Consider the following 134,263-nt stretch of genomic DNA (forward strand, 5'->3'; position numbering starts at 1 on the left):
CGCAACTATTACTGTTAAATCTTTGCAGTTTTGAAAAAGACAAGTGAGGAAGGAGTCATGGCAAATGAGCAAATAACTGGGCCCGAGCTCCAGTGGGATACTATGCCTGAAGAGGATAACATGGATTTTGGATATGAAAATGAGAACTTGGGTGCTGGAGAGGAGATACTATATCTCCCATTGATAGCACTGTAACCGCCCTGGCTGTGATTCCAAAAGGCAGCTGATAAATTTGAGAGGCATCAGAGCTGAATCAGGAAGTTGATGAAAATGTTGCTAGGCCTGCCAAGCCTTGGAGTCAATCTGGTTAGCTTAAGAAGGGGAATGTTCAGAAGCCACTTGAGCACAGGCTGAGGATACCAAAGTTCAATAATGGATGGGCCTTTGGAGCTTGCTGTACCTTTCTACAGCAGACTGAAGTGAAAATGAGCAGATTCCCACCTGAAATGAGGTAAAAATGCAGATCAGGAAATGGAATTGTGTTACTAAGACTGAAATTACATTTCTATATTAAAAGTCCTGAAAAAAAAATTGCACTTTTTTCTGAAACAGAAGTTTTTGATCTGGTGTGTGTGCATTCCTGGGAGAGGAGGGAAAGGCAACCTGATTACTTTTCAGGAACCTGCAAAACAAATCAGAAAAGTCTGAAGACCTAAATGCTCTATACAGGCATTCCACTTCCATAAAGCAACTTTTAGGTAGTCTACAAAGGCAGAAGACATCTTTTCTGAGGGTGTAATACCCCACACAAGGCAGACATCAGATTAGGTAATCACAGCTGGCCAGAGAAGCCTAAAGCTAAGAAGGATCGTGTTCTTTACAAAGTGTAATTAGGGAATGGCAAGATTTGGCATTAACTTTTTCCTGGGTCATTGCTCAGGGACAATTACTAGTGATTTCTGTGAACATCTGACGCAAGTAAGAGCGAAGTGAGGCTCTATGGATGTAGTCCTTCAGCACTGCATTTCCAGACTCCTCTAGCTGTGGGGTCTTGCACTGGTAAAGTGTGCTGCAAGCTCATGCCAAAGGTCTCAATCGTAGCTAGACTTGACTCATTTCAATTAAACACCAGAGTCTCAGTGGGTTCATGGTGTCAGTCTTTGTTACTGCTGACACAGATCCAGATGCAATTTCAAGGCATTGGCCTTTTATCTGGCCTTTATTCTGAAAACCATCATTGCTTAGAAAAGCATGAAGTGTGTCCTTCTGTTTGCTTGATACCAAAAGAAAATCAAGTGCTTTCCAGTATCATGCCATGGCTGCCTGAGTGTGATTCCCAGGATAAAATTAATAGATGACCAGTGCAAGATACTTAAAGAGTTCTCCTCTTTAAGGAATTCATTACAGTTCAAGATACTGCCTTTGATGCTCTTCTTCTGTTCAAATCTTGGTATTATCACTTTATTTTAAGCTCGTTTATAGAGTTGGAATAATACACAGATAAAAAAGGATGATTACAAGGGTGTTTTCAGGCATTAAACCTGAGGTCTGAAGTTCCTTCTTCTGAAAAAATAAACCAAAGAATGTTTTACTATCTGAAAACTTGACAACTGGTCTTCGCTTACCATGAACTGAAATCAAGCACCGCTTTGTTAAAAGCCAGTCTCATCACAATGATCTGGTTGTCCCTTAAAATAATAAAAAGACCCAAATCAGCAGGAGATGGATATATTCTGTCCTTTGGGTATTAATCAACATATTCAGCCTTGCTAAATTTTTCTTACAGACTCTGGCCCTGCAGTTTGGTTCAGAGGTTTTGTGGACATGCACAGTTTGCACATGTAAGCATATGGGTCTGTAGGAACAAATTGGGTAATGAGTTCTCAACGTACCCGCAAGGCAGGACAAATCCAAGTAACAGAAGATAGCAAAAGCTGCAATCACTAAAGCATCTGCCCTGAGCTACCACACCTGCCAGCACTGATCTGCACATGACAAGAGACATTTATCCTCCACACAGAGACATCCCAGTGTTGGCATCTTTGTACAGGGGTCAAAGGTGGAGGCTGGACAAAGGGTGGGAGCTGGGGCTGTCCCACCTTCTGGACTCTGAACATCTCACAACCCGGGAGCATGCTGTGCCACTGGATGTCTTGACGGGCTGGTTGTCTGAACGGGACATCTCTAGCACAGGCTCCTTCTGCAAACAGATTTACATAATGAATTCACAGCACAGTGGGCTTCTTCCAGAGGTGGCACTGGAGCAGCCCAAGGGCAGAATCTAGACCAGAGGCCCTGTTTCTTCTCTCCTTTCCCTTTTAACTTCCCTTTACTGTTCCCATTCTCCCTGGGAACTTCACTAGCACCCTTTTTCCCCCTTTCCAGCTCAGCTGTAAATCCAGCTTACTCTTTCCTTCAGGATTTTCAGATATCAGGCTGCCAAATATCTGAAAAGCTTACAGCTGGAGTGCAACACTGCAAGGGTAAGAAAGATTGGCAGATGAGTGCCTTGGTAGGCCACAATGCCTGGACGGACTGGCTATCTCTTTTGGAGCTCTGTCACGCAGCTGGGAGAGCAGGAGGAAGGGGTAGAGACTTCCCTCTGGCCGATGTGGAAGAAGGACACTCTTCAGAGGTTGCTCTGCTGCAGTGACTCAGTGTTGTGGAAGCTATGACTGCCCAAGAATATCTGTGTCATGAAGACCATTTCCATTTTGCCATCTCCAGTGTTCACCTCGCACAAGGGCTGGCAGTACGTAGCCACTGGCACCATCTAGGGGCCGACTGCCAATCATTGATATATTTCTAGAAGATCAGTGCCATAATACATAAAAATAATAATATACACTAACATAATGTGTCTAAACAAAACAGGTCTTAGTAGAACTGTTGAAAAAGGCCGTTTGTGTAAGTTTTTACTTCTAGGCACAATTCAGGCACAAAAATATAGTCTCAGTTGTTACTTACCTGCTTGAGCTGCTTATTTCTTATGAACTGAATGTGTATGTGGTGTCATGTGCTGACTAATAACTCATCATTCACAATCCTCTGCTTCCAATGATATTCCAGTTATGCCTCCAACAGTCGCCTAAAAGTGTCAGAATAATGAATGAACATTTCAGAAAGAAAAGAAAATCACAAAAAGCCTTAAGACTATGGATCACACTTTAAGAGAATGAAACACATAAATAATTTTTTATGATGTCTCAATATAAACAAAACTCCTTAATCTGACATTTTTGAAAGCCTTTCTGTGTCAATCTCTATAATTATGGATAAAGATTAATAAAAGGCAAAGAAATCGAGTACAATAGACTTCTCCATCAAACCTGTCTAGCACTGCTTCAGAACTAGGGCTCCTAAATTCTACTTCTCAACAATTGATAAACAATAATTACCACACTATTCGCTTTATAGGAGTAAATTGTGTCTTGCAGTTGATTACACTCTGTGGCCTTCTAATTAGCACATGTAAAAATAGTATTTGTCGTACCTTTGTTTTCTTAGTTGTTTACATTCTGAAGCAGATTAAATAATATATTCAGAAGCTCATTCTCTATTTAGATACCTAAATAAGCATCTTGATTTTCCAGAGCACCTACAAGTCTCAGAGTTGCACAGTGCTCCTGAAAATCAGGCCATTTATTTAGGTGTCTATATTTAGGTACATAAGTTTGAAGCGTTTGGCTTGAGGTCACATAGCTATGGCTCATTGCATTTTTTTTATTTCCATTTGGGTCACAATGGGCAAGTCACTTCTAATAATTTTCATCACGGATCTAAGAAATAGCAGCAGAGGTGGTAAGAATTACTTACTAAATACCATCATGATGCTTAGCACTTCCTCAAATACATGAAGTCTCCTTCCTGGAGAACTTCAGTCTAAAAAAAAGGTAGAAATCAAGAAATCAGTGCATCAGAAAGGTAAGGGAGTATGTCTAGAGACTGAACTTACATTCTGGTTAAACTGAGCTCGTTTCCTGGATTTTATTTGTCTGGCATCTTTGTCATTCCTTCTATAAGCTTATAATCATTTTGACAAGCCAGATGTTTTAGCTTCTCATATTTTGATTGGGTAAATCCTAGAAACCAAGTGCTTCTACTTGGTAACACATGGCAGCAAACCACAGTTTATTCTTGAGGAATTTGAGCTGACATTATCAGTCATGCTGTTGAATTGAGACTATACCTCCAAGACTGCTTTTGAATTTGCATGGTAGCTTGCACAGGCCTTGACCTTAGTGAACCATCTATGAAATAAACAGTCTAAGAGTCTGCAAAGAGAAGATCACTGGGAAAAGGACATCAAGAGGAAAAGACAATCTTTTAAAAAAACACAGAAATCAGTTTCCTTAACATCCTACCTCTGCAGCTTGTCATCCCCCTGCTTCACAACGTGAGATGCTTCTAGCTTTGGTAGCAGGTATACACACAATTGGCGACTCACACAGCACTGCCTTCATTTTGCATAGGGATGGTAGCTGAGAAGAAACAGACAGCCCATAGGTGAAAACAATCATCTTAAATACCTCATATATTTCAACAAAATTAAAACCTCCTCATCTTTCAGCATCCTCTTTCAAATGGGAGAATTTAAATCTGGCCATAATATTTCAGATTTGAGAGAATTGTACTTGTACTTTAACGATGGTATTTGTTACAGGACAAAAGGCTTTGGTTTTTTTTTTTTTTTCTTTCTTGAAATGGAGATTGTTTTAAAAGTCAATGAAACCCGTTTTTCCCCTTGATCTATCATGCATCTAGGCTAAATAAACATCTCTTGGTTAAAAATATTCCTTAACCAGAAATTGGGACATTTTTGTTGTCTTCAAAACTGAGGGTTAGCTGTAAGATAATAAAGCTGTATTTTGTGGGACTTTATGTTAGATATGGAATTTTTGCAATGTCAAATCAAAAAGACTTTTTTTAGGCAACTCTCACTCTCAGAAGTGGATGGAAAATGTGAAGACTCTCTGTTCCTGTTCTCATTGCCTTAAAAGACACAAGTCTCCTGTCTGACCTTTGTCAGACCCTGAAGATGCTCAGAAACAACACGGATATACTAGAGAGAGGGTTTAGGGAGCAACAGAGCCAAATGCAGGGGCTGCCCCACTGCAAGGCTGGGAGCTCAGGGGTTCCCAGAGCGGTGCCACAGGGTGTCCCCACTTGCCTGACCGCCACATAACAGATTCGGACAGAACCGGCATCCATGTGCACAGCTGAAGCATGTGCTTCTCTGCATCTCCAAATCCCCAAAGAAGGAATCGGACCAACTTCATGATCAACCTGCTCATGGAGCATCATGTGCAAGGGCATTACAGGCAGTGAAATTTTACAGCGCGTGAAGGATACTCTCCTTTTCTGCAGCAATTTTTCATTGGTGCAGTTATTAATCTTGCACCCAGAACAGTGCAAAATGCTTTGCAGATAAATGAAAAAAAAAAAAAAAAGAGATGGTCTTTCCTTTGCGCATTTTTATTTAAACATCTGCAATACGACGTATGTAAGCTGCTTTGCAGTTGCTATACACATACAGGATGGAACTGAAGAGGTGTTGAGGCAATGTTGTCTCACTGTACTGAGTGACTGGGTGATAAAATAGCAGATGAAATTCAGCAGTGATAAGTGCAAAGTAATGTACACGGGACAAAAAAAACCCTAACTACACATACATAGACACTGGTTCGACCTATCACTTTTGCTGCAGGAGATCTGGAGGTTGAAGTGGAAAGCTCTCTGAAAATGTTAGTGTGGGGCTAGGAAGTGGTCAACAAGGGGAATTAAATGTTAAGAATTAGTAGCTCCCCCCTTAGATGACGAGGGGACCCGCAAAGTCACAGGACTCCATTGCTCATAGCTTAGAGTTCTTCCGAGTCCCTTGGCCATACAGCTCTTGCCTGTTTCAGATCCAGCAAAATTCAATAGTCATTTTAGTAGGGTCAAAGTTTTAAAGAAAGTAGTGTTTTCTAGTAAAATTAGAAAGGCTAGAGAGGATGGTGATAAAGTTTCACACCGGAAATAGAGAAAACCACATCAGCTTGAAGGAGGGATAGCTGAAGGGAAATCCAATTAAAGTCTGGAAAATAATGATGGTGAGAAGGTTAAAAAAGAAATTTCATTTACTGCCTCTATAACAAAGGAACACTTAATAAAAAAATCAGAAAGAAGACTTGAAATTGTTTTTACACAGTGAAGAATTATCACGGCACGGCACATTATGGAAAGCAAAACCACAGATGGGCTCAAAAAGAGTTAAGTCAAACTGCTAGAGAACAGGACCACTGATAGCTACTAAGCATAGTAGCTTTGATACTACCCTGAGTTCCAGAAGTCCCTACCTCACTAGTTGCTGGAAAATTTTAAGGTGAATAGGAGAACAATACACAGCCTATTTTTACAATGTTTTACTAAGCACCCAGTCTTGGCTGCTGGAGACAAGATACAGAGCTAGATGGATCCAACTGTGTTTTTATATTCTAAAAAAGTAACAGAAACAATCAAGGGTATGCTAATGCTGATAGAGTCAACATGAATGTTACTTGCTTTATCCACTCTAATCTCCAGACTTAGCCATTTGCAAGAAATCATAATCCATATCTGGCCAAAGAATTTGGGATTATCCCAGTGAGCAGAAATGTAAAGAAGAGTTTGCTTCTTGAGAATCTACAGATTGTGAGACATTACTTAACTCATTTCTTCTGAAAAGAGAAAACTTTGTCACCAAAGCTCCTGCAAAGGCTGCGGGAGTGAGTCAGTGTATGTATTTTGATGATCAGAAATCAGCATAACACAGGGGGCCAAAGTCTTTTGGTTACAGTGCTTTATTTGTGTTGAAATTCACCGTGGGTGCTTCAGTACATCTGAGAGGCCACTTTTGATTACAGATTAAATCTGTAGATAAGAAGCAGGTGCAGACTGAAGATAATGAGCAGCTCAGGATTTGGATGAGATGGGCTAAACCTGTGCTCTGAGATATCAGTAACAAAACTCCCACTCAGTTCTGTGGGAGCAGGACTACAGCAAATCTTGCAAGTAGCAGCTGTTTCATCACCTCCTTTGGTATCCTTTCCAGAATTTCAGCTTCCTCCAGATTTTGGCACTGTGCAACTACTTGGGTTGTGGGAAGATGCTCACAGCATTTAGGAAGCACAGGGTGCCTACTCAGGCTGCATGGCCTGAATAGCACTGGGGCCTAAGTGGGCCAATGGTGCAACTCCAAGAAGGATGACCTCTCAGTTGCTCTTACTCTCTGATTTTTGCAGCGCCACTTTTCCATGTCTAAATATTATTTTGTGACATTTCCTAATAGAAATCTTTAATGCTTACAACAGGTGACATGAGAAACCCTGCAATTGTTTCCATTCTCATTATTATCTAATTTCAAGGACATTTTTACTGCTAACAGTGGAATTTTGTTTTTTTTTTCCCCTTCATCGTAGCAATAATGTCTGGATGCATATAAAAGCATTGCCAAAGTACTGACTTAAGCGTTCCTGATTTTTCCTGATCGTGGATTAGCTTGCTTTCATAACTGTAGAGATTCCCATTTTACTACAAGGAAAGCATACCCTAGGGCAACTTCATCACAATGGAAATATTCTTCCCAATATGAAAATATGAAAAAGAATAAAACTTGAGACTAGCTACTGTGAACAAAACACAGTTAAGAGGTATGGGGTTAAGAAGACACAAGGAAATTGTATAACATAAAATGTGGGACAGAAAAAGCACAGTGGATGCTCTTCCTACTCAGAATATGAAAATACGACATTGTGCAAAGGGAACGCATGTAAATGGAGACAAAGGAAGATATCCTACCAGGTTGAATTCCCAAAACAACAAGCATATCATTTGATTTAAAACCTCATTAGTTTATATTGTGACATCTTGAGCTTGCTTTCTCTTCTGCGTAGTGCCTAAAGCAGGAAGATCATGGTCAAGGATTCATATTCGGCACAAGGATAAAACAACCAGAAATAATAATTACTACTATCAGTTACCTATTATATATTAAAAAATCAAAGTAGAACCAAAGAAGAAAGCCTGGAACATGCCTAAACCAGATATGCATCAAGGCATAAGTCAGTCCTTAGTTAATGGGACCAGGAAGAAACTCTTCTCTTGTGAGTACAGCAATCTACAATGCATTCCTCTTAGGTATTTGCAGAGATGAGGTGGAATACACTATTGATCTCATTCATTACAACAGTTTTTTACGCTGTTATTGGAAAGTGCTGCCATAAATGGCATACGTATTTTTATATGTATAACTAATGGAGAGTTATTCCTTCCATGGATTTTTTACAGGGTATTTAATAATTACATAGGAGTCTTCTAGTTCTCCATTATATTCTATAGATTTTCAAAGCCATCTTTACAGAAACCTATTTACATTTCTTTATTACCCTATTGATTAAATCCCTCTGTATTACATTCCAAAGCGAAGAGACCACAGAAAATCAGCATTAGCCTCTGACGGTTAGCAGTCTCAGACATACAGCTGGAAGAGAGAAAATAGCCCTTCCTCTAATAAAGCATGCCTTGGGGGCATCTGAATGTTTTCTCTTCTTTTTAAAATCATGACCACAATCAGCCTTTTGCCACTGTAACCCCAACGTTCCTTAAAGAGTCCTACAAATGCACCTTCTGGCCTCGTCTGTAATGGGGAGATAGATACACCTTATTCACCTGTTAGTCTAAAGAAGAGATGAACAACAACTGCATCCATTCCAGATGGAGCTCACTTCAAGGGCCAGGTTGCTTATCAGTGGTCAGAAGTGGGAACGACGTTGGGAGCTCCATCCCCCAGAAGCATTTAGGCCCCCTACAAAATCATCATGGGGGGCATTAGGAGGTTTGTCACTAAAACCATGGCAAGGTGTGCTGGCACTGTGTGGGCATCCATCCTACCTCTTCTCTCTGCATCCCACCCCTCGCCACTCCACCTCACCCCACATCTCCCTACCCCACCTCACCCCATCCCATCCCACCTCACATCTCTCTACCTCATCCCACCTGACTTCACCCCATCCCACTCCTCCTCACCCCCATCCCACCCATCTCCCTAACCCATCCCACTTTACCTCACCTCTCTTCACCCTACCCCATCCCACCCATCTCCCTAACCCATCCCACTTTACCTCACCTCTCTTCACCCTACCCCATCCCACCCATCTCCCTACCCCATCCCACTTTACCTCACCTCTCTTCACCCTACCCCATCCCACCCATCTCCCTACCCCATCCCACTTTACCTCACCTCTCTTCACCCTACCCCATCCCACCCATCTCCCTACCCCATCCCAACCATCTCCCTAACCCATCCCACTTTACCTCACCTCTCTTCACCCTACCCCATCCCACCCATCTCCCTAACCCATCCCACTTTACCTCACCTCTCTTCACCCTACCCCATCCCACCCATCTCCCTACCCCATCCCACCCATCTCCCTAACCCATCCCACTTTACCTCACCTCTCTTCACCCTACCCCATCCCACCCCACCCCAGCTCACCCCATCCCTCCTCACCTCAGGGCAGGGGGGCTGACAACCCTGAGGGAGGGAAGCTTCGCCACGCACTAGTAACGAGGACACAAACCGCTGCCTGGTTCCTACGGCTCCCTGGGTGCCGGGGGCGATGTGAGACCCTCCCCCGGCTCACCTGTTCCCACACGGAGCGGGGAACAACGCCGCCGCCCCTCGCCCCCTCCCCGCCCGCCGCCGCCGCCGCCGCCCACGCTGGTAACCGAGACCCGGCGCGAAGCGGTGGGAGGGGAGGGGCGCGGCCAGGGATGGAGGAGGCGGGGCCACTTTGCTTCTCGCATTCTTATTGGTGGCTCCCGCCTGCTCGTTTGGGTGGAGGGGTTTGCTGGTTGGGTTGGGCCTCCCCTCGCCCCTCCCTCAGCGGCGCGGGCAGGCGAGAGGTGCGGGGCGCTCGCTGAGGAGCCGGCGGCGCGGTCCTCGGGGCTCGGCGGCGGCGACAGGGGAGGAGGGTGGGGAGGCGAAGGACGAGCGAACCGCAGCAGGTAAGGGCAGGGCCGCTGCTGCGAGGGGCTTCTTCCCCGGCGGGGCCGCCCGGTTGCAGCCCTGCCCTGGCGCCGTGCGCCCGCCGTGGCGGGGTTATGTAACGGCCCCTGCGGCGCCCGCGGTCCTGCCCCCTCCCCAGGCCCCGCTCTTACTTCGGGGCTCCTTTCGCCGGTGGCTCTTCGGGCGTGGGGAGGCTGCGGGGCGAGCCCGGGGCTTCCCCACGGGCGCGCACCCTCCGGCGGGGGTCGGTGCCCGCCGTGCAGCCCCGCGGGGGCGGCTGGAAATGGCCGGTGGGCCGAGGGGGAGGCGTGCGGTGAGGGAGAGCGTCGTGGCGGCTCGTCCTGCGGGGCAGGTGGCTCGTCCGCTGGGGGCGGAGGGGAGCTTGGCGAGATGAGGGAGCGTCCCCGCGTGCGGGGCAGGCGGGGGGTGGGAGGGGGGGTTTGCAGCCGTGCGGGAAGCGGTGGGTGTGGGCGCAAAGCAGGTGGGCGTTTGCAGTGGTGCAGACCTGTCCCAGCTGCTCGTACAGCTTCGGGCTGGCGTGCAGGAGTGCAGCGAAGCCCGTATACCTGAGGGAGACTCTTCTTGGGCCGCTTTAAAGTTAGCGGCAGCATCCCACACCGATGCTACTTGATGCTTATATAGCAGGTAGGTCTCCAAAGTTGTTGGTTTGTTTTCTTCCCACCTCTCCCAGATTCTTTTTTGTCTCTCTAAAATATTTTGGTCCCTTTACTGCTTGAGTTTGGAGTTTAATCTAGTTTCCTAAAAGGAAAATGTATGATAGGTTTAGGCAGCTGAAAGAAATCCTACAAATGAGAATTATAGTTTAATCGCGGGTTACGCTTTACATGAGCTTCTGTGTTAGGCTTTCAAGCTCTGCACTTACAAATTGGTTTGCTCTTTGTTGTTTACCTATTTGGAATGGTTGCTCTGTAGAAAAGGAAAACTCTTTTTGTATGAATACATAATTACTGTAAAGAAATTCAGCTGCATTTATTCTTGCAGTAAAACTAAATGATATGGTTACACATCATTCCTGAACAGATGGAAGTCTGAATATGGTCAAGAGTATAAAACAATCAGGAAAAACTACAAATGCATCACAGTAAACAAGGACAGAAGATTTTCTGTAGATGATCAACTTTGTTAACTAGTAACTGGTACCTTTCTTTTTTAACAGCAGGAACTGACCCCGTTCTCCTTAAACTTCTGAGGAGTTGTCAGCGATGTGATCTAGTTTGTCCTCTTCCAAATATTGTAGTGTGTATTCCGATTCAGTGGCTTGGTTTGCCATTGTTTGTATTGGAAAATGTTTGTCACTGCATTGGTGTCCTTAATGCTTTTTAAGTTGTGTGTACCAGCAGAAAATCCTTTACAAGGAAACTTCAAGATTTTATTCCAAGTCATCATGATGTCTTGAGTATCTTCTAGGAGTTAAACACTGAACAGCTCCTGTTGCATGTAGTTTGGACATACATGGTTTCTTCCTTTTTTTCCCTCCCAACAGGGAAAGGGAAAGTAGGTCTTGGTAAGAATTGGGGTATAGTTATGAATTTTATGTTACAAGCTAGAGGGCTATTAAACAAGTATTCCACTGACCCCTGTGTTGATAGATCTGGTGAAGAGGTGATAGATCTGGCTGAAGGCCAGTGACAGTGTAATACTGTGTGCCCCTTAAAACTGGCTCGCTTTAAATAGAGTAGCATAGAGGCCAAGTGAAGGTAATCGAAAGCTTGTTCTGGTTTCTTTGAGTTTGGGGAGGGTTTTTTGTTCTTGAATACCATGATGTTAGTTACCGTGGTAACTTCAGTGGTTGATTAATCATAGCCCTGCTTCTTGACCTTAAGAATAGCACATAAAATCTTCACGCCTGGCATTGGTTGCTCAAAGTATCATCTCCCTATTGCGGAATGGGGCTGGAGCCTTGGCTTAGTAAGGTTGAGCACCAGTGTCTTGCTGGCTTGCTTTCTGCAGGGCTGGAGATACAGATTGCTTTGCAGGCCAATGCCAACTGAGTTCCTTTACTGGACATAGGATATATCCCTGGCATGGGAGGCACAGCTGAGCCTTCTCAGCAATCTGCAGGTCTTGAACAGCTTGAGCTGGCCAGCCCTGCTGTAGATGAATAAAAGTGAATAGTCCCTTTGGATGTTAAAAGCTTCCAAAAATAGTTACAAAGTCTCAGCTAAATTTAATACAGCTAGAATGTCAATGGAAAGGATTAGAACATTTGGATTTGCACCAGTTAGCATTTAAAAAGAAAAATAAAATCCTCTTCCTCATATCTGCCATTTCTGTAAGAGGAAATAGTGGAGATTGACACTATTCTTGTGTGGTGGTAACCCAGTTGGAGTTAAAATGTGAGTGGACTTCATTGTACTGGTAATTTTCATTACTGTAAGAGGAGTAGTCATTGTCCAGGTGGGGGATGCAGGGGTGAAGGTTAAGGGACGGGGTGACTATAGTCTATATTACTTTTGAGATTATCACAGTTCATTAATCCTGTCACATGAGGTCCCATTCTGCTCTTTCTAATTAAGCAAAATATCTCCATTTAAGTCCATGGGAGCTTTCCATAGTGAAGAGTTAGCACCACATAAAATTAACACTGGAGATTGTATTAATTTTGCAGAATGGAATGAAATTTCAGTAGGTTACTACTATCTGAGCTTTCCTGTTATACTCATGCCTTCTGCCAAAGTATTCTATGTGGGTCCGGTTGACTTCAGCAGGAGTTGCATCCTTAGGCTAATGCTACGGAAATTGGTGACTCTGCTTTTGTTAAGTCAGTGACTATTGTAAGTAAAAAACTGATTGTTTCAGTAAAATCTTACTTAGTGGGTTTGAATTATGGTAAAACTTGCTGGTTTGGGTTTTGTTTTTTTTTTTAGTAGGAGCAGGGGTGGAATCCTTACACTTTTTCTGGACCCTTCTAGGAAAAAAATCCTGCAACTTTTCTTGCTCTGTTTTTTCCCGAACTCTCTTAATTCCTGTAGATTAGTTTCCAGGTTTGCACTCAGGACTTAATAATACTTCTGGTTTATAGTTATTATATTTAAAGCTTCTATTTGTAACACTCTGTTTGCTTTATTCTATTTTTAGTCATGTTGTTTGTCATGGCAAGCAGTGTTTAATAGAAAAAAGTAAAGTTTCCTAGCAATTTCAAGAGATATGTGCCTGTTTCTTGATGTCCCTCAGGGACTCTTTTTTTTTTTTAAAAAAACTCTTAAGACAGGAAAATGGTCACCAAGGAAATAACCTTATTGCTTCCATAAAAACAGTGAATAAATCTATACATGCTTGGTGGCATTGGTCCGGTCAAACGCTTCATATGATCAAGTTGACTTCATTGAGCAAAATTTCAGCTGAAGTTCTTTGCTCTGTACTGATCTAACATCCTAACAAGTTGTATGTATTTGCCCTTTCAGTTTTACACTAAAAAGCAATACTTTTTGATAACAAATTTTCAAATAGAAACTTCAGTAAGCTATTGCTATTTGCCCATGAATACAATTTTCTGCTGGTGTCTGTTAGTTTTAATTAGAGGTGTACCATGTCTAAAAATAGTGAGGTAACAAAATGAATACTTAGCTCCCACCTGGAATCTCTACAGAGCTTTTGGATACAGTATCTACAGGGTTGAACGCTGACATGACCTAACCTGTTCCAGTGGGAAGGGTGTTTGCTTCATGCTTTGAACTGTCACAAATTACAAGCTCTTGCACCCCTTGACCACAGGAGGACAAATTTGAAATAACTTTTGTCAGTGTAAAGTGATGCACATTGTGCATGTGAACTGCACAAAAGAAGTGACAAAGAGATTCTGCACAGGGTCTGGAGGGGTAGTGGCTGCTGTGGTTTTCCAAGGGTTAATAGTACTGCACTCGTGGGGTACTCTGTCCTGTGTCATGTATTTTCTGACTTGAAAGTTTAGGGTCAAAGCCCTACACCAAATTCAGAAATAACATAGGAACACAGATTACATATGGGTGAACTTTATTTAAAGGGGATAAACAGATGTGGCAAGGAATCAGCATTAACTGGAGGTTACATGAGCTCGGGCTTGTTTGTCTCAATATCTCAGTCTTCTAAAGGGAACAATCTTGCTATGGAGTTTACTACTGTGGTTCCAGTTAAGATCTTGGTGAATTAATTTAGCATCAATATTGGTGCTGGATGATGCCTTAGCGTTACTGTACTATTTTTATGGCATTGCCACTTCTTTTGAAATTCTGTATGACAACTTCTGGTATCTTAAGTATTTGAAAAATTTCCTGATTTGGGGAGGGAGAAGCAAAGGCACAACTCAATTTGAACTCTTTACCTTTCAAAAGTAAGATGAGTACAATTTACCCTTATGTGGATATCTTTCTATGTTTTTTTGATAATATAAAAGGGACCATAAGAGGGAGGAAGTTAACTTATTTTGTCAGAAGCTGTGGAAAGGAGCTTTAATATAAATGGAAATATGATCCAGTATTATAGTTACATAAAAGATGACTTTTAATTGTGTTTAATTTATATGGCAATCCAGTTCATGGATTATACATGATTTATAATTAAGGGATTTGAAATGTAAATTCTTTTGTTCTAAATTAGTAGAAGAATTGGAAAGAGAACAGTTTTTTTGGCAGAGGACTGACTGAAATGACTAAGTAAATTCAAAGAAGCCACAAAACATCACTGCCACACCTGAGCTTTAAGGTGTTTGATGGACATAATAAAACAAATCAATGACATATTCTTTGTATATGTCTAACAACATAAATAATGCAGAAAAAAGTAAGAATTCCAGCTCGTGACTGGCTGAAAATAACGTCTGATATGGTGGCTTATTATGAAGTTCATGCAGAGCTATGAAAAGTCAGGCTATGATTTCATGAATGCTTTAAGTAGATGAGTTGCTAAAGAGGACTATCCTAACCTTTGCTGTCATCTGTCCATTCCCAAAAAGCTTTGCCCGTTTTCTTCTGGTTGCTACAAACGTTTATGCAGCCATGACATGGATCGGGTCAGTTATCTACCTAATGGAGTTAAACTGAAACTTTTTTCCTTAGGCCTGGTCTCTTCCTTTAACTGAGTCAGTTTGTGTGGTTGTGCCACGAGTCGGAGCAGGAGGTGCTTTCTCTGCTACAAAAGGTAATGTGGGGCATGTCTCTGTAAGAAGTGACTGGCATTGGAAGTGAGAGGCCCAAGGTGCTTGACAGATTATGTTGCATCTTTTGGCAGAAGCGCTAGTTTGTCCGGTCAGAGTCTGAACTTACAGCCCAAGGGCTTGAAGTATGCTAACAAATGTTTGTTTGTCCCCTCTGAATGTCAATGAGATCAGGCTCATAGATAGTTTATTTCGCTTTGGGAGCATGTATGTCTTCTATTAGTGAGATTTCTATTTTGGTTGTGGTCCTGTGCTTAATATTGTACAGTACATGGCTCTTGTTTCATAAATTTTACTTTGCTATACAGTAGTTATTCCATATAGATGTTCTTAACTGTGCAGGTCCCATCTTAAACTGGGCAGAGGATTTGATAATCAGGGTATTGTAAGTTGACTTGGTAGCGGACGGAAGACTGATCAGAATTCTGGGTATATCTTAAGTGTAGAAGAGGCGTGTGTGTATATATACATACCCGCCTACAAGTCTTGAAAAAGAAATAGTCAAAAGGCATGCAAGACAGCGATTTTCCTAAGAAGACCTGGCCAATAGCCAAGTCCTACTGAGCAAAGAATTGACTGAAAAAAGGAGCAAGCTTTCCTGTTAAAGAGCTCTAGCAGAGCAAAACTACTGCCACATAATGTAAGAGTATTTATTAATTTCTAATCTCAGATGGAACTCTGAAGCCTATATATTGTAGCATCGCCTGCTATAGTGTATGCTCACTTCCTTATTGCCAACTAAGATGGTTGAAAACCTGAACTTCATGGTTGTAACTTAAAATCCTGTTCTGTTGCTTGTCATAGTGGTTTTGCTTAATTCTTAACTTAAAAGCTTCCTTTCCTATCTAGTACCTTATAATATGGATCTCCCAGGAGCAAAAAATAAATAATATTTTAGTGAAGAAACCGTTAGACTTTTCTGACTTCTGTTGATAATATTGAGATTCTTTACTTCTCTGCACACCCTAATAGCTTTGCTATGCATTGGGGAACAGGATGTATGGAATTTGTTAGCTGCCATGAAGTTATCTTTAACATTACTATCATACTTCACAGTGAAAGTGAAGCTTATTTATTAGATGGCTTAAGAAATCAACTAATATAATTAGAGATGCGTGTGGAAAACAAATCAGTGTACTATATTGCCTCTCTTGCTCTGCTTTGGCTCTAAGTTCCATTCAGCCAGCAGATTCCTGTTTCGTTATATCCTAAGACATTCTTGTAGATCTTTAGACAGAACTAGAGTTTATCTCCCCTCTTCTCACTAGAGTGCTTACTGAGTGTTAGTTGGTAATCCAAATTCCTACAACTTTTGAGTATCATCTTGTGTCATCTTTATCCTCTTGAGTCTGTTGTATAAAGTTGGCTTTGAAACATCCCTTTCTGCTGAGTGGACTCTTCCAGCTTAATGCTTGTGGGGGAAGAAGGGTTTTACCCAGTGTGACTATAAAATACTGAGTATCTTCACTGACTGCAAGTAGTTTGACTGTTGTGAATGAAATATTTTCATACTGGCAAAAGTCTGCTCTGCCATGTAAGTTATATTTTGTAACATACCAGGCTTAAGGTTTATTTTCTTAAACCTAAAAGCAATTAATCTCATCTTAACACAGTCTAGACATGACAGCAAACACATTTAGAGATTATTGCATTTGGAGTAGATGATATATTAATATTTTCTGCTAGAGTGGTGATACATTCGGAGTTTAAGTTTCTTCCCCAGTAGTGGCTGCTGTGAGGATTTCTTTATAGTACTTATCTGGGTATGATTACACTGAAATGTATGGTAATACTAGGCTTGAGTGAGCTGGTTAAAATACCAGAGGCAATATTGCTGTGATACTAAGTTCCTACTACACTAATGTACACTGCTGAAGTTGTAGCCACCTCTTCTGTCATTTGTTCAGGCTTTTTTTTTCAGTTAGAATTAAATTCCTAAAATGAAATTAGTTGCGCTGATGTCAGGCTGAGTTGGTGAAAATACTAGTGTGTATTTGATAGTCTAAAAACCTGTCGTCAGGTTGACACAGTAAAAAAGAGGTAATTGCCCTGAGGCTTTCATGTCACACCTGCTTCCTTGCAATGCTGCATCCTTGTTTGCTTTAAACCCCTCCCTCATAAGTTACATGCATAGAATACAGGACTAGGGAAACTATTCTGGTTTTAGCTGTGTAACATGTTTTAGTACCTGGAAAAGGAGGACAGCTAAGATCCTGTGACCTACCAGCTCTCCGCAGATCATTATTACATGCACTATCAGTGGTATTGCTGTACAATATTTACCTCTGGACAAGGTCTTGAATTATCCTGGTCTGACCTTGTGGTTTAGACTAGATGACCTCTGCAGGCCCCTTCCAACCTTAGTTGTTCTGACTAATACAGGCTAATAAATCTGTCTCTATCACGTAATCTGAGAGTGTGGTAAGCGTGGACCCAGTGCTCCAAACTGATAGTTTCGAGCATGGCCTTAGTTTGTTTTCTTGAGGACTTCTGTTGTTAGCCCTGAGACTTCAGCAATAACAATTACTGACACTTCTGTAACATAAGGTTATGGAATGATGTGGTCTGTCATCGGTCAAATGTCACTTCAGAGTTGCAGCAGAAATGAGGTTATATGAAAGGCACGGGCATGGCAAATGAGCTCCATGATTTAGCTTTGCTGTAGTGAGATTAAGTCTAAACAAGCCCACAGGGTTTAATTTTGGACACTAGTCCTAAATAGTGTATTTGAACTAATATTTACAACTATTTATAGAGAATAGCAAGTACGCAATAGAGCAAGGGCAAATCTGAAACAGATGAGCACACTGTGTTTATGTAACTCTCTAACTCCTTATGTTATGAGGAGAAAAAGCAGCCAGTGATTGCATATTGCTATTGAAAGAAACAAAAATATAAGAGATTTAATTATTCCTCTGCACAGCTTACAGTCAGCTTACTGGAGCTCTATAGAGGTTATAGGTTGATGTCTAATACACCTGTACTAAGGACTCTCTACACTAGCCAGGATAAATACCTGAATTTATACTACTGACACACTGATAATTAATCGGACCTTTACTTCCACCCCTTGGCTGGTATGAAGTTTACTCTTGTATCAACAGTAAGGATACTGTTTGTATGGGCTTGTTACTTCTGTGTCCTTCAGTGTGTCTTAAATTTATCTGTCTACTCCGATGGATGTTCCTAAAAGGCGGTGAGGATCATCTTTTGAGTCTGCTCTTCCCTTCATTTTTTTGTTTGCTTCCTAACATGATTAAGATGCAAACAAAGAAATTGCTAATGGGCATGGAGAAACAGGGTATGTTCTGTCCTTAAACTGTAGGAAAAATTGGCTTTATTCTTTGTAATAGTGATGTGTCTTTGTACTGTTTTTCGATGATTTTGTGTTTGTGCTGCTTTCCAACAGGGTCTTTTTTCTTCTTTCATCTTTGAGTTGATGCCTGGTATAATTTTCAAAGTTATTTTCATTTTCTTACCCAGTGTATTCTACTTTCTCTTTAAACCGACTGCAAGCTCGGAAGCGCCAGCCAGCTGCCTTCCCAGCAACAAATGACTCTCTTAAACCCATATACAACACAGTATTTTCTTTTAGGGCAAGGGGCACCTAAGTAATGCCGTGCTTCCGGTTGTGTCCAGCAGCTTGTGCTGATATGGTCTTTTCTGTGCTAATATAGGGACTTTGCTTTAGTTTAATTTTTGAGCCTTGGTGTAACTAGTCTTAGTGCCCTGGTTCAGAGGTCAATTGTTGCCTTAAAATAGTGTGAAATATACTTTCTACAGACTAAGCCCCCAAACTAAGAATTTCTGGGTTGTGTATATGTATTTTTAAAAATGTAGTGTAACTGTGTCTCTCTTCTCCATGCTGCCAGGGATGAGGGGAGACTCATACTTCTTTGGAATGCGAGGCCTCGGTCACTATGGCTGCGTCCTGGAGGATGGAGGACAGTTCTTACTCTACTCTATAAATGGAGACAATGATTTAAAGAGATGTTTTTCAGAGGAAGATTTTCATGAAATAATCGACTTCAACGATCTCCCGAATTCTCTCTTTGCTTGTAATGTTCACCAGTCTGTGTTTGAAGATGAGGACAGTAAGGTACAGTGTCAGTTTCTGTATTTTCAATGTAAGAGAAACCTATACCTTATGTCTGTGTTTATTGCTGTTCCAATGAAATAGATAGTTTAATCTGTTTTGTACAAAGAAACTGGGTTACAAATGAGTTTTCTAAGGTGGCAACAACACTCTGCCATGATGTTTATTTCAAGAGCTTAAAAGCCTTTTTGTCATCTACGGAGAACAAAAATGTTCTTCTTGTGTTCAGATTTGCAGAACACTGAAACGGGTGCTTCTTCATAGCAATCATAGTTACAGTCATGATGGAGGTGGCAAAGTTAAACATGTGAAAGTTTCTCCCACTCTGCTTATCACATACCACTGTGATGGGAGGCTGCCTTTCTTGTATTTTTCTCCAATGTTTTAAGTTATCTGAAATACTATTTTATCTGGAAATTCTAAAATGAATGATAGTAAGAACAAAGACAAGGAACTGCATGAGAATATTTTTAACTCTGCAATTAGTCTAAAACGGAATGACTGAAAACAATATCCTCTTAAAATTAAAAAAAAAAATTCCACTTTTGCAGGAAGTGTTAAGTTCTTGTTTCTTAGCCTAGTAGTCTTCCTGATGGAGATGTCAGGAGTATAAAACTGATAGCTTGGGGCTTTATTGTCTGATGAAACTAGTCTAGGCTAATTATTACAGGCACATCTGGGCTACTTGAGTGTCTTGTCCAGAATTTTCAATTTAGAAACAAGCTGGCAGTGGTAAAGTGGGTTTTGGCTGGAACTGGCTAATGAGGTATCCAGATAAAACTACAGATCAGATTCACTGGGACCACAGCTGGCCGGGATGGACCAAGGGTCTTTCGTGGGGGAATTACTGGATGAAAGGGAAATAAAACAAGACCTCTAAGGATACAGGCTTCCTGTTAAAGGTACTGAAAGTGGTATCTGTTGAGGCTGCACAAGTGGAATTGTTTGGGTTTAATTTTTTAGGTATCTTTTGTCTTCCATAATGATGTCTTATGTATGTTTGAGTAATACAGATTAAAAGAAAATAAAGTTCATACCACAGCACTAAACAAAATGATCATATTATATATAAACAAAAAATTCTACACTCTAAATTGCAATCTTGGAAAACAGTGCACCATTTTATTGAATTTAAGTCCTTTTGCTAATAAGTATCTTGCATCTGTGTTGTGCCATTTTGTGGAATTCTGTAACCATCTGGTAAGGAACTTCACTAAAATGGAAGGGATCTGAAAGTCCAGTTTTAAAGGAAAAAAACAGAAGCCTGCCTAGGACTAGAGAATCTCTCTTCATCCTGCAGAGATTCTATCCCCACTCGTTCCTGAGCTTTCCCTTTTGAGAGCTGTATTCTAGTATTTAGCTGATGGCTTAGAAAATGGCATGGGTGATTATATAAGTATGTGGGATAGCAATCCCCAATGACTTGCAGGGCTGAAGGATGTCTCTTAAGAATAGCAGCTGGGTTGTGGAGGTGGATATTCTGTTCCATGTGCATGTCTGTAAAATATCTGTCAATGACATGGATTGAATGGCTCTGTTTGCGGTACGTAGTTATTCCTGTAAGTCTATATTTAACTAGATGGGATTACCTTCAGATTTCTCATTAAATCCAAGGACCTGGGGAGCTGATTATGATTTTTATTATTCCCGTAGAACATGTACTTGTGTTCCCAGTTGATTAACACCCGTAATCCTTTCTATTATTAACTGTTGCTGCAGGATAAGAGCACGCATGAATTCAATATAAAATATTGTCAAGTTACTAAGCTAAAGCTTAAAATCTCACACAATCACAATTAATAAATGCTGCTAACAATCCTATCTTCAGTCATATATTGATCCAATGTATATGTAGGGGTACACTAAACTTCTAAAAGAACATACTACAGTAATGGTTGTATCTACAGTACTTTCATTGCTTTATCCATTCTACAGAAAGTAAAGTTTTTGCAATGTGTCTTTGACTTTTCCTCTTGACCTAGACTTTTAGGAGGAAAATGAAGGTATGATTGGTTCGGAAGTTACAAGTTCCAATTCAAATTCCAGTTTGTGCTTGAGTATGGGCTTGCAGCAACCTTGAGGGAACGCTTAGCTGCACATACACCTGCACTGTGGATAAGACGATCTGTCTGTTCGTATTACGTCCTGTATCAGATATACCCTTTCACCAATATGCTGTGGCTGTACAGTGCTTCTTGGAAAGGATTCTGTGTTGTCTACTGAGAGTGATGATGGCATCTATAGGGAGCCTGCGCTTGGACCTTCATTTTCTGAAGATGAAGAATTCTTGCAGCTGAAGGCTCCTTTACAAAGAAACTGTATCAGACCAGGCTTGAGTTTTCTCCTGGCTGGCACCCTAAGGTGTCAACATAGGCAGAGTTGTGGGCCCTGGGATCTGGAGAAAAGCGTTGCCGTCTGGCTTCAAGGGAGCTGCTCAGGAGTGACTGCCTAATCCTAAACACTGGCAGAAGAAAGGAGGAATATAGATTAGTACCAGCTACACATATCCAATTTTGCTACAGTAACAGAGCATCTGGCCAAAAAATTTCCCTACCTTTCAGACTCGTGTTCTTGAGATGAAATCTCTACTTATGTCAGGAGAATGCCCTGGATAGCTGGGTAGATAATATGGGCATTTAAGGATTTGCACAGGACAGCTTAGCAGCTTCTATGCACTAACAACTTACTACAACTGAAGGGAGGTGGTTTTGCATATCCCCACTCCCATCATGGACAGCCTGCTCCTCCGTACAGAAAATGAAATTGTGCCTTCTTTACAATGCGACTAGAAAATACTGAGCTTTTTAGTTTTTAAGAAAGAACAAAGGCATGGAGAAGTAGATTATCCAACAGACCTGTTGCAAAGCTGGGATCACGTTCAGCTATGTCCCCATCACTGTCTTATGTTCTCATCATTTGTTTTGGCATATAACCTATTAATGGTAGGGGCAGATTTTTTGGTTTTTGGAGTGTACAGCACTGACTTGATTGGGTCATGGAAATCTTATTGTAAAGAAGCTAAAAATAAAATTGCTCCTAAACCCTGCGATTTGCTACATATCTCTTGGAAAAACTGATGGGATTACTTATGTGAGCAAGATATGGCAAAATTGAGACTGTTATTTTTGGCTGATAGTGTGACTGAATGGGAGGTGCTGCTTTTATCTTTCCTGATAAAGCAATCGAGGTGGTGAGCCAAAGGGCATGACTCTGATTACTCCTAAGGGTGGATATGTGTGTGTTTTAACAGTGCTACATGTAGCCCTCTGTCTTTCCAGATAGTAACCCTTTTGTTGCGCTTTTGTTATGCATATATCACTGTTTTGTAAAACCCTCCTTTCTGTAATGTGAGTGTAATTTCCTTCAGGCTCAAACTGGTAAGCACACTGTCAAAGTGAAGCATCTTTGTCTCTTAAGATGGTTTCTTCAGATGCTGTAATGCCTCAGGAGATGCTTACACAAAACTGTCACTATTAGAATATGCTTACATGAGGGAAGGATGTGTTTCCTCAAGCTGTTTAGAGCCTGTATGCTCTTCTTTTTTCCACTATTTTGACTCAAATTGGAAGGAGCACCTATTAAACTTGATAGCTATAATTCAGTTAAAGAATGATTAATTTCTGAGCATTTCAGTTATGGTGGAGCTGCCTAAGAAATGATAGCCAAAGCCCATTAAGTGCTTTTTCTTGTCAGTGTAATTCAAACCAATAGGAGATACTATTATTATTATTTCTGCATGAGAAAATACAGTGACCAAACCTGTGTCCAGTTCTGGACTTCCCCGTACAAGGAAGATGTACAAAGAAGTACATGAACATACTGGAGAGAGTCTGGTGAAGGGCCACTAAGATGATGAAGGGACTGGAGCACCTCTCCTATGAAGAAAGGCTGAGAGAACCGGTACTCTCCAGCCTGGAGAAGAGAAGGCTCTGGGGGATCTTATCAGTGGGTATTAACACCTGAAGGGAGGGTGCAAAGACAGAGCCAGGCTCTTCTCAGTGGTGCTCGGTGACAGGACCAGAGGCAATGGGCACAAACTGAAACACAGGAGGTTTGCTCCAAACATCAGGAAACGTGTTTCTATTGCGAGAGTGACTGAGCCCTGGCACAGGTTGCCTACGGAGGTGGTGCAGTCTCCCTCCATGGAGGTATTCAAAAGCTGTCTGGACGTGGTCCTGGGCAGCTGGCTCTAGGTGGCCCTGCTTGAGCAGGGGGGTTGGACAAGATGGCTTCCAGAGGTCCCCTCCCACCTCCACCAGTCTCTGATTCTGTGAACATATGTTGAAGAGTATCCTAATTCTTCTGATGAGGAGTGTTGGTGTGTGAATGCAAGATTGGAGAATGAAGGCAATTAGAAATGCTGAACCGTGAGCTTAATGGAGACTGGGTGGGGAAGGGAGGAGAACGGAAGTCGAACTAACAAGTCAATGGCAAAGATAATCCTACTATAATGGAAGGACTTTATTATGAAAACAGTTACTATTTTCATAAGGGATTCTTTCATGTTACAACTTTATTTACATATACTGGATGACTACTTGCTTTTACTACAGAAGCCTAAGTTAGACTTCCTTTGACTCTCTTTTAAGATGTATTATTGAGCTTGGGCCTTGGAAAAGATTTAAGGCCACCTCAAGTTGAGTGCTGGAATATTTGTCCAAGGATGATGCTTTAAGAGAACTCTGTAGCCTTACTTGGAAAGGCTTTTTTCCTTTGTACTTGCATTCAGCTTTCTCATCAAAGCACATCTTCATGCTACTATTTTTATTTTTAGGGTGCAGTGAAAGACACTGGACTGTTCAGTGGTCTGCTGTGTTGTCTTTAACTTTTATATGTTCATTCTGGAACTGAAACTTCTACTGATGCTTTGACTCTGAAGCTTATAATCCAAATGTGTCTGTTCAGTGCTCCTTTTAAACAAAGTGGAGCCAGTGTGTCTGCTGCTATGTGTCAAATGTTTCTTTGCTTCCCTTTTCCTACAGGCTAATTCAAGAAGATGCTCTAGGAGGCAGGCTTTGTTTCTGCAGGGGAAGATCTGTTCCTTTTGAATTCGTTTTTAAAAAAATCCAGATTGTGAAGTCAAAACCTCTTTGGTCATATTACATCACTGAAGCCTCTAGGTGTTGAGTCATCATTATATTTAGAGGGTGGCACACTTCTTTTTAGTCTAATATTAGTATTCAAGCCTGGACTCAGTGGAAGGTCACCCTAGCAAAGATGAAGTCACTGCTCCAAGGCTGGAAAGGAATGCAGGCTTCATTCTGCCTTCCTGGTACACTTGCTGTTGCTTTGTTTTACTTTCAGTTTTTCTACCTTTTAAGGTTGTCATCCGTTGATATGATAACATTATCAGAAACTGCCATTTGAAGCAGGCTGTGCCTTGTGCTGTGGAATCTCTACCTACTTTGTTTTGTTCTGCTTTATAAATGGGATGCATGTCATTCCCTGCCATTCTGTAAAAATGGAAGTGTTTCTTTACTATACGCTATGTATTTTTATTTTATTAGATGCAGAGTGCTTGCAAAGAAAGGCTGCAGAGCAGTGTCCTTCAGCACTTCATAAATCATAGCTGCCCTCTGGGAATCCTATCATGTGCTCTTCCCTGGGTAGTGGTTTACAGACATCTAAGAACTACTTATTTGTATGATCATGGAGGCACTAAAATATACCTATAGGAGACTCTTCTTGCAGAGAGAGAAGTATGCAGTCTAAAAAATACTTTTTCCATGGCATCTATTCTGTAACTCATTTCAAATACTGTCTCTGTGAACCATATCAGTGCAATACAGTATTTCAGCTGAAAACACCTGTGAACTTTCGTGCTCTGCATCTGAGATCCCATCTGACTGCTGGAGCGATAATCCCAACTTTCAGCCCTGTTATATAAGTCTTCTCTACAACCTAAATGAGCTGTTGATATGTCATTCATAAACCTACCTTAGTTTACTTTCTGTGGTATAGCAGCTGGACCTTGTTAGTCAGCTATGTATTGACACATGGAACGGGATGCTGGTGTAACAGCTCCGCTGTATAGCTGTCATTTCTGTGCTTTACCCGCAGGTCAGTTGTGAGTTATGTTGAGGAGCTCAGATAATAAAAGCAGTCACTTCATGGAGCTGGACATATGAACTACCTAATCCTGTCTGGCACTAAGATCCACAAAGCACATGAGTGTCTAGAACTCCCTAGGATTGTAGAACCACAGTAACAGTAAGGTGCTGAGGTTTTACTGGAGAATGGCCAGTAGCAAAGTTAACCTTCATTGACATTTGAGATCTATAGAGTGTTCATTCTGGTTTGGGGGAAGAAAATTAATTAGTTCTGATTGGTTTGTTTTGTGTATTCAGAATTTTAATGCATATATATATAAGGAGATTACTTAAGGTTGCTCTTGTTGCTCTTAACAAGACAACTTGCTGAGGGTATTAAAGGCAGCTCATGTATTTATGTATGTATCTAGGGTCTGACACTAATTTTCTCTGAGATGATCTGCAGAATTTCTAATGGAACTGTAAGGAGTTGTTACTCTAGTCTGGTTTAGGCATTCTTTCTGTCTTCCCTCTTAGGTGGTTCTGGCTGTTACTGAAAAGCTGCAGCATTTCTACTGTCTTTCTGGAAAAAATGCATAAGCTTTATAATTTGATAGTCTTTGAAGAAACACAAAGGGTATACTGAGATTGTGCAGTTATAACACATGGTCAAGTTGAATCCGTGCATATGCCCACTTCATCCCATGCAAGTAGAAGGTACACTTGGCCACAGTTACCCTGTTGGCATCCAGGAATTACCAAGCTCCAAATATTCCTCAATTCAATGTTCAATTCTTGCTCTGAAAATGTGTTGGGTTTTTTAAACAACAAACTCAACCAACCAAAAAAAAGTAACAAGCATTTCTGGGCCTGAAATGCCATTGTCTGTAACATGGATACTGTCTAATAATTTATACAGTACTTGGGGTTACTTTCCCATCTATGCATGGGGTCCTTGGTTGCACAAATGCCCTTGTTTCAATGGGAGAATGTGCCTGGCAAAAGACCAGCTGGGTTAAAGGTAGACCTGTATTCGCTGCAGCTGAAATTTGGAGTAGGGCTTCAAAGCATCTAACTGTACTAGTTGTTTGTAAATTACAAAAATAAACTTATTAATGTTCTTTCCAGAGTACACAAGACAGCAGTTACTGTCTGCTTTTTAAATTTGGAAATGTACTTTTCTTAAGAGCAACTATGGAAAAATTCTAGTATTGGCTTTCTGTGGTCATGCTCTACTCTGCAGTCTAGAGGGAACGCATTATCTCAAGAAACCAGGGTGGGTGGGTAATCTTTACTGGGAAAGGACCATTCAGGCTAAGTACTTCAATATTTTTTTTTACAGGAATATAATTTTCTTATCAGTTCTCCTAAAATATACATAGTTTTGAATAATGAGACATTTTAACAAAGGTGTTGGTAGATCCATACCAAGGTTTATGAGGACCTTCTGCTGTGACGTGAGAAAACATGGGTGCTGGGAGCCAGAGGGAATTGCAAGGTCTTATCTGTAAGTCAGTAAAGAATAGTTCTGTTAATTACTCCATTCTCTAGCACAATGGACACTGTAGGATCAACTGTGGGTAGGTCTCATTTAGATATCTCTAAACACTATACAAATTTAGATTAAGATTCCACTTTCTAGTTGTCTGTCTCCTGTGATAGGTTGAACTCAATTCCTGGACTCAAATGCCTTTTGATCTTTGAGGAAGTCGAGATCTGGCCTGGAACACTGAGGCTAGTATGCCCTTCCTCTGAACTTGCTACCGGTGTTAGCTGGGACAGGGAGTTCAACCAATGATTTCTGCTGACAGAGAAGTTTTGTTGTTCGTGGTTTTTTCCTTCTGATTATCCCGCTTGAAAACATTTGAGAGTTTGACAGCATGTACATGGAATACTGAGCCTTTTTTTCCAGAATGATAGCAGGATATGTTGCTTTCTGGGATGATAAGCATGAGAACCCAGCAGCAATCTCTCCATGCAATTTTATGCTATTTCCTATTTACCAAGTTTGAGAGGATTAGATTTATTGTAACTGGTGATACTTGCTATTCTTGACCAGTGTTACTGCTGGGTTTTTTTCTTTTTTTTCTTGTCTGGCATTCTAAGGTGTAGCATGTTTTTGAAAAGTAATATAAAGCTAAGAAGATAGACACCAGGTCACACTTGGAATAAACCACAGCAATGATTTATACAGGAACTTCCTTGCATCTAATTTAAAGTTTTATGTTGGGACAGTGCATATGAAAGCAAGAAGTCAACCCTTCTGATATCTGCTGACGCAAGCAAGAGCTACATCTTTCAAAGGAAAAAGCTGCCTTTTTATGTAGTTTATAGAAAAGTCTTTGGTTTGTTCCACTAAGTAGTTCTTATGAGCTAATATCTCCTAATAATCAAACACAGTTTTGCCCTTCTCCCTCCAGCAAACTGTCATTCTGAAGTCACAAAAATACTGTTTTTCTAGCTGATAGTAATCAAAAAGTGCAGTAAAGCCATTCTAATGTGGTTAGGGCAGCAGCTGTTCTTTATTTTAATACCATCAGAAGTCCTAATCCATCCACAAGTTCTGCTATCAGTTTTCTGGCCCAAGGAAAAGGCTTCTAAATGAAGGTCAGCCTTCATTACCAATGCATAAAGACACTGCCTTTACAGAAGCTATGTTCTGTCTTAATCACATTCAAAACAGTAAATTTACAACTCTAATTACCAGTTATTTAAGGGGCATTCTCAAATGTTTCATACAAAATATGTTAAGAACACTGCACCAGAGTTTAATGTAATTAATAAATCAAATAATGCTTGATAGAGGTAGGAAAAAAGTAACACATGAAAAAGAATGTAGTCTTAGAAAATGAGGGATGCTGGAAAGTGATTTGAGGTAATACAGTGTGGAGGAGAGAGAGGCAGCAGCTCTAAGATTGTGGCACTGGTTAAGACAAATTCTGCAAGACAGTTGAGCACAAAGGTGAGAGATCATATTCAGAGTTGAATCAAGGTGAAATGAATTATCAATTACTTCTGGCATAGAAGAAAACATGTTTTCAAATGCGCAGATAAATTCATGCATCTTTGTGATTGATGGAAGTTTTAGCGTTGGCTGCAATAGTGCAAGGATTTCTCTACGGCTGTGTTCTCAGTTCAAAACCCCTGGCAACAGATCTCCTGGTAAACTATATCATTTTGTCAGCTCAGGAGTGTGTTAAAATTCTTAGCTTCCTGTGTAGTACGAGTGCCTGAATGGTTTTAAAAAATAATGTATCTTGTACTTTTTTTATTGTCTTGCTTTAATGTGATTACTTTTAACTGTAGGTTCTTTTGCTCTAATTTGACTGTGTTTTATGGACACTTTACCCATCTTAAATTACATGACTTTTGTACTGGGCTTTGAAACTTAATACAGAAGCAGAGGCATTGCAGATATGGTAGATGTAATGTGTGTGTCTCGGAGGGATAAGAGAAATCTTTTCCATGTGATAGGCTAATGAGCTGGAAGTTAAGATGACAGTAGGATGGGAAAAAGAAATTACTGTATCCCTGGCAAGAGTAATGAAGGCATCTGTTACACTGCAGCAGGGTGAATTCAAATCAGTATGTGTTGTCTTTAATTGGTTTTGCAGTTAGCCTAAAAAGCATAAAGACATTGTAAGACTGCTGCATGCAATCATTTAGAAATTTTGCCTTTAATGTTCCTGGAACTAGTATTGGGGAGAAATCTGCTAGTTTCATCCTCCTGTTTCCAGTGTGTGGCTGGCTTACAAGGGAAGAACAAAAGTGAAAACATCAGAAGATGCTGAGGAAATGAAGTACCAGCCCCTGACTGAGTGGGAGTTGGCCCCTGGTTTAAGGCCTCAATAACAGACTGGTGTGCACCATGGGACTGACTTCTAAAAGCCATGATGAAGTCAAGTCTGTTTTTATTCTTCATAACTCTTCTGAATGCTGATTGTTTATCTATTTCCCAAGATATTTCTTGTTGAAAGCTTTGGGGTTTTTTTTTTGGTTTAACAGCTGGAGTCCATGGTATCCCTGACTGAAAATACAGTCAGTTCACTCAGACTGAAATATCACCAGTGTTGGGGTGATGGGAATGGGTATTTCACGTGGCTGAGATTGTGTTGCATCAAGCCACAGGGCTATCTAGATCAGCCTTCTGCCAGTTTGGAAACTAGAGTTATTTTTATTTGGCTTTCCTTCAGTTCCAGGGACAGGGCCGTGTACAGACTGAGAGCACTGACACCGCGCAGGCCCTGATACAGAGGCTGGCTCCTATGCCGTATCAAATGTACTTAATATATGTTAGCAAGGTTTACTGTCTTTTGACACTGGTTACTTTCACTTTCATGCCTTTGCAAAGCTTTTGGGTAGATTCTCCCAAGAATCTGTGTTTAACAAGCAAAGAAAAAATTCAGCTTATATAATGATTTATGCTTACTTGAATAACTTCTAGACTCATTCTGTTCTTATCTGCTAGGGAGCCTATCCCTCTGAATAAATGTGCATGGCTGCTTCTCACCATCTGACTTAAAGGTTTTGGTCATGGACAGTTCCAAATTCCTTTAAAGTTTGCTGCTGTCAACAGGAACTGCAGAAATATATCACAGGATGGTGTTATGCTGTCCTTCCTTCCTGTGTCCTTCTGTAAATCCCCTTATCTTTTGTATCTGCAACTACAAATCTTTCTTGTTACTATGACCAGTTCATTTCAGGTGTTTCTTTAAACATAGTGTCCATTTTATCTGCTGTGTGCGGTAATATAGCTTCTGATATGAGCACTCTAATTCCTCCTGTTTTTCTTGCAGTTAGAGGGAGGAAACACATAACACAAATGATACAGGAGTGTTTCTTAGGAAGAGAATCTGTCTTCCTTTTTTATATTCCAGTTTCAAATGATTTAAATAATAAAGCTTATACCTTTTAATAAGTATTTCCCAAATAAATAGTTTTATTCATTACTGATTGTCTTACTCTACCACCCTCACAGTTTTGAAGCTGGTTTTTCTGACTCCCTGCTATTTTATGACCTACATATAGCAGATGCAGTGTGTCCTGTGTGCGTATTTAATTTTTGAGAAATTTTTGTGTAGATAACTGTCACTTACAGTTCAGATTATCTATTTGAAACCCTACTGTACTATAGTCTTCCTGTTGATCTGAAATGTGTGATCAGATTAACGTTATGTAGTGACAATGAAAACAACCATTTAAAATAGCTTGTCCAAACTATGTATCTACATTTCATGTATTTACTTTAGGTCTAAGAATTAAATCCTTACTTGATATTTTTCAGAGTCTTAAACCAGAAAGAGATGGATGTATTCCTTATCAATACCTTTACTGAATACATTACAAAATAAGATGAGGTTTTTCTGAAACTCGTATCTTCCATTCCCAGTACAATTCTGTATTTTTCTATGCCATTCTTTCTCTTTTGTGTTTTTTTTTCCCCTGTTAGTAGGTCTTGCACAGATCTGCACTTTGAATGAGAATTATTCCAATGTAAAAAACAGACCGCCAACTACTTTCTGGTAGTATATCTGAAGCGGGGGTGGAGTCTGGATGTGAACATTAACAGACACTGGATTCTCAGAAAATTCTTCATAAGCTGAAAGTCATGTGAGGACAGTGACTGTTTTAGGATTTTGTGTGTTTTATATGTACCACAAATATGCAGTATACACTTTCTGTATAGGCTGATCTCCTTGAAATATTTGGTACCTACCTTGCTTTTTCTTCTACTTCTGCATTAGTAGTTAATGCCTTCCCTATCTTACTTTGCTTTTGAAGGACCTTCAGCTATCCTCTATCCATGTTCTAGTAGCATATGGACTGATATTAACCTCAGACCTATAAAATACGGGTTGTGTCATTATTCTGTGATACTGATTTTTAGGAAAACTTTAGAGTTTCGTTAATGCCTTCTGTGTTTTTGAGCTTTATGGTATACCTGAATCACCATCTCTGTGTTGTGGTTTTTTTTTTTCTTGAGGTCATATCTTAGTTGTGTGTAGGGTGGGGTGAAGGAGAGTATTTGAAACTGGGATTCTCACTTCTGAAAACTGGGTAAACACACAAATATTGTGGAATTTGAGATTAAAATTATGAAAGTGAAAAGCACTGTTCCACTTCTTTCTGATCTCTCCTTGCACCTAATCATGCAGCAAGTCACCTTGATAGTGAGATAAACTTAATTTATACCCACTTAAACTATTTACATAGTATAAAGGAAAATCCACACTTTCTGTAAATAGTCTACTGTGTGTGAACTAAAGGACACCAGAATGTGTGTGCTCTGGTTGTATCAAGTGCCATGGGTGCCATCTGCTGACTTCTTCATGTACCACATAGCTCTTCAGCTGTGGGAAGAAGGAAAGATAATGTATGTTAAGGAATACAGTTTTAAATATGCTGCCACTCAAATACAAAAATCAATTTTTAGTCCTTGCTGGTTTTGTGCAATATGAACAACAGTGTTCACCCTAAAAGTATTTAAGTTTCATTTCAGGCTTGGAAAATAGTTTTACAGAGTAATTATTATTACTGTCAGTGTTGTTTTGCAGTGTTTTTGCTTAAGGTGAACCTAGATCTTAATTTTTGCAGTGTATTATGGCTCATTGTCTCAACTCAGCTTCTAGCCATGCACTTTTCTATCTTTTCAACTTTTTTAGATTTTTGAACTCTTTCCTCATTCCACTTGTTATATTCCATCTGTGGTATCCTGCAAATACTTAGGAAGCAAGACTGAAATAACTTCTTTATTGTGCTTGCTTGCAAACCTGGTAAAATAGATTTTTGTCGTCCTTGGTGAACATACCAGCAGCGCTACCAGGTGAGGTGGTATAAGTAGTTGGCTGTACCTGATTTAGTAATGAAGCTGAGAGAAGGGGCAAACTGGAGGAGTACAGTTTAGCTAGACCCCAGAGTAGTTTAAAACCAATTTAATAAATAGGCTATAAAGAGAAACTTATATTTTGTGTTGCTTGTCATAGTTTTCTTTAAAACCTAAATTGATGCATAGCTTTGGGTCACTCAACTGAATGTCAGTAAGTATCTATGGAGAAGAAATTCAATCCTAATAAGCATAAAAGTGTAAAATCTAATGCTGTAGTCTTAGGCTGTGTTGCTGCTGTAAATCACATGATGTTCTGGCAAGGGTTCCAGCACTATAATGTGAGATAATGTTTTCAACTGGATTGTTAAAATGGTCCATGACACGCTGTTGGCTGAGGACAAATAGCACTTTCCCTAACAACTTCCAGGCATAGTTTAGGAGTCAGCATGGTCCCAGGGATCATTCCCAAGAGCTAAGAGTTAACGGTTTCCTTGAAATAATTTAATTATCACTTAATAGCATAGATATAGCCAGCACATGTTGTTTTGCGTCAGGGTCCCAAGTTCACCAACAGGCTTCAGTTACTGTGACCAGCCTCACCTTCAGTGTATTGGTCCAGGAGCTTCATTTAAGCTGAGGATGGGGCCTTCATTCCTGGCCTGAACAATTACACAGGTCTACCTGTCTCAAGTCCTGTCCTTGGACCCATATTGTAGCCTTGGACTTATGTTGCAGCCTTTCTAGTTTTGGCTCTGGTCCCATCTCTTTCTCCTCCTGACTCCCTGGAGAGACCTGGACCTGTTTCCATTGCTTTCTGTGGCCAGGCCTGTTGCTGGTTGCTGTGACCAGCACCCTGCTCAGCCCACTCTGTTCAGATGCTGCCAGATAGGCCCTGTTCTGTAAGGGTACTGCCTGCGCTGTGCTCACTCCCAGCTTCCAGCTAATCCTTAATCATGGAGCAGCTTTGCTCTTGCTACGCCCTGACAGTTTGCCTCAGGACTTGGGAATGGGCCTTGACACCGCTTAACTTTTGTCATGTAGAAGTAGCTCTAGTGTTCTGATACCAGTCTAAGCCTGCTGGATTAACTGGAGATTTCTCATGTGATATCTGGGGATCACGTGATTGAACATATGGTCAGGGCTTAGGCTAGATACTCATGGAAGCATTGCATATGAAATAGGGACAATAATTCTAGAAACATCTAGGGGGGGACAAGAAACATCTGGGGGGGGGCAAAAAACACATTTTAGAGTTGTGCAAAATCAAATGTTGGGTGCAGCTTCTTGATGAGACCCTAGTGTAAATCAAGGGGTGCTCCAGAGACTCCCAACATAGCTGAAAGCAGAATGCAAAGGCAGATGATCCTGATGGAAAGATTTCAATCTTGATGAACATCAGTGCCAGAGATGATGGGCTGAAGGTGCTTTGCTAGTGTCTGGACCCACATCTGGGTAGCAGTAATGGGTTGAACTTGAAAGTGCAGGTAAGTCAGAAATGGGTGTTGAAAGAAGTTTATAAACATTCTTTCCTCCTGTTACCTGATCTTCCAAACCACAGTAGAAAATATAGTACCTACAGAGGAGAATAATAGTTGAAAACCTTGGAAAGATGCTATCAGACTCCTGTATTTCCTACCCAGCTTTATTTGCATCTAGCAAAACACTTTATTCCAGAGGGTTTTTTCCTTCCTTATAAGGACAAAACCAAAACATTTGGAACCCTTTAACCAAAAAATGGGGTCACTGAAACCCTAATACAGAAGTGCCGTGATGGTATGTGCTTGGGATACAAGAACAAAGGTTCATTTTCCAGCTTTTTTGATTCTTTCATAGAACTTGAGGCTGCTTTTCCTGCTTTGACTTCAGTTTGAAGGAGGATGCAGTCTGTCTTTAAAATTCCATTTGAATCTTCCATGGTTGAATGGTAATGCAACTAGTATTTTTTTCCCCACAAAGAATTTTCTTCTTGATTACTTGAGGTTTTCCACTGAAACCCATTTTGACTGAACAAAAAAACCCTATGGAGTTCTCATCATGGCCTCCTGCTAAATACTTGAAATAGATGCCTGCCTACTTTGTCAGAAAGATTAGAGAAAACACCTGAAGTGGGAATTCATACAGTTCCTTTACCTTTTGCTTTTTTCCTCTTGCTGTTTGCTTTCTTCTAGATTGCAGTCTTGTTTCTTGCAGATTATAAAATCACAGGGTGCTGCTGCATGTATATTCTGTCATTTCATGATGTAGGTTCTAATTTTCAAATTACTTCCTCTAACTAGAACTTAATTCTAGAAGAGAATCTATTTTTTAAAAGCTTGTTTGTATTGTATTGTATTGGTGTGTATTACCATGATATGTTTGATGTATACACAAAACTTGAGTTATGTAAAACTTCAGACAGTTTATGCAGTCACCCAAAGTCTGAATTAAACCACTGCCAGCTTGTACATTGCAGTTGAACTGAAGCTGAACAGGAACTATCTGCAAGGTTTGAACAGAACATTTTATGCAACTGAAATTTAAGTGCTTTGCAGTGCTGAAGGCAGTCTTCCAAAAAGCAAGTATTGATATAAGCACCGCAGGAAACCAATTGCTTCTCAGTGGTTTACATTAATAAATTGCTTTTAATACTTAATTGTCTGCTGAGCTCAGAATCCGAATGTGTTTTTAAATATCTAGTGTTTCATCTCTGTGTGTGTATATATATCTACACCTTGCATATATATATATATACACTTTCATATTTGTTTAAGACTTTATGGGTCTCCTACTGTGCTAGCTAGCTTTTGATGAAATAGCATCACCGCTGTACTAATAACAGTAAACTGAATCTAGAAGTGTGAGAGTTTTTAGACAAGCACTTAATACTCGGTTACATAGTTGAACTTTATGAAGTTAACAATTTTTCAGTGCTCAGAAAAAGACCTTGTTCTTCTAACTTGAGATGAATGGCCAGTATTTTGTAGTTGATACCTTTTAAACAGGTGGGACAATGCCTGGAAAAAGATGTCTAGAATGTGTTGGAAGGGTTTAGAATCTGGCCCATGGGGAGTGATGGTGGAAATCAGGGCATGAAAATTTGAATTACAAAAGAAAGAGGCCTGGGACACAAAAAAAAGCACTTGGAACAATTGCAAATCCTGTTCCTGGAGATTTAGGTTTGGAGTCTTCCTGTACTTCTAAAAGTGTCACTGATGGGCATGTTATTTACAACAAAAAAGGTCAACCCTCCACCCCTGTTGAAACTGGAAGCTTAAATTTCTTTTGCTTTCTTGCCCCATGAACATGGCTACACTGTTGTGTTTAAAGTAGTTTCAGTCTGCTGCTTACCTGACATACTTAGGTAAGCAGTAGGTTGTGTGCAGCCTAAGAAAAAGATACAGCTTATTTTTGTGAGGGAAGCTATCTGCTTCTCAACATTGATACTGTAAATGTGAACTTTTATTTAACTTTTAGGATGTTTTCCTTTTCACAGTTGGAATCTCTCATCTGTCTAAGTAGACTCACCAGAAGGTGGGGACAAGGACCTTTTTAAAGCTTGGGAAGGGAACATGGGAGCTTTTTCTTTACACTTCTGCTCCTTACTGGTACTTTAAATTCTCCACTTGATATATGCTGGTAATTTAAATTGTAATATTGTATTCAGGTGTGATTCTACTTATGCTTGTTATCTGTATTCTTACTCTCTCAACTACCCTCACCATGACTTTGGGAGGGGGGGCGGGGGGGGGAACCAAACCCAAGGCTACATAGGTAAAGTAGCCTTCAAATACCTCTTTCTGTTCTCGGTGGTTTTTTTTAACCCCCATCTATTCCCTGTCAGTGTTTGCTTCCATCAACCCGTTTAGCTGTGGGTTGTACAAGTTCCGTTCTTCATACCAGCTGACACAAGGATATTTGTACATTCACCTACAAAGGAAATTATCCAAGATACATACTAAGTGGAAAATCCTTAGTGGATAGTTTGGAATACATGCTGTGGAGAGGAAGCATAACTAAATGATTACAGACCTGTTTGGGACTTGGGACCCAAATTATGTTCAGAGATTTACTGTTCTGTCCTGACCAGGCTGCTTCATATGCGTATTGGAGCACTCCATTACTATCCCACCTACTGGAGCAGGGATGTTGTTAAGATAAATGTATTGTGAGAATTATTCAAGGCACTTAACATGCCTTGCTGTTACAGGTAGCCCCTAACCTTTTTTCCTTAAAAAAAAAAAAGGAGGGGAGGGGAAATACTGTTGCATTAAGGTGATGAAAAATCTGGTCCATGTTTATGCATATTTGTTGTCTTATTTGGCAAAGCCCTGCTGAAGTATATAGGATTACTTGGAAAGCTAGGTAATGCATAAGATGGATAAAGTTTCAGCCTGGCTTAGATGAATGGAATCAGCTAGAATATGCAGTAGTAAATTTACAGTATGTTTTGAACAAAATGGGAAGATTGAGTACTTGTGCTGTTCATAGTCCAGCCTTGGTAAGGAGACTGTTTTTCTTAAAAATAATTTGATAAAATACTCTAGTTCTATCTTTGTATCTACTAATTTAAGAATATATTGCTTGCGTCCTCTCCACTTGACTGTTTAGGGGAGTGGGGAGAAATCTTTGGTATTCTGATCTTTATGGGGGAGGGGGATGTCCTCCAGATATATACAGAAATACTTAGCAGAGCTAATTGGTAACTAGTGGATACAGTTGCTATCTAATGCATAAAGATAGTTGAGTAAATGAATGGACTGAAGAGAATGCTTCCTGAAATATTTGAATACATCAGTAGTTTAAATGCATTGAATATGAAAAAAGTATATTTTTTCAAGCCTTCAAACAGAAAGACTGATCTCTTTGACTGATGTCATGATTACTGAATTTTACTTGTCTATATCAGAAGATGGTAAGTTCTGCCATTTTTAATTCCTTCCATTGCATGCTTATTTAACTCTAGTGGTGAGTGATACAAAAGACTCCTAGATGATCATGTAGTTTGGGATATAGTCACTTTACAGATGCTGTAGAGAAATTGTTTTCATAAACTTACTTTATTTTGTACATGGGCTTGGGAAGAAAAAAATTCATTTGGCGTTATCACTAATCCCTTGTCACTGCACTACTTCCTACATGAGAGCATTTTCTTAAAGAAGGATGTAAGTTCTTGATATCAAATTCTGTCTTTCACAGTTCATTTGATATGAATTGTATTTACTTGGGGGAAAATTTTTGCTTTTTTAACTCTACTGGGAGCTAAATTTGATCCCCATATTTATACTGAAGGACAGTTTTCTGCTATTAGCAGTAGTCTGCTGCATGAAGCTTTTGGAAGTTTATGCCCTCTTAGCATATTAAGTAGAAGTTTTACCAACAGAAAAACTTTCTCATAATTTATCAGCTAGAAAGTTACAAATGCCAAGCTAATGTCTTATTTTTATTTTCTGACTATTTCATTGTTTCACATGATGATTTACTTTCCTTATCTGTAAGTTGCACTATCTTAAGTGCTTTAGGACTGTGATGCTTGTTAATGCATCACCTAATACAACGTACTAGACCTTAGAGGAATAAACACAACCAAAATGAATAATAAAGCCCTAGTGATGCCAGGAAGATTTTTGTTTTTGGGAAGATGACTCATGTCACTCTGCAATATCTTAAGTGATCTTGGTGATATTATTTCATACTTACACAACTTTGACTTTTCAATGAATGCTAAGCCAGACCATTTAATTATGAACTTCCTGCTCTAACGTACTATTTAAAAATGGTATGTAGAAAGAATTAGCTTAATATATTTACATAAACTGAGTGCGATGAATACTTCTTTCTATATTCTGAATACGTAAGGGCAGATAATAAATCTTCCTACCAGTTTGATTTTTTTATTCTGTTTTTTTTTGTTGCATGTAGTATGCATGTGTGCATACTTCAGAAAAATAATTCTGATATGGAAGCTAACTATGACTTTCTTGGGCTAGCAGAAAAGTTAGGTAATTTTAAGTAAGCCAGTAGAAAGTCTGTTTGCCAGACTTCAAACAAACAAGTTACTGGAGCAGTCTAGGCAACTAAAATTGAGTACAAGAGACTTGTCTAGTATAGAGCAGCATAGAGGAAATGTCATTGAATATTTTTTAGGTGGAGAGACAACTTATTACTGCAAAAGTTGTTGTTTTATTTGCAAATCAGTTTGCTCTAACCGGAATTCAATCCTGTATACATCTTATTTCTGCTGGCAATACTGGAATAGGTTATAGGCCAACTAGGTAAAAAGATGGCTTTTTACACTCAAAAGCCACTGTGATGAATTACATTGTAATTCAAAGTTTGGGTAAATGTAGTTAGGTATTTAAATGCACTTACAATTATATTTAAGTGGCAGTCAATGAGTCAGCTTGATAGAGAGCTGTCAGTCAAAAGCAAGGAAATCTTTTCTAAGCTCTTGGCAATGCAAAGCATATTGTATTATTACCATATTGAGTCTACAAGCAAGCAGACCTCCCTGCTTTTCCTCATGCAAATAATAATTAAGAACCTGTAATAAGAAGGTCTGAAACTAACGAATTCCTTATTGAGTTTGAGAGTGGTAACAAGTGTCCATTTACCTGAGCAGAATGGCAAACATTTTATTTGGTGCATCCACTTAGTTCAATATATACTTTGTTCTTCCTAGAAGTGTTCCCCAAATTATCATTGCTGTCCTGAGCATTAAGTTCCTGTTGGATTCATAAAAGGTTGGTTGGAAGGGATTTCTGGAGGCTGGCTGGTCCAAACTCTTGCTGACAGTGGGACTGCTGCCAACACTAGACAAAGTCAGCTGTGACTTTTTCATCAGCTCTTGAAAACTTCCATGAAACTTCACAATCTCTTTGGGTATGTGGTGTCTGTTACCCTTCAAGTGAAGAAACGTTTCTCTGATGTCCAATCAGGACCTCCCAAGCTACAACTCAAGGCTTTACCCCTTATTTTGCTATCTATTTTACTGTCATTTGCACTTTCAGCTAATTTGCAATTTGTCTTGTACAGAGTGCTTAGGAAGTTACTGAACAGTATCTGCTCTGATAGTGACTGTTATGATATTCTGCTTGTTACTTGTTGTGAAATGGATGTTGAGTACTTGATTATTGGTGTCTCAGCCTGTCAGTTCAGTAAGTTTTCAACCCATTTTAACAGTCTGTTCATTGCAGCTCATACTTCCTCGGCTTACAAATGAGATCATTGGGTAAGGATGTTGATAAGTCGATCTTACTCAAAGCTCTTTAAAGTGCTTATGAAACAGGTGATACTTGGATTATATTTGAATGTTTCGTATTAGCATGTTATTTGTACTTGTGGTTTTGTCTTTTAATGGCTGGGACTGGCCTACAGAGAAAGCTTAGTTTGCCTTCTATGAGCTACTGGGCCCTGAAACCTGGGCTGCTGGACAGTCAAAGAGATGTTATTTCTTCCTCGGAGGCAACTGAGCGCTAGGAAAGACAGGCTTGCAGAATGCACAGTAGGAGGGGAAGAAGGTTAAGTGAGGAAGAAACCTGTAGCACAACAGAGTTTTTGGGAAGAGCTTGGGAGCAGAAACAAGGCTGCGGAGATATTGGAAAGAGACTTCCCAGTGAACCGGGGGGCAATGTACTGAGTTTCCTTCAGTGCAGGAAGCAGCTTTATTGCTGGATGGAAAGCCACCTGAAGGGTAACCCTTGTATCTATTAGAACACAGTAGATGGGTAAATTTCCTTCCAACTGTGTTTCATTTGTTTTCTCATGGTGAGACTTCTGTTTTTTAAAATGTTCAAATTTTAAAATGTTCAAATTCTAGTCTTCAGTCACAGCTAACTGCATAATGTGCTATGTCAGCAAAAGCAGAGCCAGCAGGCTGAAGGAAGTGTTTTATTTTACTTGTGAAGCAACATCTGGAATAGTGTGTCCTGTTTTGGGCTCCCCTCTACAAAAAAGATGTAGACAAACTGGAGAGGGGCACTGAAGGAGCACGTAACACGTGGAGAGGCTGTCTGTGGGGGCTGGGTTTGTTCAGCCTAAGGAAGAGAAGACTAAGACTCAGGAGGGATCTTGTTGTCCTCTACTGCTGAATCAGTGTCTGTATAGAAGGGATAGCATGATTATTGTCACAGATGCACAATGAAAGGGCAGAAGGCAGCAAATATAAGTTGCGATGTGGGGAAATTCCAACTGGATATACGGAAAAACAGTTTTCACAGTGAGTAAGCACTGAATCAAGCTGCTGAAGGAGGCTGAGAAACCTCCATCTTTGAAGATTTTTTGGAACTTGATTGAACAAGGCACTGAGCAATCTGATTTAATGTTGAAGCTCTCCCTGCCTTGAGTAGGAAGGAGGTTGTACTAGATGACCTCCAGAGATCCTTTCCAACCTCAATTATTCTACTGTCCTGTAAGACATACACTTAAATGGCACTTTATTGGTGTATCCTGGAAAGTAATGTGATTTTTATGTACATAGGTATTTATCTGCTCTTTGACTTTTGAAGATGATTCAGCAAAGTCAGTAATTTCTTTGAGCCGCGGTTCTCTTAGTATTGGCTTTGTAAAGCATTTAATCCTTACATGTGAACACTGGCAAATCTGCTGAAGAAAACTGATTCACTCTAGTTTGACGCTGCACAGAGCAGGGGGTTGGACTTAGTGATCTCCAGACTTGCCTTCCCGCTGCAACTATTCCCTGATTCTTATTCTTCTTTCTCCCCTTATATAAAAAAAAGTCACAACCTAAGACTGTTCTTATAAAGCATTCCTATAAAAGCTCTATATGAAATAGAATTTTCTTGGTGGATTCAGGAGTGTTGGTATGCCAGTATCAGACTTCTCCTGGTTCCTCTATGCCCACGCTTTATCATTGCAGACCAGTTAATTTAAAGTGATCAATTGCTTGTACTGATTTAACAGTCATTAGAATCATTTTATTGCACAAGTTTGGGCACTGCTTCGACTGGCACTTCTTGAAGTTTTTACCCAAATTAAAATCTGGCTCTATGGAAGTAAAACAGCTTCCAGTATGTTCTTAGTTTAGGTTATTAGTGAGCTTCTGTTAGACTTGGATTTGATACTGTATTCCCAATTTACTGATAAGACATAACCCATTGTTGCTCTGTGCTTCATTGTGTCTTTTGGTAGGAAATCTCTTTAAGTTGCCTTGGATCATTCCTTTATTTCACCTGACTTCAGTCATCAGCACAAAAGCTGGAGTTGATTCAGCTTTCCAATTCTTATCTGGCTCCTTAAATTCAGCTGGCCTGTTTTTAATGGACACTTACGTGTGCTTTGCTGACAATGTAAGAACTTGAATGACAGAAACCAAACTCCTGTTCCATTTCTGACGTCTGTTTTCTTCTTTTATGCTGAATATGTCCCAATATCTTTGTCCTGATTCCAGGTGACAGACCCAGACAATCAATCTAATTTTATCTATGCTCAGCAAACTTCCACTTTAAGAGCTATTCTTTCCCCCTGCTTTTATGGCTGAAGGAATGTATCAGCTATAATAATCTCTTAGCTGAGCTGACTACATGATTGGCTTTCACACTCCCAGACTTTCTCCCATGCTATTTCATTGTTCAACATTGCTCTTAAGCGTCTTCTTTATGAATCATTGTGACCATGATTCTGATGTATAGATGATGCAAAATGGCATGAAATAGGAATGTGCTCAGGCTTCTTTTTTCCTCTGTCCAGCACCAACACTCTTACGTACGTACGTATTCACGCCACTATTTTACAGTTCCATTTCAAGTTTATCACCTTCTTTGTGCTGCATTTGTTCCTTCCCTCACTTAACTTAAAAAATCTTTCAAATTATTCTTGTCCTTGTTTTTTCCAACAGCAATGCCAATCATGCTGTCCTGTTAGCCTTCCCACAGACATCTTGGAGCTTGTCATTAAATGACAAGTGTGTATTTGTTTCCTATGCCACCATCATCCTTTATCTCTTCTTTAAACTGTACTGTGTACTGAGCTGAGGTGTTCTCAAATGACATAATAATTTGTCTTTCTTTACCTGGAAGTATTCTGCTGCTAAACCTGAGATTGCGTTGGTTTTTTCCAAATGCTAGTTATGTTGCCTTACCTGTGCTGCTGGTCTATGACAAACTTGTAGTCCCAATCTTATCTTCCTGTGCTTTGAAGACTTTAAGGCATTGGCAGTTTCATGAGTGCCTGTCTTTTGCATGGGTTGTCATGGATTGTGCGTGGGTTGTCATTAATATGCCAGATAAAATTACTGCTAATAATCTATTTTAATAGAAGTGGTATTAATAGCCTTCCCCTGGTCCGGAACTTCCTGTGTTGGCACTGAAGATAGTGCTATCCTTTTCTATGCTTAGCAGTTCCTATACCAATCCTGTCTTCTCTGCATTAACAAACAATTTGCTGTCCAGTACTGTATCAGATGATTTATTGTATGTGATCCCCCATTTATTTATCTGAAATAAACCACGCTAGACAAAAATCTATTAAAGATTCTCTTCAAAAAGAGACTAACTTTAAACTTTTGCTGCCTTTTTTAGTATTTGAGCGTGTGGAATGCAGTGACCTCTTTCAAAATCTCTTCCAAAATTCTCTTGAAGTTGTGTAGGCTAGTGCTTGCCTACTACACTCATACCTATATTTAAGAAAGCTGTGTTTATTCTTGTCCAGTCATGTGGTTTTATGACTTGGTGACACAACCCCAAATTGATCAAATTCAAGGTTGACCTAACCTCCTGCCTTTGATTTGAGGTAAAAGTCTCAGATGTTTTTTATTAGAATTTATAAATAACACACTAAAACAAGAAAGCGCTGAAACAATGAGTTCTCAAAAGTAATGTAAAGAGACAAGATGAAGGGGTTAGGAAACTTTACTCTGCAAAAACAGGATGTAGAGGAGACACCGGAGTCTTTTTCCAGTTCAGCCATTTTCAGCGTCTTCCTGGGTTGCAGCAGATTCTGTACAGTCATAGCTGGAGAAGGTCTGAGATAGTGGAAAGAAAGGAGCTTGGTTTTGGTTTTCTTATCTGCCATTTTGAAAACTGAAATCTCTGTCAGAGATCTGTTTCCACTCTTTCATTTGAATTTAAAACTATATGGACTTCAGAGCACTTTTATTTATGTAAGTTTTTCTGCAGTGTTCTGTTAGTTAACAAATTCATGTTGAAAATAACAGCACCTCTAGCTTCCTATTCACCAAAGGAAATAATACTTCAATTCCAGACAAAGCAAATTCTGGACAACTGAATTCTCCACCAGTATTACATGTAAGAAATTATAGTCAGAAATATAAACTAAAAAAAAAAATTATTTTGTGTTAGTTGTAACATGCAACTATCCTGTGGATTACAAAAATCACTGTTTGAGGATACGGATTTTTAAACGGTGGAAAAGATAACGCCTCGTTCTTTTTCTGCCTTTTTTAATTTTGCTTTAAAAAAATTTATTTCTTTGTTCAGCTTTTGCTCTAGAAGTAGTGCTAAAATAGTTCTTAACCTGTAATCCCTTCTACATTTTAGGGGCAGAGGAACTACTTTTGATTTTGTACATTAAGCTTGCATAAATGTTTTACTTCCAGAAATGTGTATCACAATAAATAATCAGTAAAAATAATTGTGTGTTTATCTTAATAAAGAACAATTTATTTAGCAAGTTGAAATACAGCGGTTGTTATAACTAGGGAACGGTTCAAAGGCATTAGAGGAAAAGTCAAAGATGTGAGCCATTAAAATTTAAATAATTTTTCCACGCCTTAAATTGACATTTTAAAAAAACCCACACAACTCCAAAACTGTCAATGGTTGAAGATTCTTTGTGGCATGATTTCGTACTTGGTAACTACTCTCCCTTCCAGAAAAGCTTCTGTTATCTGTGTGTTTTCAAAATAACATATTTGCCCCATCCCTGGAAATATTCAAGGTCAGGTTGGACAGGGCTCTGAGCAACCTGATCTAGTTGAAGATGTCCCTGCTCACTGCAGGGGGGTTGGACTAGATGACCTTTCAAGGTCCCTTCCAACCCTTCTATGATTCCATGATATTCAGTAGCTTTTGAACATCTATTTTATGGTTTTGTAGCTAGCACCACGTTTAAGTGGATCTTAATATAGAAACTTTTCTGCCTGTCATCCCCTTCTCTTTTGTATCTTACAGAAACAAGGCAGCAAGTTGCAACTATCTTTATGGCTGTCAGAATATGTATCTTTATGAATGACTATCTTTTTAGTCCTTGTTGGTTTATGTTACTTCTAAAGTGGGATCAGAGTAAGACTGTGTGGTGATACCTTGCCCCTATTTCATAACCGCTATGCTTCCTGGCTCATAGCCAGATGGTAGACTGATGGGAGTGGTTTTCGGTTGTTAGCAAGATGCTCTTTTAATCTTTTATGTGCAAATTTTTTATACTGTGTCCATCACTACAGTGAATGTGATGCCTTGCATCACTACAGTGAATGTGATGCCTTGAAGACTTCAATGGCCTTCTCTTAGGATAGTCTAGTATGGGGCAGACTGCTCTGCAACAGTCTGCAACTTGATACAGGAATTGTTTCACTGGGGAATTCATTCCTTTTAAAATTTACTTACTGTATATGGTCTAGTACATGTTCCTTCAGAAGTTTGGCTGCATTCATTGGTGTATGTAAAATATTTTGTAAATAGCAACGAGACATTACAATAATATTTTAAGATGCTAAAAGAACATTGGCAGAACAGGAAGTATAATTCTTTTGGTTATTCTGTCTAAAAGATAAGAAATTATTTTTTGTTCAAGTTCTAATTCAGTTATCTTCAAGGAATGTTTCTTGGCTTATGACTGTCTTCAATTACTTCCTTGTGTCATAGAAACATAAACATGCTTGAGAGAGTCACTTAGTAATTTAGAGTGGGAATAAATCTGTATTAGCTGCAGAGCGTGTCCTTTCCATGGGAAGTGGTTGCTATCATTTGATAACATCCAATGTTAGAATACTTTTTTAGCAGTTATTTAAGAGCTAATTTAGCATTGTGACCTTCCTCTGTTATGCACGTTTTGGAGCATGAATTTCTTCATGTTCAAGTTGATGAAATCAGTGCCATGGAATAAAACAAAGTAGTTCCAAGTGATCCTTTGAGAGCAGGTGGTACACCCAAGATGCCTCTTGCGATGTGTTGTAATATTTGAGCTTAATTTTATCTGGGTAGCCTGAAGAAATTGTAATAGAATTGGTGATATCTCAAGTGAACAGAAGTAGAATTTTGCTTGTCCATCTTGAGTTGGAAGGGTGAGTATGAAGTTCTGACTGTAAAAGCTCAGTTTATGGCTAAAATTTATAGATACTATTTTAAAGTTGCATATTAAATGACAAATTAATACTTGTATTTTTTCTTTTCAACAAGGAAACAACCACCTTTCTACAGTAAGCCCTACTTGCTTTATGCTGCAGGGAAAAAGATTCCTTTACAGAGGAAAGCTGCAAAACAAATAGTGACTTCCAAACTAATATAATCTCAATTCCATATTTTATGGTAAACATCAGTATGGAGTGCCTTACATCAAAGGGCACAGGGTAGAGAGGAGTGGGGTTTTCTAGCAAGACTTTTTTTCTTCCCCATTAAACTGGGATCCTGTGCATTATATGAAAATTGAGGCTGTTGGATTAACTCTTAATGGTTTGACTTTTTGATTTTTTTTTGAGTGCTTCACTGCTGGCATTCTCTCTCTTCATAGCTGATTTGCATTATTCTAATTTAACTGAATAAAGAGAAAATTAAGTGATCTATAGCTGTGTGATACTTTAATTCCCTGTATAAGGGAACGCTGTAGATTCTGTGTCAGGGCTGTATCCACAGCTGTTCTACGGATAGATTCATATAACTAGAACAGAATATTGCTTTGAAGTCTTGGTAACAGATTACAAAAATAATTAGCAGATTAAAGTTAAATAATTAATAAATTTTCTCAGAATTTGAAGAGCTTACTTGTGAAGAAATATAAAAATAACTAAATATATATTGCTTGATGATGAGGTGAAGTAAGCTGTAATAAGGTGATGAGCAAAATTCAGAGTGGAAAATAACTGGGGCACAAGTGGTCATGATAGAAATGCAGAATTGCATAGCAGGTAAATTCATATTGTCCTAACAGATAATTTTAATTACTGTCTGTGTTAAAGAGAGACTCCTCACTTGGATGTTTAAATCTAGCTTGGACAAACTTACGGATGGACTGTACTATAGAGAACAGCTCTGCATCAGATTAATGGGCTTGCATCTTTGTCTTGACATGCAGAAGTCAAAGGTAGTTGCTTTGGGATTGAAGTTATGACTTTGTGGAATTTCTACTCAGCATTTTCTGAGATCTAGCATTTTTGGTTTGTGGTCTGTTTTTTTTTAATCTTTGCAATGTTGAATGTTTTAACATAGTTTTTTTAAAAAATTAGAGAACAACTCTTATGAGGAGCAGTTGAGAGAAGTGGGGTGGTTTAGCCTGGAGAAAAGGACGCTCAAGGGAGACCTTATCACTCTCTACAATTACCTGAAAGGGGGTTGTAGTGAGGTGGGTGCTGGTCTCTTCTCCTAAGTAGTAAGCAAAAGGACAAGAGGAGATGGCCTCAAGTTGTGCCAGGGGAGGTTTAGATTGGAGATTAGGAAAAATTTCTTCACTGCAAGGGTTGTCAGACACTGGAACAGGCTGCCCAGGGAGGTGGTGGAGTCACCATCCCTGGAGGTCTTTAAAAGACCTGTGGATGTGGTGCTTAAGGACATGGTTTAGTGGTAGACTAGGTAGTGTTAGGTTAATGGTTGGACTTGATGATATTAAAGGTCTTTTCCAACCTAAATGATTCTATGATTCTATAAACAGGTCCACTAGGCTCTACAAACTATCTTTGCCTGTTAAAGTCTGGCTGGGAGTGGGGGAAACTAAGTAGTCTTAAAAATGGCATCTACAACAGTTAAGTTCAAGCATGCTTGTCCATGTAAACATGGCTAGTAAATTGTTAGACTGGCCTGAATCTAGCGGTGCAAGTAGTGTTTTCTCCCAGCAGTTCCTGGGCATGGGTAGAGCTCTACGGCAGTTGAGATGTTCCCTGTGGGCAGGCTGAAAACAGATTTCTCATTTTGTAGGCCAGCAGTGCCAGCACAGATGTGGACTGTTGTGTGCTAGTTGGTCTCAAAACTAAGCCTAGAGTATTCCTGGCAGACTTAGGACTGATTCCTAAACTGTGGCTGCAGTTACATCAGTAAACCAAGTCCAAATGTATGTAGCCACTTAATCCGAAATCTTCAAACAAACAATTAACCAGCACATTCCCAAAGTCAAAGTTGTTCATAAGCTGGGCTTGCCTGGATGTAAAGCAACCAGAAGACCATAAGAAGCTATAAAATAAATAAAAATCTGAGGCTGAGAAAGTGTCTTGTTTCCAAGAAAACATGAAACTTCATAGAAAGAGTTGTTTCTGTTTTTTTCAAGTTTGTACAGGGACTCCTGATTAAAACTAAGTTACTTAAATTAAAAAAGCCAAACCAAACAAAACTGAAAAGCTAAAGTAACAGCTGGACTATTCTAGGTTAGTTGGAGCCAATATTTGGGTTCTCCCCCTCCTGCCTTTGAAAAAAGCTCTTGAAAAGTCACTGTTGTCTAGACTTTTCTTTATGATTAAGAGGCTTTACAAAGTAAGGTGGTGAGGAATAACATGCATGCCTGAGGGGGCTTGTCTTAACTCACAGTTTGCATCTACCATAGACTTTGCATGGCACGTGCAGAACTGCTGCCTCGACTGCAAGTATAGCTGATACCGTTGTTCAAAAGTGGGAAAAGGCTGCACTGGTAGACATACAGAGAAAGCCTCTATTAGGCATTTTAGTGGTAGCTCTAATTTGGCCAGAATATCTAGTGCAGACAAGACTTCCCAGGATTCTGGATGACTTGAATCAGAAATATGTCTTTTTTTTTTTTTTTTTCTTGAAGACTATCAAAACTAGAATGAGTTAGAATTTTTGTATGGAAACATTCTTCTACTAGAAGATGTTTTGTTTTGTGTAATAGCATACATTTGGATTCATTGTTCACAGCTCCATGTTTCAGAAGGAAGCTGATTGTTTAAATATAGATAAGTTGCTTTGAAATAATATCCATTTTCTGTCACTTGTATTTTTTAATTTATCTGCTATTTTTAAATACTGTCAACTTAATATTGACAATGCATTGTAATGCCCTTTTATTAGAGAGTGAACCAATGTATAGAATGACTAAATGATTTAGAACTGTATTAAATACACATCTTCTGAAACCACTGTACTGGTACTTCACATGTGAGATAACTGTACGGGAACTAGCTCTGTTTTTTTTATTTTACTTTTTTAATATCAGTTTAGAGATGTATCACACTTTATAAAAACTACTGAAATATTGAGTAAACTGAGTGCAAAACAGAAGAATGGAAGACTGGATCTGGTCCTTTCCTGGGCTGGGTCAATGGAAGACTATTTCTCAAGTTCTAGTTGAGAAAATAAGTTGGGTTTTTAGGGAGAGGAAAAGGGGGAAACTGAATCTGATCTCTTACATCTTCACGTAAGATACAGGTTCTTAAATCGGCCATCGTGGTTTGTTTCTTCTGTTTGTGAAATCATGAAATCAGCCTTGTGGGGAGGGACTTGGATAAAGCCATTTTATAAATACATTACAAGTTCACTAATATTTTAGAATTACTCGATTTCTTTTTTCTGATCATCAGTTATATGCTCTAGGGGAAAAAAACCACAGCTTCCTTAACAGATATCACATTTCACTTCAGAGCCACTGGAGAAGCTTTGTATCTGACTTTTGGGTCCCATACTATCTAATCTCCATCTGTCCTTTGAACATAAATAAAAATAGCAGAGAATTTATCAAAATGGAAGACAGTGTCTTCTGTCTAATGAAGACAAGAACGTGTATTTTTATATGGTAAATTTTAAGTATCAACACTTATTTTTCTGTCTGCAGTTGGATCGGGGATTAACAGGATAAGAGACTATCTGGTTTAAAGTGTTGCAGCAAAATAAATACCCACCCTATAATATCAGGATAAAATAGCAATTACATGAGAAATCTATTATTCATTGCTTCATTATTTGCTCTCTGACTGCATGCTGTTTGACAGTTTACTCTTTTTTTTCTTTTTCCTTTCCTTTGAACTGGACTGCTTTTGCTGGCTTGGCAGTAAGCACTGTTTCCTCTCAGCACAGCCGTTAAATCTCTCACCTGTGTGTCCTGTGCAGAGCTGCAGTTGAGAGATAAGGTTGGTCTCTCTCACAGCAGTGAGCATTGGTATTCCAGGCTCTTCTTTCAAGGGCATTTTGCTGTGATGAGGCGTCTCAGATGACAAGGAAAACATACAGGCATGTTAAATACCCTTGCTAGTCTGAGACAAGTAAGGGTAAATGGAAATGATTTAAAAATACATTTTCAAACTGTTAACGGAGTTCATGGATAACCGTAAATCACATTTTTAGGCAGGACTATTACAGGCCTATCCCAACCAGCATTATCCATTAAATGTCTAGTAATGGAGAGTACCTGTCCTGCCCAGCTTATACTTAAAAACCAAATAAAACACAAGGGCTCTGAGCCCTTCTGAACGTGTTTCTGCATGTTTTTTGTCCAAGGTCACATAGGTAGTTCTCTCAAGAATTGAATCTCTCTCGTCTTGTTCCTGTGCCAGGCTATGAGCACTGGGAAGGTGCCTGAGATTTCAGAGTTTCTTGCAGCTCTCAGAGCATTGGCCTGGCACCCTGTGTGTGTGGTAGTCTCTTACAGAATCCATGTATGACCTGGGTTTAATTCTGTTTTCAAGTATTGCAAGAGTAAATATAGATAAGCCTATCACCTGTTTTGCAGTCTTTGGTCATTCTATCATTTTTATAAAATTAAAGATAACATAAAAATCTATCGATTAGAAATTTTCCTGGGAAATCTGTTTTACACATGCTCATTAACATTGCCATACATCTACGCAGTAGGGTAAGTATCATCGTTCCTATCTTGCTGTTGAAGAAACTGAGGCACAGTGGTAACGTGTAGGATTCAGTTCATGATCAACATTTTAAACATCAGTTTATACATATGTACATATGCACTGTATGTTTTAAGTTTCTGTTGTAGTTGCTGGAAATCTAGTTAGAGATCAGTGGAAGTTAGAGAGCAATTCAGTCCATCCTAAACTACACATTGAGTGACTGGTCAGCAACATCCCTCTCTGGTCCGTTGAGTGTATTGAACAAGAAGCGTTCAGTTGCCCAAATACAGGTGCTTAGTGCTAATTTAAATATCTTAAATCTCCTAGGGCCTCTGGCTGATGGTTCAGAAGAGAAGGGTCTTCCAGAGGTCCTTTATCATGTTTGTCAACCCCGTACATGTCTTGGATACCTGAAGGTGTCTCACATTGCACTAGCTGTCCATGCTGAAGCAATGAAATTAAGTCCCAAATGTGTTGCCTATAATGGCAATGTATATACCAGGATGCGGGAGATCTATGTTTAGGTTTCTTAAATTGCATGGGTTTCAGTTTTAAATTATCTATACTGTGTAGATAGTCTGCAAATAAATTTAGCTTGCACTGCAGGGTTATGATCCTCTTCTGTTATCAGGGATTCATGTGTGTGTGCTATGTATTCTGTGGGTTGTCATCTGTTCACCAAATGAATCAAGGACGTCCTGACTTCTGAACTGCGGCAGCTCATTTTACGAGAGAAGAGAGTTCTGTAGTCTGGAACCATACCAATTCTGATCCTGTGTCGATCTGGCACAGAGAAGGATTTGCAACCATTTCCAGCAGACAGAAGACACATGCGTTGATGTCCACCCCCTCACAGCTCCCTGTATATACTTAGAAGCTAAGGACTATGAATGATACTGCTTTGTTAAAAGTAATTGAACAATTCTGACTCGGACTTGAAATTTGTATGTAGCCAAATGAGACAGCAAAATTATGTTTGCTGAATGACACAGTTGTTTATTCAGTCGTTGAAGTATTCTGACATTATCATATGTGGGTCTTTGAGTTGCTTGATACTATCTTTATTAAAGGAGGGAGAAACCATTCATAATGTTTATGATTTGGTTTATTTTCTGACTTTTGGATCCTCAGATTCTGACATCTCTAAGTGTGAATAATAGAAAGTTATTACCTACAGAAAAGCAAAGTATCACTTGTGATACAGAAAAGTTACCTTTCCAGAAATCAAGGCCAGCCAAGGCATGGTTCAGCTAGGGATTTTCCAAGCTCTAGAGTTTTTGCACGTATGAGGAACTTATTCATTTAGGGTTATTCTAAATTTAAACTTCCATTTTCTTTTTTTTTTCTCTGGCCAAAATTCTATGTCTTTAAAAATCTTCAAACCATAGGAATGATTATTTGTAATGAGAAGGGGTGAATTGGAGTCCTTTTTTGCCGATTTAGAGTTTGTAGAAACTTCAGCTTGTGGGTCAAACTCATCTTGGAAAAATCAGTGATTTTGTAGCTGTTGGGATAGTTCATTGTTCCTTATTTATTGTAAATGCCAGTTAAATTTTCTATCTAAAAGCTATTTTACTTGCTGTATACTTAATCTATTTATCATCTTTGAGGGGTTCAAAGATGCTCTAGATGCTCTCTTTTATATCTTCAATATTGCTGTGTTCCACAGCCTCTGAAAATTCATGAAGTCTTGTTAGTAATTTAGAACCTAGGAAAGAGTAAGTCGGTGCAGATAGACTTCCTTTGGCTTAACGCACTCTTGTTTCAGCAGTTGACTCTGTTCTTGGAGAAGTTTGCTAATGGACATTAATGGAATCTCAGGCTTTTTCGTATATTACAAAGGGTATACATCAAGAGTTAAAATCCTCACAACATTGTTAAAAGGGGCATAATTTAATAGAGTAACACTTGATGGCCATGCTGTTTGGGAATTAAGAGTGGGAATATTATTTCCAGGTAACAGTGAATTCATCTAGCATGGTGATGCTACCTCATAGCATCGGGTAACGTATTTTATCTCGTTTGCTTTCACATCTCCCTTAACTTAAGGCATCTCTCTCTGAATTGTGTTCTAGAATTGCCAGCCTTTCACCCTTCAATATATACAGAGTGTAAACTTCAGTGTAGCTCAAGAGGAGGATGACTCCTTCCCTCAGTTCCCAGTTCTTGGCCCAGATTCCCCTGGTCTGATGAGGTGCTGGTGCATTCCTCTGGCTGGATTTGTCTGCTACTTCCATCCTTTTGGGGGTAATCTAATTTAGCATGAGTCAATGCTTGCTGTCATAAGAAAAAAATAATAATGCATGTTCTTTTTTCTTTTATGGCTGAGCTGATCCCTTCTCAGTCTTCAGTATTCTACTTTTGTTTAATGTATCTATGAAAGACCTCTTTGAAGGAGCTAACTTTGCTCCTGAAGAACATATCTGGTTGGCCTTTCTTATCTTCTGCGGTAGGAGGAGAAACTGGAAGAACTGACTTTTTTCTGGGCTTTTTTTCAGGGCTGTCTCTTAAGTTACTAAATTTTTATGGGTTTTTAAAAGTATTTATCTTTAATAATTCTGCTAAAAAATAGGATTATATTTGTAAAAGTAGGTTCCTAGCTACAGGTATATAAGGGAGCTCAGTTTAAATACTTTTGACTTGTGTAGTAGGATGAATGAAATTGATAAAGATGCACATCATTAAAAACATTTGAGTCAGACATAATGTGAATCTATTTACGGTGTTCCATTCAGGCATCAAAGGGTCATTGATGCAGCGTTTCTTTTTATTGTTCTGGATTTGTACAGTGCCTTAAACAATATGGTTTGCACCTGCAAGCAGAGCTGCTACAGAAATAATCCCTCTATTACTAGTAATAATGAGTACAAGCTTTATCCAGTGAGCAAAAATAGTCACACTTGCTTCTGAATTTAGCTGGTATTTTTGGTTACAATGTGGCTGATGTTACTGTGAGGTCCAGATACAGTGAAGTTTCCTTAAGGCTAAATCAGTACCAGTTTGCTTGCAAAAGGAGGGTCAAGGTTTTGCACAAGTTGTTTTAATGACTTGATAGTTGAGCTTGAAAAGTTTTAAATCTGTGGTACTATTTATACGTATCAAGCTGAGATGTAGCTATAACTATGGTAACACTGCAGAAAAACAAAACCTCCATACAGAGGAGTAAATGTTGCGGACTAGGACTGCGTTGTCCCAGGCATTGTACAAATCCAGAACACAAGATTGTCCATGGCTGGAACAACATGACTTATTCTCCTTCTGATTTTGGAAACTTTTCGTCTTTAATGGGATTGCTGATTCATATACAAGACATGATCATTGAGAGTTAATCATCAGTGATGCTACAGGATGACATCAGTTCTTGTGAAGGAACAATACCACCTGGTTTTAATCAGTATTGTTCTGAGTTCTAGAACCTGTTTGATGGCTATACACATAACTGTAAAAACTTGGTATTTCTGTACTCAGCCTAGATATATAAGTGGGTCTCAATTGCTCTTAAATTCACTCCTCTGAAATATTCACACATAGTGAATAGTGCCCATTTAATTCCATGCACAATTGTAACTATGGACAAATCCTGAAGTTAATTGAGAAACTTCTTGAATGACTGTTCAAAACTCTCTACTTTCTCTCCATTCTCAGAATTGGTGATCGTGGCCTTAAGCCCAGTGTAAAATTGGTAGGGGATGGCAATAGAGTTACATACTTTTGGATGCACTTACATTAGTATTCTAGTTCAGGTCATTTTCTTCTGAAATGGTCTTCCACCTTCTGTGCCTTGGTTCATGTTGCAGAGCGCTCTGCATGTGGGTTCCCTTCAGATGAACCTAAACCAGAGGATGCCTCCAGAATTGCTTCTACTGTGTTGCTGCTGGGTACCAGTCAGTCCACAGGGCATACTAGAGCTAGCCTAAAATAATCCCTCTTGAAATAGGTATGCTATTTATGTCAGGTCCTCAGCACCGACTGTTTTACTTGGAAAAAAAAAAAATCTGCTTGTATGGGTCAGTATTAATATTCCATATATTGTCTAGCCTTTAACTTTCAGGTGAAGCTTTAAGGTATATACGTGATCCACAAATCCTCTACTTAGTACCTGCCAACAAGAGAGTGGCTTTCCTGCTCATGTTAGTACAAAAGCTGTGATTAGTAGTAGTTTGTGATCTGGAGAACCTACTGAAGGAGTAGGTTCTTCCAGTATGCTGAAGTGCATCATGTGTCTATATCAATTTGTGTTTATTAAATATGATACTTTAAAACATGCATGAAATATGGCTTTGTTTTTTCTTTGGAGTTTGGTGAATTGAATTTAGCAATACCATCTAGAGCCAGAGTTAAGAATTGTTTTGAAAGAAATTGAAAGAATCTTAATTCAAATTTGACTGAAAAACAAGTCTCCTGGTCTGGAGAAAGCAGTCAATATTAATCAATTTTAAATTCTCCGATAATAATTTTTTTTAACATTAGATGAAACTATAAGGAATTGTAGAGTGCCCTGAAAAAAATCTCACACAGGAGTATGTCTTGATCTGAAATGAGAAGTGAGTAGTAACAAATAGAATATGACGTATATTGAAAGACGTAAGTTGAAGTACTCAAATGCTCTGTAGAGTTCTTCTGTTAGGTAATCTTTGTTTTCGAGAAGCAAAATCAACTAGGTTATCTCTGTAAAGAGCTCGCTGAAATACCCTAGTGAGCTAGAGTGGTTTTTAAGGGGAAAAAATAGGTTGTGCTTAGGAATAGGCAAGAAGAAACAAGAAATGAAAGTAATTTTGATCTCAGTAAGGTTTTCTTACTCAGATGGAGTGGGAAAATTGCAATGATTCTGTTTTGAAAGGAGATGAATAGAAGTGCAAGAATAATCATGAAGTGGAACAGGTCAGTTCGCACACCATGTACCAGTTTTCATAAGATTAACAAGATAGGCTATTGAAATTGATAGGTGACAGTTTTAAACACGAGAAAATGAAATACATTATTGTGGAACTACCCAGTGTAGCTGTGTATTGTAAGATCTTTTTTTCCATCACTGCTATGAAACCACACTCAGGCCAGGGCCAGGCATCACTTTCACTTCGGATGCCTTTCTAGACCTTAGGGACCAGCATTGTCTAATTTTTGATCTTTTCCTTTTTCAAATGTTTGTTATGGGTTTTTTTGTCCTGTTGGTCCGTACTGCTAAAACTTTCATTAGACTCAGGTATAGATGACTCCTCTTTACTTTCAGTGTTTCATTCCAGCTCTTTGATAACCACTTACTAACTTCTCAGTTTTCTGATATCATGATTTTTCCATTGCTGCCTGCTTAAACTTCAATCAGGCATCTTTATGACTTTCTTCTATGATATTCATATATATATGATATTCATATCTATATGATATTCATATATATGAATAAAAGTTCCTCTAAACAGGGACAAAAATGTTAATTTCAAATTCCTTCTAAAATGTTTTTTCCTATGCCTTATGAAAAAACTTGACAGTGATTAAATGGCTGGTGTACAAAATAATTGATTATCATGATAAACCATATTGATTCATTTGCTGCCCTGTACTACCCCATCCATTTCTGTTGATCAGTATAGTCTTGGTTTGTGAAATCCTTAGTGCTGGGATATATTTCTGTCCTGGTTCTGGATCTTAGTTTGTAATTACTGCTGAGAGGGCTACTATAAATGCAAGTTAAAAAGCAGGCAAATAGTTTAATAGAACTTGGACAAGAATGTTCTGATAAGAGATCTCAGCTTTTCTGTAGCAGCATCTAATCTTACTGCCAGCTCGCAGGGGTAAAGAGTGGATTTCTCAGGGGAGGTTGTTCTGCCATCAGCTAATCTGGAATTCCCTGTGTTTACCAAATTTACCGTGCTGGTGAAAGAGTAAGACAGGAATCCGGGTGGCTTGAGCCTCATCTGAAGCTGCTTCTGCTTTTAGGTGCCTGAATCCACAGTTTTGGTGCAAAGAACTTGATATATTTTCCCCAGGTGTCTTCATTTTGAATTTCGTTAAGGGTATGGTAGTCTGCAGCCCAAACTGACCGAGGTTCAGCATACGTGTCTGAGATAGATTTAGACGACCTAGTTTAAATATCAGTAGCAAGCTATGTGCAGCATCACAGAATGTGATGCCAGCTGCAATATCTGTCAATGGAAGTGGAGTAAGCAGAACAGTCTCTTACACGGAGCTATGTGCTGCTGCTAGGTTTATTTCAATACATAAATATTTTAATTCTGCCTGTTAATCTCACTCATAAATGTCATCTCTAGGCCTGCAACAATTAAAAGTAATATATGGATCAAAGGAATGAAGCATTAGAGGAAAAATAATGGTGCAAGTCTGGGTGTAACACTTCTTTGCTTTACTTCAATCTGTTTCTTTCAGTTCAATACTATTGCATTTGTGAAGGAGTAACCCTAAGGACAGATGGTGTAAAGGTTGCCTAGTGTGAAGTCCTAATTTCAAGGTAAATTTTCATGTTCTGTTCTTTGAAAGGGCATTGACTTCCAAATCACACACAGATATGCCTCTGATCTTTCTGAAGATGAGCCATAGTGCAACCTGTATATCTAAGTACTGGGATCGAATTTGCAGTATGTTGATCCCTCCTGATGACAGGACTAGATGTTCTCTAATCTCATGTGTGGGGTTATATTGTGTGCTTTTTTAATAAAAGACTTCAAGCTATTAAAAGCAGAATGAGATTTTTGTTGTTTGTTTGGGTTTTTTCATTAGTGCTCTGCTGTATATTTTAAAGTATAATAAAGTAACGAACGTTACCTTGAGCTTAGTGGCTTTAAATGCTGGGTTAATTTACACTCAGAGCGGAGCTTTCAGTGTCAGGCGATCTTTTTTGCCAACATAAGCACTCAGCTGAAACAACAGCTATGACTCAGTTGCCAGTGAACGCTGCTTGAATTGATTTAGTCCGAGTTCAGATTTAGCACATAATCATGTTCAATTTGATCCACTGTGCTGCCTAGAGATAAAAGGGTTGAAAAAATAGATTTAGCTTATGTCAGTCTTTGTGGTGATGTCATTGCCATGCGAGATGGAATAGCGCTGTTACTATGCTGTGCCTGCTCAGTTGGTGGGTGTACGGGGGAAAGGCAAGGAGCAACTCAGTTAAGTGCAAAGAGCTTGTGTCGGAAGCTTGCAGTTATTGTCAGCATTGAAACAGAATTTTGGACTGTTCAACTGCAATACTGAATTGAAGATTTTTTTTTTTTCTTCCAATCATTTGTTACTCTGAGGTTGCCTAACTCTGTGTACAAAAGGGGGGGATGCCAGCCCGTAGCATGGACTGTGATGTCTCCACTCTGGTTGCCTGTGGGGTTGACGTGGAGATTTTTGCCAACCAAGAGGTTAAGGTATGCGCCTACAATTCTTTTGTTACAGATGCTTCTTAGAAAAGCCTTTGGGGAGCAGTAGGCATTTGTATGTAGCAATTCAGAATAAGGAGGCAGATGAGTGTGCTGCAGTAGTAAAAGACGTGCAGTTATAAAATCTGTTAATTAGAGAAATACGGGAGAGAAATGTGCCTGCTTTTTGCTGTGTTTTGAGAAGCTGAAAGAATAGGCTGGTGTTTACTCTTTAATGACAGAAGCAATGGGTTATATAACTGACATCTGTGCATATGCATGTTTCATAGTCATAACAAATCATTCATTGTTAATTTTGTCGAGATATTTTTAGTCCAGTGTCACTTTTGAGATCAGCCTTGCTGTAGATGTTATTTATCGATGTTGATAATCTTCAGATATTTTTACTCAGTTGAATGGTAGCTGTTTCTTCAGATCCAAACCATGTATACAAGTATAAATTTTTTGTGAAGGGTTAAAAGTTTGTAGCAAGTATTTTCGTGCATCTGCAATATAACAGAATACAAAAAGTTGTGCATCTTGCATATCATATGAGTACCTCAAAAACAATGCTTAAATCTAAGGCTTGATATGCTGGGCTCATAGTCTCTTAATTAGACAACTGCTGTAGAAAAGTAATTGTGTGTAATTGCTTACTGTTGAAATCTATTACCTTTTTCATTTATTCTCATATTACTGCCAGAAAATCACTGCAAATTAAGTTTCAAAGAGGAATTTTAAGTATGCTTTTCACAGATCATCTGAAAGAGCTCATAGGCGTAATACAGTGATATTCAGCAGTTTATTTAGAGGACAAAGATACAGACAATGTTAGTTTCTAATCTGATTGTTCTTAGTATTGAAAGAATGGAACAGGGGAAAAAAAGGATTTACAAATTGGAGGTCAAATTTTGAACCCCTGCTCTGTTTAATTCTGAGTCAAACATTGAAGCCAACAGAAATATCTGGAAATAAACCCACCTTCATTTGCAAGAGGTTATGATGATTTTTACTTCCCTATTAGTTTGTTACCAGGTGATATCAGGTATACCTTGTACAGATGCTTTTGTGTTGCCAGCAAGAGATTCTTCTTAATTTAAGAAGCTTTTTCTTAACAGTTTAATACTGGATTTAGAGATTAAATAGTGAGTAATTTAGAGGAATGGTTCAGGTGAGCAGTCTTGCCTGCACTGGGACATGTTTCCTGTAGTGTTTTGAAGCAGTGAAATGTTCGTCTGCTTATTCCTTTTTTCCTTCTTTTTTACGTAAGAACATATTTTTTTAAATTTGGGAATAACACCTGCATTGATATGAGCTTGTAACTGGAGCAACTGTCTTTTAGTGTCTGGTCCATGTTCAGCGTAAGACTATGCAAGAAATTAAAATTGTAGTGATCTTGTACCCTTATTCATCTGATAGTAGCAATGAAAAAGCAAAATTTTGACTTCCGCAAATCAGCAGAAAGCTTTCCATTGACTTTGGTAAGACTTAGATTAGCCTGATTTAAGCTGCAGCATCTGGAAAGTGTGGCCCAGGAAGATGGGATAAAAGAGAACAAAAGGGTTACAGAGACATTACAGGAATTGTAATCCCTTTCATGTTACTTGGACTTTCTGTACTTTGTTTGCTTTGGTTAAAACTGCCTTTTTTTTCCTTTTCTTCTGATGTCTGAATTAAAATGTTGAGTGCAAAGACTTTGGGTGTATTTACAATGGAGACTGCACTGCAGACTGCACTGCAGCTTAGAAATAGTGAGTCTACTTTGAAGTTATCTGGCTCAGATGCTAGAAGCAGTCTGTCCTCAGTGACCCATTGCTCACTGCAGCCTAATTTTCACTTAGTTGACAACAAACTTGGTTGTCGGAGGCTGAGGGCAGCCCTGCTGCAGCTAAGCTGCTTCCAGTGCTCAAGCCTGGCTAGCTCTGCGCTGATCCCCAGACTCGCTCTGCACAGCAGGCTGCAGCGTAGGCATCCTCCTTGTGAAAGTTCAGCACTACTGGTATTTTAAAGGTGGAGAGACCTACTGCTCTTTGCTCACTCCCAGGAGAACTGCAGCAAAAAAAAAAAAAAGTTTTTTGTCTGCAAAAGGGGTTCACTTCAAGGTGGGTTTATTTGTTGACAGTATGGTCACTGTCAACATAAAAATGTTTATCTTGACTTTGGTAGGTTGAAGGGAACACCAAGCTTTAAGGTTAAAAGGAAGGAGGCTGTTTCTTAGAAGTGGGTGTGGAAGTTGAAGTAAGAGAGCAAAAGCAAGCACAGAAATCCTTCTTTCTCCTCCTCCCCTGTTCTCCCGTGAGTACCCCTCCGCCGAGCCCTACTGCAGGTCAACTGGAAGGCACAAGTAGTATTGAAAACTGAAGTCTAGGCTATTGTCCTTTCAGTTTTCTTCTGCTATAGAGCTTTTCATGTAGGGGAAAGTTTCTTTTGTAGGGAGCCTTCTGGCTGTGTGAAGGGAATGTTCCTTCAGTGGTAGAACAGATCACAGAATCACTAAGGTTGGAAAAGACCTGTATGATCATCAAGTCCAACAAGCAACCCAACACCACCATGCCCACTAAACCATGTCCCGTAATGCCTCGTCCACATGTTCCTTGAACACCTCCAGTGATGGTGACTCCACCACTTCCCTGGGCAGCTTATTCCAGTGTCAGATACATTAAAGATTTCATGATCCATGTGGTGCTTGATGAGATTTGTTAAAGTCCTGTTGAAATAGTTCTCTAAAGCCAGCAAGGATTGCATTTAAGGTTTTAGGATATGCTTGCAGCATAGCTTTATTCCAATTTAGGGTTAGAACGGAAGTGAGGCGTTGGAGAAGGATGCTGGCTGTACCGAGCCATCGTTGTCCTGCTTGTGGCATCTGGGTGGGATGCACCTGGGAGGCTGACTGCAGCCCCCAAGGCTGAAGAGGTGGGTGGACAGGGGCTGCCCTTTTGCCAGGCCTGCAGTGGAAGAGCTTGGTATGTGTTTGGGCTGCAGAGCAGGAGCTCTCGCAGCAGGTGGCAATGGTGACTCCTTGAAGTCGCTGCTTCGGAAGAGCAGCGGCCCCTCAGTGCTGGAGAAGGAGTGGAGTGAGCTGCTTAGCTTACTGCTGCTTTTCCACCTGTGGAAGTGACCCTACTTTGTAGGCATTATGCTCTTAGCATCTGGCAGACAGGCTCGGAAATACTTTTTTTCCATTTGGCCTCTGGAACAGGAGAGTGGTTACTTAGTACTGAAGGCAAAGCTTTTTAGTTTCAGCATTTGGCGTGGCTCATCCTTTCAACAAACAGAGGCTTATATGGATGCCCTGCAACTGGCAGTTGGCCCACAGCACTGACACCGTTGGTTTACCATCCATGAACCCATCCAACAGGCCTTTCGGTTTTGATCAGCTGCTGCTTTGAATCGTCTTTTATAATCCAAAAATTGGGTCAGGCTAATCAACATGCTGCTAACTGTACAGTGCCTGTATATCAGGAACTAGTAAAGTTGAGAAGGCAATTATAGAAATCACGAAGTGCAGTTCTGCTTGGAAGTTCATCTGGATAATTAAAATTATTCTTTCGATGCCTCTAGATGATAATTTTATGTAATGATGTTTGTTACATAAGCAATTAGCTAAAGAATATCTTGTTTATTTCTAATAGAGAAATTCCAGACATCACTGAAACAGTGGAAGAGAATTTAAACTCATACTTCTTACTCTAAGCAAGATATTCTTACATTATTAATTCTTCATGTTCTCTCTTCAGTTACGTTCACCCGCACCATTCCGCTAGGCAACAAGGTATGATTGGGACAATGAGGCACTACTGTAACAGGGAAGAAATACTAATGATCCAGACTGTTTGAATTTGTATCTGAAGACAGTAATGTAAAGTAATGTGGATAGGACCATTATCTTAATGCAGGGAAAAAACAATGTGGACATGAGCCAGGCAGCAAAGGGAAATAGTAGAAATTGTTTCACTGTTTTGACTGTATTGCTTTGGGGGATTAATCCCCACTGGAGCAGGATCTCTGTCCATCTGTAAACTCCTTATTCAGTTGAAATGCTCCAGTGAGAACACTGCTAATACTAGTTGTTTGGGATGGATGGTTTGGAGATCAGTCATTGCCCTGCAGTTGCCTTTGAGAGGTTTAGCGGTCTAATGTCTTATCTAAACTTCTGAGGTCTAGAGGGCGAAAGCCTACTAGGTTCCTGTGTTTTTTTCTCCCCATTTCAATTCTCCATTTGTAAAAGTGGCTCTTTCACAGAGATGTTCTGAGGTTTAAAGTTTAAGTGCTCTAAGATTAGAGTCAAGTGAAGAAAGCTGTAGAAAAAGGGAGGGGTGTTGTTGCCTGTCTGGATACTGCCAGCTGCCCAATGGCAGAAACCGTGACTTGTCAGGAGAGTTTCAGGGTTTCTTTTTTCAAATTCTTCTCCTTAGCCATGTCAGCTTGATTTGTGGGAAGTGACTGTTGCACAGTCATAAGACTCCACAGACTGGGTCTATTAAGGGGGAAACCAAACAACAGCATGACTACCAAAAATACCCTGGTGGTTTGAAAGGACTGCTTTATAACTTCTTCTGTTACTATTTACTGTACTTGATAGTTCTTTCTATTTGCAAATAATGTTGCATCTGTGTGAAATCTTCAAGATCCAATAGTTCTGCTTAAGAAATAGATACACATGTCTTTTGATCTCTGCTTACTGTCTGTCTTCATCTAGAGTAAGTAACAAAGAGGAAGAATGAAAACACTTAGCTTTCTTGCTCATTTACGCTATTAACGCTTTTAAAATAGGACTGACTGATTTGGAGAGGAAAGTACAACCTCTTTTTCTACAGTGTTCAAAAAGCTCTAATATTGATATAACTGATGTAAAATAAGGGAGTGAGATAAAAGATGTCACCTTGTTTTAAGAGGTTTATAATTATTTTTTTATGTAAAGCACTAGTTGCTATGTTGTAAATACAAAAAAATTTCAAAAGCAACAGAAATATTTAGTACCTAAATAAGCAGGTACATGTCCAGAGAGATACTTTCCACTCTTAATTTAACGTTAGCCCTGTTCTCTCTGTTCTTCAAAAGGTCCCAGAAGCTGTACTGCTGTTCCCAGCACATTGACCCTGCTGCATGGCTTCAGTGTCAGCGCTGAGAGACTCTGAGCCAGCAAACGTGGGGCTCATGCACCCAGTGCTACTGCAGACTAAGGCACTGCTGGTAACTTGTGTTACAGAAATAGTTTAGGCTTTGCCTTTGTCCTTCTAACAGCCCCCCGTGTGAAGGCAACTGAACCCTTAAGAAGTTTCCAGAGAAGAAATCGTACAATGGTAAGACTTCTAAGGGTTGTGATGTGCCCCTTAGGCTTACCTTCCATTATTGGCATTTGCTTTTTGCTTGACTCAGAGGAAGTCAAGCCGTTACACTGGAGGTCAGTGGCAGCTGCAGGTGCTTATGCACCTGTGAACATGACATGCTTTCTGCTTATCATTCCTCACTCTTTTAATAGTAACAGAGTGAACAGCAGAACAAGTCATGGGTTTTTGTATTCTTTTTGATCCTTCTTTCTGTTGGAATTCACATGAAGATATTTCCTTTTCATAAGGATAATTAGACAATGAGCAATTTGTGGTCAAAAGAAAATAACTAACAGCTAGAATGTGTTGCTAGAAGGTGCAGCATTAATCCAAGGCAGGTAATGAGGTAAGATAGACCTTGCAATTACACTGATAAATGGCCCGGCCTATGTGAGCAAGAATGAAGAGATGGTGATTTTCTTTAGCAAATTTGAAGAATTAATCAGTAGAGCTCTCAATTGAGGTACTGTTAGTACAGATACAAGTGCAACACTGATTTTTTCATTAAATAATTATTTGTCTTAGAATTCCCAGGAGAACCTGGGGAAGTGAAGTACCCAAATTCTTTCTGTTTTTCTCAGAAATGTTTTTCAAGTGCACCTTGTTTTCAGGTCTATAGTGATCTAGTCTTGTTCTTCTCTGAAGGTACTGTGTATGTGCACTGTTTTGTCTCAAGCTTTACTGATACCATTTGCTGCTTCTTAGCATGATCTAAGCTTTGATATTGAGGGAAGTTGCAGGCTTTGAGGCAGAGGTCTGCACCAACCTTGTTGTCTGTATCTCTTTAATAATTTTTTTTTCACATGGATTAATGGATATGCTTTATGGTTGTACAGTTCTTCCTTTAATATATTCTAGGGGTGATTCTACCAAAGGCGTTAAATAATCTACTTAGTCTTGATGGTTCATGTGCTGAATAGCATATTTGCTTTGGAAGATATTATGTAATCATATGGTAGAATGCAAACAACTATGACAGTGTGGTCTTGAGCAGTGAATTTTTCCTTGGCGAAGAGATGCTGAACAAGAAGAGTACCACACTAAATCAAACACTTGGCTAACACACAAGCTGCCAAGGTCCAGAAACCGGCCAAGCTAAGCCTCTAGTCAGTGCTCACTTGCTGCAGGAGTTTGTGTTTTCCATCCACATATTCAGAGTGGTGCCAGGACTGTGTACATGGGCTTTTCCTGAAAATTTCCCCATTAATATGGCTAAGTATCAGTAAGCACCTTCTCCTTCTAAATGCCAATGGAGTTAAAATTTTTGCCATGGGAGACTTCTGAGACTGTACTGTCTCACCCTCCTTGAAGTAACTGTATGTATTGACTTCCTAGTGTTGAGTCTTGACTCTTTTGTTTGGTGTAGATCATACAGATGAGCCTCAATTGCTGCTAGCTTGAGGCATGACAGCTTAGCTGCCCTCTGCATTAACTGCAGTATAGGATATTACACATCTAATTTTTTCTGGCCAAATAGTAAACTTCTCCCTCCTTTTTTCTCATTGACAATGCTCCTAAAATGTACATGTAGCCATCAAGTTCGGCTCCAGCCTATGTTTTCCATCTAGAATTCAGGTTGATTTCTGCTTTGTTCATGTGAATGAATTGAGAGCTGCCCTGAGGAGAAGGACTTGGGGGTGTTGGCTAACGAGAAGCTCAACATGAGCCGGCAGTGTGTGCTTGCAGCCCAGAAAGCTAACCGTATCCTGGGCTGCATCAAAAGAAGTGTGACCAGCAGGTCGAGGGAGGTGATTCTCCCCCTCTACTCTGCTCTCGTGAGACCCCACCTGGAAGTACTGTGTCCAGCTCTGGGGCCTCCAACATAAGAAGGACATGGACCTGTTGTATTGAGTCTGGAGGAGGGCCACGAAGATGATCAGAGGGCTGGAGCACCTCTCCTATGAAGACATGCTGAGAGAGTTGGGGTTGTTCAGCCTGGAGAAGGCTCTGGGGACACTTTATAGCAGCCTTCCAGTACCTGAAGGGGACCTACAAGAAAGCTGGAGAGGGACCTTTTACCAGGGCCTGTAGTGATAGGACAAGGGGTAATGGCTTTAAGTTGAAAGAGGGTAGATTTAGATTAGGTATTAGGAAGAAATTCTTCACGCTGAGGGCACTCAGAGGCACTGGAACAGGTTGCCCAGAGAAGTTGTGGATGCCCCAACCCTGGAAGTGTTCAAGGTCAGGTTGGACGGGGCTTTGAGCAACCCGGTCTAGTGGATGATGTCCCTGCCCATGGCAGGGGGGTGTTGGAACTAGATGATCTTTAAAGTCCCTTCCAAGCCAAACCATTCTATGATTCTACGTTAATTCCTGAAAACACAGATCACCTTCTCACAACATCAGTGTTCTTGTGATGCATTTAACTGCCCTCATTTGGAGTTTCTGTTGGTGCTGAATCAAGGAGAAGCCTTTGGTTACAGCAGCTCTGATGGAGTAGACATCCTCACCGTCCTTGCAGGATTGTCCGCACAGCAAACTGCGCAATAGGAAACCAGATAGATGGGCCTGTGCAGAGCTGGGTGCTACAGTAGCTGTGGGCTGCTGTTTAGATCTCTATGGCAGCATGTGTCTCTGTTTTGCACTCGTGGAGTTGCTGAAAAACTTCAAAGTGTCATTTTGGAGAAAAAGCTCCAAGTATTCTCATTTGCAGATGGAGAACTAAGGAACCAGGAAATAAGTTTTCTGATCAGGAAGCTGGCTTGGAATGTATCGCATCTGGTGTAATTAATAATCTTTGTTTTTAATAATAAGGTTCTGTAGATGTTCAATCTCAAATGCTGTTTGAGCTCTAGATGCTTTCCAGAGAGCAAGGAGCTTTGCTTAGTTGCTAGCTGGTTTGGGGGTTTTTTTTTTTTTTTGGAATTAGCCCAAACTTGCTACTTCTCAGAATCTGCCTGAGATTCTGGCAGCGTCTGGAAGGAGAGATGGACTTTATCTTGTAGGATGGCTTCATATTTAGCAGGAGAAATGTACTACAGCATGGAAGAACCTCCAGTTTTGCAACACTGGATAGTCCTATTTATTGAAATAATAGTCACTGAGCTGAGAAATACAACGAACCTATTGTGCTCAGAGCCGTATCAGCAGGCAGCTGTGCACTGTAATTTCTTCAGCTCAATTTGTCACTTGCGGAAGTATCTGTCTGCTTCATATATTGCAGTGAGTAATCTTGATACGTTGACTATAAAAGGTGGAGGCATTCAGACAGCTGAATCATGCAGCATGAGTTCTGCTGTGTTACACCCATCTCATGGCCAGAGAAGTGGTAACCTTGCAGAAATCTCATTTGTCCTTTTATTCATGTAGGTCAGGTGTGCTGGTGTGCAGGAAGATGAAAAAATTATGGTAAAAGAACTGCTAATCCTCTCAGTAAATGAAATTCCATTTATGGAGGGGATGATTGTTTCATTTGCTGTATAAGTCTTACTCCAAGTTTATCAGCCTCAAGTTTCATCGTCCTTTGCTGCATATTCTCTTACCTGATGACAGGGTTAATTCAGTTTTGGTTACTTTTTCATGTTTCTCAGAGAAAACCAATAACTAAACCAGTAAGAATACAAACTTGTTCATTTTCTAAATAATTAGAACTATACTGGGAAATTTCTTTTAACCACCAATTCTCTGTAGGTGTTGGTTTAGTGTGGGTCCTTCTGCTTGTTTTTTGGGGTTTTTCGGGGGGGATTGGGGAATTTTTTGGTGTTTTGTGGAGATTGCTATCTCATTTGCTAGTGATGATTTAAAAAAAAAAAAAAAACACAAAACCCCCAAACAACCTCAAAACCCAAAACCAACCCACCATCAGAAATGTCCTTTCTCCCTCAAACAGGAACATTTATTTAAGAGAAGCAAGTATCTTTAAGGAGCAGGTCTTAGGTGGAAGTCCTCTGAGCTGTGGTTTTAACCTGAAGGAGGAGGAAAGCAGTTGGTTAATCAAAAAGGTGGCAGAAACGAGGAAGGGGAGCATGGGGTTTCAGAGGAGGGAAGTCAGTATGATGATAGGCCTTTTGTTTGGTTTTTTCCATCCAGAAGTGCCTCTGTGGTGCAAGACCAAGAATGGAGAAAACTTGCAGAGACTGGGGGAGGGAGGGAGGTTGTGGCAGGCCTTCTTATTGAGTGGGTGACAGAGGCAGAGAAGTTTAGGATGGGGGGAGAATTGACAGAAAAAAGAATAATCAATGGAAGACCAAGGTGAGAAGAGAGAACTTTGACTTCTCATGGTGTGGTGGAATGATTTAGGAACTTCATGAGCGGAAGCTGACACAAGATGTCAGATGAAACCAGGTGATGGTCAAAAAAAGGAGGACTTTGTGACAAAGCTTTTACACAGCAGGTGTTAGCATCATTGAAACCTTAGGCAAATTAATGTTGAAAGTTCATTTGCCTCCTTGAAAGCACCTTCCACAGACTTCTATTCTGCCTTCAGGTAACAAAATCCCTTTGTGAAGGGTTACTGCTGTCCCCCTCCTTTCAACTCCCTCCTCAAAACTTTTTGGTGTTAAATGTCTTCCAAGAAATTAAGTGATTGAATGTGGCTAGACTAAGGTACATATGCATGTGTGGGACAGAATATATTTTTGTAAACTCTAAAAAAAAATAAGTAACTATTCTCTTTTCATATAGCTTATTCCCACCTTCTCTGTCTTCCTTTCTGCTTCATCCTTCTGGAATGTAAGAAGGAATTGTGTGTTCTCCCTTGTTGTTGTTGTCGTCCAGTGTGGTAAATGATACTATAAATAAATAACAATACTTTCTAAATTGTTGAAAGTATCCAAACAGTAAGTGATAGAGTAAGACATGATATATCAAATTATGAGAATGTTCTGGGCGTACTTCTTTCGGCAAATGGAGATACGTAGTAGTTTGTATTTGATTTTAGGTTTTGATCCTGGCAATTAAGGAAGAAATTAATAATTTGTCGTGGTTTAACCCCAGCTGGCAACTAAGCACCACACAGCCCCTCACTCACTCCCCCCCTGCCCCAGTGGGATGGGGGAGAGAATAGGAAAAGTAAAAGCGAGAAAGCTCGTGGGTTGAGATAAGAACAGTTTAATAAGTGAAATAAAATAAAATAATAATGATAATAAAAATTGTAATGAAAAGGAAAATAACAACAACAACAAACAAGAAAGGCAAGTGATGCAAATGAAAACAATTGCTCACCACCCTCTGACCGATGTCCAGCCCAAGCAGCGGTCCCCCAACCGGCTTTCCCCCAGGTTTGTATACTGAGCATGACACCATATGGTATGGACTATCCCTTTGGTCAGTTGGGGTCAGCTGTCCCGGCTGTGTCCCCTCCCAACTCCTTGTGCACCCCCAGCCTGCTCGCTGGTGGGGTGGGGTGAGGAGCAGAAAAGGCCTTGACTCTGTGTAAGCACTGCTCAACAGTAACTAAAACATCCCTGTGTATCAACACTGTTTTCAGCACATATCCAAAACACAACCCCATACTAGCTACTATGAAGAAAATTAACTCTATCCCAGCCAAAACCAGCACATAATTGCAAGTACTTTTTGTGAAAATTTATTTTGAAGAAAGCTTTTGAAAATAAAGTCTGAGATGAAGGAAAATTATTTTTTTGAAAAGTCATTTTCAGCAACCTTATGGAGCTGGTGAATAGTGTCTCCTAAGACGATTATCTGAGAGACCGAGAAGTGCATGAGAATTAGCAGTTAAGGAGGCACTTTTGAATGCATAATGGAGATTATCTGTTCTGATGCAAAGGACAGATGGGACATACATTATGAGACTGTTACAGCTAGATCAGATACTCCTTTTGCTTTACAGCAGTTTAAGGATTTATATATAAAGAGAAAACCAAGTGTGCAAAATCACAAAATGAATTTCAATTAGCAGAGGATTTAAAGAAGTACAAGGCAATTCCTGTGACGCATAAAAAGTAAAAGGAAAACATTGTGCAAATCCATTAACAGCAAGAAGACAGCACATAATGAACAATGCAGGGAGGGTTAAGGTATGACTGATTTTGTGTGTTGTGGTCTGTATAAAGAGCTTGAGAGATAATCGGCTAAATTAATAGAAACAAACAAACAAACCCCTAACGCTGGCCAGAGCAGAGGTAAGGTAAAGTTACTCAAGTATACAGGACCTGATAAAATCTACTAAAGAATGCTTTAGGATATAGTTGAAATAATCTTTCCACTATTTGAAATTATCTTTGAGAGTTCATAGGTTACAGAGAGACTGCTGAGGATGGGAGATGGGAAGAAATAGCATTTGTGTTTAAAAGGAGGAGGGGGAGAAAGGCCTGTATAATTACAGATAATTTTATCTAACTTGAATTCTGGGAAATGTTTGTAAGTACTTCTGAATTAATTAGGCCTGGGTTGTCTAGAGCAAATCATGTCAAATCAATATACGTTCCTTGTTTGACAGGGCAACTGGATAAGTGGGATAAGGAGATGTGGAAGGTGGATATTTTGACTAAAGCTTTCACACTGTTCAACAAGTCATTTTCATAAGTAATCTACAGTCTAAATGTAATTTCCGTAAGGTGGGTGCATAGTTGTTTCAAAAATGTCTAAAACAGAAGTGGTTCATTCTCAAAGAGTGAAGGCATTTAAGTAGACAAGCTCACAAGCTTCTTTCTGTAACCAGGTTGACATTAATGACACTAGTCAACAGAGAAAAACCTTAATAAAAATGTGTGGATGGCACGGTGCTGGTGGGCAGGGTCAAAATTCTGAACAACCTTAAATTAAGCAACAGGATGATATTCAGTGAAGACCACTGCAAAGGAGTACACTTGAAAAGAAATCAAAATTACAGCTGTATAAAGAAATTCACGTGTCTAAACAGTTGTGTAATGCAAATCTCTTGAGTTCTAGTGAATTGCAACAAGTAATAGCAGTATCATATTTTTGTAATCAAAACAAATACAGAATCACAGAATGGTTTGGGCTGGAAGGGACCTTCAAAGATTGTCCAGTCTAACCCCCCTGCCATGGGCAGGGACATCTTCCACTAGATCAGGTCTTTCAGAGCCTTGTCCAACCTGGCCTTGAACACTTCCAATGATGGGGCATCCACAACTTCTCTGGGCAACCTGTTCCAGTGCCTCACCACCCTCATCGTAAAAAAATTCTTCCTTATGTCCAATCTAAATCTACCCTCTTTCAGTTTAAAACCATTGACCCTTCTCCTGTTGCTACAGGCCCTGGTAAAAAGTCTCTCTCCATCTTTCTTGTAACCCCCTTTAAGTATTAAAAGGCCACAATTAAGGTGTCCCTGGAGCCTTCTCTTCTCCAGGCTGAACAACCTCGACTGCCTCAGCCTTTCCTCATAGCAGAGGTGCTACAGCCCTCTGACTATTTTTGTGGCCCTCCTCTGGACCCGCTTTAACAGGTCCATGTCCTTCTTATGTTGGGGCCCAGAGCTGGACACAGTACTCCAGGTGGGGTCTCATGAGAGTGGAATAGAGGGGCAGAATCACCTCCCTTGACCTGCTGGCCACCCTTCTTTTGATGCAGCCCAGGATATGATTCCCTGCATGTAATTTCTGGATGTATGGAAGACAGCGTATATCATTTATTCTCTCTTTTTGGTACATTGATGTTGGGCCACCATGGCTAGTTTTCAGTGTGCTCTAAAGCAAATGCAGACAACTGGAGAGAACGTGGCAAAATTGCAAGAATTTTAGAAGCTTAGCCATGAGGCCAGGATGTCAGCCCTTCTGATGGTGCCGTTACAGTGCTTACATTCTTCTGTTATAGCTACTTATTGGAGGGAGGGGGCTGTTATTCCACTTCTTGAAGTTGTTCCAGAGCCTGCGTTTGTGGAATAGAAGTCTAGTCCCACTTGGTACTTGAATAGTGGCTTGCAAGATGCGGGTACTTTCTGACTCTGTTGTGAAGCTGACTGAAAACTCTGGAGTTGTGGATATTGTTGTGGTGTTCTTGAGCTCATTAATTCTGTTGAGTGGTAGTTTATTATTTTGGGTTCTGTGCTAATGTGGCCATTGGTCAGTTTAAGTATGCTTGCTATTGCAGGTGTGCCGTTTATATCTTCAGGCTGGTTATACTTTTCAGATGCACATTTTTTGTCTAAAAATGAGATTTCATATTGCTATCTTGTTTACAGAACCTAAGAAGAAAACTACTGAAATGTGAAAGGTAGTACCTTTATCTTCAGAAACAGCTGATTATTTTAGAGCCATTCCAGGACTGTGCGACCAGCCAGCTTTCTGCAGGCTACTGCTAGTCCTTGAACCATAATCTGAGAATCGTTGAACTAAAAAAAATTCTTACTAATCACGACAGCTGGGAGCAAAGCCAAATGCTGGGCCATAACAGTAATAAGTATGCTGCTTATGTTAGGCAGAAGTAAATTATTAGCATACTTAAAGTTTTAGAGGGTTGGGAAGTTGAAGCATTTTTGTTTGAGTTCTTTAAAATAAATGAATAAAGGAGAAAGATGTTTAGATACCTATTTTTTGTTTTTGTAGCAGATAACTAGGCTGAAACTGTTGAAAAAGTGTAGTCATTTAAGCTACCTGCCCACAATATTAACTCCCAAAGTAGTGATATTTCTTGGGGTAGGGGAAAGAGCTTGGTGTCACTAAGTATTGCTGAATAAAAACATTTGCTTGGCTTACAGTAGCAGTCCCAAAACAGGAGATCACTCAATGCGTACTACATCCTAGAAAACAATACAGAATATTTTTGAATGTCATTGGCTTGGTGTTTGCTAAAATTTCTGCTTAAGCTTTAACTATTTTATATAGTTTTATAGTGAAACAGGTGCAGAGCAGATGGACTTTTAAGAAAAAGTTTAAAATGTTTTGGATAAGGGTAATTTACTTTGGGAATAAGTAATTGATATAGGTATGGTAAAATGATAATTAATATCAGTGTATACGTCTGTGTAAAATAAAGTATGTGGTTCATAATATCTGCACATTGGTATATATTGAACTACTCTATTTTGAGAGTGCTTATCTATAGGAAGATACCCTTGCTTTCAACCTCTTTTGATTTTTTTTTCCTCCCCTAAATGTTCTCTGTAAAATTTGAGGTTTATATGTAGCAAGTCTAGATCTACTGTGTTTCTGATTTAAATACCCCTTAGAAAGAGTGTGGACTGCACTAAGGGACTTTTAGGATGAACTTGTTCACTTCTGGTTGATAATTTTTCCTTCTTAATTAAATATTAGTATTCCATACTGATTAAGTAAACAGTTCAATTGAAATTGAAAAGTGTAAATTCTGTTCTTGAGGCTACAACTGACACTGTTTCTGCAGTGTAGTGATTTGCAGCGGGGTGCAGGTATAGTCTGTACACCAGGCTAAGTGGTCTGGGAGACCCTCTGCCATTTGAAGATGTCATCTCAGTAGTGAACAGGTTGCTTCCCTTTATTTTGACTGACTAATTCCCCCAAAATTGGCAGTCCCTCGATTTCTCATGTCACTTAGAATCTATTTGCACCAAACTTTAGTGCTTTGAAAATCTCATTGACCTCAAAGCCAGACTCCTTGGGTTGACACGTTTGTCTCTCACTCTGCAGATAGACACATTATGGACTCATGTAGTGGCATTCGCAAGGCACATACCTTGCTTTGACACAGAGACAGCGTGAAGCAGTGCTGCAGGGCAAGAAACTGGACTCTACGGGATACTAATTGCTTTTATATGTCCTACTTATTTTTAAAAAACTTGTTCATAAAAAGAATAAAATCTACATTTGGTTACCACTCTGCTTGCCAGTCACCGGGCTCGTTATCTTCGTACTGATTGCTCTGGATACAAACTTCTATGAAGAATGGCTTCAGTTTCATAATGCCAGTCCAGTATCATTTTAATATCATGCTGTTACTGATATATTTTTCACATCAGGAAATGAAAATGATTTTGATGAAGAGCAGTGCTGTTTTTAGCTGTAAGATAGGATTAGTCTACTTTCCAATTCTTGTTTCTAAACAAAATCTGTGCCAACTGGAAATTATCCAGTTGGTTGAAAAATGACATGGGAGCAGTTTGGTCAGGAATATTTGCTTTTTCACCCTGGGGTTTCTTCCATCTGCCTAATAAAACAATTATATCACTGTAAGACTGAAATTCCCTCGTCCATATCCTGTCTGGTAGTGCACAGTACTAGCGGCTGTTGAGGCAGATAGAAACCATTGCTTCTTTTTCTGCCCTTATCTACCTGATACAGAGCCCTGGACTGTCATCTCAGTAACTCCTTCTTGGGTGCTGGGAACCTGCTTACCAAGTCCACCCAAAACCTCTCTTCTGGCCTACACGAGCCCAATTTTCTGAAATGTGCTAAATTCTTTATTTCATTAGGTACTATAACACTACAAAGTTCTAGAGGCTAATTAAGCATTGTGGTATATATTGGAAATGAAAATATGCTGTTGAATTTTTTTTTTTATTAGGCAGGTAGACCACTGTATGGCATTTCTTTGCTATTTCAGCATCTCTGCAGCTTGGGATCCTGGAGTCCTCTAAAGACTGTGACCTCTGATGGGGGAGAAAACAGCCTCTCAAAGTGTAAAAATATTTCAAGTACCTTTTTTTTCACCAAAGCTTATTCAAACTGGAAAGCATCTTCAGTTTCTTGTAGGACAATGCTGAAACAGATGTTACAGTGACAATATGGAAAAAGCATGGAGGGAAAAGTGTATCACCTCTATTTATGCAGATGCTTTCCATCCATTTTCTGTCATGATCTGCAAAACCAAATTCACAGGTAAACTTTTCAGAGTGGTAACAGCATTAAGATCAATTATACTCAGCAGATTATAAGTCATCTGAGGCTCCTCTGTGGGCACCAAATCAGTGAATGTGGGAGAATGAGATACTTGCATTCTTCTGCAGTTGCCTCTTTCAATGCAATGTATAAATAGGATAATTTTAGTCTATGGAAGTTCTGCCATTTGAAGTTAGGAGGAACAGACTGTTACCTGTAGTTATCCTCTTTTTTTATATATATAGATATATATAGATATATCTCTATATATATACTGGCGTCTTGCCATTTTTGATACCACAGTTTCTGTTGTGAGGGAAGTCTATATCTTATGTAATAATAAAAAAAATATTTTTTTCTCTTCAAATAAATGCATCAAGCTCAAATGTTTTCTTATAAACAATTTGTGAAGGAAGGACTACAAAGAGCAAAATAGGTTAAAAAGAAAAGATACGTAAAGAATTGCTGGTGAAGATGGATTTTCACTGGCAAGCTCTACAGAAGGAGACTTCCATGAATCATAAAAGTCTTTTCTGGAAATAATCTTGCTTAAGAGATTGCAGCAACTCAACGTATTTTTTCTGGATTTCTCAATTTAAAAGAGATGTCATAGTTTCTGAACTATGTTTTAAGGTTGTTTATTTCACCTTATTTTCCTCTTCCGTTATCCATTTTTCCCACTTAGACCACTTCTCTATTTTAAAGTGAAATTAGGAACTAGAACAAGTTAACGTGTTTTAAGAGAACTATGTTGATCTCTATTGTTTAGTGAGATGTGAAGGGGTTTGCTGTATTAATCAAGCGCAAAATGTAGAAAACTGTTTTCTTTTTACCTCTTACTTACATGTTTATTTCTGATAGAAGGTACCTTTATTGAACTTTTTTTTGTATATTATTAGGCTTGAAATGTATTCAGATGTAGTTTATGTAGGTTTGCTACAGACTCCATGCAGTCACTCAACTGGAGATAGCGTACTGTTGTCCTTGCTGTATCTTTATTGTACAAAGAGACTCCAGTCTGAGAGGCTGTAGCTTCTAGGAGCTGTTCAACTGTATACAGAAAACAGACCTGCTTGAGTAATTTGCAAATGAAGTGTAAGACGGCGAATGACAGATGGTCGAGACAGACTGGCAAGAATAAGAAACAGTCAAATAGTACAACCAGAGCGTTAAGACAGCGGTCGCTGTACTGCAGATTCTGCCCACTAATTGTGGGCTGCAATGGCAGGGAGAAAGGCAAGAGAGGATAGTAAGGGGCTCTTTGGTTTATGTTTTAGTGCAGAGGGGCAAAGTAAGACTAACGCCTTGAGTGAAGACCGACTTTTACATTTTTGTCTCCAAGTAGACTGTTTTCCTTTGTATTTGAAGCTACATTTTAGCAGAGATTTTTTTTTACTAAACTTCTGAGGATGTGTATAGGTGGGTCAATAGTTTTCCCTTGTATGTTTTTTCGACGATTAAATAACATTTATGGAGGAGCATGAGATTAGATTCTCTTCCACTCTCTTGCTTGTTTTTTTTAATCGTCACTTTCAAAATTGTCGGTGTCCTTTCTAAATCCAGACAAGTTGAAACTGTATTTTTAGTCATGTTAGTGCAGTTTACAGTTGTTGGGGGAGAGGGAAGGGAAAAAGCATTCCCCATGACCGTGATGAGAAACAGCTGAACTGCTATAAATGTTGATCACTGTAGGCGAAATAGTAAATCAGGAACGGGCAAGACAAGCATTTTATTTGTTTAAACTGTCCCATGGCTTTTTCTTGTTTATATTTCTAGTTTAACTGGGTTGACAGAGACAGGGAATGAATAGTATGTATTTTATGGTGGTTTTACAACATTACAGCTCCAAGAGTATAAATAAAACAAAGTTTCTCAGCTCTTAGTGTTCTCTGTATTATATTTTGTTCTTGCATTTAGCATTCTGTTCAGTGAGGTCCTGCATCACTGACAGCAACAGAGGTGTCCCCTGACACTTCAACCAGCTCAGTAACAGATTTTTAAGAGACTGAGCTTTCTAGATGCTTTGACTGGGTTTTCATATGCTTGTAGAAGTAAGATGCTCCTGAGTGAGTTATGCAAACACTGGTTCTACTCCCATGGTTGCCCGTAAGTGCGCACCGTGACTATAAGTAAGTCTGTCCTTGCTTCAGTGTCACCACACAGAAGAGGAGAGTGGTATAACTCAGAATTGTTGAGGACATGAACTTAAGTTGTCAGAGATCAACGAAAAGTAGTGTAATAAGAAGATGGATATTTATGTAGCTTTTCTTACAGTCCCTAAGTTTATGCAGTTAGTATGAATATTTTTCACACAACTTCTCATAATGCATAACTTTAATCCTAGTTTCCTGCACAAGTTTGACTACCAGTCCCTTATTTGTTAATGTCCCTAGCACTTCAGTTTGGGGTTTTTTGGCTTTTCCAGGAATGCCAGCTAACTATTCTTTTGAGCGATACTGACTTGCGTCTACATGAGCATTTTCAGTCTGGGCTGGGGATTCTCATGAGGCAACTTTCCTCTTGATCTTCGTTAACTGTGCTTTTCGTTCATGTCATAGAGCAGTTCATGAACTGGATACCTTTCAGATGAAATTAATATAGAAGATGCACTCCAGCCGTGTGCCTAATATGCTCCAACTGCTCATGGGCATTCAGTCCATGGCACCTGATCAGAAAGTCCTCAGCACCAACTGTTTTGCTGTAGAGATCTGCTCCTGTTGGAACACCCTTATTGATATAAACATAGCAGCTATTGGTAAAAACTAATCAAGGTTGTTTTTCTTCCTTAGTTTTGTTTGCTAAATTAAGATAATAGGAACTTCAGGAATTATTAAAGCAGGCTAAACATATACACAGTAATTTGTTCCTTGTGCTACCAATTAAATGTTGGGCTTAAATGTTTGCAGCAACAAGACAAAATTGATAGCCAGTATTGTACTATGTACGTTCTTAAATCTAATGCAGACGAGCTCCTTGGACTTCACTACATATATTATCTACTCAGTTATTGTTTGCATTCTTAAAACAAACAAAAAAAGGCTTTTTTTCAGGACAGTCTGAATCTTTTCTTCATGTCTTTGTTATTAGCATTATTTTTATCATTCTCAAGCCAAAATGTAAGGCTGCTATTTGGAAAACAGAAATTGCATTAAATCCTCCACAAACCTGTTCTTGCTTTTTTTTCCCACTGCCAAATACGATGCAAAAGAGGAAAAAAAAGAAAGTATCGAGTGATGTTGCACAAAATGGTAGCCAGCACAGGAATCAAAAGTAGCTTCTCAGAGAACAAAGAATGATCTCTCTATAGAACACTCCCTAGCACTGGGGGTGAAAATAATAGATCTAGTCATATAACGTATACTTGGCCAGCCAGTCTGAAAGAGTGCTTGCAGCGTTTCAGGGAACTAATATGGCATCTGGAACTGGAGTACTTCAAATATGCAGTGCTCAGAAAAGCTGTTGCTGGTGATTCAGTAAAATAGCAATGCTCATATAAAGAAGAAATGTAAAGTGTGGATTTTTCTTTTAGCTCAATCGTTGGGTGTGAAATTGAATTGAGAAGTCTCCAAACTATATTAAATCACCCCCTTGGCATTGCCACAGGAACAATTTATTTCATCTTGAAGGAGCCTTTGGTTTCCAGATCAGTGGAGCTAAGCAGGAGGAATGTGCGTCACATTGAGGTAAACAGGGATGTGAGCTGGTTAAAAACAGAAAAGGCAACGCAGCAAAATTCTGTGCCCCTGACGTTTGTCAGCCTCTTCTGAAATGTGAATGCAGTTTCCATTAAGCTTTGGGGCAGATACTATCTCTGTACCTTTTGTTGTGCTGATGAGTTGGGAGCTGAACATAAATTTATTTAGTTCAGCTGATTTTTCAAGAGGCAAGTCTGTCTTGTTTTGTTCACCAGGAGGTTTGCAGTGCTATCATGCCTTGGTGGACTGTCCTCATGCAGGAGGACTGGTAGGGAGTGATGGCTCTTACTGCCTCAGTCCCACTGCGAGGTGGAACTACCAAGCTTCTTCCAGTTTCCTACCTACTTTTGTCATCACAAGGTTTTGTGAGATGATGAATTAGAAATGTCTATACCATGTTGTGTAAATGTCTGTTATACTTTCCCAAAATCTCTCGCTGAGACACTGAATCTGTAAGCATTATATCATATTTCTGCAGTCAGAATGATTTTAGCATAAAATGAAGGCAAAACCCTGGACGCAGCCTTCAGGATCTAAACGTTCTATGCAGATGCCTCCAAAACAGCCCTAGTGTGTAAGGGTAACATGGCAGCACGCGTGAGCCACGGACCAGGGCTGTCTGCAGACATGCTTTGTGGCCAATGTGTGTTCTGTTTAGGGCTGGTTCACTGCAAAGAGCAGAGCAACAAGGTCACTTAGCATCACGTCTGGAATATAAAATGTGTATTCTTTATGTAGTAAAACTCAAGGGTATTAGGACCCCCTTTAACAGGATTGCAATAGTGCAAGCAAATTGGTCTTGATTTAACTGAAGAGAGCAAGATTTAATGCATTTTTTAACCTGCCCCTCAAAGTCCAACCTTGAAATTTATTTTGGCTTATAGTGTTTCATTTCATCTTTGGCTCACAATTTACCTGACCTTCATCCCTTAGAAACAACAGAAAGCTAAGCACAGAACAACAAACTGATGAACTGGGGTAGCAAACCTGGGTTGATTTGTTCGTGTACTGAGACAATTGTGCAATTTTGGAAGAGGCTAATTAGTGCTGTGTTTAATATAAATAAATAAACTCAAGCTCTTTTCAGCCCTGTCTCAATGCTCTAACCTAACTTCAGGAAAAGATGAGCAGAACTTTGCACTGAGTTCCAAGGTGAGAAACACACTTCTAGACAGTATGGTAACCAGGCAGTCATTGCAGAGTACTGTGTAATTCTGGTTACCTGACAAAATACCCAGTGTTTCCTGGGTTTTCTTCCCCCTTTCAAAATTTCTCACATGTAGAAATGTTACCATCTTAAAGTGTACCCCAATGAACGACAGGTGGAAGGACACATTTTTGTACTGCATTTTTTCGTTGCTGTTTCCACCTATGGGATTGTATGAGGGATTCCCTTTGATAACAGAAGAAACTTTTTGCAAACCACCATTCAGACAGTAGTATTCAGTCTGAATATTTTATTCAAATAATACCCTGTCCCACTGGTAAGGTTGGCTACAGCTACCTTCAGTGAAAGGTAAAATAAAAAGCTAGGACCTGGAGACCTGTGCCTTAAGGTGGTCTCTGAATGATAAATGTGTGTTTTATTCTCCTGCCATTCCTTAAAGACCTGAGGACACGGCCAGAGGAGCTCTTTATTGATCATCATCGTAATTGGTTTAAAATATTTCCTCCCTTTTCGGTACTCCTGGAATTTTAACTGAGAATCAATAGTGCTTTTTCATATGCGCTTCCAAAGTTTCCTGGTAAGTTTTACCTTTTTAGAAGCAGAGAATTTGGTCATTGATTAGGCTGTTGTTTACACTGGCTGTTTGCAGGATTTCTTGCTGTTTAAGGAATTTTCACATGTGAGTTGTATCAAGATGCTTACTTGTTTTCTGTGGCTCATGAAATAAATGTTAAAAGCACTTGAGGTGAACGCAGTTCTTTAAAGTTCTGATAAGACAAAATCAGAGCCCCTTTTTCTTTTCTTTTTTCTTTTTTTTTTTTTTTTTTTACTTTCAGAACTACAGAAATGCATAATGCTGTCCTGTAATCTTTCCTTCTTATCCTTTTCATGAAAGTAATTAGCCTTTTTGCTACTTCTGGGCCAATGGCATTTTGAAATTTTACATGTCTAGTACTAAATAACCTCCTCAATTTGAGCCTAAATCTTTTAATGGGCAGTCTTTGTTTCATACCAATGCTGTTGGTTATTTTAATTCAGATAATCCCTTTCCCTTCACATCATTTTCTGATTTCCTTACACTTAGATGCAGCAGGAAACACATAATACCTTAGTTATTGTTTCCCAAGGCAAGATCATCTACCATTACCTCCTGTGGTAGGCTCATCACTTCTCTGATCACCCTTGCAGTCTTCTGTTGCTCTTCCAGCTTTCCTCCATCTTCCTTAATCCTGGATGAGAAGAGCCATACACAATATCCAGACTAGGTCATTACAATACCCTTCATGGGGCATTGACGTATCCCAATCCTGAAATTACTTCCAGCTGGTATTTTCTAGGTTTCTGTATTATTATTTTTTTAAAATGTGTGTCACTTTAGCGACTCCTTTATCTCCCCTAGAATTAACCAGCATGCCCATCCCCATTAAATGGGGAATTAATCTGTTGGTAGCATGTTTTTGTTACTAGACTCTTTAGTGCACAGTCTCTGTATCTTCTATCACATTCCATCTTTGTTCTTGTGCCACACGAGATCTGCAGTGTTGCAACCAGCATGGCTATGTGGAAACAGAAAACATTTGACTCTGAGATACGAGTTTATTTCTTACAGGAAAATTTATATCCTGTACAGAACAAATTTCAGGAAAAACATTTTTCATAATTGTAAATTATGTCTCAGTTTCCCTGTTGTATACAGTTAGTTCCTTGGATTATCTTTTACATAAATGAACAGGAAAAATTAAAATGGGAAAAATGCTTGCTTTATTTGCTTGCAAAACTCCAGGAAAAGGGAGTGGACTAAAGTTTTAAATCACAGCCATCTCCTAAATCAAATGTGTAACAGGGGTGATAATGAGAGTAAACACCCTGAATAATAAAATATAATTTGTGTTCTGAGTTCTAGGGCTCTAATCCAAAGCTCACTGATGTCTGTGGAAAGACTTCCATTGATTTGGATTAGGCCTTGGCTTTTGTCCTGAATGAACACAATACCAGTGGAGCTATTCATGAAAGAAATGTTTGGAAATAAATCACAGGAACTTGCTGTGTCGGAACCCAATTCACTTGCTAATTCAGGCAGTCATGTTTTACAGTGCTTGTTGTGTCGATACTTTGTCATAGTCCCTCGCATGAACTAACCAAATTCAATCTTAAAAAAAAATCTTTTGCCACTGCTGCCGTAATTGGAAGGATGTTTCTGGATCATTACTCTGATGTTTGAAAGCTTCTTTAACTTCTAGCCTAAACCTACTTATGCCAATTGTTTTCACTTATTTTATGCCAACATAGTCTTCTAGTTTACTCTATACAGTTCTGGTAAACTACTGATGATTGTCTCATCTCCTCTCAGACTTTGCTTTGTTTTGCTAAATAAGCCAAACATTTTCATTTCATATGCAGTAAGTTGTTCATTCCCTGTAGCCTGTACCTGAATCTGTTCCCATTTGGCTTAATCTATCTGGGATACAGGCAACAAAATCTGCATTTTTAATGAGGTGTAATAGTGCTCTATATAATGTTGTTAATACTTTCCTTGCTTTACTGGAAATACTTTTCCAGATACATCCAGTCTTTTGTTTGCCTCCTTATGGCTGCATTTCACTGATCACTTTCATCGTGTGACTTACAGGATCTCGGTTCCCAGGTGAGCTCCCATTTAGTAGCAGAAATAGTTTTTAGACTGGGAGTGCATAGCTTTGCCCTTGTACTCTGAGGCTTTTAGCTTGCATCTGTTACTCCTGTGCTCATTTCTTCCTTGGATGGTGCTCTGTTTGTCCTCTGCATTGGCTGTTGTAAATGATAACAATCAAGCTTGAGTAATCAGCAGCCTTAATCAGTATGTTCCTCCTTTGTGCTAATTTTGTTAATTAAAAAAAAAATAACTCTAGAAACTGCTAGAGGTGGTGAATGATGTTTTATGGGAGCTGACGTAAGGTGACAGGCAAGAACTGGGGAAAGGTGCCCAGTGTCAGGCAAAGGAACAGTGAGATGAAGAGAGGGCATGAAGCCCACAAGGGATAAGTGAGTACTTCTGCAGTATTGATCAAATGAAGGCTCCTCGCATTCGCCAGAGACATACTTGGGGTGGATGAAGACATGCCAAAATCTCCCAAAAAAATGCAACACTCGTGACTTTCTGCATTTTGACTTACACTGCTGCTTAACTTTATTTTTTTTTCAGGAGTTTTCAAAGTATTCTGAAAGTTTAGAGACTTATTTTCTCAAAGCATCTTAAAAATACTGAATCCTAAAAGCGCTTTAAAAGTCCTGAGTTGAGAGGATTGTGAGTCTTGAATAATTTATCCGCAAAACTTAAAAGGGAGAGAATTTGCTTAGGTCTTTAAAATGTATGTGATACATTTTCTTATAGATTGGAATGACTCTGAAAGACTTTTATCCAGATAAGTACATTCAGCAGATATTAGAAGTCACAGGCAATAGCAATTAAGGCATAAGGCATTTCCTGGGAATTAATATCAAGCTGGGAGGAGTTTGGATGGCTCAAGATGCAGCTGAGGGCCATTAACTGCAGTTGATGATTAATGACCTCTGCTGAGGTCATTATTATTATCCGCTGAAAATGTAGAAAAATTCAGAGATATGAATCTTTTTAATTGGAGGTGCAGTTTCAGTCGGTGCAGTAGATGTGTCCCCACTGTGGACTGACTGTCCTGTATTAATATCAAATAGAGGGCTTGATTTCCCTCCTCCGCCCAGCATGTTTAGGAGTGTTAATCAAAGCTGGATCTCTAAAGCTGCGCCAGTATCAAATTGAAAAGTAAGCAGAATACAGTCCATGGTGCTTTAAAGTTCTCCCAGTATTACATTTGGCATCCAGCACTTAATCAGCTTTATTTAGAGTTACTCCCATCTGTCCCTTTCGGTGCCTAATGAGAGTGCATCTCGATATTGTCCAGAAATGTGCCCAGAACATTCCTTGTGCGTGCTGTTTTGGACCCACGTTTGAAATCTCATCCTCCCTTCTTTTGCATTATGCCCCTAACCAAGATCTAGGTTCCACGTTGTCATATACGCTGTGCGCAATGAGGACAGGCACACAGGACTGGCCGATGCAAGAAAATATTGCTGTGTCGATACAGGGAGAATGTTTCCTAATAAATAGTCAGTCGTAATAGATACTTACTTCCCAGTGTCCAGACAAGTCCATGTGTGGTTTCTTCCACGGTTGGTGAATTATTTTTTTTTAACATGATGAATGACTTCATTGTTGACTTGTGAGGAAGCTGAGAGCTAGTACAGGGGACTAGGAAATACTCACCTTGCTGCTTATTTTTAGCTTATGTGACTTCTGTTGTAATACCTTGATCATCTCATATATATGTATATATATACAAAAATAGAAATACCTTGATATGTCTCGTATATATGTATTTGTTTGTTTACTTCAAGGTGCTTTTTTAAAAAAATACTGAAGAAATCTGAAATAGGTAATACAAGTAACATGAAGACATAAGCTTTAATTAGTTAGTCACTATTATATTTCATTTAGATTATACACAGTACTGCATGTTTCTGAACGCTGCGTAAGTCCTACTTTACACACATGCTGGTGCCCTGCCCCTTTCTCTCCCTTCCCCCAGCCCTCTTCCTCTGGTCATTGTGAAAGTTGTGGCATCAAAATTCCAAGCAGGACAGGACTGAGATGACTGCTGCTTTTGGCTGACCTTTATACAAATGCTACTGGATGTAGACTTCTGCTCAGGAAAATGGAATTTTGCAAAATTGTAAGCAAAGCAGTTAAAAAACATAACTCAGGTGTGAAATGTTGGCAATTTGAACGTTAGGTGGTATGACTAGACCCACTTGTACAAACCTATCAACTTCACGCTGTTTGTGGGATTACTGTGTGCTTTTATTCACCCTCAACCAAACCACTGAGCTCTCTCTTCTCTTCTTTTTTTTTTTCTCCTTCTCCAAAGTATCTCCTGTGGTGAGAGGAAGAGGTGAGTGAGGTCAGGCAAAATGAAATGAAAATCATGAAAGCTTAATAGACCACAGGGAGGTTCCTTTGAAAGGGTGCCAGAGATTGAATATCAGTTACGGGGAAGAAGACCACAGAGTTGGCAGTGAATGAAAGGAGATCTGGTACATGCACAGTAGTGTTTCATACTCCTTGCCACCAAACTGGTCTGTTTTCCTAGTTAACTCTTTAACAACTGTATCATGCTGACAGTAGGCACTCCCATAGCGCTATCAGTGCTCCCTGATGCAGCTTCACTGTGCTTCAGGATACATTTTTCTAGGAAGTTCTGGATTCTTTGTCTTGCTTGGAAGATCAACAGATGAGAACTGAAGTATTGATGAGACTACACGAACTGCATTTTCTATTTCATCATCTGCAGCCTCTACTAGTTATACACTATAAGAGATAAGAAATTGTTTTCCTGGATGAGAAGAAAAGAAGTTATATTTTAAAACATGTAAAAACGGGTTACTTGCAGATATATCAAAGAAAATGTCAGGTTATTGTAATTATACAAACACCTGACATAATAGCCCTCAGTGTATGAAATGGTATGGCAAATCATGTCAAACACTATTTTTTTCAGGATAAAGAACTCTTAAAAGAAGGGCTTTTGCTCTGGGTGATTCTGCACCTTCTAAGACTTCAAGTCCTGGTTGCAGTAGTTAAAATGCTGGGACTTTATGTGAGACTCACTGGATGGCAGTCGGAAATCTGAGTAAACAAAAAGGCTGAAGACTAAGTGATAAATGCTCCCTTTCAGTCTTAACATTTTATGAATCTATGCTTGTGTGAATGAAAAGACCTGTGCAAGTGTGTCAGAACTGATTTAAGGACTTTGGTTTTATTTGATGATGTGGAACTAGTCCTTTGTGTGTCCATAGTTTACAGAGAAATTGCAGAGGGAGTCTCATCCTCTAAGGCTGCTAATGTACCTTGAATTTCTGTTGATCTCTAGGTCCATAGATGTGGTACACTTCAAACCTTTCTTTTACAATGTTAAAATAGCCATATTTGTGTCATGTGCTTTTGAACACAAAGTTTTACGGCTAAACTTTTTTAAGCCTGAAATTTGTCTTTGGGACAGGTCACTGTTTTCAGTTATCTGATTTTTTCCCTGCTGCTACAGGAACTCTCAAGGAATGAGTGTGTATCTGTGCTAAGTATTTAAATGACAAAAGATCCAGAAAAACTAACATGCAATACAAAACGATCCTGCAGTGTTTATCCGAATGTAACCCTCAGTTACAGTGGGCCTGACTTCGTCTGCTGACTCCATTGTAATTCAGCACCATGTTTGCTTTTGTACAGATGAGACCACAGTTGTCTGGTATTTTCAGTCATGTGCCCTTTTCAGCTTCATTTCATAAGTCACCGTCGCAGTTTTGCTCAGCTTTTATGACAAGTTCAATAGCTGCTGGGTTCTCAGTTTGAAGACTCCTTCCCCCAAACATTTTGCAGAGTTCAGCACTTCCAGACCAGTGCTTTCCTTAGTTTCTTTTCTCAGAGCCTTTATTAGTCTATGGACACCCACACCCAAAGGCCACAGGCTGAAACCTCCTGGTTAAACAGTTGTCATCAAGTTTCAGATTATCCTTTGACACAGACTGATGTGACAGAGCACAAAGTTAATCTTCAGCACTATTTCTTTTTCATTTACAGGAAAAATTTGAAGGCTTGTTCCGTGCCTATGATGACTGTGTGACATTCCAGCTGTTTAAAAGCTTCAGGCGTGTGCGGATAAATTTTAGTAGTCCCAAATCAGCTGCTCGTGCCAGAATAGAGCTGCATGAAACACAGTTCAGAGGGAAGAAGTTAAAGTTGTATTTTGCACAGGTAATGAAATCTGGTATCTACTTCTATGTTACTGCGTAGCTTTTATAGAAATATTGCACAGTAACACTGCCCAATCTCTCTGCTAGAAGATTACTCAGACATCCTTATGTTGCCTGACCTGTACCTGCCCAGTGGGTCTGCAGTAAATTTAAAGGACCACTTAGGACCCAAGTTGCTTATTCAACACACAGAAGTTACATAGCTTAGAACTGATTTACAATATTGGGTGTTTTCTGTGGGTAACTCTCTAAGCTAACCATAAAAAAGTGGTACTGTATCATAAATTCGTTTTCAAAGTAGGGCTGAACTACTTGCTTGACTGCAACCCTGAGCCACACTCAGGCTTCCTCCTGCCTTTTTTTTTTCTTACTGAATACATGTGTGGATTTTCTAAAAGGACTTCAGTAAGTTCAAGTAAAAGGGAGAAGGCAGCGGGAGAAGAATACCTCCAGCCTGGGGCATAGGGGATTATATCCATCTGTTGGAAGTGTCAGATGGGGGATACGATTCTTCTTGGCCAAGCGTGACAGAACCCAGATGTCCCAGAGCCTGGGTGAGTACTAGGCCCCAGCCAGGATATGGAGAGGTGAGAGAGGTTGAGAACCTGACCACTACCTCTTCTGAATGTATTTTAATAAGTTGCTGTGGTCATTGTGGCTTATGGGGTACTGACTGGTGCCTACAAGTAATGTAAGTGTGTTTTGAGCTGCCAGATTGGTCCTTCAGAGGTCTTAAGTTAAGGGCAGGCTCATGTGCAGATATCAATCAAACTTAAGAGGCAGTTAAATTTTGAGCCTCTACCACCCGATCAGAATAGGAGCTGTTTTGAGCCTAGGCAGAAGCAGAAGCTCAGGAAGATGGGAAACTACAGTTGTGAAAAAAACAGTATGTTTAGCGGGTTAGATAAGCTCAGAAGATCTTACAGTTGGATTTAGGAGTTGACAATCTACCTCAATGCCATTTTATATGCCATAGTCTCCTAGATCTGGCTCTGAATTTTTTCTGAAAGGTTTCAAAATCTGCTGTTAAGCAGATCTGAGAATCATTGCACTCTAACTGCATGATTAAGAGGTTAACAGGAAACTTGGGATAACACAAGAAAAAGAAACATGTGTGTAAAGTGATTAGTCTCCATATCTAAGCTGATGTCCTGCAAAACCATTTAGGTATCTGCGCTATGCTCTCTAGTACATGCAGTCTTAAAAGAGCCTATTAGTTGGGTCCAGAGAATGAGTATGTGGAAGCAGCACAGTGTCTGGAGCAGAATATGTTTATATGGACCTGAGCCAGACTGAATAAGCGCTTCCAGAACTAGAAGTCCTGGGGAACATGGAGTTGAGAGACCCAAACTGGCTCTTTGTAAAACCCATTCTGGTGTAGCAGGGTGCTGTCTCAGGCTTGCTGTCAATGGAAATGCAGTTTATTGCTTCTGGGCCTGAGCTGGTTGTAAACTTGTTCAGGTATGGCTGTAGTAGAATTCATTTATGTTGAGACTTCTTTAATATACCAGAAAAAAGCAGGAGTTAAACTAGATAATTTAAGAGGCAAATAAAATGAGAACAATTAATTGCAAAGACTAAGGAACATGATAGATGCCTTTATTATATTCAGCTAAAGAAATCAAATCTTCAGAAACCTTTCTGAAGTTACTGATAAGGCCTTGGTGCAGGAGTTACTGGTTTCTTGTCTAATGTCTGTTTTTATTTAGGAGTTTAGGCCAGTAGATCACAATATCTTTCCAGCCTCAAAAATCTCTGAATTAGCAACTGTAGATACCAAAGCTTTGCATTTATCCTCAGAGAACATATACAATAGGCACAAACATTGTAGCTTTGCTCATCTAACAGCCCCCCACAGTGTATTTACTGTAGAGGAACTATCTGTAAGGTTGAGATGAAATTCACCTCCAGGCCTTCTCTGCCGAGACTGGTGCTGAAACCCTGCCTGGGTGGCATTTGGTATTAGAAGTGTAGGATTTGAGTAATCATTCAGTTTACCCTTCCTATACTAAACAGTGTATTTGTTATGCTTTAAAGATTCAGACCTCTGAGACAGATGGAGACAAGCTTCATTTGGCACCACCACAGCCTGCGAAACAGTTTCTCATCTCGCCTCCAGCCTCCCCACCTGTAGGGTGGCAACCAATAGATGATGCAACACCCGTCATCAACTACGACCTCCTTTATGCAGTTTCTAAGCTAGGACCAGGTAAGCTTGTGGTCCTTGTGTGAAAATGTGTCAGAGAAAGCAGATGAGAAATAGCAGTGTAGAGAATAACTGCAGAGGAAGTTGGGGTAAAGCCTGTAAGTTGCATTAAAGCTTTGGATTTAAATGGATGCATGTCGACTGGTTCTTTGCTTAAGAATGAATTTTACCGTATGTACGTACAAAATTATATCTTATCTGCAGCTCGTGAGTGCTATTTGATTGAATAGCAGATGAAAGCTTGTTTACACAATTTATTGTGCTTGGGTTTGTGCTTAGAATGAGACAACTGATGATTTATGTGGGGACTGGACAAATACTTGTACATGAACTTGAGGAGTTTTTGCTTTAAATCACATCTGCTCAGTACCACTTTCCAAGATGCAGAACACCTCATGAAATGTTTAGGCATCACTGCATCTCCACCAGAGTGGAGAATCTCTCATGTTAACAAGTTTGTCGAGAGAGAACTACCATTCCCCAGTCCTGGCAGGATTGCTCTGTTGGGACTGCCCATTTTCTTTTGAAAACTGTATGCAGAAGGAATGGGATAAGTTGTAGCCTCTATCAAAATAGGACAGATGTCAATGGATAATGCAGACAGACTGCCTTCTGTCTTCCTGTCTTTAGCTAATGCCAGGAATTGAAGCTAGCTGGGATTTTCAGAACAGTGCTTTCCCTTAGAAAATGCTCATCTGATGAAACCAAAACTTTCCATTGGAGAGGATTACTTTTGATTTAATTAAGTCATCTTTACTAATAGTTGTCTTTCAAAGCTGTTAAAGCATCCTCTTTTAAAATTTTAAAAATGGAAAAAGTTCTAGTTTCAGGTCTAAGCAGTATCATTTAGAAATTAAGTGGAATTTACATTTGTAAACCATAAGAAAAAATAGCTTTTTAAATAATGTTCATATTGAAATAAACCACTTCAGAGCCAATCTAATAACAATTAGGGGGGGTGAGCTCATGAAAATTTATCAGAGTTTATTTTTGAAATTCTTGTGGGATGAGACAATTTTTTTATCCCCAGCTGTGCTGAAGAGGCTGCTTTCTTGTTCTGAGACTAGCTTCCAATTGCAGACATCTTATCAGTGGGGCTTTTGTGTAACTGCACCAGAGTAACCCAGAGCTGAAGTGCGTGGGGTGCAGGAAGAGATGTTTCATGATTCACAAGGTTTGCAGGATCATCTCATATATCTTTTTCACATGGGATGTCTCACAGGGGGAAATTACATATATGGAGAACATCAGAGATTCCTGTGTTTTATTTCCCTTCAGCAGGAAAGCCCATAGAAAAGGGTTGTCCAGTGTAGCACTTCATACTATATTGCATGTTATTATTTCCAGAATTGATGCTTTGCTTCTAAACTGCTGAATAAAAGAAAAACAAAAACCTCCTTTTTTTTTCCTTTGATGCAGCAGTGTTATAAATGGAAACATGTAAACGAATTCCTGACCTAGCTGGGTAATAAATCAATTCCTGTTCTAGAGCAGTGGAATGTAAAATATCACTCATTGTCCCACACTCGGGGACAGCTTTGCGTGAAGGTCATATTTGCCCGTATTTAAGGAGCCTGCAGGGAGCAATATGAAAAGTCATTGTGTGCTCTCTTCTTTCTATTTTTAGCACTTGTTAGAGAGATCAATTTTAGTTAACTGCAGTGGTGGTTTTAAAATAGTGTTGCAGTTCTCAGTCATGCATTTACTATGTTTAGAATTTCATTGCAAAACAAATCCCACCAAAACTAATTTCTCAGTGTCACATCAGTAAAACATGCTGCTGTACATCAAATAACACTGTTAGCCTCAGGTAAGTCAGCTTTTTTTTCCATTCAAACAAAATACACAATAAAAAAATGTAACTATGGCTTCTCAGCTATCAAAAAATACTCACTGGCACAGTTGTTCACAGAACTCTGAATGTTAGAGCCTGACTTCTATGTCTGTAACTTGTGAGGAATCTTTGCTATATTAAATACACTGATTTGGTGAGATTAGTATCTGAGGACCAAGAAAACTCATCTGAGCCTGTAAATAGTGAACAGTTTCTTTGTATGTCCTCAGTGTAAAATGAGTTTTACTGACCTACTTCACTGGGAATGTTAAGACGCACCACTTGGACACAGACCCATGCTACTTTCCCATTCCATGAATACAGGTCATCTCCTTTCACAGTGCGCTGCCATTATCACCATAGCCACAAAATTGGAGACTAAAACTGTCCCTAGGCGCAAAGGCTGGGAGATTTGCTCCAGAGTAAAATGAATAGGCTGGAAGCTAGTTAACAGATTTGCTGTGTGTTGTCTTTTTCCAGGCTCAGTTTTGGGACAGGTTTGGGGGTTTTTTTTGCAGCCTTGTGGCTGCAGCAGTGACTGTCTGACATCTTAGAGGTCTAACAGAAAAGATTTCTTTTTGCCATGCACAAAAACGGCTTTTGGTCCCTCAACATTAAATTGAGATCCGTAAGGATGCATTTACTTCTTAGGGAAGACCATGGCATGTTTAATTAAGTTTCTGGTTGATTGACGTATACTCTTGCTTTCTGCAGATGCAGAAATTGAGCTTTAAACAAGGCATGAAAAGAATGCCGTAGACCAGTCAGAGCCAGCAACTCTGACTGTGCCTGGTTCTGACCTCCAGCCTACAAGTTTTTCAACATATTTCAAATAAAGAAGTGTGATCGTTAATCTCTTTGATGACAAACACTTCCACTGTCAAAAGACCTTCCAGTAGTTTAAAATAACTAATGAAGATACAAAGGCATTGCACTGAACTAGGGTGGTAGTTTTGCTGTTCGGCAGTCAGGCCCGGTTGTGTCTTCGCCCGGCCTGACTTGGACCTACCAAGCTGTTGTCTAGTCTAGGCCCTCATGTCTTGTTCCGTAACATTTTATAAGGTCTTAGTTTCATCCCACTGAGGAATACAGGGAGTAATTTTTTATGAGAAACGTTTGTAACAGGGACGGGCGGGAATCTTCAGGTCCAGGCTATGTATATACAGCAGAGCTTCTCCTCTCAAAGAAGAGGCAGCTATGTTTGCTCTGCCATTTATTATGCAGCGGTTTACAAACCATCCTCTTGGCACAAGAATAAGCCCTTTCTTTTCTGGAAAGCAGTCCTCCCCTCTCCCTATCCACTCCCCAACCTGCATATTTCTTCCCTCGTTCCCCCATTGCCTCTTTCAAACCTGTTACCCCAATTTCTTCTCAACAGACTGCCCTGTACTCCCTCACTTTCAAGGTCTGCACTCTTTGGAGTGTCTTTCCCCAGGATCCCAGGTGCCACCCTGGCTTCCCCACGTCAATCTCAACCCCTGCCGGCTGCCCACCCAGCGGTTGCCCAGACAAATTGTCTTTCTCCCATGGCTTTGATTCACGGATCATGGCTCCGCTGATGAGATCTGTGCTATACAATAGCACACAATACAGGTCAGGGTCCTGAGCACATAACTGCTCCATGTGCTCCCCAGTGTGATTTTGCCCTCTGTCAGTTAGCACTCGCCTCCACAATTTCAGGCACTATTTGAAAACCAGTGCAGGCTGGGCACTATCTCCAGTAGCCCACATAAACAAATTTGTACCATTTTCAGTTCTTTCCAGTTTCCCAGTCCTTCATCAGCATTCCAGCAGGCTTTGCACCTCCTGCATGCCCTCAGGCTACACTCCAGGTCACATAAAATACATTTTTCACATTATGAAAGCACCATTCTGAAGTGTTACACGTGACAGCTCTTAGGTCCACAGTGGTAGGTACCTCTTGGGACGCAAAGGAGACCCTGCAGCAGTCTGTGCCACTTGGCTGCTGGGTCTGTGAATGATTAGTGGTCAGAGGAGGGGTTGGGTCAGGGTTTCATTTTTGTCTCTGAGCAATTAAGGTGTAGCTGTTCCTGCCATGCTCTAGCTGGGCTTCTTGAGGAGGATGCGTAGCTCCTGCCTCTGCTCTACCCTGGGTTTGGCTCACCCTTGCATAGGGAAGGGCAGGACCCTGCCCAGTAAATACTGCACACAGGGATTGCAAACCGTGTCTCGCACTGCAAGTTTTCTATGCCCAGGTGTTTTCAAACTCTCATGTTTGTTCTCACGGATTCAGAGGAAATACTAAATACTTCATATGACTTCCAGAGAGGATTAAAAAGGGGTGGAGGGGCAGGCAGATGGGTGCTAGATAAAATTTTCCATCTCTGTCCTCCTTCTCCCCTCTCTTCTGTGGCTGCTTCTGCCCTTCCCTCCCCTTGCCAGGGGCAGGGTAAGCAGAGCTGCTGAGTGTAGAAAGCTTTCCCTCTGCCTTGTTCTGCCAGCCAGGAGAGGACAGTGCCCTTCTCCTGCAACACCGGTAATGGGCTTCCAGAGAGCAACTCCTCCATCTTGCATATGGCAGATCCATGCAGTAGAGGTATCATATGGGATGGGCGGTTGTATCTCTTCCAATGCAAACATGCACCCTTACAAAGGACCACCCCTTATTTAAACCATATTATTTGTAAAACACTTGGATGAAGGGACTGTAAGTGGAAGGTATTTTTATGATGCTAATGACACATTTAACATGGAATGGACAGCTCTGAACCCATTAACCTTTGACCATGAGTCAGAATCAGGGATGAGGTAGCTGCACAGTATCATTACCATTTCTTCATTATTAAGGATATGAACATACTCTTTGCTGGACAAAAGAGCCTCATTAGGTAAGACATGCACTGTCAATGAAAGGTCATAGTACTGATTCAGAAAGGGATAGAAAATCACATGCCATTGTTTTTAATTCTGAAACATCCTAAGTTGCTTTTGTGCAGTGGTCATCTTTCTTGCGTCACCTGAGGCTGTGCGTTTGTTTGTGGTTAATGTGGTCACAAAAGGTAGTACCAAGTGACATAAAAGCAGCTAGGCCCATTGTTGAATAGCAAAACCTCAAATTCTGATTTTTTTTCTTATGTGAAGCAAATGAATAGAGGAACATCACTGCTATTCTCAACGAATCTGTATGGTGGAGGTGCCACAGCTTAATTCTTCCCTGCATTATATCCTGAAGGCAGAGTTTAGATGTCTGAGCATATTTGATAAATTTTGTGATATTTTTCTGAGTAAATTTATGTGAGTTTCCATTGTTATCTCAGCTTACATGAATATTTAAACAACTTATTATTAAGGGAGACAAATAGCCGAAAGACTGCTGGAGGAGAAAGACACCTCTCCCCAAGAGTCCTTTGGCTCAACCCATAAGAGTTCTCCAGGCAAGTGGGAGAAGCAGGAGTGGTGGGGCTGTATCAACTGGATTTTTATTTTGTACTTATTACCTTAGTATTTTGCCGCGAACAAGAGTTACATTTAGGAACGAAAGTCCCATAGTTACTGTTGTCCTGTTCCTAGCTCAGCCATAAAAAGGTTTTCTGCAGTTCTGCAGGCATGAATAATCGTGAGTACAGAACTGAGTCTGCAGCTCATTTATGCTCAGAAATAACTGTATGCCTTAAAAACCTAATTTATGAGTGCATCACATTTTGATTTGCAAAGTGACTAATTGCTGTTGCAGTTACTTGTGCCAGAGGCATCTGAATATTTTTCCTTGTGTCTATACTTATTTCCACTGTTCTTTTCCAGCGGAGAGTCCTTCTGGGAAGGATTTGAACAGTAAAAGAATGTGGCATTTGAACTGGGATTATTACCTTTTAAGAGGGCGGTGAATCTGATTTACTTCATGGTGCCGGTGTACGAGGAAGGGGCCCAGCATTGTGTGTGTGCAGCACTGCAGAGCTGCTTGTAGCTGACAGTGACCAATGTAGCCCTCAGTGCTGGTTGGCAGCATTGACGTCAGCCCATAGCTGAGAAATTAGCTGAAGCCCGCAGGGAAAATAGGCAAAGAAAAACCATATAATTTCTCAATGCAGCACAACCAAGCTATTTCTCTTTTTATATTTTAGCCTATCAGCAAGACCTGTAATGCTTTGCTCAATTTGGATTCAGAGGAAAGGTTGCCAAAAATAGAGCAGTTAAATGTCAACATAAATGGTATCACAGCAGTAAAATATTTCTCACAGCAAGATGCCTGACTTATAGCTATTATTCACTAGTTGCCCCCTATTTTTTAGCCAAAAATGCAGCATGTCCTCTAGTCCCAAGCCACCCAGTCTTATTTGGACCAAGAATTTGTCAGCGCAAATAGCATGCGAACACAGTCCCCGAACTGCGTGTGCTAATGCAGGGCCAAACCTGCAACCCCTTCCTCACATGAATCACTCTGCCACAAAGTTGCTAATAAATAAAAATCCGAATTAGTAGCATAAGCAAATAACAAGTGCTTTGAGGTAGGGACTGCCATTTCACTTTCATCGTACAACACCTAGCCCTGCCAGGTTCTGCCTGTGATACAGGCATTTAGGAGCTGTTGCACCACAAACACAGGTCAGCTAGGTATATTGGGATCTCACCTTCCTCATCTCAGAATATTTTGCAGGCAATATGCAGTGATTTTGGAGCAGTCTTATGAAAAAAATCCAAGCTATCAGGTATGCGTGTTGTCACTGTAAGCCTATTTTCATTTAACTGCAGCTTCTGGTCTTGGGAATGAGAGTGATGCCAAATAGTCCAAAGTGGGGCAGTGCATTATCTGGAATGGTTTCTAGTTTTTAGTGCTGCTAATGGGGGTTTGTCATTTCTGAAAGACCAAGTCACTCTGCTTGCCTTCTCCTATATTTAGGAGCCGCGCACACACATCTGCCCTATCCAGGTGCAGGAGTATTCTGCAGTCCAAGAGTGCCACGGTTTGCACTGCTACTCAGGCGGTCGTCCTTTGACCTATTTTTTTCTGCTTCCAGGAGAGAAATATGAGCTGCATGCAGGAACAGAGTCCACTCCCAGTGTGGTGGTGCATGTCTGCGACAGCGACATGGAAGAAGATGAGGACCCAAAGAATTCTCCAAAGCCAAAAATCATTCAAACTCGGCGCCCTGGTCTGCCACCTCCTGTATCTAACTGAGCCTCTGCGGCAGAAGCAGCACTTCTCTCCTCCAGCACAGCTCTTGGTTTTTGTTTGCTTTGTTTTGTTGAAAGGCAGCCATCGCCTTTTGAGTACCAGGACATTAAACTCATTGAAATCCCTTGACAGTAATCAAGCCTATGTAATAAAAGGGTTAGGAAAAAGCTCTTTGTATATGTAACCATATCACACGCCAACTAATAGATTTTTCTGGAAGGGACAAAACGAAGGCTGAAGAAACAAGGGAGGGTTTCAGTCTGAGGATTTTTTCACAGCTATAATTTGCATGGAAACACCACTACCGGAGAGATTGTTCAGGGTGGGCAATTAGGCCAACACCAAGCTTGATATTCAAACTCCCAGAGTACTTGCTACTGCCCTTCCTCAAGCAGCCTGCTCCTCTGCCCTCCTCAGTTCCCCAGCAGACCTTAGTCTTCCTCCCCCCCTCCCCCCCTTTTATTTTTCAGGGGTGTGTGTGTTGTTTTTAGTCTACTAGCAGCTTGGTGGCCTTTTCATCTCCCTGGTTTTTTCTGTAAGGAATACTATCTTTGCAACGTTTTTAGAAACAGCAGAAAAACACCCTCTTCCACCAACAGCTGTAGAGCACACTGGTCCTTAAGGGTGGCAGGGATGTGAGACGGAGCTGAGGGGAGAAACAACAGCTTGCTGGAGGGTCTGGTGTCTTTCAGTCCTTCTCTCGAAGGAGGAGGGACCCATAATTTCAACAGGGAATGTAATTTTATCTTCCGTAAAGGTATGAGTAGTATTTCTCTCCGAGTTTGAGGAAGAAAGAGAAGCTAGCTGACCGCTCATTTAAGATGGGATTCGTTGCTCTCTGTCATAGCTGTAAGTTCTAGCAATGATGCAGGCTGAATGCTTTCCCAGTGGTGTGTTGAATAGCCCTGAAGCTGTTTGTAATTACTTGTACATCCCTCATCAGACCTTTTCCCTCCCCACTTCCTGTGCTTTAAAGCACTTTTTGAGCTGTATGCAGTTTGGGTTTGTGGAGGTGAGGAGAAGTTAGCTGGTGTTCTTTTGTTGGGTTTTTCTCTCTTTTTTTAGGCCAAAGAAAACAGGACCATAATTACACACTTGAAATTAGACTGCATGCAATTGAATCCCCCTTTTTCACTCTGTCCTGCATGTTTCTTTCACTTGCAATGTATACTGGGTTACAAAAATTGTTCTGTGTTTTCATCATGGCTGACAGCAGACAGATACTGGATTCCCTGTCTGGCAGACCTTCCATGATGATTTTTTTATGTGTACTTGTCATTTTGAGAACATATTTTCTAGACATTTGAGCTCAGATTTTGCATATATTTAAGCATGCGCTTAATTTATGCACATGAGTAGTTCCACTGAAATTAATACTGCAGAAAACTGAGCATATGTGTAAGATATGGTGGGATTTTTAAGCTAATTAGCTGCAGCTGTACTCCCAAAAGTGACTATGAAATAGCACAGTGAGATTCCACAGTTTAAAATCCTTTACAAGTTAAAACAAGCAAATACATCTTGGAAGCTCATTCTAAGATCTGAAAAGTTACCTTAGTTTCTGTAATCAAGATTTTTGTCATAAAACCTAATGATCTGGTTTCTGAGGGAGGGTTCCATTCCACCCTTAATTAGCAGTGAGGTTACAAGCTTCAGCAAAGTCCCCCTTGCTGGGGTGTTGGCTCTGCAGTACTTCCAGGAGGAAGAGCATGTTGCTGTGTCAGTGAAGATAGGAGATGCCATTCTCAACACGCATGGTGAGGGCGTTCTGGGAATGAGGACTTAACCATTCTCATATAGTTCATTCTCTGACCACCACAGCCCCCTAACAGTCCTGTTGAGATGTGGTGCTTTACTTAGCATATATCTATAAGGTGATACTTGTTCCTGCATTATGGACATCGTCGTGTGTGTGTTACAATAATAGAAGCACATTAAATACAGCAGAGACTGAACAAAAAATGGGGCTTTAGTATCCTCAAGATACCTGTGTAAAGTTGTCTTAAAGTAACTCCTTAGAGGTTTCGCTTCAGTTATTTTTTTAGTGATGCATTTAGAATTGGTTTAAATAAATAGTCACCCACTGCCCTAGGACTATAACCTGATGTTCCTGTTGAAAACGCCATCATAGGCCACCTACAATATTTCAGGAGTAACACCACTGTCTTTTTTGAGAACATACAGAACACTAAGGTCCATGGGGTTTAGACCACTATAAACAGGGAGAGTATAAGATTTTTTGTTGATATATGCTGTATGGAAGAAATTACTGGCCACATCCTCAGAGATCATCTCCAATCAAAGTTGATACTCTGGATTTTTTTACAGGCAGAAGTGTTGGAGGTCGAATCTAGTCCTTGTATCCATGTATTCAAACTTTGGAGAGACTTGGTTCTGAACCAAGTCTCAAATGATGTAAAACTATACTGCAAATTAAAGCATTGGATCTTAAATGTTCTTTCCTCAAAGTGCATTTTCAGAGAGGTTTGAAAACAGGCCCCATTTAACGACTGCTTTTTGTCATTATAAAACTATGTAGTACTACCCAGGAGGGAGTGGAACGTGGCTCATTGGTTAAAGCACAGAAATAGAAACACAACTACAAACCTGAAAACTCAGAGAAGCCTGTTGTAACTATGGTCAAAGCTTATGTACCACCTTTATATGATAAAATATGGTCGTCATAGAAAAATGTTTTAGGTATTATGGAATAACGTCCCTATCACGAAAGTAACAGCATTTGTGACTCTTAAGAGAAGCTGGTATTTTGCTAAAGGCTGGTTCTTGCCTGGCACGGAAGAAAGGCTTCTTTCAAAAAATGCCGGCCATCTGGAAGAGTAACTGTCCTATTTAATTCAGAAATTCACAGGCAGAGCCCCTACTTACTTCAGTGGGAATTTTCTTTTGTGTAGCATCTCTGAGCTCAGTCCCTCTGACTTGCACTTTTCAGAGGGTGTCCGCAGTACTGAAGTAGATTCTCTCATGTTGTAAGACTATAAATAAGAATGAGACCTCTGTGTTACATTACAGCTTGTGATGCACAGCGGCATAGACGACATCCTTTTAATTTCCTTTCCAAAGCAGGAGCCTGCAAGCGGCTGGCAGCGATGCCCTAGGGGCTTCTGCTGAGTGGACCTTGCTCCTGCTGCTGGTTGGAAATTAAAGGAAAGCAGGGGAGTACAGTTGCTGTTTCTGTTGCCCGCTGCCTGCTTGTCCTTCCTGACCTCTTCAGATACAAAATGGAAATTTTAATGACTTCCTAAGTACAGTTAAAAGCATGAAAACATTTGCAACGCATGGAGAAAGGGTATTTTGGAATCTGCTCTTTTGGAACAGAAGAACAAAGAATTTCTGTGGCCTTGAGTTGTGTATTTAAGATGAGGTAGTACAAACTCCCCCCTTCCTAACATATACGTACAGACACAATCAAGTTCGCTTTGTTTTCAGCAGAAAAACATGGCAAGAGCATCCCTTCCTCAACCATAACAAAACTACAGACATAGTTATTGTAAAGTACTTTACATTATAAAAATGTGCCCCGTGGATAAATTGATTAACATTTATTTGATCCTAAATTGGGTGGGAGGGGTGGGTTATTTTGGTCCTTTTCCCCCTCCCTCCCATTCAGCAACAGCGAAAAAGCTTTCTGCAAAAAGACTCTTCTTTGTACAGAGTAATGGACTGAACCATCTTGCAAGAGTTGATTACAGTGGTATGTCTGAGCACTGTGACAGATTATGTTAGCATTTCCATTATATTGTACATACTTTTGAAATATTCTATTTAGTCATATTTTATAGGAGTATTAAAAAGCTGTTGGCTAATTAATCACTTTTACACTTGTATAATTCAGAGCTTAGTTTAAAAAAATAAATATGGCGAACAATATTTTTGTGTTCTGCTTGCGTTGGCATTTTGAAAAGCAACACTTAAAACTACTTTACTAAACTGACTAGTGTGGTATATACCACTGCTCTCTTAACTGGTAGAACTGAAAATGCTTAAATGTGTGATATAGGCCAAACTGTTTCAGTAGATATTAGGGGGGAAAAATAGCCCTCATTGGCAGGATATGCCATGTTCCATTTTAAACTGCTGCTGTTTCAGTCATGTGAACTCGCACTGGTTTGCTGTGGATTCGGCTAGGTGTACGCAAAAAAAGAATACAACACAGTCCCTAGTGAGCAAAGGCACGTCCCTGACAGCTGACATGGTTCGTACTGTGCTTTTGTAATAACGGGTAAATACAGTGGGCATGAGTGCTTGAATAAGGAACATGGCATCCAGCTACCAGCCAGGCTGGGGAAAAAGTTATATTAACATTAATTATTACAAAAATTGAAAGTAATTGTTTGTAGTCTCTTGCGTCAATTTGTACTGGATCTTGCAAAGGATTGGAAACCAGGCGATGAGTTTGCTGAATAACTGTCCTGTGAAATTCTTATATTTGATCACTCAGATCTGTGTTTGGAAAAATGATTTTTTTTTTCTGGGTGCCTAGCATAAAAGACTCAGTTTCTCAAAGGATGATTGTTCATGATTCTGAAAATTAGATCCGCTTAAGAAGTCTCGTTGGAAATGTAAGCTCTGAGCTCACTGATTCCTTTTGAAAGACAGGCCTTAACCTCTGTATTTTGATTAGCAAAAGTAGTAACAGTCATCTTACGGAGTACTGTAGAGGTAAAATGCACTGTAGGAGGCCTGATCTATTCTTCACTGTTGAGCAACGAACAAGCTTTCCCCAACTACAGTAAGGTCCTTCATCTGATCCGACTGAAATGTTGCATTACCAACATGCAACATGATTGTGCCTCTTCCGTCTCGCTTGGCACTGGGCGCAGCGCCTGGAAATAAGCTTCAAGGCTTCAGTGGCAGATGGTAGAGCGCTGCATGTCCCAGAGGATCTCAAACTGGTCTTTGGTCGAGGACATAACTGTCCGTATGCATATAGCTTCAGTACACACTTAATTTCTACATACAAATAGACAATATTTACTTATACTGGGCACTCGTGCATGCGAGTGATAACGTGCAACCTAACCCTGCATGATACCAAATAATGGGAGTTAGGAGTATTTTTCCCAGCTACAGCGGGGGCCTGAGGCTTCCATGGCTCATGCCTTGGTTACTTACAGCCACAGCGCTCTCTGCTGCGTTACCGATAGTCTGGCTATTGCTGTTCCTTGTGCAGCCTTGGTTTTTTGTCCAAAAGAGTTGCAATCAAAGGAAGAGAAACGGTGATTTAAGGAGGACGCGTTGGAAAGTGCAGAGCAGGCTCCAACTCTGCAGTCGGGTCTGTAGCTACCAACTCCTTGATGATCAGCCCAACTTCTTAAAATGGATCCAGCAACTCACAGGGCTTGGGTCCTTTGGCGTTTTATTGCCCGATGATGAAATCTGTAGTCGGGTTACTGGTGTTACGGATAGACTCACTGGAACAGCTTGCTTGAAGTAAAGGCAATACCTGTCACAGATCTGGGGAGCTGGAACAAGCTTTCTATGGAACAGGGGATTTAAGTAGGTTATTGTGGAAATCCTGATTAAAGTTACAGTGCTTTAGGATCGCCTCCTCTAAAGAATCTTTACTAAATTTATTTTTGTTCCTTCTTTAGTGGTAAACATTTTACCACTAAACATTCAGCTACTTAAGACTTTCACGTACTAGTATGAATTTAAGACCTTTGCATTTCCTTGATTCCCCTCTGCCCAAGAAATCATACTTAGTTCTGTTTTACCAAAAACCAAAACCAGGTATGGATTAAAGTCCCAGACAGATCTTCACTTATATTCATCCTCATGCAATGCTCTTGAATAACTACGCTAGCAAAAAGAATGCAACAAAACCCAAACACTGCTGTTCCTGTTCTAGCACATCTTCTGGGAGGAGTACAGCAGCTTTCAAATATTCTAGGCTCTTCTTAAAAGGACATGTTTTTTCTAATGTAAGCTGTGCTCTTTTTTTACATACATGTAGACTGCAGCATTCAGGGATAAAATTACCAGGGAGGAAGTGTTGTAAAAGCTCTTTCCCTGATGTCTATTTGAAGTGTCGAGTGTATTTGCTTTGGCTTGGAGGGGAGCCTGCACTGTTAGGGGCAGAACAGCAGCAGCACTCCCGATGGAAAGGTGAGAACCCCGAATGCCTCCACTGCAGAGATGCTCAGAAAGCAGTCAAAAAAAAAAAAGCCTTAATTTGTCTCTCCCCTTTTGTCGATTTGTTCAGTCGCTACACAGAGCTTCTGGGGCTACAGTAAGTCATCCATGGATCCTTTTAACATAGGATTGTGTGCCGATGCAGTAGCTACAAAGCCTAAAATCTGGGGCATTTGTGAGTGAGATTCTTGCTGGAGTGAGGCTGGGAAAGCTGTGAAGTGTGAGGAGCCCCAAAGTTAATGGAAAATGAAGATATTCAGGACCTTAAGACAGACTTCAGGATTTAAATGTGTAAATGAGAGCTGTATTAAGAAGGGCCTGTTTGCTGTCCCCGAGTCAGGGGCTTCCTCGCTCACCTAAGTAAGAGTATCCAGCAAGAAGGATTAAACTTCTCTATTATTACATACCAGAAAAATCAACCTTGTTTTAACAAATTTTTGTGATTGACCATTTATCTATTATGAGAAAGCTGTGTCTACGTTCGCATCACACAGATGTGTTCTCTTCACTCTTCAGTTAATGAAGGTAAACGTTCTGAATCCATTTTAGAGCAGAGCCCTTGTTCAGAAACTTCTGAAAGAAATGCCATCTGTAATGACTTGACGGATCCTTCAATGTCGATTTGACAAGTTGTCCTCCTGTGGGTAGCTGCAGAAATATTTCATGTATGTTGTAGATTTAAAAACATTACTCATGTTTTCATTCAAGTGTCTGCATTTCTGACACAGATGTGACATATTTGTATATATTCCAAATCAATACTATTTTTAACCACATATTTTGTACAAATATTCACATTAGCTCTGTACTTCAGTGAAAATCTATTATGGTATTAAACATTTTGGTGGAATTAGCAAACTCCTTGTCCATGCTTTGTTTTAATTTCGTAATAGTTTGAAGCAGCTGAGCCATATCTTACAACCAAGACAAATATTATCATTTCCAGCTATTTAGAAGACTGCCTTAAATCCATATACACCTGTACCCTCTAGTGACTAATTCCAGCCACTGCAGAAGCGTGCAGTTCCCCAGACCTCTGGATCTGAGTGACGAGAGGCCAAAATTCAAGTTAAACCAACAGTAAGTGTGAGTACTATTTTCCTAGCTAATGAGAGTAACTATTAGCGTGAGACAGCACACTGCTGTCGAAGGGCACCCAACTAGAGATTTCAATACACACGGGTGCCATTTTATAATGGCTTTTTTTCTTTTTACCCCTTTCTCCAAAGCTTCTGGTGTGGGTCACCGTCAGGAATCAGATGATGAACTTGGTGCTACAGGTGTGGTCCAGGTCAGTTTGCTGTGTACAAAAGCCACATCTGCACAGGTTCTACCAATCACAGCAGCAATATGTATTTCCAGTTTTGTACTAGCCTCAGTCTCGTATCTCTAACAGAACAGCAATTAAGGGGGGAAAAAAGACATTAAGATAATGGCTCTTTTATTAAATTAAATTAATTAAAAGAGCCTTGTCCCCTACTATAGTTCTTAAGAGCTGGGGTGAGAGGGAGGAAGGTATCACCCTTGCTTCAAAGATCTAGTGACGGTGACCAGACTTTACCACTGCCCCTGGCTTGGGCGAATCCCTCACTGCACGAGGCTGGCCAGCTCAGCGGTCTCGAGTTCCTGAAGCCAAGCTGTAACTTTACAGAAAAAGGAGGGGAGGGAGCCAGAGTCTTACCTGCATTACAGCCTGTACATGGGCTGTATGTAACCCTTTTCTAGTAGTTGGGCAGTAAGAAAGTAAGTTTACCGACTTACTAATACTTCACTATGTCGGAGATGTGAAGCCTCTAGTAGGTTGCCATCAACATGAAAGCAGGTTCATCCTGTATGGATGAAGCAAAAAGAAGAGGAAAAACCCCCACAAATTCTGTTTTCTTTGCATTGTAATGCTTGTTTGCACCAGAAGGACATGTAAGTTAGGCAGTGCCAGCTATGAAGTGATTAATAAATAGCACGTGCCTATGCGCCAGTGGAAGTATCGTGGTTTTCTATGCTGCCACGAGGTGGGGTGAGGTTTGTGTACATACGTAAGGTGTGGGCTTTGGACCCATATGTAGCACAGATCCTCAACTAGTAAAGGTGGGAAACCTGCTCCGACTTCTGTCCCCTTCAGCAGTTCAGTTTCTAGTGAGATGAGGAGGGATAAACGGATTTTCCTCTTCATTCCAGGCCACAGCTATGGGTCTTCAACATCGTAATATGGGAAAGTGTAATTATCCACCTGAACCAAAATTGAAAATTTAGAGCTTCAAAACACAAGAGGAGGAAAAGAGGCAGATAGAAAAACACCTGAATCAAAATAATTTTTTTTTAAAATTGAAGAAGCACCTGCAGATACCCAGAACGTGAATTTTGCTCCTTGCGTTTACAGTCAGGTGAAAGCACAGCTGGCCCAGCCCGGGCCCTATTTCTTGTCTATTTAACGCAATTCCACGACACGCAGCGACACCCCGACAACTTCCCTGTCTTTGGACCTGCACAGGCGCCGCACCGCTGTGCTCCTCAAAGCCGGAGAAACCCCCCCCGGGGCGGCTCCCCCCGCCGCCCGCCCGGGCCGCCTCACGCGGGGCCGCCTCCAAGGCGGGGGAGTCCCCGTGCCCCCCGGGAGCCGCCTCCTCGCCCGGGCCCCTGAGAAGCCTTAACCACCGCTCACAGCCTTTGTACAACGGGGCGCAACACCCGCGGCCTGAGGCGGCTCCCCACGGCCGCACCGCCTCCCCTCACGGCGCCGTGACCGTTACTCGGCGCTGACTGACAGCGCCGCTGGCCACTCACAGCGGGGCGGGGCGGGGCGGGGCGGGCGGCCGTTACGTGCGGGCGCCTCTGCCGCTGCCGCCGCCTTCTGGTGTGGTGGTGCTGCTCGGGGACCGCCGGCAGGTAACGGCGGGTCGCGGCTCCTCCGGGGGCCGGGCTGTGGGGGGGGCCCGCGGCCTCGCTCCTGGCCCGCCCGCCCGCGGGGCGGTGGGAGCCGAGGCAGCCCGGACCGAGTGCGCCGGGGCGGGGGGACGGTTCGTTAGGCCTGAGCGGGCCTCCGTGGGGGCTGCCCTGGGCGTCCAGGCGGTGTCTCGCGTGGGTTTAGTGAGCCCGGGTTGTGCTTCGCGTGGTTCTCCTGTCAGGGTGAAGTAAGGCTTTCCCAGAGGTGTAGGGGAACGCCGGCCCGCCCGCCTCGGCCGTCCGTGTGCCGAGCCCGGCCCCGGGCCCTGCCCTCGCTGCCCCGAGCAGTCAGGTGCCTTCGTCCCGCCAGAGCCCCGTCAGGGCCCCGAGCCGTGCCTTGCCGTGCGGGCTCTCTGGGGAGACCCGGGTCGGTAGGTGGGCGCGGGGTGTGCCCAGGGAAGACCTCGATAGGAAGGCCTTGGGGGAAAACCCTCTTTATTAAAAGCGCGCAATTATAGGATGAGGTGGTGTTGACATCCTTAAGAGCGTAAAATTCAGAAGTAAAGACCTGATTTCACTTGAGAGGACTTAAACTCATACTTGTCACTCCCCAGAAGGGGGAATTTACGACTCGGCCATGGGCTACGCTTCATTTGGTGATGGCGTTCAGATGGATGCAACAACGTGTTCTCCCTTTCTTCCTTCAGATTCAGCTGAAAGAAACCCCACATCAAGTGAGACTGAGTGATTCTGCAGCCTTTGGGTCCGTGGTGTTTGCTGAAAGAGGAATTATGCCTCTGCAGTGTCGGTTTGTTCTTAGTGGGACTCTAGGCCTGGATTTTAATTTTGGGAGACACGCAAGTTTGGTGTAACATTTGACTGTCTGCAAGCCAACAGTGCCTATGCTGTTTTCCAGTGTAAATATATGTATGAGAGATTTAGTTGGGGAATCAGAGTAGGAAAACTTCCCATGGAAAATATCTTGTGTTCTACCAAAATGACAAATACTAATTATTCCATCATTGCAGTGATACTCAGATGCTTGTTACTAGCTAGGATATTTTGTACTACAGATATTAATATGGATTTATTGGTTACACAATCACTGTTTTCCAGCTGAATTTCAGTAGTGCCTTGTTCCAGATGATTGCTGAAAAATGAGAACCTAAAGGGAACTGTGTGGAGTACCAGTACAGTCCACATGCAGGATTGGATGGAACAGTATCTGGTCTCGTGGTTGAATGATGCTGTTGAGCAAGAAGTGGGGAATATTAACATGAAATTTTAGGTTAATTGTAGGTAAGGAAGTCCTGTGTGAGGGGTTTTTATAGGGAGCTTACTTTGGGTTAGGTAACTGAGTTTTGAACAAGAAAGTGTTTAGGAAGGGCAGAGGGAAACTGCGGCAGGGGAATACAGCCCAATACAATACAGAATTTTGTGTTGTTTCATCTCATGCTATTAGATAAGGAATGCCAGTCATAGCTAAGAACAGTCAATATCCTTGAGTCATATGATCAGAATTAGTGCTGAATGTTTATCTAGGGAGCAAATGCTTTAGGGCACAGTATCTAGTGGTCACCATCCTGTGCAGTTCATGGACAGGATTTGCATCCTGTTTCTTGTTTCTTGTGTACTTCATGTTGCTTGCACTCAGGTAGCAGTGGTATTTGACTGGGAAGGACAGGTGAAGGGTTTTATGCTTGCTTGAAAGATGGTATTTCTGGTGGCTCACAACTGTACCGCTGAATCTTTCAGCCACCTCTTTCCAATCCATCCAGAGACATACATGGTTAGTTAGAAGAACTTAAACTGCATGCTGACTTGTATGACTTGTGTACATTCTTGTTTGTAAAGCTATCTGAACACTAAAAGTGACCTTTGGTAGTGAGTGTCAGAATTAGTTGATCAGTAAGAGCTCTGTTACCTAGGGAAGCTACGATCAGATTAGAGATGAGATAAAGTGTCTGGAAACTGATGTTCGTGCTATTTGTTTCTCTAAGTCTCGATCTGACACCTTGTAAGCAGCAAAACCTTTTAATGGATGTTCTGCTGTATCTGAAATTCAAAGCTTATTTGCTAGTTTCTCCACTAGAAATTGTACTCGGCACATTTAGTAATCCCGTACTGAGTGTCAGGGCTGAGAAGCTGTGATGGTTTCTACCTGGTCCCCCCTCCCTGATGGGAGCTGTGCGGGCGCAGATTCCTCCAGTTCCAGTGCACACTTCCTGCTCCCATCCGCTGCTCTGCCATGTGATGCTAGTCTGTCTGTGCCACGCTTGCGCGGAAGAGAAGTAATGCTCCAGAGGTTTTAATGAGGGTTATAAAGTTCTGGTGGAGATGGACCTTGTTATTCTCAAGGTGAGAGCTGCCCCTGTTTACATCTTAACAAGCAGCTTTCTCATAGGATGGTTTCTTGCAACTTTGAGTACAGAATATACTTGAAAACTTGTCAAATTGCAAGAGCAGGAGTTCCTGTGTATTGGGAGCAGGAGGAAAAAAGGAAGAGGTTGGGCAGTGGTGCTGGATAAAGAAGTTGCTTTACAAACTGTGTTTCATTCAACAAATTGTAGTGTCTCACTTCCCATCTCTGAAATTGGGATGTCAATATAATTGATAGGTAAAAGGTCTCGTTCCTATGTTTGGACTGCTCAGTGTTAGTAAGGCAAGCTGTACAAATACATGAGGAATCTTTTAGCTACTCATTCTTAAAACTAAGTTATGACTTTGGCAAATAGGTTAATGCGAACAAATCTTCTGTCTCTGCTCAACAGATGCCATGTTGCCTCAGAAGAGGGGACGAATACCTTCCAGAATAGCCATGAACTGTTATTGGCAAGTCCTGGCCATTTTCTTACTATTTCTTCCAAGTGCATTGTCTCTCCAGCCAGCCCAGCCCAGAGTGTTGCTAGTGTCTTTTGATGGATTTCGATGGGATTACATCTATAAAGTCTCAACTCCCAATTTTCATTATGCCATGGAGAATGGTGTTCATGTCAAACAGGTTGCTAATGTGTTTATAACGAAAACGTATCCTAATCATTATACAATGGTGACTGGTCTCTTTGCAGAAAGCCATGGTATAGTTGCTAATGAGATGTACGATCCTATTCTGAATGAAACTTTCTCTCTGAACAAAATGGATATCCATAACTCCAAGTTCTGGGAAGAAGCCAACCCAATATGGGTGACGAACCAGAGGGAAGGACATAAAACTGGAGCAGCTATGTGGCCTGGAACAGATGTGAAAATTCATGGAGTCTTTCCTACATATTATATGCCCTACAATGAATCTGTTTCCTTTGAAGATAGAGTTGCTAGGCTCATAGACTGGTTTACATCAGAAGAACCCATAAACTTTGGTCTCCTATATTGGGAACAGCCTGATGAGATGGGCCATATTCTGGGCCCAGAAAACCCACTTATGGGACCGATAATTAGTGATATTGACAAAAAGCTGGGATACCTTATTTCTGAACTGAAGAAAGCGAAGCTGTGGGATGTGATAAATGTCATAGTCACAAGTGATCATGGAATGTCGCAGTCCTCCTCAGAAAGGCTCATTGAGCTTGATCAGTATGTGAACAGAGAGCTCTATAAAGTCATTGACCATTCTCCTGCAGTCGCTATTTTGCCAAAAGAAGGTAGGACCTATAGCTGTAAAATTCTCTGAAGAAAATACTCGAATATTGAAACTTTATAGACTTAGTTCCCTAACTGAAGTGGCGGTAGCAGCGCTGATGCCAGTAGGACATCACCCTTGAACAAGGAGTACTTGCAGGATCGCTTCTTTGTTCTTTTGGCTAGCTCTGTCAAAAGCCTGGATTAACTTTTTGAAATGAAAAGTGAGCAAATCTGTCTGTTGTTGACTAATATTGCCAAATATCCTTTAGTCCTTATGAGAAGTAAGATAATTTAACGGCGTTATCGGGAATGAATGGCATTCTAGATCGATAACAACTGAATGTTACATATCTGGCCTTTCATCAAGATGCTAAAGCCGTAGTGGAAGAATTAGATTTCTAACTCAAACAGTAAACTGAAACCAGATAGGGACTTTTGGTAAAAAGAAAGCCTGTGTTGGCTATTTGATTAGCTGCCAGCTATTGTAGTTCACTTTAGGTTTTTTCCCCCTATCACTCTGAACAGCCAGCCAGTTACATTCATGCCATTTTTATTGTGATAATGATGGGCAAGAATACTGTTGGAATTGAGATCGGAAGTCGCTGCAGTCATTGCAGGGTTGCTTAAGTGTCAGGTGTACGTTTAGTGTCACTGATGTAGAGGTGCTGCTCTTTATTTTGATGATCAAAAGCTACAACTATTTGGTGCTAATGCGTTAGCCTGGAAGACAGCATTTTTTGTGTGGGCTAATTTGGAAGTGAGTTTTAAGGTGGCCTTCTGAAAAGGCCACTTTAAGATTTCTGTAATATTTCCATCACTAATGGATAGCGCTCTGTATTTAATGCCCTAGCAGGGAGCCTATTTTGCAGACTTAAGTGACCTTTAAATGTGTAAACAAAAGTCTCTTGTAATCTTTAGTTTGAAGAATACTCCAGACTAAAATGTTAGTATGTCCAAACTGAGATCATTTGCTGCTTGAGCACACTCAGGTGCTTGTAGCTGGGCACTGTTTCTCTCAGTAGTGATAGAAGGGCTGAGTTTGGGAGCTCCATCCTAATGGAGACAAACACGATTGACCAGGATGTTCCCATTACCAGATAAAGGAGTGGTAAAAGCAAACTTTAGTGCTGAAACATCCCTAAGGCAGTAAATGAGAACCTGAAGATACGTAACCTGATTCTCCTATCTGCCAAATGCTGAGAAAAGATAGTATCTCTGCAGCAATTAATGACAGAATAGTAAAAAAGCCATTTCAATGGATTTCAGAAATAGCTTGCATTTGGTTTTGTCCAGAGGTTCAGAAATTTCTTACACTACCAATAAACAAGAATTAGTTTTGAGCACAGCTAAAATTAATTCCTTCCTTTCGTGTTACCAGCTGTAATTTTTATTATAAAACAATGAGATTCATTCTCAGTTTAGCTATGAAATAACATATACTTAAGTACATATGACCGATTTTTCAACAGTTATTCCATTTGTCTTGCTTAAACCAAGGGAATGGTAAAACTTCGTGAGATGTTGAGAAAAACTTTGCTTAAAAATGCAGTGATTTCTGCTACTTTAACTGTTTCGCTGCATATTTCTTCCCGAGAGATGGGGAAGCTATTATTTAACCATGCCAGTGTATTAGTGTGTGTGGAACTGATTGTATGTTCATGAAGATGGTACCTGTAGCACAGCTGGTGATGCTGGCCTTTTTCTTGCATTTAATATAAATATATTAATTTAAAGAATTAATTTAGTGGAAAATCATAGTTTGCTGTATTTGGGGCTTCTCCTCTCTGTTATTCTATATAGAAAAGTGGCTTAACAAAATTAATTTTGTTACTAATATAGTCCTAGAAATACTAGATTGGAGTCTTCTTTTTTTTTTGGTGCTGTAATTATCTCTATCATACCTGGACTTTTGTTGTCTCACCTTCACCTTTATTGTGTTTCTTAAGTTTAGTGATTCTTTTTTAATGCCAATTTGAGATAAGAATCATTAATCTATTTCCAGTTTTCCCTCCAGAATTTCTATACTGGATCCTAGGAACTGAGGGGGAAAATGAAGACGGTTTCTTTAAATTGGGCACCTCCTCCCAAACTTTTTTTTTTCTTGAGTATATTCAAAACTCCATGCATGCTGTAAATGGTAGACTGGATTTTATCCTTGGTTTACTTCAGGCGGTGTCTCGGGTCAAACTAAGCACTTGTGGTCATCAAGGCGATGGTTTCTTGGGACAGTCAGTCAGAGAAGAGCTCGCTCGCAGGAACACCCACCGCAGGACGTACAGCTAGCTGTGAAGGCAGAACTAACGAGAAATTATAAGTCAAAATGACAGGATGTGCTTAAATCCCACTTGTCTGCTAAAAACGGCAGTGTTGGCCACAAAGTAGATGTAAACATCTTCCAACCGTGCTTCAGACCTTGATGCCCTGAAACTGGCCTGCAGAGACTAGCTGTGAACTCAGCTGTCCGACTGAATTGTGCATATGTGTAGCACAAAGTACTTAAATAAGTCACGGAGCTGAGTTATTTGGTATATAACGGAAGTCTGTTATATACACTGCATAGTCCTCAATAGGAATCTGTGCTTAAATGGAGGGCGGGGGGGAGGACTGAAGAAACTTGCTCAAATGTAGATTCCTGAACTTGCTTTTATGTTTCTGTCTCTGTGTCCTGGTTCCTCCTTTCCATGCGCTGGTGTTCCAGCACGTCCAACTGCTTTCTGGCTGTTCAGTGACTTTTGCTGGAAAGCAAAGCTCAGAAACTGGAAATAAGCAAATAAAGACTTGGGGGTGGAAAATGCCTATTTATTTGGTATTGTTTGTACAGCTCTTGAAGTTTTATGCTCCCTGTGCAGTAGAAGACTAGGGAAGTGAAAGGAGCGGACACAAAGAATACAAAGGAGCAGGTAGTGCTCTTAGCTGTTACCGAATACACAGAGTGGCTGATAGTTCTAGACAAAAAGTGCCATCTTCATCTGCCAGTCCAACCTGTCCCTTCGTATGTTTGTTGCGTGTTCCCTGCTTAGGCCTTCGCGATCTTTGTACAGCTCCTAACATGTTATTGGCATCTGGACTGTGACCTGAGGGCTTCCTGGCAAAGATTAATGCAAGCTAGTTTTGCTTATCCCTTGGCAATTAATTGCTAATACTATGATGTTACACGGTGCATAGCGACAAACTAGCTACTCTTTCTAAATTGGCTAAACTTGTCATCAAAGTGGGAGAAGATCAAAACTGGGAATCAAATGAGGTCAAATATGTAGCTGTTTATTGGAGCACCTTGTAGGAGAAATAAATAGTTGGGTTCACTCAGAAATAAGTTTTCAGAGATGCCAGGAAACAAAGTGGATGCTGTCTTTTGCCTTTTAAAGGAAAGTAACTAACAATTAAACTGCTTTAAAATAAATAAAAAGTGTCACTTGACATCATAGCCAACTGAGAGAAAGAGAATGTGGCCTTCACGTGTGCATTACCTCGTAAACAGGTTTAGGAGCTATCGTCTTGCTTTCAAGCTTTGCATGGAGCTAGGAGGAGCTGGTTTCTTTTCCGTGAGACTTAACTGAATGCCTTCTAACTCATTCTTGTGAGAAGCTTACATTCTGTTAACTATGAAATGAGGGATTTTTCTAAAATTAGCAAGGCACTTCACTGCTTAGCAATAGGCTGTGAAGTCTGATGCCAGGTGGGATCTTAGTGTGAATGACGCCCTGGATTTCTCGCAGTAACATCTGTGCGCATTGTAATCCGCTGTTGTCTCTTACAGCCATAATTAGGTTTTGGGGAAGTGCGTTTTGCCCTCTTTGTTCAGTTGTATTTAAATTACTGATGACTTCAGTAAACATATTGGTATGTTTAAGTTTTGTCTTTTGTTTCTTTTGTTTGTTTGAAGGCAAACTGGATGAAGTATATGAAGCTTTGGCCAATGCTCATCCCAACATGACTGTATATAAAAAGGAGCAGATTCCAGATAGATTACATTACAAACACAACAGTAAAATTCAGCCAGTCTTAGCAGTGGCTGATAAAGGATGGGAAATTGTATATAATAAGTCTGACGGTTTTCAATGTAAGTATTCTGTCTTTACAGTGTTTTGCTATATCATCCTAGTCAGAGACCTTACATAGTACTTTCTCTCCCAGTCTCAACCAATGTTAAATTTATTTTTTTTTTAACACTGGGAGGGAATGAAGCTAAGTGTGTAGAATTTATATCTATTTTTTTTCCTGATGGGATGGGAAGCACCATACTGTTAGGGTAGGGGAAACTGGACTTAACCTTTCTAAAAATTAAACTTACTGAGATAAGATCATTCATGTGTTTTAGTGGCCACATACTTGAGGTCTTCTTGCGAGATCTAGCAAACTGACAAGCACTTCCTGAGAGATTAAAAAAAAAGAAAAGTTGTAACTGAACTTGTTGAGTAGCGGATAAATAATGGTGTTTTATCATGTACTATTTATTTAATGGAGAAGGGTTGGGTTGGAAATACAAGAATGCTTTCTAAAAGTCCTCAACTTCTGTGGATGCCTACACTTACAGTAACCTTGTTCTGTTGCTAGAAAGAGTCTTTGAATATTGTGTTACTGTACACCAGCAATTTTAGTTTGCCTTATAGGATAAGATGCATTCTGGGTGATTTGGAGGGAAAAAAAAACAACCACCAAACCACTTTTAAGTTCCTCACATTGGGGTTTTGAGATTTATTATAGGTAGAATGGAGACAGTAATCTGTAACTTTTTGGTTAGCTCAGAGGAAAAATATAGGTGTTATATGGTCAGTTCTTAAGTTTCTAAATTGAAAACCTTTTAAACTTTGCTGCTGGTTATGAAGCTGAAGAGCGTTACCTGCAAGACTTAACAAGTTTTCAGTTGCTGATAGCTGATGAGAGCAGCTTTTTGTGCCTGCATGTTTATTTACTTCTTCAGAGTTCTTAGTGCCCCGGTAAGGAAGGGGCACTGGAGACCCACTAGTGAGCTCGGTAAACTTTTTCCTTGTCGATGAGTAGATAGTGCACAAAATTGGACAAAGTGCAAGGCAGTCAGAGCTTAAGTCAAACAGATGGTCTGTCTCTACATGAATTTTGTTTTTTTTCTAAAAGATCTGGTCCGGTTACAGAGTTGGAGTTTTCTTGTGAGGAATCATGGCATAGCATGCCATTGACAGTGCTGTTACTGCCATGTGAGCTTACCTTCTTTTTTTCCTTTTCTTTTTTTTTTTTTAAATAGTGCTCTCCATTCCTGTTTTTTTTAAGGCATCTTCTCTTTGTAGTTCTGAGACTTGGTGTTTGCTAGGAGACATTCGTGCTGGTGATCAAAATGATTCTTCTAAACCTCTGCAAGAATAAATGATGCTGCTCCTTTTCTACATTACGCTAATTCTAGGAAAAGGTTCAATGCTTGTTTTGCAACTTCAGAATATTGACCTTTATCTATCTTTTATTTCTAGTTGGTAATCACGGATATGACAACATCTTACCAGAAATGCATCCAATTTTTTTGGCAGTTGGGCCTGCTTTCAGAAAGAATGCCACCAAAGAAGTCATGAATGCTACAGACTTGTACCCCTTATTGTGCCATCTACTTGGTATTAACCCACTGCCAAACAATGGTTCATTCAACGCTGTGAAAGATATACTTGCTGAAGAAGTTCCTGTAGCCTTTGGAGCAGACACCTATGCTACTGTTGTAGGAGTCTTTCTGGGCAGCTTTCTTGTCATGGTTTTTATTGCAGTTTTTGTTAAGCATTTTATCCTTGCCCAAGCAAATACCATGCAAGTGCAATATACCGAAGCTGCCCAGCCACTGTTGCAAGATTAGTAACACTTAGTACTATTTCCTGTTTGATGCTTAAAATAAGCTTATACAAAAAAAAAATTAAGAGGTGGATCAGCATAAATACGTGGAGTAAAAGGAAATGGATGCTGATCCATTGGTACACTGGAGTGCGTACATACTAAGTATGCAGGGAAAGAGCATGTTTCTGTTTCACCCTACAAGCACTTTCAGGGGTTGAAAATATTCTAGACAAACCTGGAAAGCTGTTTATGTGTGTAGACATGTAGTGACAATAGACCTCGAATACCTCATTCTGAGCTACTTTTAGGGAAATAACATCAACTGAGGTGCACTTCAGACTATTACATGGTGATTTAACTCCACCCCGCGCCTTTTTTTTTTTTCTTTCAGAGGTTTTTTAAGTCTCTTAGATTCTAACAAGTCACTGAACATGACTAGACTTCTTTGGGTTTTTTTCTTCCCTGCCCAGGGAAGCTTTTGCGTGGTTCACCATTACAGATAGCTTGGTGGATTAAATCCTGCAGAAAGCAACATTATTATTTAGCTAGGTCATACAGCGCTAATGTCTAAGTTTGGAGTTAGGCGTATTTCTTTAAACTACTGTGTTAATTGTAGCTCCAAAATATGAATATAGGTGGTATTGCCTTTAGCAATCAGCACTAAAATACTTGATATTTTTTTTTTTTTTAAATTTGTTTAGGTAGATACAGGTCTTTACGATTTTAGGTAAATGCAGGTCTTTACTTTTTCTATTGTTTCCTGTACACTGGACTAAATTTTCTAGGAATTCCACGTGGCTGGCAGTTTAAAGACACGTACAAGCACAGCACCTGTATATCCAAATGGAGTCTTTTATATTTCTGTGATGAGGGTTCTTTCAGAATAAGGCAGATGAATCAGTTAAGGAACATACATGTGTAAGCTGGTTTCCGTGTGAGCTTGGCTTGCTGTCATCTTGTGTTTTATCTGATACGTCTGGGTGGACCTTAGAATTTGATGAGTAGGATTAGACACGCAGTTTAAGGAACAGCTGTATAAATCTTAAGCCATATATAGTCTTAAATCTGAAAAAGCACACTTCAATATGAAAAAAGGTATAAGACTGGAGTTTGTGCTTCCAGAGGAAAGTTTCTGTCAGGGAATATTACTAATTTTGAGTCAACAACACTATATATGAATGTGGGGCAATAAATCTTCTTGCTATTGTGGGTTTTTTTGTGAGCTCACTTAAGTGGTAGGTGAGAAGCTGCTGACTAAGGTTTGTACGAAAAACATGGTATGAAGTGAGAGAAGTTGTCTAGTTGTCCGACTTAAAAGTTGAAATTTTTTTTCCCTCCCTGTGTTGGTATTTCTCTGCACTTGGCTTCTGAGTACAATGCCTGCAGGAGAAGGAAACTCTCTTTCAAAATTCACATAAAGTCTGGTATTTCTGTAAGTGCAATTTATTGCTTTATCCACAGCACCCAGCAGAGAGCAAAAATGGGAACATCTTGGCCTTGGATGTCTTGTACTGTCAAACTAATGGTGTGACTAACAGCCTAGTACTGCAGTTGGGAGGGTTGCTGGCAGATTTAGCAAGGAGCTGCAACAGGCTGGCTAGCTGAAGGTCAAAACTCATATAGCTAAACTTAATTCCAGACTTAATGAATGACATCTAGGCGAGTTCAGAAGTGAGCTTACTTCTTGCTGCCTCAGTGATGACTCGACAGTGCCATGTTATGAACTGTCTGGTCCTCACTGCGTCAGAAGTAATCTGTTGGATTCCTCCGTGATGGCAGGGACGCTTGCTCAGCCTTAAGCTGTCTTGCAAACAGATGCGGAAATTTTCCAGAGACCATAGCTAAGTGCAGTGAATGCTTGAGAGGGAAGGCAATGAAATAGTCCAACTTAAAGTATATGCTGAAAGTCTAGCTGTAATAGTAGCTTTTGGAAGGCAGGAAACTAGCAGATCTGTTGGAGGACAGTCCCTTAATTTGGGGGATATGTATGAAGTCTTGTGTAACTTAATCTGACTCATCTCTGCATTTCTGCTGTTACTGTTCTGTGTACTGCCTTGTTTTCCTACATTGCCATTTGCTTAAGAAAACACTGAAGGAAAATGTCTGGGTTAGGTGTGCCTGACGCTGTAAAGCTGATTCTTAGTGGAGCCGACCACTGGGTATGTCTTAAGTTTGGTTTGCTGATGACAGCTCAAACTGAATGCTGCAGGGGCTTTTCAAGCTGAAAGATGAAAGCAGTAATGGTGTTCACAGTAGTTTCTTGAGAGGCTGGGGAGGTCTGAGTAGAAAACCTAAACCTCTAAATTGTTACTAATCAGTTCCCTAGCTACCTTGGAAAAAGTGGATGGCAGGTAGCAAATTGATGCATTGAGCCCACCTTTTCATGCTTATTTGCAACTTAAAAATGAATTGTAGCACAAACAGTGTGTGTTTAAAGATCTACAGATTGGGTTAAGGGAATAACAGTGAAAATGGGAGGACAGAAAGATGCCATAATCCTTACATGTAGCTATATCAGTTACACACTGTCTCACCTTGGAACGTGCTGCTTTAGGAGTAATTCTTATTGCAGTAATTTCAAAGTAATGCTTATGGCAGATGTAAAAATAACTGAATTATAATCTTAGCGGTGCGCATTAAACTCCCATTTTTTTAGTTGTGACAGGTGTAGTTCTATCATCAGCCCAGGTGGCCCTTGATTTTAGGGAGGGGACAAAGTTGGTCAGTGTTGTTCAGTCATCCTGGGACTTAGGCTTACCTGCCCAAATGTGCAACAAGGGAAGAGTGATAGGTTTCCACTAAGAAAGGTTTTGGGAACAGCAGTATTCAAAATAGGTTGGGAACGCGAACATGAGACGACTTTTCCCTGTCATTGTTCTGCATTGCACTGTAAGGCCCTTCTTTGAGGAGGGTAAAATGAAACTTTGTAGAAAGCTGAAGGGAATCTTTCAGCATTTGGGTTTTTCAGTTTAGGTTTAAACACATTTCCTTTATTGCTTAGGTATATTTGCAGGTACCTCTTGGGTAGTTACCTTGTTAGGATATTTGCCTAGCCAGTGTTTAAACACTGTCTTAAGTTGTTGGGTGTACGCTTAATGAAATTGAAAGCACATATGATGCCACTGGAGAAAAATACGAGCTTTTTCCTCTGATGTGATGTGAGATTTTTTTTTTTTTTTTCAGACTACCTTTTTGGTAGGTTGGGGAGGATGTGGGATTTGATTTCTGTGTGTATGATACTTTTTATGATGTACGAACAAGTTTATTGGAAAGTGGGTTTGAGTACGCTGTATACTACTTTAACTTAAGCGTGGAAACTGAGAAGCTTGCATGGTTTTGTCTTTCACTAATGGTCTGTGAAGCATACTTTGAGATGTCGGATGTTTTGTTTCTTCCTGTTTGGAAATGTTGAAGTTGAAATATATCTTTGCTATAGTGCTATCAAGCATTGAGTGCTTGCTTCATTTAAAAACAACTCTGGAAAAAAACCCATGAATTGTGGCGGGATGGCTGGGGGAGAATAGCCCTAATTCATATGCATCCCAAGTATTTCTTGTACTCTGCATGGTGTATGCCTTCATTAAAAATAACTGGAAGTGTGATAGACCTTAAGAATTTTAGGTCAAAGTTCTTACATAAAAGACCTCTTGCTTCCTACCTTGCTACTTTACATGGAAATAACAGGTATCTGTTACCAACAATGCTTATACAGTTTCTTTTATCAAAAAAAATCTTCCAGACTTTCTTGGTACAGAGCTGCAGTAATGCTGTTTAAAATAAATGTGGTCTCAAAAAAAAAACAAACCACAAAACTGCCTATTAAGAGATGAAGGGTTGTGCAGCATGACTTTTCAGAAGTGTGGAACAATACAATCTTGAGCTGTGTGTGGGAAGAATGACAAACATGCAGCTGTTGAGTCTGCTGTTTTGTAAAATGCAAATACAGCAGGCTTACTTCTGAATTTTCTCTGCTTAAATAATGGCCATGGATGCTGTCTTGACCATACCTACTATGCTGCTGTACATCCCTTTCAAGAAATGATGTTTGTACTACAGTAAAGTTAACATAAGCATGTATTAGATGTTAAGACTACAAAAACTGTTGCAAGCACATGAAAATGCTAAGCTCAATAGTGGTATCTGCAGCATTGCAAATGGATGGCGTTTGCATAATGAAATCCTAATCTGAATCATACTAAGTTAACAAATCTCTATTACTTTTTTTTTTTTTTTGCAATAAAAGGTGGTACCATGCCTAGTAAAGAAATTGTCTGTTCCTGTGGTCTGATCCTTGTAGGTACATGATGTTGTTGGTTTATTTTCATAGGCAGTACATTCTTTTCAATTTATAGCAAGTTAAACTTCCCCCTGAAACAAACATTTTGGACCTATAGTTAGTTGAAATCAGCTGGATTCTGGAACTGTTTCCTTGGTGCTCATGGACAAAAAGCATATAAACCCCCAGGGGTGGATGTTTTAAGGCTTCTTTACCCAGTGCTGAGAGTTCCTTTATGCAGGCAGTCAAATAACATAAAGAAACATCAGTCTGTGTAACACTACTTCCCAGCAGTAAACTTCCCCTAGTCCCTGCTAAACTTCAATGCGAGTTTAAGTGTTAAGAACTTCCCCTAAATTAATATGCCCTGTATGAACGTTGCAGAGTTGCATGTATTTAGCAAGTCACCAAGTGTTGCCACAAACTGTTGTAGGATGTCTCCTTTATCACAGCTTTGAGGAAGGGAGAAGCCACAGCTTCTTGTGTTCTTGTTTTGAATTAGCTATTCAAAAGGAAATTAGCCACTGACTTTCATAAGCAATAATTATACAAACTGTAATTAGGTAGTGGAAATATTTCATCACGTTTAAGGCAATACACTTTCAAAAATACTCATCGTTAAATATATCAACTTTGTCTCTAAGGTGAAAGAGGTGTTTTTCTAGATTCTCTTGATCTGTATGTGACCTGTATGAAATCCTGGACGGACAAGAGCTACTTTGAAACCCTCCCTGCCAGCAGCAAAGAATTGTGCCAGCAAGAACACTGAGCACTCTTATAGACCATATTGCATCTTTGGATTTGAAAATAATTAGCAATGCAACTGGAATATAGTTCATCCCATTTCTTAATACTTAAAACTTTCTCTTTAAACCTTTTGCACAGTAGCACTGCTTAGTCTCAATGCTGAAGGGAGGAGGAGTAGAGGGTAATAAGGATTTCTGCTAGATACTACCACTCACTTTCTGGTTTCATAGGAGTTCAGTTGCCTGTAGCAATTCTTACCAGAAGGGGCTACCTAGAGCTAGAAGGAGAAATGCATTTAGACCTAGATTTCCTTATCTGCAACAATAGGTATTTCAGATTAGAGTGCTGCCATTGTACTTCAGTCAGCATTTACATTTCTGGTAATTAAAATCTTGGTGGTAGCCTTGACAGCTGGCCTGCGATGGTGATGCACAGGGGAACTGAAAGCACATCAATCACACACTGTATGACAACTATTTGAGGAAAGGAGGAGGAAGGGAAGAATAGAGTGGAGCATATACTGTGCTAATCAGTTTTAGCATCTAGAAAAAAAAACCCTCACAGGTAGAGGATAGTACAGTTTGGTCTTACCAAGTCTGCCAGAAAGATAACTCAGTTGAGTCAAGCCTCGCTATATATAGATGACGCAAAGCACCTCCCAGCAAGTCAGTGACCCTCTGAGGATGGCAGCCTTTATCAGCAAAATTACAAGAACCTAACAACTCTCTCCAATGCAGGAATTCAAGCATCCTCCCTTTGACAGCATCTCTAAGCCTGGGTTCTACCCTGCAAAACATTCACTTCATAGTTACTCATTAACCTGACCTCTTATCGTATGTAATTAATTATTTTAAATCTTCCAGCAGGATGAAAAAGTGACTTCTGTGTTCAGTCCAGTTATCACTCTATTATATGAACAGTCTAAAATCCAGTACACTGTCAGTAACAGTACAGGTTTTTCAAGGGGCCTGAGCCTCTTTCAAGCTCAGACTAATCCAGAGTAAAGCATTAGGCAGTAACTAGTAGTTTAAGAAGGGGAAAAAAAAGCAGAACAGGTTAGTTTTTGTATTGTGTTTTTAATCAGTACAACAGAATCCTTGAAGAAGAGGATACAAATCAGTAAAACTTCCACAGATCCTTTTTAAAACTCAAATGTATTTTTTTCAGTGGGCAGTTAAAAGTAACCCTTCCACCCAAAGTCCGTGCTTCCTCCCAGTTGGATCACTAAAAGGTAGCCTGTGGCTAATACCAAATTGCATTGAATTTGAGCTTGTGAACAAGAAACCACGGTGCATGCCACCAGGTACCCTGGCGCTCTCAATTCAAATTGCGAGTTCTTAAAAGCATCAAACTTGTAGGAAAAAGGACTTACTAAGTAACTGTAGTTCTCTTTTTTGGTTAGCCTTAACAATTTAACCTCACATTCTTTCCTCACTGAAAGACAAGGTACCACTAAGGCTTTCTAAATCAAATTAATTTTTTTTATGGCAAGTTACTAGACTTGGAACAAGAACAAGGAATCAAGAGTTTCAGTTAAGAGAACCATTAGCACTGGTCTTCACCAGAACTTTGCATCTATACAACTCAGACACTAGAGAGAACAGATCTTATCTCAAAAAAGAAATTAACTTTTCCCTTTAAATTTCCAGGGTTTAAAATAAGAGTTTGGAATCTTTGCTTGATGATTGCATGTCAAACTTTCAATTGCTGCTTTTTAGCACATGACAGCCTTCAAAAGATAATTATCAGCTGGTACACAGGGCAGAACCACCTTTATTACAAAAACACTTGCAGCAGAGTTTACACCTGAAAAACTTTTCACAGGGTTTAGAAGCAGTAATTTTATTACTACAGCCTACAAAACTGGGTAATCCAAGCATTCTCAGATTAAATTGACATCCTTGAGATAAGCAAGTAGTACCATCCCAACTCAAATGCAGGCATTGTGGAACTAACTCATCCACAGACACGCGTCTAGAAACGTCAGAGCCATCTGCCCAGTGTTGTAACTGTTGGACCACATACTTTATTGCTCAAAATAGTGATATGCACCAGTTCTTTCCTCACTGACTTCCCTCTCATCAGTTTCTTGTCATATTGCTCGCTTAGGGTGGAAACAGAAATATTGGATCTTCTCTACACCCTCTATCCCCAAATTAAAGAACAATCAGAACATACTGTCCAAATATAACTAACTTCTAACTCTCATAAAAAACATCTTCGTTCCAATACAGGTATAAGAACACTAAAAGAAGTCAACATTAATTTAAATTTAATACAAAAAAACCCAATTATCATTTACAAATGTTAAAATTCACTTATTCTATCCTGGCTAGTTCATACTTTGGAATTTCATTTTGAAAGTGTTCAAAGGCTTGAATAAAAACTAAGCATTCTTACGATGTTAAACACCTCTTCCAGCGGAAAGCCACCTGTTCACCATTTTGTTCTGAAAATATTTTTACAGGACTACTAGTCAGGTAGCACAAACAAACAAGTTAGCAAGATCTAACTGTACAGTATTTTACACAGAAACCGTTAAAGTGCATCAAAGAATGCCATCCAGTGCAAGTTCAAACTCTTTTCCTGAAATCACCGTTTAGCAAGCAAGGCAAGGCTCCCTACATGCTACCCAATTAAAGGATCGTCATCATCATATTGTAACTGAAGTCGGGAAAATGGCCGTGGGGGAGCTACTCTATTCTTTGAGATTATTATAATGCAGGTGAAAGTAGTCAGTATCATAAAAGCCCCAATAACTATCCCAATAGCTTCTGGAAGATTTATGCACCACTGGTCAGCGAGCAAGCACTTGGTGTTACTGAAAGTGCCATTGTGTGGCCGTGGTGTCAGTCCCAGGATGTGGCACATCATAGGGTAAATATCAACGTTGTTGATCGTGCTCTGCTTGTAACCCCGATGAAAAGCAGGCCCGCGAGCAGCCAGGAACGGATGCATGCTCGGGAGAGCATTGTCATAGCCATGGTCACCTACTGGAAAAAGGCAAAGGTAAGAGTTAACATCACAGTTTCTGTCTTCGTATTGAGCATTCCCCTCCCTGTCTCTCCCCCACCCCCAAAAGGCATGTAGTTTAACCAAAGACTAATGCAGAACATAAAAGCAGCTGTTGGATCAAACTGAAGGAACCCAGAGTTCCTCCCCTCTTCCCCAATCCCCGGAAGTCTTTTCCCATACTGGTCTTCAGCCATGGTTCCCACCTCCCCGTTATCTCTTTTCCTTTTGGCCACCAGCATTGCCAGTTTTCCCCTTCCCACTCCTCATGCCAGAGTTGAAAAGGATGTTGCCACTCCACAACGAGTCAGTAGCTGGAATGCAAATTTGTACTTCTCAGATTTTGGAAAGACCTCTCCCCCTTGCAAAGCAGACACTTTAATTACTTCTTAAAACCCAAGCACTTTCCCCTTGACAGTGTTCAGTTCGAGCACATTAAGCACCCTCAAATCATGCTTATCCGATTACGTACTTCAGGAGAAGGGATACCCAAATACTAAAAACCAAAAAACAGTCAAAGGATCATGATGCCTGTGATGGTACAAAAAAAAAAAACGTTTGTGGCTACAAGGTCACCAGTACTTGGATATTTGGTAGGTTTTTAAGAAATACTCACTCTGATTTTTGGTGGAATATAAACAGCTAAAAAGCAGCCATAGTCAAATTTCCTAATAACATGCCTGAAAAATCTGTCCAAGATGCCAAAAATTTCTCATAACACACACAGCACAGTATTTGAGTGACTGCATTTACATTTTGAGTTCACTTCTTAGTAACAATTTAACAAGTCTCCTCCAGAACTGTCTCCTTGGCTGCCTCATTGAAGTTTCTGATGCGAAATGTCAAGATTCCTATTGATTAGGTCACACTCACCACTTCAGTATACTTCCAATATTCCTTTTTAATGTTTTCTATTATGTTTGTTGCCATAAAGATACTACTGCACCACATCTTGCTTGTTTGTTTTAATGCAGTCCTATGTTTCTTGATGACTTTTTTTTCCTTCTACTGCTTGCTTGTTTCGAATAGAGCTGTTCCAAGTCCCCTCTCCAGTGAAGTTTCCAATCTTTCACCTCTGAAGTAGGAGGGCTGGTGTGTGCTAACACTGCTAGATACAGTGTAGGTATTGGTACACTTGCCAATCATTATGCTGCCACTTTGTCCATGAAGACAAGTACAATAAACACTTAAATAGCTTTTCAGGCTAAAACCTCCCCTGCCTGCTTCTGGCAAGCCTTGGCTAGCAAAATTGTTTTGAAAAGTATTCACTTCAACTGATACAATGCTGTTACTTATAAATATGCACTTAGTAACTATTTTTAGGTATGTGAAATTGAATCTAACCATAAACAAGAAAGAGACCACATGTGCTAAGTGTTGTCAATTTGAAGATGATTGTAGCAAATCTGTGGGGAAATTAAAATATAAACAAATCTTACATTAAAAGCAGTACTTTTGTACAAATAATGAGAAAATTTGAACTTAAATGTGCAAAGGGCAGACAGTACGAACGGCCAAACTGGGTGAAACCGAGAGCTTACACCACCCAACATCCTGTCTCTGACAGCAGTCGTAACAGGGACTCTGGGAAGTATCCACCAGGGTTAGCCCTGATGCACCAACCAGCCTCAAGCTGCTGGCTGCTCAGAGACTTCCTGGAAGTTGGTACCTTTGTATTTAATTTCTATTAATGGATTTTTCTTCCAAGAATTTGTCCAATCACTTTCTGAACACACACACATATATATACACACACATGCAGCCTTCGTCTGCAGCCAGAATTATGGGTTGAATTCTCTTATTATGATGATAATGAAACCTATCTGGAATTTCTTCTTTGAGATATACTTTCATGTGACTTGCATTTTTTCAGTAAGTTATACATGGCTCTTTCTTCTGCCAAAAAACACCCTGCAAGTGAAACACCTAGAAATATATATATACACACATACATGTATGTATGTAATTTGACATTCATAGCATCTAGTGGGAAGAAAGCGCATAGCTTAGCAATGCAGTGTGTGAAGTAACATTTGTTTTTTCTTTAAAACATGCTATTTGATATCCCTAACAGGAAGAACTCTGGCTTCTTTGACCATTATTGTTGTGTTCCTATTATTTCTACTATTTCCTCACAGCTACTTTTATTTCCTAGTATATGTACTGTAACATTAAAAGTTGTGTCTTGCATTCTTCAATTTATGCTCCTCTATATATATATATACATATATATATATTTTATATACAAAAAAAGAATTAAACCACACTCTAGCGGAAGCTTGAGGCAGGCTGCTAACATGTCTAAGATAATAGCCTGAGGTACACTTTTAAGAGTTAAGTTGAACATGACAAAGTGTTTTAGCTAATGGAATATCCCCCATCTCTTCCTCATCTGTTAAAACACTCCAGGCTCAGGCTCAGAATGTTCAGAAAATGCTGAGATGTTCCTAAGGATGCATAGTGCCAGGACTCCATTCGCTAAACTAGGACCATCCTACACAAGACGGTTTACCAACATAAGCCACCAAGAGTACAAATGAGGAAAACACACTTACATTTTGAAAGTGACTCATTTTGTACAATTGTCCAGCCTTCGTCTGCAACCAGAATGATGGGTTGAATTCTCTTATTATGACGATAATGAAATCTGTCTGGAATTTCTTCTTTGAGATACACTTTCATGTGACTGCTGCATTTTTTCAGTAAGTTATACACGTCTCTTTTGTCTGCCAAGAAAAAAACTGCATGTGAAACAGCTGGAAATTATGTCCTGTTTACTGCAATTATCTGTCATTCAACTTAAGATCCATTTTTTTTCAAAACTATTATTTTTTAAAAAGCACGAAAAAAATCCTTTTCTATATGTCCCTAATGAAATGCTATGTGTATTGAGGTGGATTTCACAATTTGCTCTCATTTTAAAATCAGGCACCTCACGGCTGTGGTTTTGGACCTACAATTCAACTTACCCTCGGGGCTTGGAGGGGAGGAGGGCAGAATTCAAGCAAAGAAATCAAGAGAAAGCAATCACACACCAAAGTAGTCAATATTTTACCCAAAGCAGTAAGTATTAAATTTTGTTACTGTATAAATCACTTTGTTCATTAGAATTGCTTCAGTCTGGCCACAGTTGTGGAAACTGAGACCAGCAGTGTTGTGATTTAAGACATGCCTGTTAGTAACTAGTCCAAGATACAAAAATCAGATTCACAGTATGAAAACTGAAGTTTCATTCACAGAAACAGAAATGGCAAAGCGATCAAAGTGGGGTTTAGATTTTTACTTGGAAGTTCAGACAATGACATTATTTATTCCGAATAAACATGAGGGTTTATTTCATGCTCACTGTGAATTACAACCAGATAGACTAAGTGAGCAACAAGAGAGCAGGCATACGAAGTGCCTATTTACTTTCTCAACAAACTGCACCAGGACCATCTTTACCACCCATAACAATTTGACAAGAAACTTCCCTTAGCCCATTGATTACCAAAACAAAGTAATTTCTAAATAAACAAACATTCTTTAGCTTATTCATTAAATTAGGTCAAAGTTCTGCAATATGAACAACACTGTTTTTGCAGAAGATGTGAACAGTCTACCATAGCGTGTACTTTTTAGTAGTAAGATAAACGAGATTTAATTCTCAGTGTATGACTTAAAAAAAACCCAAAACATACTCTGCCTTGGCAGCACTGCAGCAACTGGACTCTTGTCTATCAGAGTATAGTTATTGCGACCAATGCACTTATCCAGGATAATCAGCTTCTTTGCAGAACAGGAGGCCATTCCATGATCACTTGTTATTATGATATTAATAGTGTCCCACAAACCTAATGCCTTCAGTTTATTAGTAAGGAAACCAATATGATTATCCACTTCTTCTAATACTTTGCTCATGTTCTCAGTGTCATTTGGTCCATACTTGTGCCCACTTACATCTGGTTCTTCCCAGTATAACGTAGCAAAACTGACTACTGGATTAGAGCTGTTCAGCCACGCAACAATTTTCTCCACTCTCTCCTCAAACGTTACTGAAAAGTTATACTTCATAAAGAATTGAGGGGTTGTATCGTTAATTTTTACATCGGTACCGGGCCACATAGCAGCAGCACTTGCTCCATTTCCCTGCTGTTGATTTGTTACCCAAATTGGAACTGCCTCATTCCACCAGAAGGGATCTGAATCATTGAACTGTGAAAACTTTTTCTTGGTGTCTGCATCGTACATGTCATTAGCCACGATGCCATGGCTTTCTTCATATAAACCTGTCACTATGGTATAATGGTTTGGGAAAGTCTTGGTGATAAAAGCATTCGTAACTTGTTTTACGAGCACACCGTCCTTAATGAACTCCTGAAGATGAGGAAGTTTATAGGTTTCCAAGTAATCAGCCCTGAAGCCATCAAAGGACACGAGGAGTAACCTGGATACCGAATCACCAGCAGAGTGAGCACAACAGGCAACTATTCCAGAAAAAAATAATGTTAACATCGAGTTCATTGTTGATACTTCAAAGTATTTCCAGCAGGTAATCAGATGCACCTGAAAAATTTAAAAAGATAAGGCATGTAAGACAAAGTAATTGTACTGGAACCAGTTTAACTAGCTATACGTTATGTACATCTTCCTTATAGATGTTAACTGCAAAATAACCGGTCTAAACAACCACTGAAGTCAACAGTATTTCCCTACTGACTTAAGAAGTTTCTCATCTATTGACATAGTTTTTTTTTCATATATTAAAACAAATGAGCAATGAGATTTTTTTCATTCCAGACTAAATGAAAGAAAGAATTGTTTTCTCTCTTTTAGGCAATTTTGCCATCGTTCTGTGTGTCTTATTACAATTCTACACAAGACAGACAATCAGTATTTTTACTCATGTTCAATCACAGGCACCTGAACAATTCCAGCTCTACATCTGAGTGTCCTGTGCAGCTCTAAATCCTGCTTACAGATCACTGTTCAGACCAGAAGTTCGTTTTCTACTGTAATTATAATTTTTCTTTTTCATCCCACCTTTTCTTTCACAGAATCACAGAATCATTAAGGTTGGAAAAGACCTGTACGATCATCAAGTCCAACCATCAACCAACACCACCATGCCCATTAAACCATGTCCCACAATGCCTCGTCCACACGTTCCTTGAACACCTCCAGTGATGGTGACTCCACCACTTCCCTGGGCAGCCTCTTCCAATGCTTCACCACTCTCTCAGTAAAGAAAGTTTTCCTAATATCCAGCCTAAACCTCCCCTGGTGAAACTTGAGGCCATTTCTTCTTGTCCTGTAGCTAGTCACTTGGGAGAAGAGACCAACACCCACCTCTCTGCAACCCCCTTTCAGGTAGTTGTAGAGAGCGATGAGGTCTCCCCTCAGCCTCCTCTTCTCCAGACTGAACAACCCCAGTTCCCTCAGCCGCTCCTCATCAGACTTGTGCTCCAGACCCCTCACCAGCTCTGTCGCCCTTCTCTGGACACGCTCCAGCACCTCAATGTCCTTCTTGGAGTGAGGGGCCCAAAACTGAACACAGGATTCGAGGTGCGGCCTTCCACAGTTTCCACCCTCTCGAGTTGCTGGAAGAGTTTTGAGCCTTTCAGCGTTCCTATTTACTCATTGCTTACTCTATATATGGAACTGCCAGGAGTAACTTCTGTTTTCCTTCTAAACTGTTGTACATCTACCATAACAGTATTTGAACCTGTTCTTTATGTATCATATTTCTCTCTCTCTAACAAAAAATAAAAAAAATCATTAGTAACCTTAGCTATGAGGCAAGTATTTCTCACTGAGAAATTCATGACTATTATGAATGCAAGGTATGATTTGTAAGCTTCCCCTCCCCCCCAAATTATCATGTATGACACAAGCACTTTGTTTAGGAAGGTCCAGAATTATTCTATAAGCCTTTAAGAAAGAGGAAGCGAAGCTCCAGGTTTCAGAAAAACTTCTGCAATATTGTTAGACAGCGTATTTACTTCTGAAGAAGATCCCCGCTCCAGCAAATTTCTCCTTTATCTCACTTGCACAGACTAGGGTGATTCTAGGAAGAACAGCAGATTATCTCTCTAACTGCAGTAGTATCTTCTGGCCTATCTCAACCCTTTCCCCCAAACTCTTTAAAAAACTATGAGTGTATTATTTTAAAAATGTAAGTAGCTTTAACGGTAGCTAAAGCTTTAGCAGCGAGAGGAATCCAAAGCATGGGAAATCATCCCCCCTTGCAACCAACTGTTAAAATTTCTTTAGAAGGTACAAATGTTAGAAGAAAGGATTGTCAAAAACAGCATGAGGGTATCTCCTAATACAGAGGACTTGAAACACACAGCCCCTTTAAAGAGGGGGGAAAAAAAAAAAGAAGAAAAGAAATGAGATGAGCAATGGAGCAGAGGATCACCAGTTTCATGCTGTCAGGTGCTTTAAAAAGCAGAACCAGAGTTTCTGATAGCGCAGTAAAGCGTACGACCGCAATATTAGCTTTGCAATACTCCAAAGACGCTAATCATTTGCGTTTTTACACGCTGCATCACAGCCAACTACAAAATGCTATCAGCACGACAGCTATCTGCTCCTGAACCTCCCCACCTTGCAGCCAGACCAAGTCTCTAGCTGCTCGTTCAGCAAGAACGGAGTTACCCCGGCCCCGCGCGCCTGCAGCGCGGCGCCGCGCTCCCGCTACGGACTTACCCGCCGGGCGGGAGGGGCTCCGGGAAGAAGTCAGCGCCGTCACCCCCCACTCGGAGCGCAGCACCTGCGGCGCGGGCCCCGCGTCCGCCTGCTCAGCGAACGGAGCGGCCTCGTCCGGGGGGACCCCGGCGGCAGGCGGCCCCGGCGCCCCACCGGCTCCAGGCAGCCTACCAACACTTTCTTCCCTCACCTCCAACCCGGGGGACAGGGGCGGAGGAGCAGCCACCCGGCGGTACGAAGCCCGAGGCCGGGGGGGTCCCGCGGCCCTGTCCCGGGGTGCGCTCGGGCAGCGCCAGTCACCACAGCCTCCCCACGCGGGAGGCCTCCCCGCCCAGCCGCCGCCGCCACCCCCCGCCTCCCCGCCGCCGTTTCGCCCCGACCCCACCGTGAGGGCCCGCTCCTGCGCGGCGCTGGAGGTGACCGGCTGCGGCGGGGGAAGCACAGCGCCTGCGCACCCGCTACCCGCGCGGCCCCAACTGCCATTAGCGGCGGCAGCGGCGCGAGCGCTGCTCTTGCGGGGGGGAGCGGGCGTAGTGGGGGGAGCTCGTCAGCGGGCCCGGGCTCCGCCGGATCCGATTGGCTGGGGGCCCGCTGGCGGACGCTCCGATTGGCTCCAGCGGAGTGGGCGTCGCGCTGTGAGACACGGAGAGGGGGTGCGGGGGGGAGCTAGAGGGTGAGGGGGCTGCGGGGGCGGAGCGGGCTGAGGGGACGGAGGGCGGGAACGGGGCTGAGGGGAGCGGGGCCGTAGGGAGCCGGGCCGTAGGGAGCCGCGGGGGCTGAGGGGAGTTGAGATGAGGGCGACTGAGGTGAGGGGGCTTGTAAGGAGCCGTGGGGGGCTGAGAGAAGCAGGGGAGCTGTGGCATGCGGCTGTGACAAGCAGTGAGACGTGGCAGGTTGCAGGGGAGCACTGGTTTTTACAAGAGGCATGTTACCCCCCCGGGCTGGGGTGCGGGTGGGTTGGCGCCCGAGGTGGGACGGTGAGGCCTGCTGGTAAGGGGTCAGAGCTCGCTTGGGGTGCAGGGTGTTTGCTGGGTCTGCTGGGGTGCCCCGTGGCCGCGGGAGGACACCGTGGGGTGAGGTGAGGCTGTGGTGGGGTGTGTTACTGGGAGTCGTCCAGTGTTTCCCCAGGATGCCTGTAACCTGCCTCCTTTGCAGGTGTCGCAGCAGCCCCAGGCTGTGGCCTTTGCGAGGCAATGGTGGTTGTCAGCGTGACTACGGATCTGTTCTCCGTGACTCCTGCTCCCTTTGGGCCACGCAGCTCTGAAAGTTGACTGTTCATATTCTTTCCTGTGTATGACCTTTTTGTGCTCTCTTGTGACAACACTGTTTCACCCTTAAACTTAGAATACGTGCAGGAAATCGTGAGTGTGTTGTTGAATGTAAGTACTCTGAATGCCAGCACCGCGTTTAGGAAGGCAGTGTGATGGGTTGAGGGCTGTTTTGGTTCCTGGTGTAGGTTTGCTTCATAAATTAAGGCAAATAGTTTACATACCCTTGGTTTTCCTTTTTATTATGAGACGGGATTAGTAATTCTGCAGAACCTGTTAAGTTACTGGTCCTGAATAACAATGAAATCAGGTCTGTGTAAATAGGGAAAATAAGTCTCCTTTAATAGCACGAAGCAGAAATCATCACTCCATTTTAAATTGCATCATGAAAACTGAGAAAAAGATGTCTATAGCTTCATGATTGACTTAAGTAGAGGATCTGAATTTCGTTCTGTGTGTTCTGCTAGCGTGTTTATTCTGAATGCCGCATAGATTGGAGCTTGTCTGTTTCTAATGGCTTTCACATATGTATGAGTTTGGCAGGTTGTGCTACCTGATGTGGTACGACAGGCTGAATAAAGTGACACGCCTCTGATTTACCTTGATTTATGGAATGTAGCAGGTGTGGCAGGTCCTTGTAAAAGAGGAAAAAATTTAATAATTCCAGGTGAGCTACATAAAACTTCTTGCAGCTATTCACATGTTATATGCCAAGTTCAAGTCAAGGTCTTTTTGCCTTTTTTCTTTTTTTTTTTTTTTGTTACACTAATTCAGCTTTGTAAATATGCGCATGACAGTTGATCATGTGGAGGAAGGAAGTGTCCTCTATGAATTACTCTGTTGTATTTCGTTCAAAATATTTGTTACACAGAGTGAATTAGAGGTCAAGGGAACACATAACAGGTGCAATCTTTTAGCCACTTTCATCCAATTACAGTTGAGGTCTTGTTACAAACTTTTTATGCAGAGATACAGACAAATTTTAAGCATCAAGGCTCTTTTGCTAACCTAGTTTGGCAACATACTTAGTCAGCTATTCAGTCCTAAAAGGTGTGAGTAATCTGTTGTTTACCTTTACCCATGTGCTTTGAAATATATTCACAGTATTCACCTATTCATGAGCCCAGCCTAATATAATGTGTCCAATTTGACACATCATAAGGGCAGCATACCATACCAGCTCTGGACTGTGAACTGGGCTAGCCAACATGTATCACGTATTTAATACAGCTCGTGGTTCCGTTTACAGTGTATGCCTACAAGAAATGGGTGAGTTATGTGTATACTTGCATTAAGAGAAGTAAAACTGGGAACTACCAAGATGTTTGTTTGCCTTCCCTCAATCTCCCTCTGTACTGTATTTCACCCCACGTTTGTCTGTATAGACTGCAGTTCTTCTGAGCACTAGACCGTACCAAATCCTGCCAGAAGCTGTACAGATTTACTGCTGTAGTAGAATTGAGCATTTGCAGCTCGAAAACCGTTACATGCATTTGTTTGTGTCAGTGGAATTTAGTGAATGAGAGGAATTAAAGGGTAGGCAACCTCAAAATATTCTCAGTGTTTGGCTAGGTTTAGTAAAACACTGAATTTCTAAATGGGAAACTATATCCTCCTGTTGGTAGTGTTGTGGAGGGGAAGCAACTCCTTATTTGTTCAGATGAAAACTTGATGTTGCACATGAATAGTTCAGAGAGTTGTCTTAAGTACTTGTCTTATGAAAAAGCAGGGCATTTTCATTACTTAGAGTTAAAAATAACTGAATATTGAAAGAGAAACATTTTCCTGTATTTTTCCAGGGTTTTTTTTTTCTCAATTTTATCCATGTGACAGAGATCTCTGTGATCATTTTTGCTGAGTAGTTTTTTAATCAGTCGTTTACTGTGTTTTGATGTATCTTTTTACAGTTGAGATGAAGAAAAATAGGAAAACGTTTCCTAAAACCATAAAAGGGCTTGGTGACTAACAGCTGTTAAACTGTATTAGACTTTAAGCTTTTAGTGCCCATTTAATCTGAGGAGTGGGCTGTATACTGAGGCTATAAACAAAATGGGGCTCTTAACCACGCTGTTTCTCAAACTGTCTATGGAACAATATCCCTCAGGCTGCACGACAGGGTGATACAGAGTAGTGCAGTGTCCGCCTTCTCTGCTTCAGTTACTAGAGCCTCTGCTGTAAACCAGCTTGGGGCCAGGTGCTGGGCTTTCTAAGGGTGCTTAGTTTCAGAGGTGAACAAGGATGTTGAAATGATGCCAGATTTTAAAGGCAAACAAAAATGTTTTTCTTGGAGCAGCTTGGGCAAATAAAAAGTCAGTATTTCTTAGGCTCTCAGGTATTCTAATGGAGTTTCCAACCATGGTGTTGGAGAGCAAACCAAACAAAGTTTTATAAAAGGAACGGGAAGACCACAAATAAAGGGCTTTGAGACATCCAAATCAGGAATAATTGTTTAGGCCCTGCAGCCCGTAAAGCAGGTTTTCAAATGTCCATTGACAATGACTACTCCTGGTATTTTTAACAACTAAAAGCTGTTGATAACATGAGAGTTGAGTGTCCTCTGCAAAATAATTTTCTATTGTTTGTCTAGTTCCCAGTGGAGAATTGTCTGTCTTGTGCAAAGTCAAATTTACTGATGTGTTGGCTTTAAATATGCCTTTTATGCAGTGTCAGTAGCAAAGCAAAATCTGGGTGAAGGTGAAGCACCATTATTACAGTGGGGTCCTGAATTCATGAGCCAGCCCCTCAGGACTGCAGAGTCCAGGTCAGTGTTGGTTGAGCAACAAGTGGATTTCTGGAGGCCTGCTTCGAGGCTGTGCTGACTCTTGTGTGAAACGGTGTGATGATCAAAGTCTTGTACCCAAAAACTGTCTTCTCAAATGTTTTTTCTGTGTGTTTGTTTTCCTTACTTTCCTTACTAGAATACAGAAACTGCTATAGCTGCGCGTGTCAACAGTTACTATGAAACTGAGCTGAAGCATGGTTTTCAGAAGATGAACTAACTCCATACGCACACATACAATACGGATGAAATTGTCAGCATACCTATCCAACTTCTTGTCCTTCTTAAGGTAGCAGCACTTCATAGCAGTGTGGTTCCAATGATATTCTTGGGTGTCCAAAGGTGACCATCCTAAGGCTGGAGCAGAACAGGGCCATACCGAACAGTCTTGTTCCTCCTTCTCACCAAATCATTCCTGTTTTGAAAAACGGGGGGGAGCTGCTCGGACCTCTGAAGAGTGCTGTTTTTCACAGTCTGTTCCTATTATGCATGTCTGTGAGTGTTAATGGCTGTAGGAATTACTGGGTAGAGGAACTTGAGTCTCCCATTCTTGTAGAGAGCACAGAGCCAGAATAGAAAAGTACCCAACACGGAGGCTTCCTAAAAGATCTGAATGCGGGATAAAGGTCTTTTCCTCATGTTGTTTAGTGCAAGATCGGCACTGAACAAAGCATTTCTGTTTATGAACTGTGAAGAGGTGAGGTGCTGCTAACCATATAAGTAAAAGCTGAGGCCAGAAACGATGCAAGAAAGTTTGTTTGTGGTTGATTTCATCCAGGTGTTTAGTGCCGTCAGGAGTGAAAACAAAGTGGTATGATTTTATTGCAACTCCCTTGTAATATGTCTGTAAATAATAAATAGTCTTTCTCCCGGAGCTCACAGTGTAATTTTGGTAATGTGCTTGAACTACATGTTGCAAAACTTTGGAAATGTTTGAGCTTTACAAAGAAAAAAAATTATTTTTGTAAAACCAGCATCCTGAATGGCCAGGAACATTCACGATTTTTGCATTGAGTGCTCTCAAGTGCAAATGAAGGGCCTGACCTTATGGGATGCTAAGATCCCTCAGTTTCTACTGACATAAAAACCATTGTTTACAATCATTCGGTTTCAGCTGTTTCCAAGAACTCTGAGTGTTTTATTTTAACTATTCAATTTTCATGGTTCTCTTATGCCTGGAAAAAGATACTTCAGAGCAAGCAACTGAAGGACCTCAATTTGTTTAGGTTATGAAGAAAGATTTAGAGGCTCTTTGCTTAAAGTGTGTGAGTATCTTCACGGAGAACAAATAAAACTGAAGGACTCTTAATTAAAAGCACTAAAACCATAGCAATAACCAACTGGAAATGACCTCCTGAGAAATTCCAATAGAAGCAGGTTGCTATTTCTAAACAGGGCTATTAACTACTGAAGCTACTCGTGGCACTGATGGTTGAGTTGAAGTTCCCAATACCGTGGAATGTCTCGAAGACGTGCAAGTTGTTGGCTTTAATAAAGGGGTCTTGTTGTATTGGGGATCCAAATTAAACAGTGTAATGTGGCCTTTTGCCTTTAATGGTTAATCTCTGAGAAGATGTGAGATACGCTATTTAGGGGTCTGACATTCTTGTTACTCTTCCTTCTTTCCATCCTTCTCGTCCACTCTGGAGGTGAGGGATAACTGACTAGCAATGCAGGAATTTCTTCTGCTTGACACTTTAAAATAAGTCGCTGGAGGTGCTGATTTCTGTTAGGGTTACAGGGCGAAGAGGTAAAGTTTCAGTAGTAGCTTCAGTGGTCTGATTTTAAACTATTCTATGTCTGTCTATATTTGCTGCCCTTCAGATAAAACCAAGTTGGTCTAAGCAAACAACTTAAATACCAATAAATGTCTCTGTGTGTTTGGGCTACTGAACTGAGCTCTGTGTATCTCTGTAGAGTGAACCAGGCAATTACCTAGGTTCCTAGCGTGAGTTTTGATGTCCATTTGTACGCTTCTAAATGTAGGTGACTTCCAAACTTGCTGTCTAAAAGACATCTATTTTAGGGACCTCAGATCTCTGAGTTTTGCAGTAACAAAGATCATCTCCAGAATATACTTCATCTCCTTCTGACGTAATTCTTTCCACCTTTTTTATCACATAACCCTAGATGCCCGTTGCTGTCCATTGGACTGTAGAAGGAATCAGTGATTAGCTTATTCTAGGTGCTGCGTGATACACAGCTAAACAGTATAAACAAAGTTTCTAAAAATGAGACCTACGAGATCTTACTTGTTGACTAAGTTGTGTCTTATGTACGTTATGGTCATGTTAATTCTGGTATTTCTTGCTTTAAAAAGAATGAAGTTAGAGTAAAAACAAAAATTCAGTCATGAAGTAAAAAACAAACCTTGAAAATGAGGAGTCCTGTTGCTCATATTCTTTGTCCTTATATGAATTTTGCTGCTTATGGCTTATGTGGTTATTTGTATTTCTGCAAAACAAGTAACCAGTGTTATCGGATGGCTCATGTGGGTGTGGATGGCACATGCAATGGTAAGTGACACAACTAGAATTACAGAACTAACAGTGGGAAGCGTTGCTATTACTAATGACCACATTACTTCAGCATCTTCTAGATTTGGGAGCAGAGAGATTTAGGGAATGGATGAAATTGGTGATCTCTTTTGTAATCATACATTCTTGTGGCTGTGAGGCTGGGACTGTTACTCAGACGGCTTCGTTTTCCAATGGGGAATGGAGCGCAAAGTGGTGCCAAGACCTTTTCCTGCTCTTCTGTCTCGTACA

The 134,263-nt window shown here is 40.4% G+C and overlaps 3 protein-coding genes and 1 long non-coding RNA gene across 8 annotated transcripts; 2 read left to right on the plus strand and 2 right to left on the minus strand.

Annotated features, from left to right (window-relative positions):
- Positions 1–2,100: 2,100 nt before the first annotated feature.
- LOC132321359 (uncharacterized) lies at positions 2,101–8,658 on the minus strand. Its single transcript, XR_009484774.1, has 5 exons — positions 8,629–8,658; positions 4,305–4,421; positions 3,757–3,822; positions 2,908–3,028; positions 2,101–2,140 (listed from the first exon to the last, which is right to left on the minus strand). It is a non-coding gene; the product is annotated as an uncharacterized LOC132321359 (long non-coding RNA).
- Positions 8,659–9,934: 1,276 nt separating this feature from the next.
- RCAN2 (regulator of calcineurin 2) lies at positions 9,935–94,405 on the plus strand. Of its 4 annotated transcripts, none has more exons than XM_059835810.1 (5): positions 9,935–9,966; positions 18,992–19,218; positions 84,933–85,106; positions 87,143–87,314; positions 94,122–94,405. In XM_059835810.1, the coding sequence occupies exons 2-5, from the start codon at positions 18,994–18,996 to the stop codon at positions 94,280–94,282; spliced, it is 732 nt and encodes a 243-aa protein (XP_059691793.1). In that variant the 5' UTR covers positions 9,935–9,966; positions 18,992–18,993; the 3' UTR covers positions 94,283–94,405. The 4 variants fall into 4 exon arrangements, with proteins under 4 accessions (XP_059691793.1, XP_059691792.1, XP_059691794.1 ...); XM_059835809.1 differs by lacking the exon at positions 9,935–9,966 and adding an exon at positions 10,492–10,612; XM_059835811.1 differs by lacking the exon at positions 9,935–9,966 and adding an exon at positions 15,033–15,103.
- An 11,683-nt stretch (positions 94,406–106,088) lies between these two features.
- On the plus strand, positions 106,089–112,828 carry ENPP5 (ectonucleotide pyrophosphatase/phosphodiesterase family member 5). Its single transcript, XM_009806973.2, has 3 exons — positions 106,089–106,953; positions 110,817–110,993; positions 112,375–112,828. The coding sequence occupies exons 1-3, from the start codon at positions 106,089–106,091 to the stop codon at positions 112,743–112,745; spliced, it is 1,413 nt and encodes a 470-aa protein (XP_009805275.1). The 3' UTR covers positions 112,746–112,828.
- Positions 112,829–118,802: 5,974 nt separating this feature from the next.
- On the minus strand, positions 118,803–127,476 carry ENPP4 (ectonucleotide pyrophosphatase/phosphodiesterase 4). 2 transcript variants are annotated; one of them, XM_059833948.1, is made up of 4 exons: positions 127,449–127,476; positions 124,439–125,303; positions 123,314–123,484; positions 118,803–120,736 (listed from the first exon to the last, which is right to left on the minus strand). In XM_059833948.1, exons 2-4 carry the CDS (start codon positions 125,259–125,261, stop codon positions 120,375–120,377), a joined length of 1,356 nt encoding a protein of 451 aa, XP_059689931.1. In that variant the 5' UTR covers positions 125,262–125,303; positions 127,449–127,476; the 3' UTR covers positions 118,803–120,374. The 2 variants fall into 2 exon arrangements, with proteins under 2 accessions (XP_059689931.1, XP_059689925.1); XM_059833942.1 differs by having other exon boundaries at positions 118,803–120,739.
- Between the last annotated feature and the right edge of the window lie 6,787 nt (positions 127,477–134,263).

Source organism: Gavia stellata, chromosome 2, assembly GCF_030936135.1.
Source record: "Gavia stellata isolate bGavSte3 chromosome 2, bGavSte3.hap2, whole genome shotgun sequence".
Classification (NCBI taxonomy): domain Eukaryota; kingdom Metazoa; phylum Chordata; class Aves; order Gaviiformes; family Gaviidae; genus Gavia; species Gavia stellata.

What these genes read in the sequence shown, in the direction of transcription:
- RCAN2 (XM_059835809.1), top strand. Translation starts at nt 10,588, where the DNA reads ATGCTACTTGATGCTTATATAGCAG. An exon ending in ACTTGATGCTTATATAGCAG is followed by an intron (nt 10,613 to 18,991) that starts GTAGGTCTCCAA and finishes CCATGCTGCCAG; the next exon opens with GGATGAGGGGAGACTCATAC. An exon ending in AGTTTCTAAGCTAGGACCAG is followed by an intron (nt 87,315 to 94,121) that starts GTAAGCTTGTGG and finishes TTCTGCTTCCAG; the next exon opens with GAGAGAAATATGAGCTGCAT.
- ENPP5 (XM_009806973.2), top strand. Translation starts at nt 106,089, where the DNA reads ATGTTGCCTCAGAAGAGGGGACGAATACCTTCCAGAATAGCCATGAAC. An exon ending in CGCTATTTTGCCAAAAGAAG is followed by an intron (nt 106,954 to 110,816) that starts GTAGGACCTATA and finishes GTTTGTTTGAAG; the next exon opens with GCAAACTGGATGAAGTATAT. An exon ending in TAAGTCTGACGGTTTTCAAT is followed by an intron (nt 110,994 to 112,374) that starts GTAAGTATTCTG and finishes TTTTATTTCTAG; the next exon opens with TTGGTAATCACGGATATGAC.
- ENPP4 (XM_059833942.1), bottom strand. Translation starts at nt 125,261, where the DNA reads ATGAACTCGATGTTAACATTATTTTTTTCTGGAATAGTTGCCTGTTGT. An exon ending in TGCAGTGCTGCCAAGGCAGA is followed by an intron (nt 123,485 to 124,438) that starts GTATGTTTTGGG and finishes TTTTCTTGGCAG; the next exon opens with ACAAAAGAGACGTGTATAAC. An exon ending in AAATGAGTCACTTTCAAAAT is followed by an intron (nt 120,740 to 123,313) that starts GTAAGTGTGTTT and finishes GCCTTTTTCCAG; the next exon opens with TAGGTGACCATGGCTATGAC.